The sequence below is a fragment of the Macaca nemestrina genome, chromosome 14, assembly GCF_043159975.1.
Source record: "Macaca nemestrina isolate mMacNem1 chromosome 14, mMacNem.hap1, whole genome shotgun sequence".
Classification (NCBI taxonomy): domain Eukaryota; kingdom Metazoa; phylum Chordata; class Mammalia; order Primates; family Cercopithecidae; genus Macaca; species Macaca nemestrina.
In genome coordinates this window covers 57240125-57384303 of record NC_092138.1, presented here as the reverse complement: position 1 = coordinate 57384303, position 144179 = coordinate 57240125, and the positions used below count along the sequence as shown (strand labels likewise).

At 38.4% G+C, this 144179-nt stretch overlaps 1 protein-coding gene, 1 long non-coding RNA gene and 1 pseudogene across 5 annotated transcripts; 2 read left to right on the top strand and 1 right to left on the bottom strand.

Annotated features, from left to right (window-relative positions):
- Positions 1-71952: 71952 nt before the first annotated feature.
- Positions 71953-74761, top strand: LOC105493871 (melanoma inhibitory activity protein 2-like; annotated as a pseudogene).
- A 10444-nt stretch (positions 74762-85205) lies between these two features.
- LOC105493869 (uncharacterized) lies at positions 85206-103593 on the bottom strand. The gene is made up of 4 exons (XR_011613069.1): positions 103501-103593; positions 102515-102620; positions 93827-94071; positions 85206-87637 (listed from the first exon to the last, which is right to left on the bottom strand). It is a non-coding gene; the product is annotated as an uncharacterized lncRNA (long non-coding RNA).
- A 5965-nt stretch (positions 103594-109558) lies between these two features.
- Positions 109559-138906, top strand: C9orf72 (C9orf72-SMCR8 complex subunit). 4 transcript variants are annotated; one of them, XM_071077887.1, is made up of 11 exons: positions 109559-109657; positions 118269-118756; positions 119842-119901; positions 122936-123031; positions 123770-123834; positions 125133-125205; positions 126848-126964; positions 128710-128945; positions 134755-134812; positions 136792-136901; positions 137029-138906. In XM_071077887.1, the coding sequence occupies exons 2-11, from the start codon at positions 118313-118315 to the stop codon at positions 137213-137215; spliced, it is 1446 nt and encodes a 481-aa protein (XP_070933988.1). In that variant the 5' UTR covers positions 109559-109657; positions 118269-118312; the 3' UTR covers positions 137216-138906. The 4 variants fall into 4 exon arrangements, with proteins under 4 accessions (XP_070933988.1, XP_011760124.1, XP_011760125.1 ...); XM_011761822.2 differs by lacking the exon at positions 109559-109657 and adding an exon at positions 111598-111755; XM_011761823.3 differs by lacking the exon at positions 109559-109657 and adding an exon at positions 111769-112034 and having other exon boundaries at positions 137033-137213.
- Positions 138907-144179: the final 5273 nt, after the last annotated feature.

The window sequence follows — 144179 nt, the reverse complement described above, 5'->3', positions numbered from 1 at the left end:
TATACTTGTGCCATGTTGCTGTGCTGCACCCATCAACTCGTCATTTACATCAGGTATAACTCCCAATGCAATCCCTCCCCCCTCCCCCCTCCCCATGATAGGCCCCGGTGTGTGATGTTCCCCTTCCTGAGTCCGAGTGATCTCATTGTTCGGAACTCTAACATGTTTAATAAAGAATGCCAAAACATAGCAAGATCTCATTTCTACAAAAAAAAAAATTTTTTTTACCACATCTAGGATGTGGTATGGTGGTACATGCCTGTAGTCCCAACTACTTGGGAGGCTGAGGTAGGAGGATTATTTAAGCCCAGGAGTTTGAAGCTGCTGTGAAATATGATTGCACAACTGCACTCTACCTGGATGATAGAGCAAGACCCTGTCCCAAAAAAAAAAAAAGAATGCTGAGATCAAATCCCATCCTGTGAGACAGAGCATCACATAAAGGGCACAAAGAGTAGACTCTCGGAAATCTGGACTCAGAGACTCAGAAAGACTGCCACTGGTTAAAAACAGCAGATTATTTAGTTGTCAATATGTGGAGGATTGCCTCTGTCTACTCCCAGAGAAACCCCAAGCGACCCGAGGCAAAAAACAGATGCAGAGGAGACACAGGCTCTGCAAACCATTTTCAATAGCCATTGCCCTCCCCTGGGTCAGCCCTCACATTCAGCAATGATTTAGATACAGATCAAGAGAGAATGCCGGCCAAATTATTTGAGGAAATAGCAAATATGTTAAATAACAGAGGTGTGATAAAAAGAAATAGCCTTGAAGGAGAAGAAACTGGTAAGATTAAGTTCAATAGAGCTAAGCGTATTACTATGCCAAATGTAGGTTCAGAAAACCAGTTATGCAACTTAAGGGAAGAAATTTAAGAGCAATGTATAGGAAAATGAACTCATTGTTTGAACTGGCTACAAGCTCAATGTCAGTCTACCTTTAATACAGTGATTCTTAACCTCTTTGGGCAAACATTCCTTTGGGAACATGATAAAAATTGAGTACATTTACCTTCGAAACACATATTTTTACATAGCATTTTGCACTTAGTTTCAGAAAGCTCGTGGAAGTCTCGTGGGCATCCATTTATAGTGTGATGGTTTAAAATATGGGACTTGTGCTAAACAAATCTACAGTCAATCAAGGACCCCATCATGTCTCTGCCACTCAGAATTTCTTACTATAGTTTTTAAAAAGTAAGATAACCTCTATCCACTGAGTTTCCTCATCTGTAAAGGGGAGATAATAAGCTATTAAGATAATAATACTTGCCCTCTGATGTTATTATAAAAGATTAATAAGAAAAAGCACCAAGAGCTTTTCATTATTTTTGTCATAATTATATTTTATATTTTAAAATATTAATATATTTTATTATATGTATATTTCATCATACATATTATATTACCAAAGTAAGTTGCTACCTTATGTTAACTTTTAAATAACTTTTAGGTTTGGCTTACAAGACAAAAGAAAGGATTGCTCCCCTGGGCTACTTGCCACTTAAAACAATATCTGGAGCTTTTAGTTCTGATGTTGGCATCTTGTTTTAAGAAACACAGGTGTCACCTAGAACACAAGTAAAGGAGGCCAGCCAAGATAGTAATGAGATACATAGGGTATTTACAAGAAGACAAGTGGAAGAATTGGGGATCTTTCACCTAGCAAAAGGAAGATTTAACAAAATTCAACTACTTCAAATGCTATTGTGCCAGAAGAAGAGAAATTATTCTGAATTATTTCAGTGGCCAGAATTTGGGCCAATAGGGAAGGAAATTTCAGCTACATGTAAGGAAGTTTGTCTTAGAAATTAGATGCCAACGTTTCTTCATCACTGAGGAATCAACATATTCATTCATTCAACAAACATTAATTAAGCATCCACTGTGCACCAGAGACCACGCAAGTTACTGGGGAGACAAAGATGAGTGAGACACAGATCTTGCTCCTTTAATAGACTCCAAGTTTGGTGGGAGACACAGGTAAAATAAGTAATGACAGCGTAAACAGAGGCAATGGTATTGCCTGGAAAACAAGGCAGATATCTACTAAGAGCAGAGTTGAGATATAATAGATTAAAAGAAACAAGCCAGTCACCAGGCTAGTCATGCTAGGCAGAAGACAAAAGGCACAAAGGCAAGAAACAGCATGATGTATTCAAGAAATTCTGGGCACAAAGGACAAGGCAGAAAACAAAAACAAAAACAAAAAACAAGGAGAGAGCTTAGATGTTATCCTATAAACTCAATGAAGCCATTACAGGATTTTAGGCAGGGGAATGACCTGGTCAACTCTGTGTTTAGTGGTTTAGATATGGATGCATCATTACTAAACGTTTGGACACAGATCTTATATTTGTGATATTTCTACGTGTTCCCATGAGAGGTCATTAAACTAGTTAAGTAAGGCACTTCATGAGAGTTCAACACTTTTTCAATGGGTTACTTAGACTTGTGTTATACAAGAATGTTTCAAATGTGCTGCTTGTTTTGGGTATTGAGTCAAGTGGACATCTAAAAGCAAAGTAAGAGACAGAGGTAAGAATCCAGGCAAGAGATACAAAGGCCTGGATTAGGTCTGCAAAGCTGTAGAAGGATTGGGAGATGGCACTGATACTTTCCAGGATCTTTCCAAAGCCTGGACTCTATGCAAATTCAGCCCTGACACAATCACAGAATTGTAGAATTGTAAGGGACATTGACACCATCTCATCCAAGTCTTCCATTAAAGAGACTAAACCCCTGGAAGAAAAACTAGCTTTCTCCCTTCTCCATATAGCAAGGTAATAAAGAAGTTAAAACTCTGAAAAGCACCACCCTTCAAACTTGATCCAGTAAGTGACCTCTTATTCTGCCACATCACGCAGATTTTCATTAAATCTTTTTGTAGCATATACACTTTGTTCATTAAGCCTACAAAAATAGGGTGCTAGGATATAAGCTGTTCTTCACATGGAAATAAGCACAGAATTTAAATGTTGCCATGAATTACAGGCATCTTATGAAGCAGGAAGGGTATCCTATTTAAACTGCTCAGGGTAACATACAAAGCAAAAGATGATTCAAAGCTGAGTCCTCCATTTGCCAACAAAGTGGCATTGAGAAAGTCACTTAACGTCTGAAGCTCATCTGTAAAATGAATAAATAATTATCACCCGCCGGGCGCGGTGGCTCAAGCCTGTAATCCCAGCACTTTGGGAGGCCGAGACGGGCGGATCACGAGGTCAGGGGATCGAGACCATTCTGGCTAACACGGTGAAACCCCGTCTCTACTAAAAAATACAAAAAACTAGGCGGGCGCGGTGGCGGGCGCCTGTAGTCCCAACTACTCGGGAGGCTGAGGCAGGAGAATGGCGTGAACCCGGGAGGCGGAGCTTGCAGTGAGCTGAGATCCGGCCACTGCACTCCAGCCTGGGCGGCAGAGCGAGACTCCGTCTCAAAAATAAATAAATAAATAAATAAATATAAAAAAACAATTATCACCTTAAAAGTTGTAGATATATATAATGCCTTCACAATGTATGGAGCCCAGTGCATGTTAGGTAGGTCATTTATTTCTCTGTTCCTTCCTCTCCTATTGCCTTCAAAATCTGTAAGGAGAAGTTATCTGCCATCTTCACCAGCCCACTAGAGACAGTAACAGCAAATGAGTTAGAATTTGGCCTCTTGTGTCAGAAAAACTAAATGGTGACTCTTGGCCCTGTGAGAACATAGACACATTCTTCAGTCCCTCATGATTGTTGATACATCTATGATCATCTGAAGACAAATAGTGCAACCTCATAGGGTTGTTGTGAGGAGTAAATGAGCTAAATATATGAAAGCTTCTTAGAGTAATGCCTGACATAGAGTAAACACTCAAGTTATGGCTTGATTATGTTGACTCTGCATGCAGAGAACCACGTTACATCGTAATTTCCCTTATCTTCTCATCCTCATAGCTAATGATCTTCTCTTTCATACACAACTTCATATTTTCAAGAAAATTACATTTTCTTCATGCATGTCTGCGGGGATGGAAGAAACTAAAAACCTCTTTTCTCAAAAGTAGTTAAGGTAAATGAGATCAATGGATCCAACTGACTGCCAGAAATGGAGTAGTGGAGCCCTTAATATCATCAATTCAAGATATTGGACACCCATCCATCGATTTTCTCCCTGTCTTTATTAGAAGTCAATAGCTCCTCATCACACATTCGACAGGTGAGTATTCCTAGAAGTATTGTATGTGGACTGAAGTAGTTTGGTGTGCCTGTGTCCAGAGCATTAGGTGGGAATTAGAATTGTCCTCTGTTTATACCATCCTCAATCCCACACACCATATAGAGACTCAAAAAACACCCACTGATCCATGAACCTTCCCTCACTGAGTGCCTTGGTAATTAGCACAGGATTAACTCTAGGGGCCACCTTGCATTGCATTTGAGCACAAACGACTAAAGTGGATGGCAAAAAAGTAATGAGTAGGAGATTGGGCTCCATGGTGAGACCATTTGAATCCTAACTTCATCATATTTGTAGCTTTAGGCATATCACTGAATTTCTCCAAATCTCATTTTCTCTTCTACAAAATTAGGAGCATAACAGTTATACTAAACTAGCAGAGTTCTTGTGAGATTAAGTGAAAGAATTTTTGTAAAGAGTTTAGCATCAAGCAAGTGTTCAATAAGTGTTCTTATTGTGATTAGTTCAATATAAAAATGACTAAGTGCTGTATCATGTTATATTGCTTCAAAATGCAAAAATAAGAATTCATAGAGTGGGAGATCATTGTGGCACTAAGGAGAGTATACATATTAACTAGGGAGATGTTTCTTAAACAAGATAGGTTCTGACCTAGATCTTAGAGACTAAATAGGTTTAGATCTGCAAAGGGGTCTTCCCATGGTCAAAAGAGCCAGGAGGATATAATCCCTGAGTATGCAGAAAAATAAGTTCTTATTCAGAATTTTGAATAAGTACCCAAGGGCTGGAAAAGGAACATTTCAAAATCTACTATGGAAGTGCCAGGCAATTTCAGAAAAGATGATCTATCTAGTGATAATAACTGGCTGATCAAAACCATAGTGTGGTAGGTAAGCGAAGGTTTTGCAGCAGACAGGCCTAAGTATAAATCACAAACTACCTGTTTCAATCCTCACTAGTCCCATCTTTGTTATGAAATTATTTTCACCTACCTTGCAAAATGTTGGGGAGAATTAAATGAGCTGTTGAAGGTAAAACAGTCCTCTCAGGGTCTGACTCACTGTCAGCTAGCGTGATTACCTAGTGTATTCTAAGAAAAACAAATACAAAAAAACGTTATTTCAATTCACCTGTACAAACACCAAAGTAGGGTTGCCTAACTGAGGCAGGAGAATAGATTCTGGAGGTAGGGCACTTAAGACCAATTCGTGCTGAATCCAGGAAAAACACCTTGATTTCCTAGGGCAGGGAATCTGAGGCCAATTTGTGCTGACTTCCTAAAATAGAAAACACCAAGTTCTGGGGTCAGGGAATCTGAGGCCAATTCCTGCTGACTTCCCAAAGCTGGATCAAAAGGAAAATACCTGGGTCTAGGGTTAGGTAACCTAAGGCCAATTAACGCAAACATCCTAAAGCTAAACCAAGAGGAAAAACCCCATCGCCAAACGATCAAAAGCTACTCTCCCTACAGCCCTCCCCATTCCACCACATCTCAGATGGAAAGCGAGAGTGCCTTGGATTGGCCGCAGGCCAAGCAAGGATCATCCCTTCATGTGCATAGAGCGCCAATTCACCGCAGCCTTTAATTAGCCAAAGACCAAATCCTTCATTCCAGATAAGGGGTAACCAATGGGGACCTCAAACAAAGTACTTAAAACCCAGAAAACTTTGTAACCGGGCCCTTTAGCCTCTTGCTTGGGCCCACTTCCACCCTGTGAAGTGCTTTCTTGCTTTAATAAATTCCTGCTTTTGCTGCTTCCTTACTGTGTTTTGTTCCTTTGTTACTTTCTTTGTGTATTTTGTCCAATTCTTTGTTCAAAATGCCAAGGACCTGTACAATTACATGCCAGGCCCTCCTTCCGGTAGTATAACTGTAGAAGAATCAGGGGAAGTTTTATCCTCATTCAGTGTAATAAATGTTCTTACTAGTTTCTGTAGGTGTCTTATACATAGTAAAAGTTTAGTGTTCAATAAATGCAAGGGATTGTCATCATGAATTAGACAGAGCTAATTGTTACTCTACTTAATCCTCACACAACCCTGGAATAAAGATAATTTTATTTGTCCTGTCTTACACATTTAGAGACCTTAGTAACTTATGCAAGCTCACACAGAAAATAGGGAATAGAACTAGAATTTGAGCCAAAGTAGCCTGGCTTCAAAGACTGCATGCTTTGTGTGCCTCTGTAGACTGCCAGGAGATAACTCTGAAACCTTCAGACATGTTCCTGCTGATCTGGACCTGCTATGACAGTGTGAGCCCACTACCTGAATTCAAGAAGGACAAAAAAAAAAAAAAAATAGCCCAGCAGGGAAAAGGGGAAATGATTAGGTAGCTGGCTGGATAGAAAGTAGGCTGACAGAATCACCTGCAATTTTCATTTCAATCTTTCTCTGTAGTTTAATTCTTATTTGAATTCATAGTGAACAGCCCTTACACTTAAGTGTGCTGCAGATCTGGCCTCTGCTTCAGGGCAAAGTGCTTGTTGGAGCTATTGCCCTGTAATGACGGAGAGACAGAATGCCTCCAAAAAACAAAATTCTTAAATAGGTCTGGTTGTGCCAAGTGACATTAATTATACAATCCAGACTAGCACTGTCAGCTGCATTCTTACCTGGAAGAAGGGCTTGCCCCCTTAGATACTACTTAGAAACTATTTGCTCCTCCTCTCAGTGCCAGAAGTAACTGAAAATCGAATTTGAGAACATTATGGAAAATCTAGAGAGGATTCAGTAAAGTGGCAGCGGGGTGGGGGCAGGGGGGAGTTAAAATATTAAACTATTGTTTCTCAATTTTGTTTTCTTTTCAACTTTCCCCAAACATTCTCCTCAGGTCTCCCATAACCAATCCAAACTTCTTGTCCCTAACTTCTCCAAAGGAGGGCAGGGAGACAGAGTGCATGAGAAAGAGATGAAAGAAGATGAGGTATAGAGCAGGAAGAATATAGAGGAATAAAGGAAAGAAAGAGAATCAGGGAGGTAGATGTCTACAGATTTGGGGTCTTTGTGTGGTAAAAAATAAAATAAAATAAATATGTAGCTAGAAAGAGGGACCAAGAGAGCAAGAGATAGACAAAGTTCTCAGAATTTCATCAGAGGAACATCCTTGTACTCAGGAGACTCAAGAGCATGAGTAGGTTTCAAGTGGGTTGAAATGGAACTGATTAGAAACAAAGAAGCTGGAATGTAGAGAGGAAATGGCTCAAGCTGTTAGTTGCTAAATATTCACCATGAAACTTTTCTGGACTTCCCCAGCAACAACTGGTCATTCCCTCCTCTGGGCTCCCATGCTGTTTGCGATGGTGTCGGTAAGGTGAAGATAGGCTTCTGGCATAGTTCACATCACAGTGAAGTGCGTATTTATTTAGATGCTGGACTGAGAACCTTTGAAGCAGACACTATATTCAATTCATGTGTGCCCATATTAGTGTTTAACAAATGTCTGCTGGAAGGGAGGAAAGAAAAGTAGGTGTAAAGGAGAGGAAGGAAGAAGGAATAATGGGCAGAGAGGCATCCAGGAAACAATTCCTCCTTATCTCAATCGGCGTGAGTCAAATAGTAATTTTGGTCTCATGTCAGCAATTTCGTTCTTTCAAATCTAGTGTATATTTGCCCTGACAATTAGGAGAGATTGGAAAAAAATAAGGCAAATTGATTCATATTCTATCTTTTCATTAGAAAGTTCAAAAATGAGCAGCAGCCAATATTATGAATAACTAGAACTCAAGGGCTGATATTATGAACTTAATAAGCCATTATCTCTAAAATAATTATTCTGAATGAGCTTTTTAAAATGGTTTTATGCCTTTTATGTCCCCATCTGTCCCATGCCAAATACCCTCCACTCTTAACATTTTGCCTTTCAAATATGAACTATAATGTTCAGAAAAATTACTAGTGATTTTTCAACCTCCTAAAAAATAGAAAATGCAGTATTAATCGTAGTGATATCTTCTATGTTAGGCATGTTCTTTCTTTTTCAAACTAGTTTTTAAATCTTTCCTCTCTTTTGGTGATCACAATAAGGATCTGAGGTTGTTAGAGCAAGTACTCTCATCTCCAGCCTATTGATGTGCAAAGTGAGGAAAAGGAAGTTAACAGCACACGGTAAGATAATGTCTGAGCAAAAGTGAAAACCTAGGGCTCTGACTCTGAGCTCAGCACTCACCCTGCAGCAATGCTTAGAGTAATTCTAGAATGTTCTTTGAGTATGTCTTTTGAATCAGAGAAAGGAGCAAAATATTTCCCAATTTTTTACGTATCAGTCATGTTCTTACATATGCTAATAGCCTTACTTTATAAGATAGGCTTTTTTATTATTATTATTCTCACACAGCTGTGATTTACAGATTTCTTTTAGCAGCAAAATTTTATTATCAAAATCTCATGCCAGGCCAGGTGCGGTGGTTCACACCTGTAATCCCAGCACTTTGGAAGGCTGAGGCAGGTGGATCCCTTGAGGCCAGGAGTTCAAGACCACCCTGGCCTACATGGTCAAACCCTGTCTCTACTAAAAATATAAAAATTATCCGGGCATGGTGGCACACCACTATAATCCCAATTACTCAAGAGGCTGAGGCAGGAGAATTGCTTGAACTCGGGAGGCAGTGGTTGCAGTGAGCTGAGATTGTACCACTGCACTCCAGCCTGGGCAACAGAGTGAGATGCTGTCTTAACACTATGCAGTATTATGCAGCCATAAAAAAGGCTATTCAGCCATAAAATACTATGCAGTCATAAAAAAGGATGAGTTCGTGTCCTTTGTAGGGACATGCATGCAGCTGGAAACCATCATTCTCAGCAAACTATCTCAAGAACAGAAAACCAAACACCGCATGTTCTCACTCATAGGTGGGAATTGAACAATGAGATCACTTGGACACAGGAAAGGGAACATCACACACCAGGGCCTGTTGTGGGGCGTTGTGGGGGAGGGATTGCATTGGGAGATATACCTAATGTAAATGATGAGTTAATGGGTGCAGCACACCAACATGGCACGTGTATACATATGTAACAAACCTGCACGTTGTGCACATGTACCCTGGAACTTAAAGTATAATAATAAAAATAAAATAAAAAATGAAAAAATCATGCCAAAGCTCTCTATATAAAACAGATAAAAGTGTATCTGTACTGATTGGAACAAAGCTGAGAGACCAGGAAAAGGTTTGGTGATAAGGGACTGTTGGCCTTGATCTCAATACCAAATACATGAGATCATCAGGACACCACTGAACATAAGAGACTGTTGGCCTCAATCTCAACACCAGATACACAGAGATCACCAGGACACCATTGAACATAGAATGAAGACCATGTCATAGAACATGTCTGACTTAGGGTGAAGTGAGAATACTAAAGACTTTACAATTCAGCTGATTCCCATTTGAAATCTACCAGTTGCTCACTGTGTGCATTGAGGAGGTTATCAACATTTCTGAGCCTCAGTTTCCTCATCTGTAGAAATCATAGTAACACCTGCCAGATGAGTTTGTTCTGAGGATCAACTCAGACGCCCCAAGTGAATCATGAATCACAGTGCTCAGCACACAGTAAGTACTCAGGCAATTTCCTTCTGGAAGACCCTTGCCAAACTTACATATGCCTTGTTGACAAGCCAGATATGTTCTTGTTGCCTCAGAGGGTATAAATTCCATTTGTTTTCTCAAGTCCAGCTCATGTCATTAGCATTTGAGAGCTTGCACTACTCCCTCAAACATTTAATGTTTTCTGTTCAGTTAGCACAGCATCGAGACTTTAAAAGCAGCTGGAAACTAAACTCGATTCCAAATATGAATTTATAACGTCCCAAGAAACGGCTCATTTACCCAAGAAGACTTCATCAATTATTGACAGATGTACCCTCTGAGGAGAAATAGCATTAATACTAGGAGACTGAGGGAAAAGCATGCCTCAACCCCGTAAGCCAATTATCCAAGGTGATTTTGAGCATTAAATCCTTCGATATGCTTAATTTACTGTCCCTTGCCTATAAGCACAGAAAGAAGTATGAGAAGGGGAAAATATGGTAACCAATTTAAGACTGCTTTTAAAAACAAAGAGAAGGCATAGCATCGAGGGGAAAATGTATAGGAGGGAATAAGTGGGTGTTGGACACATATGGGCTCACAGATTGAACATCCCTGGACCTCACGCATTTTGCCCCCTCACTGCAGAACCAGCTACTACCCACCTGTTTTTTTCAGTACAGAAATAATTGTGCTTACCTGCCTCTGACCTAATAATTACAGCAGAGCCTGATTTTATTCTCAGCATGTGTATTGTGGTCGAATTTCCTCAGTTTTCAGGGCAAAGGCCTTACTAAGGATGCTAGCGTTATTTGCTTTAACATCCAGCTAGTGACAAGGCTGTGTAACGTTCTGTAAAAAGCCAAGAGGCCAGTGTGAATCCAGCCCAGGGGGCTTGTAATCTGTGTTTGACATGCAAATATTAGAAAACGTTGGCAAGACTACAAGGTTTACATACAAGGGAAGAAAGAAAATACACGAGGCCAATACATTTGAGAATGCTAATATATTTCTCTATAATTTTCTCAAAAGGAGGAAAATAGGAGAGGGTTATTTTTCCTAAAATCCAAATTATAAGGCAAAAGATGACCAATTATGACTACTTAGCTTTAATTTTCCTGTACTGAGGTGTCTATGTGTGTGTGTGCGTGCGTGTGTGCATGTGTGCATGCATGCATGCATGCATATGTACATTGCATGCATGTTGTAAATGAGTGTGGGTAGATGGAAATAAAAGAAACTAGGATAGTGAAGAGGTCTAACTATATAAAAATTTTTGCATGATGAATTGAACATTTCTATATTCAGAAATAAACCCTGCCATATGAAACCTGAAAAATTACTACCCTGACTTAATCCAATCTGTAGTTTAACGTACAGTTATAGAACATTCTAAAATTACCTGCTTATGCCTCATGACCTGGCAGAATAATTATAGGCTAGATTCTTTCATCTTTTTTACACTCTTTTTATTGAGAATTAAGAGATTCACTGTATTGAGTTATTAAAAGCCTGACCTCTTAGAGCATGCATTTTTATCCCATTATTAAGCTGCATATATAAAATTCAGTAGGCCTTCACTTTTATAGCTTTAACTTCTAAATTTCAAATTCAAAATCAGCATTGAAGTGCCAGTCGGGTGCCAGGCACTGTGCAAGTGCTTTCAAAGGCACTGCCACATTTGATCAACACCCAGATTCCTGGCCAGGAATATTCTGATTCCTATCTAGCATGCATTCTATGACACCACAACTTTCTATCATTGCCTTGCTATGAAGTCTCTGAGGGATTTTAGACAGAGAATGGGAGTAGAGGAAATCAGCAAAGCCAGATCCAGGTCTGGTACACCACTGGCTTGTTACTACAAGTGTACATCTTTATTCTTTGGAGACTCCCATTTCTCTTAACATAAAACTGAAGCAAGAATACGGAATTCTTGATCAACTCACAAAAATATTATCAAGACTCTCAAGCACATTCACCACTCTAGTTATCCCTGATGTTCAAGGTTTGAATAAACCATGTAACCTAAATAAACCACCAAATGAATGGTGTATCCTTGAACAACGGATAAACTTTTTATTTTTACATGGGGTCCCTCTATGTTGCCTATGTCTCAAACTCCTGGCTTCAAGCAATCCCCCACTCTCTGCCTTGCTGGGATTAAGGGCATAAGCCATGGCACCCAGCTGAGATGAGTTTTAACAACTAGTTATTTTAACAATGTTACAATTGTTCAAAATCTTGTGTACGGGAAAGGAGCAGTCCAGGGCAAAGGGAGTCCTCTTTGGATTGCCATCATCCCAAGAATGCATTCTTAACACCTTCAAATTTTCATCCTTTAAGGGATGGAAAATTTTTACCCTTTAGAAGCACATTTGAAACACCCAGAAGTGATTCAGAGCCAAGGGTAATAAAGTGAGGGATCAAACGGAATATGATTTTCTATAAATATAACAGGCGACTATAAAGTAAAGTAACTCATTATTTTGGATAACTTGTAAGCTAGCATTGAAGACAAACGCAAAAGAAAATTCCAGAATATTTTGGGTATCTGTACTCAAGATATTTTAGGTAACTGCACACATCAATTCACAAAGTTCCTTCTTCACAATAGTTAGATGGCTAAAACAGAGAAGAAAATATAAGAATACATTTCTTTCGTTAAGTAGGTAAGAAAATTGATTGGAAAGGTAAGCCATTGGCCTGGGACATGTGTGTGTTTGCACATGTGTGTGCATGTGTGTGTGCATGCCACGCACAAATGGGAATTGTCCTCATTCAGGCATCATTTTGAAAACTCTGCTATTTACCTTTTCTAATTATTTGAGCGCCTGAATCTTGAGCATAGCTGTCATGCCTCCTTAGAACATGTTTATATCTTTGCATTCCAGGAGGGATATAATTTTCTTGACCTAAAAAAAAAAAAAAAAACTAAAGGAATGATGTCACAAGCTCTGTTTTTAATTACAATTGTATTATCTCCAAAATAGTAAAGCATAATTACATATACAAGGATACCTTCTTTTATTGTGCTTTATTTACTGTACTTTGCAAATATTGTATTTTTGATAAATTGAAGGTTTGTGGCAACCTTGCATCCAGAAAGTCTATTCAGGGACATTTTTTTGACACCATGTGCTCACTTCATGTCTCTGTGTCACATTTTGGTAGTTCTAGCAATATTTCAAACTATTTAATTATTATTAAACTTGTTGTGGTGATCTGTGATCAGTGATCTTTGATGTTATTATTGTAACTGTTTTGGGACACCACAAAACACACCCTTATTAAAGGACAAATTTAATCGATAAATATTGTGTGTGTTCTTGTGTCCAGAATGTATTCCTTCCAGTGGGTTCTTGGTCTCACTGACTTCAAGAATGAAGCCACGGACCTTTGCAGTGAGTGTTACAGCTCTTAAAGATGGTGTGTTTGGAGTTTGTTCCTTCAGATATTCAGATGTGTCCAGAGTTGCCTCCTTCCCGTGGGTTCGTGGTCTCGCTGACTTCAGGAGTGAAGCCGCAGACCTTTGCAGTGAGTGTTACAGCTCTTAAAGCGTGCTGATTGGTCTGTTTTACAGAGTGCTGATTGGTGTGTTTACAATCCTTTAGCTAGACTCAGAGTGCTGATTGGCACGTTTTTACAGAGTGCTGATTGGCACGTTTTTACAGAGTGCTGATTGGTGTGGTTACAATCCTTTAGCTACACACAGAGCACTGATTGGTGTGTTTTTACAGAGTGCTGATTGGCCCATTTACAATCCTTTAGCTAGACACAGAGCGCTGACTGGTGCATTTTTAGAGTGCTGATTGGCACATTTACAATCCTTCAGCTAGACACAGAGCACTGACTGGTGCATTTACAATCCTTTAGCTAGACAGAAAAGTTCTCCAAGTCCCCACTCGACCCAGGAAGTCCAGCTGGCTTCACATCTCATTCTGACTGTTCCACCAAACAAACTTTCCCTGACTCTCTCCCTCTCCTCAGGCCTTCTTATTCCCTGAGAAACAACAATATTGAAACTAGGTCAATTAATAACCCTACAATGACTTTGTCTTCAAGTGAAAGTAAGAGTTGCATGTCTCTCACTTTAAACCAAAGGCTAGAAATGAGTAAGCTTAGTAAGGAAGACATGTCAAAAGCCAAGATAGACTGAAAGCTAAGCCTCTTGTGCCAGTTTGCCAAGTTGTGAATACAAGGGAAAAGTTGTTGAAGGAAATTAAAAGTGCTACATCAGTGAACATACAAATAATTTGTAAAAAATGCAAAACAGCCTTATTTCTGATATGGAGAAAGTTTGAGTGGTCTGGATAGAAGATCAAACCAGCCACAACATTCTCTTAAGCCAAAGCTTAATCCAGAGCAACGCCCTAACTCTCTTCAATCCTGTGAAATCTGAAAGAGGTGAAGAAGCTGCAAAAGAAGAGTTTGAAGCTAGCAAAGATTGGCTCATACAATTTAGGAAAAGAAGACATCTCTATAACAAAAAAATGAAGGTGAAGGAGCAGGTGCTGATGTAGAAGCTGCAGGAAGTTATCTGGAAGATCTAGCTAAGATAGCTGATGAAGGATGCTGCACTAAACAACAGAATTTCAGGATAGATGAAATTTCAATATAGATGAAATAGCCTTACTTTGGAAGAAGATACCATCTAGGACTTTCATAGCTAAAGAGGAGAAGTCGATGGCTTCAAAGCTTTAAGGGACAGGTTGACTCTCTTGTTAGGGCCTAATGCAGTTGGTAACTTTAGGTTGAAGCCAATGTTCATTGATTATTCTGAAAATTCTAGGGCCCTTAAGAATTATGCTAAATCTTGAGCGAGGTGGTGTGGCACACCTATAGTTGGGAGTCTGAGGTGAGAGGATTGCTTGAGCCCAGGAGTTTGAGTCCAGCCTGGACATTATAGCAAGACCCCATCTCCAAAAACAAATAAACATATTATGCTAAACTACCCTGCCTATGTTCTATAAGTGGAAGAACAAAGCCTAGATGACAGCACATCTGTTTAGAGCACAGTTTACTATTTTAAGTCCATTGTTTAGATCTGTTGATTAAAGGAAAGATTCTTTTCAGAATATTACTGCTTGTTAACAATGCACCTGGTCACCCAAGAGCTTTGATGGAGATGTACAGGAACATTAATGTTTTCATGCCTAGTAACACAATAACCATACTGCAGCCCATGAGTTCAGGAATAATTTTTACTTTCAAGTCATATTATTTGAGAAGTACATTTTGTAAGAAGGCCATAGCTGCCATAGAGAGTGATTTCTGTGATGGATCTGGGCAAAGTAAATTGAAAACCTTCTGAAAAAGATTCACCATTCTAGATGCCATTAGGAACATTCATGATTTACTGGAGCCTGAAGATGTGACTGAATTGCTGCTGTAATTTCATGATAAAAACTTTAATTGATGAGGAGCTGCTTCTTATGAATGAGCAAAGAAAGTGGTTTCTTGAGACAGAATCTACTCCTTGTGAAGATACTATGAAATTGTTGAAATGACAGCAATGTATTTGGACTATTACACAAACTTAGTTGCTAAAGCAGTGGCAGGATTTGAAAGGATTCACTCCAACTTTGGAAGAAGGTCTACTGTGGATAAATTGCTATCAAATAGCATCACATGGTACAAAGAAATATTTTATGAAAGGAAGGGTCAATAGAACAGCAAATTTCATTATTTTAAGAAATTGTCACAGCCATCCCAATTTTCAGCAATCATCACCCTGATCAGTCAACGGTCATCAGCAGCAAGGCAAGACTCTCCACCAGCAAAAGGATTACAACTCATTGAAGGCTCAAATGATCGTTTGCATTTTTTAGCAATAAAGTATTTTTAATTAAGGGATGAACTTTTTTTTGACACAATGCTATTTCATACTTAATAAAGTATAGTACAGTATAAACATAACTTTCATATGTACTGGGAAATCAAAAAATGTGTGTGAGACTAACCTTATTGCAATATTCACTTTATTGCAGTGATCTGGAATATAACTTCAGTATCTCCAAACTATGCCTGTACAATAAACTATGCATTGAGTACAGTGTTTCTGATTCTGCCTTCCAAACATATGTAGTTCTTAGAAAATGGAATAAAGAAGATGAAGCACCTTCCAGTTTGTGTATGGGAATACCTTTTGCAAAGGTTTTCCTTGCCTCAAAAGCCAAAAATCATCACCATGATAATAACCATCCAGATAGTGTGATTTAATACAAAGGTATCATGAACTTAGAAAATACTACAGTTATAGTATTAGTTGCTTCTCATGAAGGTATGGGTTAGAAATTCTAAAACCAGTTTATGTTTATACTAAGGTTGAACAAAATAAGTAAACATATTGTAGACAATGAGGACGAAGTTTCTTTTGCTTGGGAAAGAAATTACAAGTAAGGAAACAGGAAAGAGAATTAGTACCCTAATAGCAACAAGCACACCTATTGCTCAAAACTTGGTGGTTGATTCCAAGGCTGGGGCAAGGAAAATACAAGATAAGTCTGGAATATCTTGCAATTCTGGAAAATAAAGAAGTGCTCAACAAAAGATGGGGACATGCAGAAAGGGCACAGGAGTCCACCTGAAAGAGCTCACAATGGCCAAAATGAAGCAATTTGAGCAACAAAATCAATAATGATAGCATTGTGTCATAACCCATAGAATAATGTAAATAAATATTCCTGAATCTATACTTTCATAAATAAATGATTGAGCAAATAAATAGAGGGGAGAAGAGATCTTCCTTTAGATAAATTCCAATTAAGAAACATAGGAAGATGTTAGGAATATGAAATCACCTCTTAAAACACCACAAATTGTTTCAGGCAAGATCTATGGCTGGCTCCTGTGTCCCAGAGCCCAAACTACCTGCATCCGTCAGTGAAATTGAAGCAGCGTTGCTTGTCTGGGGTAATACCTTAGGTTCATTGCCTCACACCAAGGACATCAAGGACGCAGACACACAAAACGAGGTTAAGCGTGGAGGTTTAAGAGGCAAAGAAAAGATAAATTCTCCTGTAGAGAGAGGGGCTTCTGGTTGGTGGTGAAGTGCAGGAGATTTTATAGATGAACTTGAGGAGAAGGTGTCTGATTTACATAGGGCACAAGAGATAGTTTGGATCAGGTATGCTGTCGGCACAGTGTGCAAAGAATCTGGCCGCCCCACCCTACTCTTTCATTATGTAGATGGCTTCTCTACCTGGCTAGCACCATGTTGCATGCTTTTTTATTGCACACGTGGCGCAAAGAAAAGGGAAAACGGAGCCTCCCTATTGAACATACCTGACTTCCAGGTGTCCCTTTTCTATTAACACATGCCCGCATATACCTATGCAAGCTTTTAGCTTGCATATCTATGTTTGCAGCTGGATTTTTCAGGCTGCTTTTTGTTAGAAAAGAAATGATTTAGGGGCTGCTTTTTATTAAAAGGAAATTCCACTGAGAACTCTCTTACCCTCACTATCTGCCTAAATAGCTTCTATATCAAAAGTACTAATGTTGCCATCTTTATCACAATTATTTTAGTCAGCCTTACTAGAAAACATGTTAAGAAATGACACCTCCCCTTGGCATGGAGGAGCCATTTCTTGCCGGACTGGTCACCCAGGCTGAGATTCTACAGTCAGAAAATAAATAACTTCTTATCAAGCTGCATATTCATTTTCCAGGAGAAAGAAAGTTGGCACCTATTTTTCCAGGTTCCATTATGCCTGTTCTGGTTATGATAATAATCATGCTTCACATTTCTATAGTGTCTTCGGTTTATAAGTTTCATTCACATACTGTACCTCCTGTACATTCACATACTGCACTCTAAGCCTGACACATGTCAGGACCTCAGAGTGAAACAGTGAACAAGACCAATGTAATCTTTGTCCTCCTGGAGTTGATATTATGGGGGAAAGATAACCAGAAAAAGTAAACACATAAATAAGTACACAATATGGAGTTATAAAGAAAAGGAAACAAGAATACTATGAAATTTTTAAAAATCAGGCATAATGTGAGGAGACCTACTTTAGAGAGGCGTGAATGGAAGCCTGTCTGAGGAGGTGGTGTTTGATGAGAAGCAGGCAGCCTTGCAAAGCTTGGGGTAGCACCTCCCATCAGAGCAATCATCAAGTGCGAGGGCTGTGTGTGCAGGAGTGGGTGGTGTCAGGGGAGAGTGAAAACAGCTTGATACATTCTGGAAACTATCAGAAGGCATGTTCTTCTGGAGAATTGAGGAGGAAGGGAATGGGGGCCTGAAACAAGGGCACAGAGGAAAGCAGAAGTTGCTAGCAGCCTATGGATGAGGGTTTTACTCTAGTGCAGTGGGAAGAGGTACTGTCGTCTTACAGGTGAGTAAACTTAAAATCAGAGAAGTTATATGATTTCTTAGAGTTCTTACACCTGGCAAGTTACATCTCTGTCCCAAGTCTTTCCATTCCCTCTTTCTTTCTACAAATATGTTTGAAATACAGGAGATCAAGACCAGCCTGGCCAACATGGTAAAACCCCGCCTCTACTAAAAAAACAAAAAAAAAATAGCTGGGCGTGGTGACGTGTGCCTGTAGTTCCAGCTACTCGGGAGGCTGAAGTAGGAGAATCGCTTGAACTTGGGATGTGGAGGTTGCAGCGAGCCGAGATTGCACCACTGTACTCCAGCCTGGCAACAGAGTGAGACGCCATCTCAAAAAAAAAAAAAAAGAAAAAAAAAAGCCAAACACATTACTACTTGCTAGATAAGATATGACTTTAATCTCAAGTAGATTAAGTCTAGAGGTGAAGAATGATTGTGTGAACAAATGCAACAAAAAATGATAAACATAGGGCTGGGCATGGTGTCTCACACCTATAATTCCAGTGCTTTTGGAGGCCTAGGCTGGAGGATCACTTGAGACTAGGAGCTCCATCAAGACCAGCCTGGGAAACATAGTGAGACCCCATCTCTACACAAAATTAAAAAATAAGTCGGGCATGGTGGCACATGCCTGTGGTCCCAGCTACTTAGAAGGTGGAGGCAAAAAGATTGCTTGACCCCAGGTGGCAGATAGAGGCTGCAGGGGACTATGATCACGCCACAGCATGCCAACCTGGACAACAGAGACCCTGTCTTTAAAAAAAAAATGACAAATGCTATATCCAAAAATTTCTACAGAATATAGAGGAGACCTGGAGAAGGCAGAAGTCAGTTCTGTGCGGATAAGACCAGTAGGGTCAAAGATTTAGCATTGAGCTCTATCTAGAAGATGAATGGCAAGGGAAAGGAGGATGGGGGAGGATAATCAAAGCAGATTGAGCAAAGATACAATAAAACAGCCCGGGTGGCTTCTGGGAATACTGAGCTGTTTCAAGCAGGGGTGAGGGTGCAGAAATGGAAAGTGAGGTTGAAAAAATAGAAATGACCAAAGGCCAGATCGTGAGCCCCTGATATGGCAAAGTGAGAAGCTTGGACTTCATTCTCCAAGCAGTGGAAGCCAGGAAGCAGGGAGCAACATAACTGGATTCGTTTCAGATAGGCCAATCAACAGAATTGTAGAGTTGAGTTGTGGTGGTGCCAAGCGATAGTGGTGGAAGCAGGGAGAGCGGTTAGATGGCTTCCAAGGTCCATGCAAGCAAGAGGAAATAGAAGCCTGAAGTAAGACTCTGGGTGTGACTTGGAGAGATAAGGGTAGATTGGAAAGAAGGTGCAGAACTTAGAACACTGGGTGTTTCGGGTAAGGGAGATAGGGAATTCAGGGTAATTTCTGGGTTTCTTTTGACTCTCAGTTCAATACTTCTAATATGAAAAGTTCTTCTACCTTATATAAAGGAGCATCTTTTGTTTGTTGCAAACAGTTTAACATTTCTTAATTGCCAGCTAAGAAAAACTCACCTAAGTTTATTCGCATTTTAAAGAGAGTATAATACATTTCCCTCTGACAAACTATTATTTAGAAGACAATAAAACATTTTTGTTTTTCCTAAAGTGATCAGCATAATGTCCTCTACTGAGACGAAGAACAAATTTCCACATTGCCGCTGGCAAGACTGATATCTAAACAGAAAAAGAAGGTAGGTTTTAACAAACTGAATTTTCCTACAATTTAAGTTTCTATCAAAGTAAAAATATTAGCACTCTATTTAAGAAAATAGTTCTGTCTCTGTGATCCTTGGAAAATGTGAAATAATAATTCCTTTTATGTTCAAACCTGTCTTGACATGCCCTTCTACCATCATAAACACAGCACACAGAAGTTCAATTTCTATTCTCAGTTGCTCAAGAAATAACGTCAGATACAAGTCTAAGAACTGACTTGAAAGATATGATATTAACATTTCATACATGCTGTCTAAAAAGCAAAACATTTTAAAATTATATTTAAAGATCTTTCAAAATAGCTTGGCTATAGAAGTCAAATTTCCATGACATCTGCACACTAACTATTCCAAGGACGTGTATAGGACAGCTTCCATATACATTCTACCATCTCCATGTCTCCCCTTTCTTGCCCATTTTATTTTATCATCTTATTCTTTTTGAGAGGTGGAGAAAACCCTTAACTATGCTTAGGGGGAGAAATGGTCTGAGATTTTGATTAGCTTAATGCTTTACATAGAATGTGCTACGTGCAGAAAACTATCAAAGAAAATGAATTAGGACTTCGAATTGTCTTGATGAAAGCATCCCCACTGATGGCCATCTGGGAGAACTGTGCCAGCTTCTTTAAAGATTCAAGATATATGTTATTATCACCATGGTAAAGATGAGAAAATGGAAAGTTAGAGAAGTTTAGTAACTCACTCGACATCACACAGGCCACTAAGTGATGGAATTGGGATTCAAGCCCGCATCTGTGACTCTAAAGCTGAGGAAATGTGTAGGTAGCAATTCCTAATTCTAGTGAACCTCCTAACACTAACCATTTTGGGGAAAACTTACAAATGTCCTCTAGATATTTTTTCTAATTCACATTTTCTTTTCATAAATGTGGAAAATAATTTTGATTTATATGCATGTGTCCTTAATTGGCTGTCTTGCTTATTTCAGAATGCAAAGTTACAATTATTAAATTTGGTGTTTTCACAAATTGGCAAAGGAAACAGAAATAATGGACATAACACACTCCTTGCAATAGCCTGCAATTAATGGAAAGGACTCTCATAGCCCTAGTTAACTCAGCTGCAAACTCATATTCTTCCCATCTAACTCCAGAAGCAAATTTCTGGGTAAAAAAATGAGTTAATTTGCTCTCTGTGCTAAAGTGGACTGAAGACAGGCAATTCTCTATTGAGTAAGCAGTGTTGGAGATTGTTAATGACAATCTTGAAGTAGCCTAACATTATGGTCTTACATGATAAATTTCAGTTTCCTAAATCTAAATTGCAGACTACTAAAAATCAATTGCTTAAGGAGAAAGAGGCTGTCAACAGAAAGAATGAAGATGAGACGGAGACGGTTGGCATATTTTAAAAATAGATTTTAATATAATCAGTTATTTTCCAGAGATATGGGTTACTTAGACCAGATGAGTAATTTCCCCAGCCAGGGAGGTAGATGTATTCTCACCAGTGGAAATAGCAGGACAACATCTGGGGATCTCTCAGAAATGGACATGGTATTAATTTCCTATTCTGCTGCAACAAATTTCCACAAGTTTAGTGCCTTAAAACAATGCAAATGTGCTATCTAACACAAGGGTGTCCAAACTTTCGGCTACGCTGGGCCACATGGGAAGAACTGTCTTGGGTCACACATAAAATACACTGACAGTAGTGAAAGCTGATGAGCAAAATAAATAAAATAAAATAAAATAAAATACAAAAAAGTCTCAGAATGCTTTAGCAAAGTTTACAAATTTGTGTTCAGCTGCATTCAAAGCCCTTCTGAGCCACATGCGGCCAACACTACAGATTGGACAAGCTTGATCTAACAGTTTCTAAAGGTCAAAAGTCTGGGTGGCTGGACTAGATACTCTGCTTAGGGTCGTCTCACAATGCCAAATTCAAGGTCTTGGTAGGGGTGTATTCCTTACTCCAGGTGCTGGGGAGAGTCTGCCTTCAAGCTCATTCAGGTTGTTGGGCAAATTCAGTTCCTTGCGGTTGTGGGACTAAAGTCCCTGTCCTTGCTACTGTAAGCCAGAAGGCAGTTCTGGCTCCTGCAGCTGCCCTCGTTCTTTTTTTTTTAAATAAATTTCAGGTGTCCAGTGCAGTTTTGATACATGGATATATTACACAGTGGGGAACTCCGGACCTGCATCCTTTCTTATGCTTTCCATGTGGCCCCCTTCAGCAATGGCAGTGGATTCCCTTTCCTGCTTTAAACGTTTCTGACTTTTCCCACATCTCTCTGACTCCAACAAGTTCTCCAGAAAGTTCTCCACTTTTCGGGGCTCATGTGATTTGACTGCCCCCCCCCAGATAATCCAGGATAACCTCCCTATCTTAAAGTCTTCACCTTAATAACATCTGCAAAGTCCCTTTTGTCAAATAACAGCAACGTGCCACCAGAGGGCAAAGTTCATGGGGCCCTAAATCCTGCCTCCCACCAGCACCATTGTTTCCCAGGGAACCTGGCCCACAAATACTTTATTGAAGAATGTGGCAGCTAAAACCACCAGGATACCTTCCAAACGTTGTGAGTGTGAGGATAACCCCCGCGGAAGTCCCTTTCTGTTTAGAAAGGAACAAAATCAACTGGGTTCATACAAAACTTTTTTGATCTCTGACAGACACAGAGTACTTTAAAATACTGTACAAGTCAACAGAAAACAGATCTGTCTTACGATTTTTTTTTTTACTGTCATCAGAAAATATTGGGGATAGGTTTAGTAATAATAATAGCTATCCTTTTTTTATTTATACCAGATATTACATAGTCTTGAATATAGGCTGTTGTGATTATGTGTCTATATATAAATATACATATATATATTTATACATATGTGTGTATATATATATTATATATATGTATATTTACATAAACTGAACTTACACATACATACAGCGTGGTGGAATAAGATTGTGCATGACACGGTTCATTGCTGCGACAGAATTGTTGAGTACGGCAATCACCAACCATTGTCACAAATCTCAAATCTGCTTTGACATCATGGTCTGCAAATTATAGTCTATCAGCAGACACAGCTCACTGGTCTCTGCTCATTCATTTTCTTATGCAATAAAATCATTTCCCAGCAAGTTTACAATTGCGTGAGAGTCAGTTCATAGTGAGAACCATCTAGCACAGTCGTTAAACTCCAGGGGCTTATACAAAAAAACCCAGAAGTTTTTTAATTCTGTGAGTTAAGATTTAAAGGACCAAGATGTTTAATATATTGATAAGTGTAGAAATTCTTTATTTCTAAGGGTATTTAACATTGATCTTAATGATAGTGATTTGTATTTTAATCAATCCTAATGACAATAATTCAAATAATTTAAAAATGTATTTATTTCCCTCTGGAAATAAATTCACAGTATACTGAGTTAAAGCCAGTTGTCTGGCTGGGCATGGTGACTCACACCTGTAATCCCAGCACTTTGGGAGGCCGAGACGGGTGGATCACCTGAGGTTGGGAGTTCAAGACCAGTCTGACCAACGTGGAGAAACTCTGTCTCTACTAAAAATACAAAATTAGCTGGGCGTGGTGGCGCATGACTGTAATCCCAGCTACTCAGGAGGCTGAGGCAGGAGAATTGCTTGAGCCTGGGAGGCAGAGGTTGCAGTGAGCCGAGATCGCACCATTGCTCTCCAGCCTGGGCAACAAGAACGAAACTCTGTCTCAAAAACAAAAACAAAAACAAAAACAAAAACAAAAAAACAGTTGTCACTAAAAGAGCTCAGGTAGTATCCCCTATGTTTTATTTAGAAGTTACCACTAAATTTTTGAATAGCCATCATTCCTAAATTAAGCTAAAGTATTAGCAAATGGAAAACAGTAGCAAAAATAACTCATTCTGTATCTTTCTATGCTTTCCATTTTCATTGTGATTGGCAACTGTTGTTGGAGACTAATACTCATTGAACTTTAGAATGATTCTGAATACCTATAATTTGTATTAATATCCTCTGGAATATTTCCCTGTGCTACCTTTTTCTTAAAAATAAAATAATTGATTAGAAGATTTAGATACTATATTAACATAGCTTTCATTCTGATTAAAATTAGGAAAAAATTGAGGTTTTATGATTTTTTTTAGCATGTCACACTCCAGTTATAAATATGACTGTGTATTTACTCATAAATCCAGATTTAAATATTAGATAAAGCATATTTTTATATCAAAAAATAAAAGTTTTAATCACTTTAAATTTAAGTAACTTCACTATCTAAGTAGAAAATGAATTCAGTAAAGATACTATCAGCTTTTATATAAGATCTGCGAAACGGAAGCTCTCTAATAGAAAACTGTGACCTTTAACATAGTTTAACATCTACAATGAAATCTCATTTTTATTCTCTGTTCTACATATTATTTCATGCATTGTCAGCCACAGAAAATTTTCAATGACAATAATTTCATTGAAAGCATCTTAATATAACATATATTCAAATTCATCGAAAGTCATGTATCACTCGTACAGCCTCTTTCTTGACATTATTTTCAAAATATTGCTTGCATCCGATCCTTTTCTGCACACACTCAAATTCATACTAGGGCTGTTATGGAAATAGCTAATTTACATTTAGATTAAAAATTACCTTGAAGCCCATTTATACCCTGATGAGTTAAAGACAAAGTAACTCAAAGCTGATAGCTGGCTTTCATTAAATCCAAGTATTATGACATACTCAACTAGTCAAAATACAGGCTTCAGGTTCATGGCTTAGATCCTAAAATGTCAAATAGGGTGATTGTAGCTCAGCAGACACAGCCAAATTCAGATATACTCAATGCTACTACAGATCTTGAGAGACTATCCTTTAGATTGACTCACTTGTTTGCTCGTTCTTTACGTTTCATCCAATACTCATTAGAAAGTAGTTGTTTAAAATCAAATCGGTTAGCAGGTCATTTGCAATCTAACCCATTTTAATTAGACTTGAGGAAAGAAGTTTCTTTCAAAACGACTGGGACGCTTCAAATTTAACTGGCTGCTTAGTTTGGTAGCTCCATTCTGTCTGCCTGTCTGCCTGTCCATCTACTAAACATCAGAGAAGCATTAGACAATTGGTACCTAGCAGGAAAGGTTTTTTAAACACTTCCAGTAAGTAGAAGTCCATTCATAGTGGACATGTCATTCAGTTTGTCTGCCATGCCCAACTTTTCCTTAAACTTTCCTACTCATGACCCCTACTCAAAGGTGAAGGGCTAAGAGACTGGATTAGAAGTATGTGACCCTGCCCCCATCCTGGCCACAGACATTAACAAAAGATGAACAACTCTTCATATGCCTGTCCATCTGTTCAACTATCTATTACCAATTGGATTCTCTGTCTTGAGAATTTGAACTTCTATCCACATGGATTGTGACAGGAAAAGCTGAAAGGCCTTGTAGAACTGAGGCAAACCACATTGATAAGAAGCAAGGTTATGGATCAGCAGATAAAACTGTCCAGCAAAGAAGATAAAGAATATGTCTGGCAGGAAATGACAGAGTTGAAAGAACATATTGGACAAAGGAAACACAGTGAAGGAGAAATAAAGACAGAAGGAGACAAAAAGACCCACAGAGAGATTCAGAGAATGATGACATCAGAGACAGAGAACTTGTGAGTTCCCAATGGCATTCCATCTCCTAAGCACTTCTCATAAAGCTTGGCCTTATTTCCTACCCTCATTTTGATGACATAACCTTACCTATTCTCCACGTACCTCTTTTTCACTTCAACTGATGTGAATAGCTATTCCTTTTAAGCAAACGGATTAAAACACCGTGTTCAAAGATGCCTTCATAATAAAGCAATAGATTAACTGCTTTGTATCCATATTTAAGAGAAGAAAAGAATAAAAACAATGTGTTTTGTAGAAGGGGAACAATTTCTGGACATCTTGAAATGGAAAGATTCTTTTTTTTTTTTTTTTTTTTTTTTTTCCTGAGACGGAGTCTTGCTCAGTCACCCAGGCTGCAGTGCAGTGGCGCGATCTCGGCTCACGGCAAGCTCTGCCTCCTGGGTTCACGCCATTCTCCTGCTTCAGCTTCCCGAGTAGCTGGGACTACAGGTGCCCGCCACCATGCACAGTTAATTTTTTGTATTTTTTTTAGTAGAGACGGGGTTTCACCATGTTAGCCAGGATGGTCTTGATCTCCTGACCTCGTGATCCACCCGCCTTGACCTCCCAGTGTGCTGGGATTACAGGTGTGAGCCACCGTGCCCGCCCGAAAAGATTCTTTAACCTAACACCCAATATAATGTGCTCTTAAAAAACAAAGAAAAACCCTATGTCTGCTTTCTTCCTGTGAAAAAGTACTACATCCCTAACAGTTTTCACCCTTTAGAGCTTCTAAAGAACCCAAGGAAAAGTGACATGTTCGTATTCTAAAAGATGAAAAGGACTTAAAGACAGATGGTTTTGAAATTGGTTCTGTTCTCAGCGTTTCACTTTGGTATTTATTTAAAAGACATTTCAGTCTACTTCTTCTGTATTCATCTTACTCCATATACCTAACCACGCCTTTCTAACCAATTCACAGGCTGATGATCCTGACACTTATGTCTGTCTCCAGCTCTGTTCTTTATGACCTTTACCACAGAGAATACTTCCCTTTTTCCTTATATAAACTAAGACAAGCTCCCTGTTTCCAGAACTATAGGCAACACTACAAAAGACATTGCAGCATATCTGGACTACTGAAACAGGAAAAGTTCCCTTGTCCCCTTCACAGGGTGTGTGATGGGGGTGTGGCTCGCTTCTTCAGTACCCCACTGCTCAAACTTTTAGGGGAGCACACAGGCAGGCAGGCTGTGGGGTTCCGACCCCACAACAGTGTCTAGGAGTGAATGTTTACAACTGAAGCTCCAGTGGGCATATGTTACAGGGTGCTCTTTCAGTTTAGCCGTCCCTAGGCGCTTGTGTTAGCTCAATTAGACCCACGCCTTATCGCAAGGACGGAGGGCTTTCTGTATCCTGGGGTTCTTGCCTTGGTGTACCGGAAGAATCGGGTCCCACGTAGGCTTTGAGAATAAGTGCAAGGTTTTATTGAATGCAAGTAGCACTCAGCAGATGACAGAGCCAGAAGGGAGATGGTTTTCCCCTGGAGTCAGGCTGCCCAGTGGCCTGGGCTCTCCTCCGACTGCCGCTGCCGAACTCTGCCTCATTCCGCTGGCCGATGGCCTGATGACCTGTTGGTGTGCCGGTGTCTGTCATGTGCTCTTCCACCAGCGTGCTCCCCTCGACATCCTCTCAACGTCCAGCCGTTTGTGTCTTCTTCCACCAAGGTGTTCCTCTCAACGTCCAGCTCCTTGTGTGTCTGCCTGCTAGGGTCTTGGGGTTTTTTGTGTCTGCCTGCTAGGGTCTCGGGGTTTTCATAGGCACAAGATCGGGGCGTGGCGGGCCAGGGTGATGTTGGAAAATGCAACATTTGGGCATAAAGGCAGGAGTGCCTGTCCTCACCTAGGTCCATGGGCACAGGCCGAGGGGTGCAGCCCTCACCGGGGCCCTGTCCTTCTCCTCCAAGCACTTCCTTGCTCCCCCTCCATATCACCACGGCCAGAGTGTAAGAAGTTAAACACCAATTAAGATAAAAAGAAAGACTATGGCTCCTTTCTGCAGAAGAAATTTGATCCAATGTTTGTATTACAAATAAGGAGGTATTTATTTGAGGCTAAAATAGACCTAATTCTAAAATAAATAAAATAAAGCAAACAAGAGAAATTTTAAATAAAAACCTTTACTCAGCAATTCTACTTTTATTTAGTCAAGAGAAGTTAAATGCATGTCCATACAACTACTTGTACAAGAACATTTATAAAAGCTTTATTCATAATAGCACCATACTGGAGACAATCTAAAAGTGCATTAGTAACAGAATACATAAACAAATTGCAGTATATTCACATAGTGAATACATTCAGCAATAAAAAGGAATGAAGTACTGATATATGCAGTAACATATATGAATATCCATAATGTTATGTTGAAATAAAGAAACCAAACACAAAAGAGTACATACTATATGATTCCATTTATATGAAATTCTAGAGAAAAGCAAAACTAATCTATAGTAACAGAAAGCAGAGCAGCAGTTGACCGAAGCCAGGGATGGGGGTAATGGGGGAGATGACTACAAAGAGGCATGAGGCAATTTCTTGGGGTCATGGAAAGGTCTTGACTGGGATAGTCATATAGTCACATAGTCATATACATTTGCAGAATGTCATCAAAATGAACCTTTTAAATAGATACATTTTACTGCATGTTAATTATACATTAAAGTCGACTTAAAAACCAAACTTATCATAAAGCTGAGCCTTTCCCAACTCTTATTACTATAAGGACATAATTGACTTTAAGTGACATCGTTATTTACATAAATGTTAAAAATATTTTCATGGAACATAGATTCTTCATGCAGATACATTAATTTTCTTAGTCATAATTTAATGGAATTTAATAATTCATGATATTCATATGTCAGAGTGGTACCGTCATGTGTTAATGATGGGGATACATTCTGAAAAATGCGTTATAGGTGATTTCGTCATTGTGCGAACATCATAGAGTGAACTTACATAAACCTAGAGGGTATAGCCTACTAATACCTAGGCTATAGCATAGTCTATTGCTCCTAGACTACAAACCTGTAAAGCATGTTACTGTACTGAATACTGTAGGCAATTAAAATGATGAAAAGTATTTGTGTATCTAAACTTATTTAACATAGAAAAGGTACAATAAAAGTACTGGTATAAAAGATTTAAAATGATACACCTATTCAGGGCACTTACCACAAATTAGGCTTGCAGGACGTAAGTTACTCTGGGTGAGTGAGTGAGTGAGTGGTGAGTGAATGTGAAGGCCTAGAACATTACTGCACTCTACTGTAGACTTTATAAACGCTCTACACTTAGGCTACATTAAATTTATAAAAAGCTATTTTCTTCCTTCAATAATTAATTAGTCTTAGCTTGCTGTAACTTTAATTTGTAAGCTTTTTAGTTTTTTTAACTTTTTGACTCATTTGTGATAACACTTAGCTTAAAACACAAACACATTGCACAGTTATACAAAAATATTTTATTTATAGCCTTATTCTATAAGCTTTCTTCTGTTTTTATTTTATTTTTTACTTGTTAGGCATTTTTGCTTAAAAAATAAGACACAAACACATTACCCTGGGCCTACATAGGTTCAAGATCATCAATATTGCTGTCTTCCACCTCCACATCTTGTCCCACTGGAAGGTCTTAAGTGCAATAACACACATGGAGCTGTCACCTCCTATTATAACAATGCCTTCTTCTGCAATACTTTTTGAAGGACCTGCCTGTGGCTGTTTTATTGTTAACTTTATTTTTATAAGTAGAATGAGTACACTCTAAGATGACAATAAAAAGTACAGTGTAGTAAATACATAAACCAGTAACATAGTCATTTATTATCATTATCAAGTATTATGTACTGTGCATAATTTTATGTACTATACTGTTATACGACTGACAGCACAATAGGCTTGTTTACATCAGCATCACCACAAACATTTGGGTAATGTATCGCACTATGAAGTTAAGACAGCTATGATGTCAGCAGGAATTTTTCAGCTCCATTATTATAATCTATGAGACCAACATCACATATGCAGTCTGTCATTGACCAAAACATTATTACGGAGCTCATGACTGTTTTAGGAAAACATGTACTAACTATCCTCATCTTTTTTTTAAGAGATGGGGGTCTCACTATGTTGCCCAGGCTGGTCTTGAACACCTGGCCTCAAACAATCCCCCTGTTTCAACCTCCCAAAGCATTGGGATTAAAGGCATGAGCCACTGCACCTGGCCATATCCTCATATTTATAAAACAAAAAGTCGATACTTCTTACATAGTACTCAGGCAAGAAGGATAAAAGTTTGGTTGACTTTAAAGAGAAAATAAGATATAACTCACTAGTCATTTTTCTTTAACATAAGCATTTTGCATGTGTACATGTAATTTAGAGTACATTTTGTTTATGATTAACTTCTCTAGGTGCTAAGTCCAGTTATCCCTATTTGAAAACACCAAGTCATTTTCAAAATGTAAAGAACGTCTATCCCTGTAAGCCATATCAGGCCATCCCCTCTACCTGACAAAATCACTGGTGTGCCTAATGGTGGAAGCAATTCCATGTTTCATCAGGAGACTATTGCCTGACTTCCAGGAAACCTCCATGAAACTGTAATTGCCCTGTGGTTATGATAAATTAGTCTGATTATCACATGAAGGAGACAGGTGTTAACTCTGGATTCCCAACCCCACCCACCCACTCATGCCACCTAGTACACTGATGAATCCACTAAGACAAGAATGCCCCAAAGTGGCTTCAGTGAAAGAAGCTCTAGGAAACAACAACAAAAAAAGATGTATAGCAAATAAGCTGCATTCTTCCAGGTCAAAAGCTTTGGGACTTGCTGTCTATTCTGATGGACATTTTCTACCCTTCTTATAATCTTTTTATAAATTTTACTTTAAGTTCCGGGACACATGTACAGAATATGCAGATTTGTTACACAGGTATACATGTCCCATGGTTGTTTGCTGCACCTATTGACCCATCCTCTATGTTCCTTCCCCTCACTCCACAACCCCCACTGGCCCTGGTGTGTGTTGTTCCCCTCCTTGTGTCCACATGTTCTGATTGTAAGACTCTCACTTATGAGTGAGAACATGTGGTGTTTGGTCTTCTGTTCCTGTGTTAGTTTGTTGAGGATGATGGCTTCCAGCTTCATGCATGTCACTGCAAAAGACATGATCTCATTCCTTTTTATGGCTGCATAGTAATCCATGGTGTATATGTACCACATTTTCTTTATCCAGTCTATCATTGATGGGCATTTGGGTTGGTTCCATGACTTTGCTATTGTAAATAGTGCTGCAATAAATATATGTGTGCGTGTGTCTTTATAGTCGAATGATTTATATTCCTTTGAGTATGCACTCGGTAATGGAATTGCTGGGTCAAATGGTATTTCCGGTTCTGGATCCTTGAGGAATCATTATACTGTCTTCCACAATGGTTGAACTAATTTACATTCCCACCAACAGTGTAAAAGCACTCCTATTTCTCCATAGCCTCACCAGTACCTGTTGTTTCTTGACTTGTTAATAATCACCATTCTGAGTGGCATGAGATGGCATCTCATTGTGGTTTTGATTTGCATTTCTCTAATGATCAGTGATGTTGAACTTTTTTTCACATGTTTGTTGACCCCATAAATGTCTTCTTTTGAGAATTGTCTGTCCATATCCTTTGCCCACTTTTTTATGGGGTTGTTTGTTTTTTTCTTATAAATTTGTTTAAGTTCCTTGCAAATTCTTGATATTAGACCTTTGTCAGATAGGTAAATTGCAAAAATGTTTTCGCATTTTGTGGGTTGCCTGTTCACTGTGATGCTAGTTTCTTTTGCTATGCAGAAGCTCTTTAGTTTAATATGATCCCATTTGTCAATTTTGGATTTTGTTGCAATTGCTTTTGGCATTTTTGTCATGAAGTCTTTGCCTATGCCTATGTCCTAAATGGTTTTCTTCGAGGGTGCTTATGGTTTTGGTTTTTACATTTAAGTCTTTAATCCTTCTTGAGTCAATTTTTGTATAAGGTGTAAAGAAGGGGTCCAGTTTCAGTTTTCTGCAGATGGCTAGTCAATTTTCCCAGCACCATTTATTAAATAGGAGATCCTTTCCCCATCTTGAGTCAATTTTTATATAAGATGTTTCAGTTTTCTGCATATGGCTAGTCGGTTTTCCCAGCACCATTTATTAAATTTTCCACATTCTTGTTTTTGTCAGGTTTGTTGAAAATCAGATGGTTTTAGATACGTGGTGTTATTTCTGAGGTCTCTGTTCTGCTCCATTGGTCTATATATCTGTTTTGGTACCAGTACCATTCTGTTTTGGTTACTGTAGCCTTGTAGCATACTCTGAAGTCAGTTAGCATGATGTCTCCAGCTTTGTTCTTTTTGCTTAGGATTGTCTTGGCTATACAGGGTCTTCTTTGATTCCACATGAAATTTAAAGTAGTTTTTTCTAATCTGTGAAGAATGTCAATGGTAGTTTGATGGGAATAGCATTGAACCTATAAAGTACTTTGAGCAGTATAGCCTTTTCATGATATTGATTCTTCCTATCCATGAGGATGGAATGTTTTTCCATTTCTTCGTGTCCTCTCTTATTTCCTTAAGCAGTGATTTGTAGTTCTACTTGAAGAGGTCCTTCAAATCCACTGTTAGCTGTCTTCCTAGGTATTTTATTCTCTTTGTAGCAATTGTGAATGGGAGTTCACTCATGATTTGACTCTGCTTGTTTATTGTTGGTGTAAAAGAATGCTTGTAATTTTTGCACATTGATTTTGTATCCTGAGGCTTTGCTGAAGTTGTTTATCAGCTTAAGGAGTTTTGGGGGTTTCCTAAATATAGAATCATGTCATCTGCAAACAGAGACAATTTGACATCCTCTCCTCCTATTTGAATACCCTTTATTTCTTTCTCTTGCCTGATTACTCTGGCCAGAATTTCCAATACTGTGTTGAACAGGAGTGGTGAGAGAGGGCATCCTGGTCTTGCACTGGTTTTCAAAGGGAATACTTCCAGCTCTTGCCCATTTAATATGATATTGGCTGTGGGTTTGCCATAAATAGCTCTTATCATTTTGAGGTATATTCCATCAATATCTAGTTTATTGAGAGTTTTTAGCATGAAGGGATGTTGAATTTTATCAAAGGGCTTTTCTGCATCTACTGAGAAAATCATGTGGGTTTTGTCTTTGGCTCTGTTCATGTGATGGATTATGTTTATTGATTTGCATATGTTGAACCAGCCTTGCATCCCAGAGATGAAGCCGACTTGATCATGGTGAATAAGTTTTTCGATGTGCTGCTGGATTTGTTTTGTCAGTGTTTTATTGAGGATTTTCACATCAATATTCATCAGGGATATTGGCCTGAAGTTTTCTTTTTCTGTTGTGTCTCTGCCAGGTTTTGTTATCAGGAAGATGCTGGTTTCATTAAATGAGTTAGGGAGGAGTCCTTCCTTTTCAATTGTTTGGAATAGTTTCAGAAAAAATGCTCCTCTTTGTACCTCTGGTAGAATCTGTGGTCCTGGGCTTTTTTTTGGTTTGTTTGTTTGTAGGCTATTAATTACAGCCTCAATTTCAGAACTTGTTATTGTTCTATTCAGGGATACAACTTCTTCCTGGTTTAGCATTTGGAGGGTGTATGTGTCCAGAAATTTATCCATTTCTTCTAGATTTTCTAGTTTATTTGCATAGAGGTATTTATAGTATTCTCTGATGGTAGTTTGTATTTCTGTGGAATCAGTGGTGATATTCCCTTTATCATTTTTTATTGTGTCTATTTGATTCTTTTCTCTTTTCTTCTTTATTGGTCTAGCTAGCGGTCTATCTATTTTGTTAATGTTTTCAAAAAACCAGCTCCTAGATTCATTGATTTTTTGGAGGGTTTTTCATGTCTCTATCTCCTTCAATTCTGCTCTGATCTTAGTTATTTCTTGTCTTCTGCTAGTTTTTGGATCAGTTTGCTCTTGCCTCTCTAGCTCTTTTAATTGTGATGTTAGGGTGCTGATTTGAGATCTTCATAGCTTTCTGATGTGGGCATCTAGTGCTATAAATTTCCCTCTTAACACGACTTTAGCTTATCCCAGAGATTCTGGTACATTGTCTCTTTGTTCTCATTGGTTTCAAAGGACTTCTTGATTTCTGCCTTAATTTTATTATTTACCCAGGAATCATTCAGGAGCAGGTTGTTCAATTTCCATGTAATTGTGCGGTTTTGAGTGAGTTTCTTAATCCTGAGTTCTAATTTGATTGCACTGTGGTTTGAGAGATTGTTCGTTATGATTTCAGTTATTTTACATTTGCTGAGGAGTGTTTTGCTTCCAATTATGTGGTCAATTTTAGAATAAGTGCCATGTGGTGCTGAAAAGAATGTATATTCTGTTGATTTGGGGTGGAGAGTTCTGCAGATGTCTATTAGGTCCACTTGATCCAGAACTGAGTTCAAGTCCTGAATATTTTTGTTAATTTTCTGTCTTGTTGATCTGTCTAATATTGACAGTGGGATGTTAAAGTCTCCCACTCTTATTGTGTGGGAGTCTAAGTCTCTTTGTAGATCTCTAAGAATTTGTTTTGTGAATCCAGGTGCTCCCGTATTGGGTGCATATATATACTTAGGATAGTTAGCTCTTCTTGCTGAATTGTTCCCTTTACCATTGTGTAATGCCCTTCTCTGTCTTTTTTGATCGTTGTTGGATTAAAGTGTGTTTTGTCAGAGGCTAGGATTGAAACCCCTACTTTTTTTTTTCTTTCCATTTGCTTGGTAAATATTCCTCCATTTCTTTATTTTGAGCCTATGTTTGTCTTTGCATGTGACATATATCACCTGAATACAGCACACTGATTGGTTTTGACTCTATCTAATTTGTCAATGTCTTTTAATTGGGGGCATTTAGCCCATTTAAATTTAAAGCTAGTATTGTTATGTGTGAATTTGATCCTGTCATCATGATGCTATCTGGTTATTTTGCACACTAGTTGATGCAGTGTCATTGGTCTTTATATTTAGGTGTGTTTTGCAGTGGCTGGTTTTTCCTTTCCATATTTAGGGCTTCCTTCAGGAGCTCTTGCAAGGCAGACCTGGTGGTGATGAAATCCCTCAGCATTTGCTTGTCTGGAAAGGATTTTATTTCTCCTTTGTTTATGAATCTGAGTTTGGCTGGATATGAAAATCTGGGTTGAAAATTCTTTTTTTTAAGCATGTCGAATATTGACCCCCAACCTCTTCTGGCTTGTATGGTTTCTGCTGACAGGTCTGCTGTTAGTCTGATGGGTTTACCTTTGTACATGACCTGGCCTTTCTCTCTGGCTGCCCTTAACATTTTTTTCTTGATTTTGACCTTGGAGAATCTGATGATTATGTGTCTTAGGGTTGATCTCCTTTTGGAGTATCTTAGTGGTATTCTCTGTATTTCCTGAATTTGCATGTTGGCCTGTCTTGCTAGGTTGAAGAAGTTCTCCTGGATAATAAAGATCCTGAAGTTTGTTTTCCACTTGTTTCCTTTCTCCTCGCCTCCTTCAGGTACTCCAATAATTCGTAGGTTCCATCTTTTTACATAGTCCCATGTTTCCTGGAGGTTGTGTTCATTCCTTTTCATTCTTTTTTCTCTAATCTTGTCTGCATGCCTTATTTCAGCAAGGTGGTCTTCAAACTCTGATATCCTTTCCTTTGCTTGTTCGATTCAGCTATTGATACTTGTATATGCTTCATGAAGTTCTTGTGCTGTGTTTTTCAGCTCCTTCAGGTCATTTATGTTCCTCTCTAAACTTTTTATTCAGGTTAGCATCTCTAACCTTTTATTAAGGTTCTTAGCTTCTTTGCATTCTGTTAGAACATGCTCCTTTAGCTCAACAGAGTTTTTTGTTACCCATTTTCTGAAGCCTACTTCTGTCAATTCGTCCATCTCATCCTCTGTCCAGTTCTGCACTCTTGTAGGAGAGGTGTTGCAATCATTTGGATAAAAAGAGGCACTCTGGCCTTTTGGGTTTTCAACATTTTTTTGTTGATTCTTTCCCATCTTCATGAGTTTATCTAGCTCCGATCTTTGAGGCTGCTGACCCTTGGATGGGGTTTTTCTGGAAACTATTTTTTGTTGTTGATGCTGTTGTTTTTGCTTTCTGTTTGTTTGTTTTTATTTCCAGTGGTAAAGTCTCTCTTCTGTAGGGCTGCTGCATTTTGCCAGGGTTCACTTCAGGCCCTATTCATCTGGTTCATGCCTGCACCTGGAGATGTCACTCAGGGAGGCTGGAGACCAGGAAAGATGGGTGCCTACTCCTTTTTCTGGGAATCTCTGACCTTGAGGGGCACCAACCTAATGCCAGTAGGATCACTTCTGTACAGGGTGTCTGACAACCTCTGTGTCTCACCCAGTTGGGTGGCATGGGGAACAGGACCCACTTAACAAAGCACTTCGACTGTCCCTTGGTAGAGGGAGTGTGCTTCGCTGAGGGGAAACACACTTGTCTGGGCTGCCCAGATTCCTCAGAACCACCAGGAGGAAAGGCTGTCTGCTGATCCACAGAGACTGCGGCCACCCCTCCCCCTAGGGAGTCAGAGCCAGGGAGATCAGTGCTCTGGCCCTGAGCCTCTGGCTGGAGTTGTTGGAGTTCCCACAGGGAGTCCCGCCCAGTGGGGAAGGATGGGTCAGAGTCAGGCCTGAAGAGGAGCTCTGGCCACAATCTGCCACAGCCAGTGTGTTGGGCTGTGGGGGTCACCTCTTGGGACTAAGCCATCCAGCCTCCTGGCTCCGGCAGGGGAAAAGCACAGGCTGGAGTTATAGAGATGGATGCCGCCCTTCTCCGGCCCAGGGAGCTTAGTGTGTTAGTCAGTTATGAGTCCCAGTGCTGGCTGCTACTCCTCCCTCAAGGAGCTCAAATGGCTTAGACAGCAGGAAGCTGAAGCTGTGGTGCTGGTCGCCCCTCCCCCACAGGATTACAGCAGATTTAAGCAGATTCTAGCTGAGAGGCTGTTGAGAATCTGTGCAGCTCCAGGATTTGGCCCCTAGGCCCGAGTGATTAGGGTTCACAAGTGGGATTTTTCGATCCATGAGTTGCACAGTTCTGTGGAAAAAGATGTGTTACCCAGGTGGGTAGCATGCTCACTCGCTGCCTCCCTTGGCTGGGGGCTGGGAACTCCATGTGCCTCTCAGGTGGGCTGCTGTACCCCATGGTTCTTTCTTCCTCACCATGTATCATGCCAGCTGCCTAGTCAGTTCTGATGAGAGAACCTGAATACCTTGGTTGCCGGTGCAGGATTCACATGCTTATTATGGTTCTTTTTGATGGGAGCCTCTGATTGTCACTGCTTCTAGTCTGCCATCTTGGCCCTGCCCCTTTTTTAGTGTTTTGAGTATATTATTAGTTGTTACCTCCAGGTAATCACTGTCTCACTTGATCTATGATCCTTATAAAATACTTCAAGAGCACAGCATAATAATTGAATTTCGACAGCTGATATAAAGAACACCCATGTGCCACCTGCAGCCAGGATATTGCTGGCTTCTGATAGGCTGGATTCACCTGTGAGACAGGGGGTTGGAATCTCGGTCATTGATACACATCCACAAGAGTTCAGGGTGGTAAAAGCTCTTGCAGTGAAATAATGTTGACCACATTCCTTACAGTCCCTCACAGTTTTTAACTGTCCTAAGTAAATGCCTAACACTGTCCAATTCTGTGAGCGATGCTTCTCCAGCACAATGACTTCTCCTAAAATAAATGAAAACACTCAATATTAACCATCACAAGTCCACCCCTTGTCAAGTTGAACCCATACACATCTCATGAGATCATAATCTTCAAATAAAGACAATAATAAGGTCATAATTATGGCTAACATAATACAACTATCCTTCCTTCATATAACCAGAAATGCACCAGTCTCCAACTCAAATACTATTACATAAAGTTAACAATACTTAAATGCTGATGTGAAGTCAATAAATCTTATGTCACATGATAAAGTAAAAAGGAAATAAAATGAAGATATTTTCTTAGTACAAACGTATACATGCACAAACATGTTTTTAACAGAAGGAGGAAATAATCATGACAATTACAGTCCTCATTTCTGTAGCTGGTCATGTGGTCATGGCTGATATTGATGACTACCTTCTTCTACTACCCATTCTGTATTCCCTTTGCCTTCAGCAAGCACCTTAGCAGGTTGTGGTTTTTTTTTCCTGGTGGAGTGGTCCAAACCTTCATTCCTAAAGGGTCTGAGCCATTTGTAGTCCTGGCGGGACTGAGCTGTTGTAGTTTCCCATTGACCTTAATCATAGGGCATGGTAATACTAAGAGACGCCCTAATTGATCTCCTGTATTCCATGCATACTCTTCCTTACCTCCATTGTGGAGTAGTAGACTAATTTTATCTTGATAGTCTGGGTCAGTCATCCCAGTCAACACTGTAACTCCCTTCTTAGCCTGTTGACTTATAGGTAGGAGGAGCCCAAAATGTCCAGGTGGCAATCTTAACTTCCAGCTTAATGGAATTGTTATTGTGTCTCCTGGTGGCAGCATTCCTCCCTCTGGAATCAAGACCTCTAGGCCGGCAGAACGTAATGTCATGAAAACCAGAAGCAAAAATTTTGCTCATGGGTCACTAGGGGTGATGGTGAGTGGTGTCACTTCCACTTCCACCCCTTGATTCCTGGACCTGTGAATCCTGGATATGGGAGAAACAGTACTATATATTGGACACTGATTTAGAGCATACATGGCCTTCTTAAGAACTTTGCCCCATCCGTGCATAGTGTTGTCACCCAGTTGGCATTGTAATTGTGACTTCAAAAGGCCATTCCACCATTCTATCCATCAGCTGCTTCAGGGTGATGGGGAACATGGTAAGACCAGTGAACTCCATGAGCATGAGCCCACTGCCACACTTGTTTAGCTGTTAAGTGAGTGGCTTAGTCAGAGGCAATACTGTGTGGAATACCATGCCAGTAGATAAGACTTTCCATGAGTCCACAGATGATAGTCTTGGCAGAAGCATTGCATGCAGAATAGGCAAACCCATATATGGAGTAACTGTCTATTCCAGTGAGGACAAACCTCTGCCCTTTCCATGATAGAAGAGGTCCAATATAATCAACCTGCCACCAGGTAGCTGGCTGATCACCCCAAGGAATGAGGGCTCAGTGTTGGCCTCAGCTGCTGGCAAATTGGGCACTCAGCAGTGGTCATAGCCAGCTCAGTCTTGGTGAATGGAAGTCCATGTTGCTGACCTCATGCATAACCTCCATCCCTGCCATGATGACCACTATGTTCATGGACTCATTGTGTGACGACGGGGTGGCTGGGGAAAGAGGCTGAGTGGTGTCCACAGAACAGGTCATCCTATCAATTTGATTATTAAAATCCTCCTCTGCGGAGGTCCGCATTTGTGAGCACTCACATGGGACACAAATATCTTCACAGTTTTTGACCACTCAGAGAGGTCCATCCACATACCTCTTCCTTAAATTTCCTTGTCACCAATTTTCCAATCATGCTTCTTCCAAGTCCCTGGCCATCCAGCCAAACCATTGGCTACAGCCCATGAATCAGTATATAATTGCACATCTGCAATTTCTCCTTCATGTATAGTGCACAACCAGGTGCACTGCTCAAAGTTCTGCCCACTGGGAAGATTTCTCTTCACCGCTGTCCTTCAGGGATGGCCTAGAAAGGGACTATGGTGCTGCAGCTGTCCACTTTCAGGTGATGCCTGCATATCATGCAGAACCATCTGTGAACCAGGCCCTAGTCTTCTCTTCCTCTGTCAACTGATCATAGGAAACTCCCCATGAGGCCATCAGTGCAGGCTGGGGAAGAGAAGGCAGGGTGGCAGAAGTGGAGACTATGGGCATTTGAGCCACTTCCTCATGTAACTTACTTGTGCTGTCAGGACCTGCTCAAGCCTGATCATGTATATACCACTTCCATTTGATGATGGAATGCTGCAGTGCATGATCCACTTTATGGCTAGATGGGTCAGAATGCACCCAGTTCATGATAGGCAGTTCAGATTGCATGGTGTCTTGATGGCCCATAGTCAATCATTCAGTTTCCACCAAAGTCTAGTAACAGGCCAAGGGCTGTCTCTCAAAAGGAGAGTAGTTATCTGCAGATGGCAGAATCTTGCTCCAAAGTCCTAGAGGCCCCCACTGTGATTCACCTATGGGTGCCTACCAAAGGCTCTAAACAGCATCCCTATCTGCCACTGACACCTGGAGCACCATTGGATCTGCTGGGTCATATGGTCCAAGCAGCAGAGCAGCCTGGACCTGTTGCAGACCCTTGCCCTGTTCTGGACCCCACTCAAAACTGGCAGCCTTTCGGGTCACTCGATAAATGGGCTGGAGTGACACACCCAAATGAGGAATGTTTTGCCTCCAAAATCCAAATAGGCCCACTAAGCATTGTGCCTCTTTCTTGGTTGTAGGAGTGCCCAAATGCAGCAACTTATCCTTCACCTTAGAAGAAATATCTCAAAAGGCCCCCACCACTGGACCCCTAGAAATTTTACTGAAGTAGAAGTTCCCTGAATTTTAGTCAGATTTATTTCTCATCCTCTGGCACCAAATGTTTCACCAATAAGTCCAGTGTGTTTCCTACTTCTTGCTCACTGGATCCAACCAGCATAATGTTATCAATGTAATGGACCAGTGTGATATCTTGCAGAAGCAAAAAGTGATCGAGGTCTCTCCAAATAAGATTATGACACAAAGCCAGAGGGTCAATATACCCCTGAGGTAGGACAGTAAAGGTATATTGCTGGCCTTGCCAGCTGAAGGCAAATTGCTTCTGGTGGGCCATATGGACAGGAATGGAGAAAAAGGCATTTTCCAAGTCAATGGCTCCATACCAGGTACCAGGAGATGTGTTAATTTGCTCAAGCAATGCAACCACATCTGGTACAGCAGCTGCAATTGGAGTCACCACTTGGTTAAGCTTATGATAATCCAGTGTCATTCTTCCAGATCCATCTGTCTTCTGCACAGGCCAAATGGGAGAGTTGAATGGGGATATGGTGGGAATCACCACACCTGAATCTTTCAAGTCTGTGAATGGTGGCACTAATCTCCACAATCCCTCCAGAGATGCGGCATTATTTTCTATTTACTGCGTACAGGCAGCTCTAATGACTTCCATCTGGCCTTTCCCACCATCATAGCCCTCACCCTACCAGTCAGGGAGCCAATGCGAGGGTTCTGCCAGCTGCTAAGTATGTCTATGCCAATTATGCATTCTGGCAGTGGAGAAATAATCACAAGATAAGTCCAGGGACCCACTGGACCCACTGTAAGTCAGACCTGAACTATAACTCCATTAATTACCCAACCTTCATAAGCCGCTACTTTAACTGGAGGACCACAGTGATGTTTTGGGTCCCCTGGAATCAACATCAGCTCAGAGCCTGTGTCCAGTAGTCCCCACAATTTCTGATCATTTCCCTTTCACAATGCATAGTTACCCTGGTAAAAGGCCGGAGGTCTCCTTGGAGAAGGATGGGAGAAAGATTCACTGCATAAATTATTGGTAATGTAGTGGGGTCCTTCCTCAAGGGGATCTGGCCTTGTCTTCATTCAAGGGGATCTGGGTCTGTAAGCTGGCTCAAGTCTGGAAATTGATTGAGGGGCTGGGATTCTCTGTTTTTATAATTCAAATTAATCTTTTGTCCATTTGACCTTTTCTGCTTGTATAAATTAAGTAGGAATACGGTAGGCTTCCTATCAATTTCACTGCTAGGAACACCATGATTAATTAGCCAGTACCCGAGCTCTACATGAGTCAGACTATTCTGATTGCCGCTTTACCTCTGCTGTCCATTACAGTAGCTATACCCACCTTACCTTTGACGGTTGAGTGACACCACTTGGCTCCTGCCACCTCGGGATCCAATGATTCCCATTGTATTTAATTTTTGTAGTTGAGTGACTGCAGTTCCCGCTATTAGATCTGACATACGGAGAAGAGCAATTACAGGGCTTTTCAAAGATGCAGGACCTGCCCTCACAATTCTATTTCACACGGCATTGGTCAAGGGCATATCTTCTGAACCCTCCCAACTGGGATGAGTAGGTCTAAAGTGACTAATCCACTTCATCATCCCAATCTCCCTAAGCCTTTGATCCCTTCCTCTACATTAAATCAAGGGAAATCAGGCATTTCCCGCTCACTGACAGTGGGCTATCTTTTAATCTATATTTCAGCTAACCAAGCAAATAAACTATTAGGACCTTTTATAACTCCCTGAGTGGCAACATTAAATGCAGAGTCCCTAATTCGTGGGCCCAAATCAATAAATTCTGCCTGATCCAACTCTATGTTCCTTCCACCATTATCCCACACCCTTAATATCCATTCCCATGCCTGTTCTCCAGATTTCTGTTCATATAAATTAGAAAATTCAAGCAATTCTTTTTGAGTGTAGTGCACCTACTCATGTGTCACACTCTGAACCTCACCTCCAGTGGCCTGCTGGGACTTTAGTCTAAATATAGGTATAGGAGCAAACAGGGGTGTTGGGGGTGGCTCCTGAGGAGAACCAACATTATCTTGCCTGGCAACTGCCTCAGGAAATGCCATCACTGTTGCCTCAGGCAGCATAGGGTTTATCTACTCAGACAAAGGTGGAAAGGCTGATGGCAGCATGGGTTGGTGAGGGGATGTTGCCTCTACTGGGGATGGGCAAGCTGTTTCCTCTGGCAAAAAAGGTTCAAATTCAGTGTCCCCAGCTTCATCAGAGTCCTCCCACACATCCCCAACCAAGTTTCAGGGCCCCATTTTCTTTCTAATCAATGCCCTCACTTTAACAGTAGACACCTGGTGAGCCTATGCATTCACATTTTGTTGCAGGTCAGCCACTGACATGATAAGAGCTTGTGTCTGCTTTTCCACAACTTCAGCTCTTTCTCTACAGGAGGGAAGGCTCTCACTCAGGACAGTCTTAGTAGATTTGAGGCTCAGTATCTGCTTCTGAAGCCAGGAGACAGAATCCCTGAGTTCATCATTTTCTTTCATCACTTTGTCCACTGAACTTAGGAGCAACCAACCAGCTTCATTATGTTCCTTGGTTCTCCAAATATAGTCAAAGGTATTATGTACAGAGTCACTAAACTCCTTGCCTCTCATGAATGGTGAATCAGGAGTGTCAAATGCATTTATTTTGCATAACTCTCTAAACGGTTCACACCAAGGACTATCAGTGTTCTCCATACTATTAGAAATAGTGTCTTCAGCATTTGGGGGTCAATCATATTAAGCAACTAACTCCAGAAACCCCAAAACCAACAAAAGAACTCCATCCTTAATATTCTGTTTCTCTAGAACCACTCCTGGTACCAATATCTGTATTAGATGTGGGGGAGAACCTTTATATATATATAAAGGGGAGTTTATTATTAGCTCACATGATCACAAGGTCCCACAATAGGTCATCTGCAGGCTAAGGAGCAAGGAGAGCCAGTCCAAGTTCCAAAACTGAAGAACTTGAAGTCCAATGTTTGAGGCCAGGAAGCATCCAACATGGGAGAAAGATGTAGGCTGAGAGGCTAGGCCAGTCTCTCTTTTCATATGTTTCTGCCTGCTGATATTCCAGCTATGCTGGAAGCTGATTAGATTGTGGCCATCCAAATTAAGGGTGGGTCTACATTTCCCAGCCCACTGACTCAAATATTAATCTCCTTTGGCAACACCCTCACAGACACACACAGGATCAATACTTTGTATCCTTCAATCTAATCATGTTGACACTCAGTATTAACCATCACAACTGGCAACATGCCCTATTATACCAACACTTATTTAAATGGGTACAGAATCAAGGGAGGGACCCAATCTATTTTTTCTCAGTGTGTGATCTCTGACAACCTGCACAGGATACTTGAGTGCTAGTTGAAAATGTGTATTTTTCCTCTGTTTCCACCCTAGACCACTATATCAATCATCTGGAGAGGCGAATTCTAAATCTTTAAACAAGATCATGAGATGATTTTTGCAGAGACCTAAGTCTGAAAATCATTGCTGGAAAGTCTGAGAAAAACACGGGTACAATTCAAATGTTTTGAGATAAGCAGAACATGGGTATCCTCATTCATCTCTGAGACCCTCTCAGCGAGTAGAATGCCACTGAATTGTATTATTGACATTTGACTTAAATGGGGGTCATTCAAAGGATGCAGGCCCTTAAAAAATGAAGCCCAGGAGGAATGCCTGTAGATATCCATAACTTTCATGTGGATATTTCCTAATGAAAAAATGGAAACTGCTGGAAATTTTTTTAAATGATAATGAGGTCACTGGATATTTAATTTTTGCTTTTAAGGAGAAAATATAGAAATGTCAGGAAAAAATAAGATTTATTTGTAATCCTAGTTTTTAATTCACTATTGATATAAAATAAAAGATAGGTTATTTGTTTAGAAAGATAAAGAATATGTTTAATTTGCTTTGCTCTGTCAACCTAAATGGCAAACAGTGAGGCTCTGTAGAAGGAAGTGATATTTTATGCATGCCACAGTAAACTATGTACATATTCAGGAAGGCAAAGGAAGACAAAGGTTTTTAAAGGAAAAATGAGGAGGTTTATATAATGTTTTCAGATAATTATCCTTGACTACCTGGATCAATAACAAGGGTGATGCTAGTCCAAGGTTGGATAGGCAGTTGCAGGGCAGACCCTGCAGAAGTACTTTTTGTGTAAGGTTGCGATGGCCTTTGTGCAAGGTTGTGGTTATTGCAGAGTCTTTTGTGATAGTTTTTGTTATGAGACATTTATGCATGAGAACCTTTCTCTTTGAGGCCTTCCCCAGCTCTATTTGTTAGGATTTTTTTTTTTTTTTAGCACAGTTGACTTCATTTTGATTATGCTAACTTCCACAGCTTTTAGAAAATATTGTCATGTTTGATGTGTTAAACCTAAGAGTATAGTTTGTGTCAAGAATAATTATCGGCCAGGCACGGTGGCTCACGCGTGTAATCTCAACACCTAGAGAGGCCGAGGCAGGTGGGTCATGAGGTCAGGAGATCAAAACCATCCTAGCTAACACGGTGAAACCCCATCTCTACTAAAAATACAAAAAATTAGCCGGGCATGGTGGCGGGCGCCTGTAGTCCCAGCTACTCGGGAGGCTGAAGCAGGAGAATGGCGTGAACCCAGGAGGCAGAGCTTGCAGTGAGCCAAGATGGTGCCACTTTACTCCAGTCTGGGTGACAGAGCGAGATTCCATCTCAAAAAAAAAAAAAAATAAATAAATAAATAAATAAATAAATAAATAAATAAATAAAGAATTAATGCACTTACTGAATTTACCTTTAGATGTTTTGGGGATACCAGTATTTTATCTCCGTCTCTTTCAGTTAATAAATAAAAAGCAAATATCTGAGGGACAAAAGAAGGGGAACTAGTATTTATTGAGTAGTTACTATATATCAGTTCTTGTATTAAGCAATATATAGGCTATGTCTGAGAAGAGAAGAAAATGTGAAAAAGTGTTTTTTAACACACTAGAAAAAGTTATGTTTTCAGAATTTAGTAGTTCTCATGGTGACAAGAAGCTACAGAAAGCACTAGTGTTCAGAAGAGCAAGTGAGGGTACAGGGCAATTTATTGAATCCAACATTTGCCAACAGTAGCTAGTAGCTTAGCCTAACTCAGTGGTTCTCAAACCCGAAGGTGCATCATCAGGATCATCAGAGGAACTTATTAAAACATAATTATGTCCCCCCTCCCCAACTTTTGGAGTTCCTGGTTCTGTAGCTCTGAAGTGGGGCTAGAGAATTGAGAATTTGCACTACTAAGTTCCTAGGTAAAGCTGATGTTACTGTCTGGGGACCACAATTTGGGAACCAGCAGTCTAACTAGTTTCATTTCCTCAGTTGTGGCTGATCCTGTAACCTTGTCTCCATGTTGCAAGAGGTATACATGCAGATAATACCAGATGCATCCTGGAACTAATAGCCTAAAGTATTTCTGGTTCTGCAATTGTTTTTGATAAGGAGAAAGAATTCATATTTAAAAGTATATTTTGGTCAAGTTAGAAAATTTGGAGAAGAAAAGAAAAGCGATCTTACAACAACTGAAAATACTTTTCCAACATGAAGTCTTAAATTTGCACCATGTTTTATAATCAAATCAAGTAAAGAGCTTGCTTTACTTATATTTCTCCTTTAGAAACTTGGCTACAGAAGATAAGCACAAGCATAAAATGACTAACAACAACATTTGCCTGTTTCTTAATTTTTTTACTTTTTTGTGCACTTTTCAACAAAAGATGCACCTTAAATCTCAAATATAATTTGCCCTTGGCAGCCTTCAGCTGCAGTACCTCTTAAAGAAATTGGCTTCATAACCCACAGAGAATTCTGCAGTATTCATCACCATCCAGCATCACAGTTCTCACACTTCCAAATACTTAAAGATCCCCAATTACTAATTTTCTTAAAGGGCTTTGTTGTTTTCTAGCAAAAAGCATATTATCATTTTACAAACATAGAATTCAATCCAAACTTCATCTCAGCGTATTCCTTGCATCTTTTCCTTCTTGGAGCCAAATACTATTAAGAAGACTGCTTATCATTTGCAACTTTTGTTCTCTTCTCCACATATTTTCAAGAACATTTCACATCATAATATCAATAAACAAATCTGAGCCACAGAATGCACATCTTGATGGTGTCATGGGATAGTTGCCTTTCATGCTTTTATTTACACCATTAATCAACAAATATAGCATATCTTAATATTCAGAGGATGTTATAATAAAATGGGCAGCTATTTACACAAAGAAAAAAAATACTGTGCCACTTTTTGAGAGTTGCAAACAGTAATAGAGAATAAAGGCTTGATTAAAAAGCAAACACACACCTGGTTTGAGGTGTCGTAACACAACTGTGGAAGGGCAGTGATATGGCTCGGATCGGATTGTTGAAGCATGGGGAAGTTGAAGAAGGAACTCATTGTTAGGAGAGAGGGTACTGTGGGGGAGGGGTAAAAGCAGCCCAACTAGGGATGTCTCAGCCAGCGTAGGGTAGGGAGGGTATTGCAGCGGCAAAGGGAGATTCATCACATCCAGGACTATTGATCAAGTGTTATATAAGGCTGACGGGAGTCAGGTTTCTCACTGTTCAAGAAGGCAGTTACAAACACGGAAAATAAAAAAACTAGAATAAACTTTGTGCTATTGGATTGAAATTTGATATATAGGTACAAACTCATTGTTTTCAATATAGATAGGTATGGAAATATATATATATGTGATGATAGATAGGCAGACAGACAGACAAATATTCCCTACTTCTGTCCACCAAAAGGGCTTCAGAAGAGTAAGACTGCAATGAGAACAACTGGTCTCCAAAACTTGGCTTCTAAATACGTTTCTCTGCTGGTCAGGACTCTCGGCATAATGAATGATTTCAGGATTGGGCAACGAGAAAGTACATGAGCCTGGTGTATCTTATCGCTCCAGGAAGTAAGGAAGTGCTCAAAGCATTATGGGGCTGTGTCAAAAGTATACAGAATCCATCCTAAAAAGACTTCCACTGGATAAATTAGGGATAATTGGAAAATTAAAATAATTATGGTAATAGATATAATCCTGAATTTAAAAAGAAACCATGAGTCCATGCTGAATAAATAAACAGATAAATAAAAAGTGTGATGAGGAATGGGAGATTTACATGGTTTTAAAGTATGTCTTCACAAAAACATTTATTAATTACAAAAAGGAAAATGATAACTTTATATTACAGAAGTCCTGGCAGAAACTTAATTCGAATGATCAAAATGAACACAACTAATCAGGCAAATTGAAATCAGGAGCCACTACATATGATGTGATGATAATAATACATTATTTCTGTGATACTATGGGAAAAGATTCTTGATTATAATCATGAGGAAACACCAGACAAACCCAAATTTTAAAACGTTCCACAAAAAACACAAATTGAGGAACATTCTACAAAGGAATAAACTTAAAAAGTGACAAATAGTGGAAGACAGACCACTAGGAACATCAATAATCCCTTCCCCTTGAGTTGGGCAGAACCTACCCACTTTTAACCAACTTTTAACTTACTTTTAACCAATAAGATATAGGAAAGTTGATGGGATATCAGTCCCATCATTACATTATGGCATATTTAAGATTCCCTCTTGCTAGCAGAGATGCTAGAAAGACCTCACCTCACTGTCCATGAAGATGTCAATTGCCATAAAGTTAAGTGGTCATGTTGGAGAGGTTCACATGACGATGAATTGCAGGCAGCTCCTAGTAGCTGATGGTGACCTCCAGCAAGAAACTGAAGCCTCAGTCTTACAGCATCAGAGAAATACATTTTGCCAACAACCTAAGAGAGCTTAGAAGCAGATCTTTCCCGTCAAGCCTCTGGTGGAACCGCAGCACTGGCTGACCTGTGGATTGCCTCCTGATGAAATTCTGAAGCAGAGAAGCAAGCTAAGACATGCCTGAACTCCTGATTCCTGGAAACAGATAATAAATGTGTGTGTGTGTGTACGTGTGTGTGTGTGTGTGTGTGTGATTTCAAGTTGGTAAGTTTGTGGTAATTTGTTATGCAGCATAGAAAGCTAACATAGTCATGAAAGTCCATGAAAGATTGAGAAATTACTCCACAGTAGAGGAGACTAAAGAAATGTTACAGGCCAGACAGGGTGACTCACACCTGTAATCCCAGCACTTTGGGAGGTCAAGGCGGGTGGATCACCTGAGGTCAGGAGTTCGAGACTAGCCTGGCCAACATGGTAAAACCCCATCTGTACTAAAAAAATACAAAAATTAGCCAGGCATGGTGGTGGGTGCCTATAATTCCAGCTACTCGGAAGGCTGAGGTAGGAGAATCACTTGAACCTGGGAGTTGCAGTGAGCTGAGATCACGCCACTGCACTCCAGCCTGGGTGACAGAGCAAGACTCCATCTCAAAAAAAAAAAAAAAAAAGAAAAGATAAAGAAATGTTACAAGCCAATGGAATGTGTGATTCTGAATGGGATCTTTTTGGATGTTACTGGGATAATTAGAAAAACTCGAACATGGTCTGAGAATTAGAAGGTAGAAATAAATTAGTGTTATTTTCCTGATTTTGATGGCTGCTTTGCAATTATGTGGGAGATTATCCTTGTTAATAGGAAATAAACACTAAAGCGTACAAAGGTGATGGGGCGTCAGGTTGGCAACTTTCAAATGGTTCTGAAAAAAGTTATTTGTATTAGACTCACAACTATTTTGTAAATTTGAGAGATTGCTTCAAAAAAATATTCAAAAAGCACATTCAAAAGCTATTCCCACCCTTGTCTTCTCCATCTCAATAAATGGCACCTTATTCATCCAGTTGCTCAGGTAAAAATCCTAGACCTCATCCTTGATTCTTCTATATCCTGATATTATTCACTCAATTGCAGAGTGATCCAAGTATCTCTCACCACCTCCAACCTTACCTCCTTTGTTCAAGCCAACATCTTCTTTGGCCCTCTTGTTTCAATAGATTCCTGGCTGCCCTCCCTGCTTCACTCTTGCCCTACAAGTGCCAATGCTCTACACAGTAGCCAGAGTGATGTTTGAAAATTTTAATTTGGAACCTGCCATTCTCCTGCTCAAAATCTCCAGCAGCCGCCACGACACCCCTGTCATGGACTACCAGCCCCTGTATCATCTAGCCCTGTTCTCTGACTCACCTACCACCCTCCTTCATCATCCCCTTCAGACTCTACAGCCTTCTTGCTGCTTCTTGAGCTCCAGCATTTGCAATTTTTGTTCCCCCAGAGAGCAATATGGCTTCCTCCTTCTCTTCAGTGTGCTCCCTGTCAACTGCTACCTCCTTAGAGAACTTTTCTTTAACCAATATGTTTAAATGTTTAAAATGCACCCTCCCTTCCATCATAATATACATGTATCCCTCACTCCACCTTATTTTTCCTCATGGTACTTATTACCAACTGAGAGTAAACATTTTCTGCTTATTTACTTATTTTATTATCTGCCTCCTCTATGAGGGCAAGGCACATTCACCTCTGAATCTCCAGGACTAGAATGCTGCATGTTGAATGAGTGAGCACAACAGTACTGACATTCAGTTTCTGAGTAGTCAACTTGGCTTACACACTAACTATATATCCTTGTCCACAAGCATGGCAGTACTCGTGACCAAAGTTCCTGCCTCAGAAAAATAAATTACTGCTGTGCAGAAATGGTAGGTCATATAAAATAGGTAAAACCATAACCTTCTAATTACAAGAGCCCATTAAAATTAACCTTTGTCTATCCTAGAGAATGTCTTCTGCATAACACTGATGATGGTGCTGTCTCATTGGCTTCGTGTGCCCATGAACTGTATTTGTTGAGTAGAGAGCCCTGAACAAAAAGAAAATCTCTGAAACGGGAAGACAAAAAGACATGAAATTAAGTCAATAAATTAAGGGGGACACAGAACTTGAGGAAAATTCATAGCTGATGGAGACAGAGAGAAAACAAACAAGGAAAGGAAATAAGACTAGAGAATGCTTTACATTCTTTTGACTACTAGAGTAAGAGGGGCCAAGGACACAAAAGGAATCTTAATAAGTAGAATTAAAAATCTTTGTCAAACCTTTTCTTTACATATCCATTCCTGGTTAACCTTGCAATGGTTCCCGCTTTATGGAAATGGCATTGTGATGAAGGAGAAAAAACTCATGCAGATAAAGTAAATAGAGGCAAGACCATTTTAGGTCTGGTTAGCTTTACATGGTCATGGGATGGGGCTAGCTGGATAGAAATTTTCAAGAGGTTTGGGCTGTGCAGAATTGTTTCATGAATAGAAAGGATATGAAGGTCATATAATGATCACCTTAAGCATGAGATTTGAAAGAGACTGTGGATGAGCATTTGAGAACCTCTGGGTACTGCTCACCTGTTACTTCTTCTATCAACTGTTAAGTCAGTAGTAGGTAATAAATAAGATAGTTGCACTTCCATGTTATCCTATTGTGTCTGTTCATCATTTCTGCCTGGAAGGAAATCCCAGATTAGGATTGCCAAATAAAAGATAAGATGCCCTATAAAATTTGAGTTTTCAGTAAACAATTTTTTTTGTTTTTTTAAAAATAAACAATTTTTTAAAATAAAAGTATGTCCTATGCAATATTTGGGATATACTTTTAAGGAAGTATTTATGGTTTATCTGAAATTTAAATATAACTAGGTGCCCTATATTTGTCTTTGCTAAATCTGGCAATGCTACTCCACATCAGGGACTAAAAACTAAGAAAGGATGGACTTTGGTCTTTCTAGTGCCCTTGGTAGGGATTCAGAGAGCTTGGATGGCTCTCTCTGCTGTATTCACCAGGCCCAATGGGCTGGATCCTTCCAGGAAATGATGCTACACTAAAGTTTATGTGTCTTCTTGTATTTGTGTTTGCCCATCTATCTCTAAGCCTGCAAGGAGCTGCTATTCATTCATTCTTCCCTTTCCCAAGTATTCTTTTATTCTGACTTATTCTGATTCTAATACAGTCTGCTCAAAGAAGGTCTCCTGGGGCAATGGCATGCTTGACTTACTCATTTGTAAATTTCCTGCTAGTGTGCATTTTCATTATTGACAGTTGTGTTGCAGAAGAATTTTTCTTGCAAATGCAGGCCAATTTTTCCATGAATTTTAGGTGACCTCCTATTTATAAATAAAGCCACTGAAAGGGTTTTTGTCATTAGTTAATAATGAAACCACAGAAAGAAAAACAAAACACCAGAATCAATATTTCAGGACTGACAATTCTGTGAGAAGAAAAACAGTTGGCAACAGCAAGTCTGAGGAGTGGTAACGTTTGCATCCCAACAGATAGACAGAGCTCAGTAATGGGCAACTTAGAGCAATAATTCTTCAGCTATCCACACAGCAAGAAGAAAGTCAGCGTTTTGGAGATATTTCATTCTTCTAATAAATGTTAAGGTTTTGGGATAAGTAGTGGTAGGAAAGAAGCTTATAAAGAATCCAGATATCACAGCTGGAATATGCTATTAGAATCTCAATAGCATTAGTTTAGAAGTAACTACATAAACAGAGTCTTTTAAAAATTATTTTATTTTTAACTTTTGTGGGTACATATGAGGTGTATATATTTATAAGGTACATGAGATATTTTGATACAGACATACAATGCATAATAATCATATCAGGGTTAAATGGGATATCCATCACCTCAAGCATTTATCCTTTCTTTGTGTTATAAACAATCCTACTATACTCTTCTAGTTACTTTAAAATCTATAAATAATGGTATTGTAGTCACTCTGTTGTGCTATCAAATACTAGATCTTATGAGTCACTCCATCTAACTATATTTTTATACTCATCAATCAACCCCACTTCCCACATCAACAAACCCCACTTCCCCCATCAACCAACCCCACTCCATCCCCTCCACCCACTAGGGGGTGGGAGTGGTGAAAGAGGGGAAGTGGGAATGGTTGAAGGGTACAAAAGTATAGTTAGATTGAGGGAATAATAGAAACCATCATTCTATTCTCTATCTCCATGAGTTCAAATATTTTAATTTTTAGCTCCCACAAATGACAAAAACATGCAAAGTCTATTTTTCTGACACAGATTCTTGATGTTAGGCTATATCAGAATTTTTAAACCTTGGCATTATTGACATTTTGGGCCAGACAATTCTGTTGTGGGCGACTGTCCTATGCATTGTGTGATGTTTAGCAACAGCCCTGGCCTCTATGTACTAAATGCCAGTAGCAACCTCCCAGTTGTCACAACCAAAATTGTCTCCAGACATTAACCAATGTCCTCTGGAGGACAAAAACTACCCCTAGTTAGGGGTAGCCACTGGTCTGGAATAGAAGAGTGATGTTTAATCCTGATGGAATGTTAGAAGAAACTGGGAGTCTTTTAAAAATAATGATTTTTCTGACACCACCCAAAGATTCTCACTTAATTGTTCTGGGAGAGAGCTCACTTTGTTGTTTTTCATATGCAAATAGAATTTAAAATTATTGAGCTAGATCTAAAAAAGAAAAAAAAAAATCCTGTTTGCAAAAGGATCATTTTCGGAAACTTAGACAGAGATGATTCCATAAGTGTGAATGAAATAGCCTCAGTATTGAAAAAGAGACAAAGAGACAAGGGGGCAAGGATTGGTAAAGCCTGGGCCTAGAAGATCACATTTACTTTCCCCAGTTTAACTTGTGTTTAATGGCATTTTTTCAAAAACAACATTCAAATTTTAGGCTGTAGTTGTATCAGTAAGGTTGCAAGACAGAAAAAGGAACAGTAAAAATAAAAAAGAAATAAGAAATTGCAAACTGGCTTTTCTTATTTTTTTTAAAGGAAGTTTTTACTTACTGGTTTCTTTTTCTATTTTTTAAAAACCTTCCACTAAGTTTATCTCATGGGACTGTCAATTTGGGAACTTCAGCAGTCATGGGCGCACCTTTGTGGTGATCAAATATTTGAAGGCACGTTATCTTTCATGCCTTTCCTAAATCTTACACAGAATGAGTAGTAAAGAGCTAAAGGACAGCCTGCTGCTTAGCTCTGGGATTCTAATGCAGGCAAGCTTTTACTTCTGTGGAACTCTTCTAAGAGAGACAGCCTAGAGGTCTTTTAGAGAACGGGTTTGTGTTGCTTACTGTTAACAGTCTTCCTAGGAACATTTGGCAAGGCATTAAAACGTTCCTCTCACAGTACAGAGGGGACTTGTGGCCAGAGTGGGCAGATTTAGTGCAGAGACAGGTGGTACCAAGAGGGTCTTTAAAATTAGTGATGCTTACTAATGGCTGAACTGCAGTCACAATCTATCCCTACCATATTTCAAAAGTCCTCATATTTTATATTTATAATGTCACTAAGCCTGGTTTAAATAAATGCTAGATGATAAAGTATGACTTTATCATGAGTAATTGTTAATGTGCTCGCTGTTCTTTGAGGACCAGGGCTAGTGATTACTCCTTGCTTGATCATTTACACTAAGACTCTCAGATGGACTCGATGCTTCTTGCATATGGACAATGCTTTGCTTTCGCTTCTGCTGTAGAAACCTTGAACACCCACTTTAGTTCTACCACTGGGAAAGAACTTTACAATGAAAACTTAGATCTCGAGGATCTTCTTGAGACTCTCCTGCTTCTCAACTCAATGAAAACCAGTGCAACACAAAAAGTAAGTAAATCCAGTGAGGTGTGAGCCAACGACAAGGAGTGAGGTCAGTCTAGAGCACAGAGAGAAGTGTTGGGGACAGCTTGGGCAACAGAGATGCAACTGCAGCAGTAGCAGAACAGTAGCAATTGTCCAATGTGCAACTGCAGGAGAGAGAATGGAGGCATGACAGAGAAGTCAGAGAAAGAATGAGTGAATTATGAAAGGCCGGGGTGGGGGCGGGGAGAAGAAAGTTTAATCATAAGAGTTTAGAGCCAACAGGGCAAGTAATAATGTGTAATAAGTCCAGGTAATACACTACCCAAGGAACACAGTAAAAACAAATATATCAGTAAAATGAGTCATACTTACTGATAGGAGGAAATGGGTTCTCTTAAATGCTTCCTTGCACCCTTTTTGGAGCTGGCACTTCTAGTACTAAGGTAATTCAGTGGACCCTTTGTAATATAACTCAACTCTGAAGAAAACAAACATTCTTTCAGCAGCATAAGCTAGCGATTGATCTTCACAACTTGGAAGATCTGATGGTGTGTTACACGGTTCAGTACTGCCCTGAAACTCAGGCAAGAGGTGCCATTTACCTGTTTCCTGTTCTTTAGAGTGTCTGGAATATAAGAGACTCACCCAAATAAATGTATTAAGGACACACAGTTGTCTCTGTTATTTGGGATGCAGTACTCAGCACTGGCACCACTCGACCCACAGTCACGAACATCTGCTTCCATAACTCACACCAGTCAGGCCCCGGAGGAATGCTCCCCACGCCTCCTGCCCTATGATTCTAAAACAAAAGGCAAGTGCATCTGAATTCTGTGAGGGTTTGTGTGTTGCACCACCACTGAAATCAGAGACAGGCACTGCCTTAGATGGGGGGGAGGGTTTGAGTGACAGAAGCACTTAGGTAAGAGAAAAGACAAATTAATTAACTTGTCAGATCCTTCCTCTCAGATAACATGAATGCAATAGATTCTTGCATAATAAGTATAGTTTCCCAGGAGTACCATGCATCTATTTTTTTGCTTCTCTTCATGTTCCAATTCATAGTTCCAGAGGTACTTCTGAATTAAACCAGTTTTGTAAAATTAAACATGGTTGTTTAAGGACATTTTACAATATCAAGCATTTCATATTAGTCTTAAATTTGTATGTGTATATATATACATATAGGTTTAGTTGTAATGATTTATGTATTGGCAATCAGATGAACACAAAAGACAGGAATTGCTAAAACTTCTATTATCGTGAAAATATATACTAAGATTTAATTACATTTCCAAAAAATTAAAAGTTTAGCTTTAATTAAATAACTTTATTTTAAATGTTCATATTTATATGTTGTAATTTATAAATTTGCTTTTAATGTTGAATAAACTGATAATATTATCAAATACTAGATAAATATAATATTAGAAGAAAATTTTTTTGAAAAGATATAAAAATAATTTCATTTAAAATTTTTATATTTATTTTAATTTAAAACTTTAATGAAAATATATCTAAGTTTTGCACGCTTTAAATGTAACTGTTTGATAATTTAATACTTTAGTATTAGTTTTCTATTGCTGCCCTAACAAATTACCGTAGTTCAGTGGCCTACAAAACACAAATTTATTATCTTGGTCAAAATTCCAAAATAGGTGTCACTAGGCTGAAATGAAGGACTGCATTTCTTCCTGCAGGCTCCAGGAGAGCTCTATGTCTTACTCTTTTCAGCTTCTAAAGGCTGCCCACATCCCTCGACTAGTGGTGTCCTTCCTTCATCTCTAAACCCAGCAACAACAGGTTGAGCCCTCATGTCACATCTTTCTTACCTTTCTGTCATCTCATCAGCTGACTGCTGCTGGGAAAAATTCTCCACTTTTAAAGACTCTCATGATTAGACTATGCCCACTAGAAAATACAAGATCTCAGATCTTTAACCTCAATCACATCTGCAAAGTCACTTTTGCCTCATAAAAGAGTCTGAGGTTTAGACAGAGAGATCTTAAGGGGGCTATTAATCTGCCTATCATAATCATTGAGAATAAGTACAAGTTAAGATTATAATAACCATTAAATATACAAATGTGACACTCCAAAAGAACAACAAAAAAAAAGTGAACAGGAAAAAGAAATAGAAAATCTTTAAAAAGGCAGTCTGTTTAAATCTATTAAAACTGGAAAAAATGAGAGCAGACAAATACCTGGTAAGCATGACAGACTTAAAATTTGTGACTAGAGCATTACATTTTTTATATTAATATAATGAAGATTGAATTACTGACCAAAACAATTAAAAAGCAAGAGAATTATTCTCATCAAATCTGCAACATGAAAAGGTCAGACAAAATTCCAACAACTTCACATTCTGAACTAAATGAGAACTAATTACCAATTCGAGCAATGAGAATATATGAGGTCCTCCATTTGCACTTTTGCCAGGGATCTGAAAATGTTAAGAGTAAGTCAGCTTTACCCTGAAGCCAGACCATAGACAGCCACTTTTCCCTCCCTTCTCTACCCACAGGTCTTAGGCCCTCATCCTCCCCAGCCTCAGAACTAGAGTCCAAAGAAGAAGAAAGTTAGAGGAGGGAGTAAATAGTTCAATAGGATGAAGGACATGTTGGGAAAAGAAAAAGAGGGGCTGCAAAAAAGAGGGTCCCAGGGATAACTCTGCTCTTGGAAGGGTGGCCACAGGCATGTGGCCCCAAGAGGCAATGACAAGCTAAGGAAGCCAGAGAAACCAGTTACAATCACTGCTACTCTTGTCAATTCTGTGTTTTTTAAGAAATATCACCCACCAGGAGTTCTCCAGAAACATTCTCCCTGATTCCATGTAAGTGCTCTACCAGTGAATGGTAATCCCATTTTGGTTTACTCTACACCATCCCCTATTCCAAAATAAAGGGAAAAATAGTGGGTTTATATCTTAAATTTTCTACTTTACTAAACTCAGGGGAAATAGCCAAGCAAAGAGAAAAGCTGAGACTCTTGCTAATCATCCTTTCCATAGAATGTTTGCTAAAATTCCTTGTCAAGGAAGGAATGACAAAGCTAGTTCACACTCTGTATAGGGTGTTTCCAATTAGTTATACTTTAAAGTATAAGCATTTAACAACATTTATACATTTTGTTAATTATTTACTTCTAGTGAAAAATGAGCCATTCTCAAGCAAATCACTTTTTATTACACATTCCAGAGAATAACCATAAAAGGGCATTTATTATAACAAAAGTAACCACATCTGGATGGAACTTCAATCACCAGCTATTTACTAAATAAATGCCCAGAAAAAAAATAGTTCATCTTTAATTTCAGTCATCATTAAGAAAAGCTGAAGTGCCTCTTCAGATCTTTTGATCATTTTCTGTTGGTTTTCTATTTACTGAGTTGCAAATGCTCTTTATATATTTTGGATACAAAGCTTTATCACAGCATTTTGCAAGTGTTTTTTCCAAGTTTGTGTTTTATCTTTTCATTTTCTTGATAATATCTTTCAAAGAATAGGAATTTTATAATTTTTATGAAGTCCATTTATAATTTTTTCTTTTATGGGTTGGTGGGGATTGGGAGGTTATAGTGTCCTAAGAAATCTTGGCCTAGCTCAACACAAAAAGATTAGTTTCTATATTTTCTTCTGGAAATTTTATAGTACAATCTCAGATCCATTTCAGATGACGAATAAGCACATAAAAAAAGATATTCATCGTTAGTCATTAGAGAAATGCATATTAAAACCATAAGGAAATACTACTATATACATATATTAGATAGGATGAAAAGCAACTGGAATCTCATACAGTGCTGATTGAAATGCAAAATGGCAACTTTAGAAACCACTTTGGAAGCAGCTGTACCGACATGGAATTTTGAGCTGGAAGAATCCTAGAAAAATAATACTTTACTCCCTCCCCCATTCTCTCCACCCTGGGGAACTGTTAAATGAGGAAATTGTGGTTCAAGGAGGAACTTGTCTATATCCTTTCTCAGCTTTCCCGTGGTAATTACCGTCTTGATAATATAACGTAATGTATGTATATGTTATCAAAATAATATAATATCTTCATATATTTATCATCTTCATAATATTAACTGTCTAGTGGTAACTTTTTTTTGCTCTTTATTGCTTCCCTCTTTTTCCCTTTTTGTTGTTTTTGTCATACAATTATTATATATGTGTATATATTCTCACTGTAAAGATGTAAACAACACAAAGATTATTGAACAAATCATGAAAGTAACCCTTCCTTCATTCTTACCCTATCCAACCCTCATCTCCTCCGAAGAATACACCATTTTAGTTGATAAATGTTTTTCTGGCTCTTTTTCAATGTTTCTACCTATATGCATGTAGGTATAATGTATATACATACATATATACATACATCTTGATATATACATATATAGAGGTATGGTTTTTTAACTTAAATGGAATTGCATTGTGGATATTGTCCTGTGACTTGCTTTCAACTAAATTATATGTCTTGGAAATACACATATATATTTTAAAAATATGTTATGTATATGTAACATATATGTAATATATATTATATAGATATAATAAGGCCTAGGGATGAAATTGTCTGCAACCTCTAGTACATCTTTCTCTATATACACTGTACATACATACAACTCATTTTTTTTTTTTTTTTTTTTGAGACGAAATCTCACTCTGTCACCCAGGCTGGAGTGCAGTGGCACGATCTCGGCTCACTGCAAGCTCCGCCTCTCGGGTTCACGCCATTCTCCTGCCTCTGCCTCCTGAGTAGCTGGGACTACAGGCACCCGCCACCACGCCTGGCTAATTTTTTTGTAATTTTAATAGAGACGGGGTTTCACCTTGTTAGCCAGGATGGTCTCCGTCTCCTGACCTCGTGATCCACCCGTTTCATCTTCCCAAAGTGCTGGGATTACAGGCATGAGCCACCGCGCCCAGTCACAACTCATTCTTCATAAAAGTTGCAGAGTAGTCCAAAATATGGATGGACTACAGCTTTATTACTTATTCTCCTATTGATAGGCACTTTCTAATTTTTATAATTTAAAAATATGCTGCAATTAACAAACATTCTTGTGTATCTTTTTGCAATATGTACGCATATTTCTTCAGTATGGGTTTTGGAAGATAAATTACAAAGGAGTCATAGAATATAAATATTTTTTATTTTGAAAAATACAGTTGTAATTTAATAACCCACTAAAAGACTCTAACAGTTTAGATTCACATCAACAGTGTAAGAGCATGTCTGTTTTCCTACACCCTTACCCTCACTGGTTATAATAAATACTTTTAATTAACAATCTTATGGATGAAGAATACTATCACAATGGTGTTTTAATGTGCATTTTTCCAATTACTAGTGAGATTGACCATTAAATCTTTTATTTTATGGATCACTGGCTTTTCTTCTTCTGTGAACTACCTGTTCACATCCTCTGGTTTTCAGTTCTTGAGCTGTTGTCTTTTTCTTATTGATTTATATAAGCTCTTTATATATTCAAGATGGTAATCATTTGTATTTTATGTATATGGCAATTATTTTCTTCCAAACTAATGCTTGTCTTTTTATCTCTGTTTATGGTATCTTTCATACTATGGACATTTTTATTTTTTATTTTTATGTTTATTTATTTTTCAATTGTATACATGTTAATTATACCTAAGTTATTGTAATACCCTTAAAGCCAAGTTCTACACATATATTTCACTTGCTTTCCGAATAGGTCTCTGAGGAACACATTTTTTTTTTAAATCACTTTGTTTCATCTTTTTTAGGTGATGATCAATTATTAAGGAGTTTGAAATAATCAGTTAAAAGGAATTCTTCAGATGAATAACGTAAAGACATTTCTCAGGTCAGAGCATTGGTTGGTTCACATATTCAGGATCAGTGGCCTGGATGGGCAGGCACTGGGTGAATGGACAGCTGCAGGTGTTGGAAGAGAGCCCAAGTGGATATGCAGTTTCCAAAGATCTTCAAGTCAGACAGCTGAAGGGAAACCATGGGAAACACTTGCTTTGGGCCATCTAACATGAGATGATAAAGTAAGGAAAGAGTTGAGCCCAACACAGTGATAGCCAATCTGAAAGCAGGCAGAACTGACAAGACCAAACAAGGAGGTGGACCGGCAGCAGGCAGCCAGCCACCACAGGGACAGCGTGTACACCAGGGACAAGCTCAAGACTACAGGTAGTTCAAGGCTACTAGGGTGAGAAGAGCAGGAAGTGAGTTCTATACCAGTGCTTCTCAAAAGCTTATCCTAATCACCTGGAATTCTTGTAAAAATGCAGATTCTGATTCAGCGAGTCTGAAGCAGGGCTTAAGATTCTAACTGCCTAACAAGATCCTAGTTGATGCTGACACTGCTGGTCCCTGGAGCTCTCTTTGAGTAGCAGGCTTCTGGAAGCCTTGTGTAACTAGGCACAGAGAAGTCTCACTTATCAAATCTGTACCAAAACAGGAAAAATAATGTGAAGAATAATGTGATGCACACGTCAGAGCATGAGGCAGTTACTTTGTCCCTGAGGTTGTGCTCTGGATGGCTTCCTAAGATGGGATAGGCTGATTTTGTGCAATGGGGTCCCGGAGGCTTAGGACATGGGAGAGACAGGACTGCAGAGGCTGGGACACAGGCAGAGACAGAACAGTGACATCCTGCTGCTTTTGAATTTGCACATTCTGTAGAATAATAACAGCAGTAAATTGCTACACAATATCTATTCTCAGCATCTTGAAGCCCTTTCACATATTGTTACTTCCATTAATGGGGCCCTTTGCTGCTATTTGTACTTTTCTCTTCAGCTATCCACAATATGGCTTTCCACACCTCCATCAGACAGTGGCCAGATGAAATAAAATGTGCCAGAATGAACACTTGTTCATTTGTCTACTTTTTGCCAAGACTAGACAGGCAGGAAAGTGAATGTATTTTTACAGAAAAGTTTTTCAAACCTTTCCCCCCCATGTGGCTCATTTAGGTAAACTAAAAGGCATAAGACCCATCTAAAACATGGGTTCCCACTTTTTATTAGAGAAGGAACATAGTACTTTAAAAATAAATACATGAAATAATAAAAAGGAAAGACAAAGATAATGAAGGCGGTACATGGTACCAAATTTTTGTATCCCGTAATAACACACGAGTAGATCACTATTAAGTAGCTTTTAGTGATATATAGGAAATATTAAAATCTACAGATATTTGCATTATTTCCTTTTGAAAAGCACCATTTCACAGCCTTTCAGGAGGAAATCCATTGCCCACAGGAACTCACGCATTCCATGCTTTGAGGATCACTAGGTCTAAGAAGCCTTCCTTGGAGGTTCTAGCCTCCAACCCTTATTTTAATAAAAGAAGCTCCACTTTTATCTGTTTCTATGTCAGACTACCACACAACACTGGGCTTAAAGAAAGGTTTCCAGGGCTAAAGCAGACTCTGAGGATCGCTAATTCAGAGTTAAATTTCTGTGTATTATCTCTGAATTTGACTTATTCACAATGGACTATCACTCATAAATATAGATAATACAGAGTTAACTATTTAAATTTATAAAGAGAGTATTTTCCCTTTTTATGAGTAAAACATGCTGCCAATTACTTGGACCACATACTGATTCATAAATACTAAGAGCTTTGTAATTGGGAATAATAAATACACACTAATGAAGCATCTCAAAAGGGAAAAGACACAGGTAATCTGAGAGATTAGGCATTCATGTTAGGTTAGGTTTTGATCATTGTTTGTAATCACAGTTTCATTGCAGTGCATCTACAAATCCATGTCCAGAAGTATGAAGTGGTTCTATAGTAAGAATAAGATGCTATAGATACTGGGACTAAATAAGACATTGTAGGTAATGACATAGACTTCAAGTCTTATTGTTAATGGGAAGAGGTCAATAATGGATGACATAATATACTAGAGCAATGAGAATTATTGAATGTTTTCCAGAGTTACTTGTATAATTGGCCATAACAGCAAACAAAAACAGTTTCTGATAGCAAAATGATATACAGTACTAACAAAGGTGAATCTTGAGGTGAACCTTCTTTAAGTTTAAATAGTTTACGCCCGACCTTTTCCATAGCAGAACAGCCTGAAAAGTATCTTTCGGTAGAATGCTAGTGCTTATGAGGTTTTTCTTAAGATACCATTTTTCAATTAAAATTTATTTCACAAAAGACTCACATCCTTGCCAGCCTTCAGGGCGGGAGTTGATTCAGGCTGTGTCCAAGGGCAACGATGAGTGAACTCACCCTCAGAATCATGTGAGCATTCCTGAGATGTTTTATGAAAGTGATACCAACTTCATTATTAGGATACTGAGTCCCTATTTCCTATATTCAATGTCCTTTCAAGCCCTAACTTTGTCTGGGTTGAAGGCAAAGATTCAAATAATCACATTTGTCTTTGATAACTGAAACTGAGAGAACTGGGACTGTCTCAAGAGTTCTACATGACTGTAGGTTGCAAGTACTGTGGTTGCATCTCCAAATATTAACCAATCCCAGGTGACAATTCAGTGGAGTCTCCTGAACTGTGATCCTCATGTCTCCAGTAAAGGAAATGTGTAAAGGGGATTCAAAAACCCCTTTTGGAGGAATAGGAAACTTCTGCTTTCCTTCCTTTGGTAACATTTGCAATAGAACAAAAGCTCTTTTAGAATGGAGCAACCAGATCCTTTTTTGGGGGAATCAGCTTAAATGTCCATTCTTCTCATACTACTTTTACCTATGTGATCCTATTCTTTTCTGCTGTGGATTAAATCATGTCCCTCAAAAAGATAATAAATTCAAGTTCTAATCTGAGGTCCTGTGGACATGACCTTATTCAGTATTAGAATTTTTGCAGATACAATTAAGTTACAACGAGGTCATACTGAGTTAGGGTGGGCTCTAAATTCAATGTGACTGATGCCCTTAAAAGAGGAGAAAAAATTGAACACAGAGGCAGACACACAGGGAGAACACCACGTGACAATGGAGGAAAAGGATGTATTTATGCTGCCACAAGCCAAGGAACACCAAGGATTGTCAGCAGCCACCAGAAGCTAGGAGAAAGGCATGGCACTTCACTCCCTCTGAGCCCCCAAAAGGAGCCGAGACTGCCAATACTCTGATCTCAGACTTCTGGCCTGAACAGTGAGAGAATAAGGTTCTGTTGTTTCAAGCTACCCAGCTTCTGGTATTTTGTTACAGAAGCACAAAGAATCAAGTACATTTTCTTTCTCAGCACTTGTGATAATTTGATTTTCTCTTTGCTTAGTGGTTGTTTCACCCCTATTTCCCCATCGGACTGTAAGCTTAAAGAGACCTGGATCTGGCCTGTCTTCACCACTGTTGATTCACTACGAGCACAGTGCCTGGCCCATGGTCACTGAATAAACGTTTGTTGAGAGAATGAATGTGCTTAACGAGAAGTACAATTTATCTATTAGGCCAAGTTCAAGGTTCCTAACAGCTCAGCTGTGAAAGATACCTCTCCTTTCAGTCATCTTTCACATATGTCCCTGATAAATGTGTTATTTGTGTCTCCTCCTGACCCCCAAGTTTGTTTGAGGGCAGGACCCTTTTTTGTGCATCTGTAGAGCTTCATAGTACCTAACATACTACTTTGCATATATAATAAAGGTTCAATAAATATTCATTAAATAAAGAAATAAATGAAATGACTAAGTTTTCTAAGATGTTACAACTAGATTGAAGATATTTAGCTCATTGTTTAATAATAAAACTATGGTTAATTATGGTGTCCTGCATAAATATGGCTATAGTTTGTTTTTTAATTAATATAAGCATGTATGTGCATTATCAGTATGCACAATTTGTGGTGTGAGTGTTTTGCTTCCCTGCACATAGACCATGGAAATCCTGAGAAACAAACTGCCACCCCAGAGCAAGTATCTAACACAGAGACTTTTAATCCTTAAAGCTTTTCTATAACCAAGCAATGATTTTTCAAATGCAATACCACTGATATGCAGACATATTTATTGTCTACTCACAAAGCCATTCCTCAATATCATTACAACATGCCTCTTTGAATGTCATTAAAAACCGATGTCTCAATTTTCTAGGACAAGTTGCCTGAAGTTCTGCTTGAAAACTGGTAATAGAAAATACAATTTCTCAACCCCCTTTGGCCTTTTAATTCTGTTCTACAACCTTGCCAGTTCACTTTCAAAGTCAAGGGATGCATCTTGCAAAACCATGACATCTTTTGAGTAACTCCTTTTGTTCTTAACACATATTCCCAGGGGCTTAATAAATATTGTTTTTGCAGCTTGTTTAGTGGCAAAATAATGAGTCCTTGGTGTATGCTTATCCTCTGCTTTGCTATTAGAGAAGATATATTCAGACTGCTTTAAACAAAACTCAATTCAAGGGCAGGGAGCAGTCCTAAAACCTGTTAAAATTCAAATATTTGGTCACTGTATGTGCAGCATGTGTGTTCTAGAAAGCCCTATTATTTTAAAAGATAAATTGAATCTAGTTGAGAAATTAATGTCATCTGTATATATTAATAACTGAAATGCTCCCAAGTTTACAAAAAGCCCTCAACGAAACTGTGACCTTGTATAGACAAGGGCCTATGGAGGGACAATTTTAAACCATCTCTTTTTTTATTTCCTCATGAGACATACAATGTAAGTGCATTAAAGCTGATGAATGAATTGCAGTGCAACTTTTCCTGCCTCTTTTGCCTTTCATTTTTCTATATTTCAAGCTTCAGTGAAGTGATAGATTTTGTGCTTTACCACATTGTCCTCTGATTGCTTCCCTTGGTTCCTCCTTTTCCTAGTGAATCTTTGTTTTACTGGTAGAAAAATCTACATATTTGTATCTTGGCATTTTACTTTCACATTATCTCATAGATTTTATTTCAAGTTGCTATAAAGTTATCAACTTTTATTTTTAACTAATATTATTTTTAATAATTAGAAAATTGTTGAACAGGCACAGTAGCTCATGTCTGTAATTCCAGCACTTTGGGAAGCTGAAGCAGGAGGATCATGTGAGCCCAGGAGCTCAAGACCAGCCTGGGCAATGCAGGGAGACTCTGTCTCTACAAAATATAAAAATGCATTAGCCAGGTGTGGCGGTGCATGCCTGGGGCCCAGCTACTCAGGAAGCTGAGGTGGGTATTGGGGGAAACCCCACCCCCGATATTTAACATGGGTTCTTTTCTATTTCCCTAAGCATCTCAGCTGGTCTGAGAAATAAAGGGAAAGAGTACAAGAGAGAGAAATTTAAAGCTGGGTGTCCGGGGGAGACATCACATGTCAGCAGGTTCCATGATGCTCCCGAGTCATAAAATCAGCAAGTTTTATTAGTGATTTTCAAAAGGGGAGGGAGTGTACAAATAGGTTGTGGGTCACAGAGATCATATGCTTCACAAGGTAATAAAATACCATAAAGCAAGTGGAGGCAGGGCGAGATCACAGGACCACAGGATAGGGCGAAATTAAAATTGCTCATGAAGTTTCGGGGATGCATTGTCATTGATAACATCTTATCAGGAGACAGAGTTTGAGAGCAGACAACCTGTCTGACCAAAATTTATTAGGCGGGAATTTCCTCATCCTAATAAGCCTCGGAGTGCTACAGGAGACCGGGGCTTATTTCATCCCTTTGGCTTCAACCATAAAAGACGGATGCCTCTCACGCTACCTGACTTCAAACTCTACTACAAGGCTACAGTAACCAAAACAGCATGGTACTGGTACCAAAACAGAGATATAGACCAATGGAACAGAACAGAGTCCTCAGAAATAATACCACACATCTACAGCCATTTGATCTTTGACAAACCTGAGAGAAACAAGAAATGGGGAAAGGATTCCCTATTTAATAAATGGTGCTGGGAAAATTGGCTAGCCATAAGTAGAAAGCTGAAACTGGATCCTTTCCTTACTCCTTATACGAAAATTAATTCAAGATGGATTAGAGACTTAAATGTTAGACCTAATACCATAAAAATCCTAGAGGAAAACCTAGGTAGTACCATTCAGGACATAGGCATGGGCAAAGACTTCATGTCTAAAACACCAAAAGCAACGGCAGCAAAAGCCAAAATTGACAAATGGGATCTCATTAAACTAAAGAGCTTCTGCACAGCAAAAGAAACTACCATCAGAGTAAACAGGCAACCTACAGAATGGGAGAAAATTTTTGCAATCTACTCATCTGACAAAGGGCTAATATCCAGAACCTACAAAGAACTCAAACAAATTTACAAGAAAAAAACAAACAACCCCATCAAAAAGTGGGCAAAGGATATGAACAGACATTTCTCAAAAGAAGACATTCATACAGCCAACAGACACATGAAAAAATGCTCATCATCACTGGCCATCAGAGAAATGCAAATCAAAACCACAATGAGATACCATCTCACACCAGTTAGAATGGCAATCATTCAAAAGTCAGGAAACAACAGGTGCTGGAGAGGATGTGGAGAAATAGGAACACTTTTACACTGTTGGTGGGATTGTAAACTAGTTCAACCATTATGGAAAACAGTATGGCGATTCCTCAAGGATCTAGAACTAGATGTACCATATGACCCAGCCATCCCATTACTGGGTATATACCCAAAGGATTATAAATTATGCTGCTATAAAGACACATGCACACGTATGTTTATTGCGGCACTATTCACAATAGCAAAGACTTGGAATCAACCCAAATGTCCATCAGTGACAGATTGGATTAAGAAAATGTGGCACATATACACCATGGAATACTATGCAGCCATAAAAAAGGATGAGTTTGAGTCCTTTGTAGGGACTTGGATGCAGCTGGAATCCATCATTCTTAGCAAACTATCACAAGAACAGAAAACCAAACACCGCATGTTCTCACTCATAGGTGGGAACTGAACAATGAGATCACTCGGACTCAGGAAGGGGAACATCACACACCGGGGCCTATCATGGGGAGGGGGGAGGGGGGAGGGATTGCACTGGGAGTTATAACTGATGTAAATGACGAGTTGATGGGTGCAGCACAGCAACATGGCACAAGTATACATATGTAACAAACCTGCACGTTATGCACATGTACCCTCCAACTTAAAGTATAATAATAATAAATAAATTTAAAAAAAAAAAAAAAAAAAAAAAAAAAGACGGATGCCTCCAAGGGGGTCATTCATAGACCTACCCTCAGGGCGCATTCTCTTTCTCAGGGATGTTCCTTGCTGAGAAAAATAATTCAACGATATTTCTCCTATTTGCTTTTGAAAGAAGAGAAATATGGCTCTGTTCCATCTGCCTCACCGGCAGTCAGAGTCCAAGGCCATCTCCCTTGTTCCCTGAACATTGCTGTTATCCTGTTCCTTTTTTCAAGGTGCCCAGATTTCATATTGTTCAAGCACACATGCTCTACAAACAATTTGTGCAGTTAACGCAATTATCATAGGGTTCTGAGGTGACATACATCCTCTTCAGCTTATGAAGGTGATGAGATTAAGAGATTAAAGACAGGCATAGGAAATCACAAGGGTATTGATTGGGGAAGTAATAAATGTCCATGAAATCTTCACAACTTATGTTCAGAGATTGCAGTAAAGACAGGCGTAAGAAATTATAAAAGTATTAATTTGGGGAACTAAAAAATGTTCATTAAATCTTCACGATTTATGTTCTTCTGTCATGGCTTCAGCCGGTCCCTCCGTTCAGGGTCTCTAATTTCCCGCAACAGGTGGGAGGATCACTTGAGCTGGAGAGGTTGAGGCTGCAGTGAGCAGTGATTGCACCACTGCACTCCAGACTGGATGACAGAGTGAGACCCTATCTTAAAAAAAAGGAAAAAAAAAAAGATTTTGCTGGCAAGATGGCTGAATAGGAAGAGCTCCAGTCTGCAGCTCCCAGAGAGATCGATACAGAAGGCAGATGATTTCTGCATTTCCAACAGAGGTACCTGGTTCATCTCATTAGGACTGGTTGGACAGGGGTTGCAGCCCTGGAGGGTGAGCAGAAGCTGGGTGAGGCATTGCCTCACTCAGGAAGTGCAAGGGGTCTCTCTCCTAGCCAAGTGAAGCCATGAGGGACTGTGCCATGAGAAACAGTACACTCTGGCCCAGATACTGTGCTTTTCCCATGGTCTTTGCAACCCACAGACCAGGAGATTCCATGTGGTGCCTATGCCACCAGCGCCCGGGGTTTCAAGCACAAAACTGGGTGGTCATTTGGGCAGACACCGAACTAGCTGTAGGCGTTTTTATTTTCATACACCAGTGGTGCCTGGAATGCCAGTGAGACAGAACCATTCACTCCCCTGGAAAGGGGGCTGAATCCAAGGAGCCAGGTGGTCTGGCTCAGCAGGTTCCACACCCACAGAGCCCAGCAAGCTAAGATCCACTGGCTTGAAACTCTCACTGCCAGCACAGCAGTCTGAGGTCAACCTGAGATGCCCAAGCTTGGTGTGGGAAGGGGCGTCCACCATTGCTGAGGCTTGAGTAGGCAGTTTTACCCTCACGTGGTAAACAAAGCTGCCTGGAAGATTGAACTGGGCAGAGCCCACCACAGCTCACCAAGGCCACTGTGGCCAGACTGCCCCTCTAGATTCCTCCTCTCTGGGCACGGCATCTCTGAAAAAAAGGCAGCAGCCTCAGTCAGGGGCTTATAGATAAAACCCCCATTACCCTGGGACAGAGCACCTCAGGGAAGGAGTGGCTGCGGGCACAGCTTCAGCAGATTTAAACGTTCCTGCCTGATAGCTCTGAAGAGAGCAACAGATCTCCCAGCACAGCGTTCAAGCTCTGCTAAAGATCAGACTGCCCTCTCAAGTGGGTCCCTGACTCCCGTGTCTCCTGATTAAGAGACACCTCATAAAGGAGAGCTCCAGCTGGCATCTGGCAGGTGCCCCTCTGGGACGAAGCTTCCAGAGGAAGGAACAGGAAGCAATTTTTGCTGTTCTGCCGCCTCTGCTGATGATACCCAGTCAAACAGGGTCTAGAGTGGACCTCCAGCAAACTCTAGCAGACCTGCAGTAGAGGAGGCTGGCTGATAGAAGGAAAATTAACAAATAGAAAGGAATAGCATCAACATCAACAAAAAGGACATCTACTCAGAGACCCCATCCAAAGGCCACCAACATTAAAGAGCAAAGGTAGATAAATCCATGAAGATGGGGAGAAACCAGCGCAAAAAGGCTTAAAAATCCAAAAACCAGAACGCCTCTTCTTCTCCAAAGAATCACAACTCCTCGCTAGCAAGGGAACAAAACTGGACAGAGAATGAGTTTGATGAATTGACAGAAGTAGGGTTCAGAAGGTGGGTGGTAATAAACTCCTCCAAGCTAACAGAGCATGTTCTAACCCATGCAAGGAAGCTAAGAACCTTGACAAAAGTTAGAGCAATTGCTAACTAGAATAACCAGTTTAGAGAAGAACATAAATGACCTGACAGAGCTGAAAAACACAGCATGAGAACTTCGTGAAGCATACACAAGTATCAATAGCCAAATCGATCACATGGAAGAAAGGATATCAGAGATTGAAGATCAACTTAATGAAATAAATTGAGAAGATAAGATTAGAGAAAAAAGAATGAAAAGAAATGAACAAAGCCTCCAAGAAATATGGGACTATGTGAAAAGACCAGATCTATGTTTGACTGGTGTACCAGAAAGTGACGGGGAGAATGGAACCAAGTTGGAAAACAATCTTCAGGATATTATCCAGGAGAACTTCCCCAACCTAGCAAAACAGGCCAACATTTAAATTCAGGAAATATAGAGAACACCACAAAGATCCTCCTTGAGAAGACCAACCCCAAGACACATAATCATCAGATTCACCAAGGTTGAAATGAAGGAAAAAATGTTAAGGGCAGCCAGATAGAAAGGTCGGGTTATCCACAAAGGGAAGCCCATCAGACTAACAGTGGATCTCTCTGCAGAAACCCTACAAGCCAGAAGAGAGTGAGGGCCAATATTCAACAGTCTTAAAGAAAAGAGTTTTCAAGAATTCAAAAACAGAATTTCATGTTCAGCCAAACTAAGCTTCATAAGTGAAGGAGAAATAAAATCCTTTACAGAAAAGCAAATGCTGAGAGATTTTGTCACCACTAGGCCTGCCTTACAAGAGCTCCTGAAGGAAGCACTAAACATGGAAAGGAACAACCAGTACTAGCCACTGCAAAAACATACCAAATTTTAAAGTCCATTGACACTTTGAAAAAACTGTATCAACTAACAGGGAAAATAACCAGCTAGCATCATAATGACAGGATGAAATTAACACATAACAATACTAACCTTTAATGTAAATGGGCTAAATACCCCAATTAAAAGACACAGACTGGCCAATTGTGTAAAGAGTAAAGACCCATCAGTGTACTATATTCAGGAGACCCATCTCACATGCAAAGACACACATAGGCTCAAAATAAAGGGATAGAGGAATATTTACCAAGGAAATGGAAAGAAAAAAAAAAAGCAGGTGTTGCAATTCTAGTCTCTGATTAAACAGACTTTAAACCAACAAAGATCAAAAGAGACAAGGGCATTACATAATGGTAAAGGGATCAATGCAAAAAGAAGAGCTAACTATCCTAAATATATATGCACCCAATACATGAGCACCCAGATTCATAAAGCAAGTTCTTTGAGACCTACAGAGACTTAGACTGCCACACAATAATAGTGGGAGACTTTAACACTCCACTGTCAACATTAGACAGATCAACATGACAGAAAATTAACAAGGATATTCAGGACTTGAACTCAGCTCTGGATCAAGTGGTCCTAATAGACCCCAAATCAATAGAATATACGTTCTTCTCAGCACCACATTGCACTTATTCTAAAACTGACCACATAATTGGAAGTAAAATACTCCTCAGCAAATGCAAAAGAACGAAAATCATAACAAACAGTCTCTTAGATCACAGTGCAATCAAATTAGAACTCAGGATTAAGAAACTCACTCAAAACCACACAACTACATGGAAACTGAACCTGCTCCTCAATGACTACTGGGTAAATAACGAAATGAAGACAGAAATAAAGAAGTTCTTTCAAACCAATGACAACAAACACACAATGTACCAGAATCTCTGGGACACATTTAAAGCAGTGTTAAGAGGGAAATTTATAGCACTAGATGCCCAAAAGAGAAAGCAGGAAAGATCTAAAACTGACACTCTAACATCACAATTAAAAGAACTAGAGAAGCAAGAGCAAACAAATTCAAAAGCTAGCAGAAGACAATAAATAACTAAGATCAGAGCAGAACTTAAGAGGAGAGAGACGTGAAAAACCCTTCAAAAAAATTGACGAATCCAGGAGCTTGTTTTTTGAAAATATTAACAAAATAGATAGACCACTAGCCAGACTAATAAAGAAGAAAAGAGAGAAGAATCAAATAGATGCAATAAAAAATGATAAAGGGGGTATCACCACTGATCCCACAGAAATACAAACTACCATCAGAGCATACTATAAACAACTCTACACAAATAAACTAGAAAATCTAGAAGAAATGGATAAATTCCTGGACACATACACCCTCCCAAGTCTAAACCAGGAAGGAGTCGAATCCCTGAAGAGACCAATAACAAGTTCTGAAATTGAGGCAATAATTAATAGCCTACCAAAAAAAAAAAAAAGGTCCAGAACCAGACGGATTCACAGCCAAATTCTATCAGAGGTACAAAGAGGAGCTGGTACCATTCCTTCTGAAACTATTTCAGTAGAAAAAGAGGGAATCCTCCCTAACTCATTGTATGAGGCCAGCATCATCCTGATACCAAAACCTGGCAGACACACAACAAAAACAAGAAAATTTCAGGCCAATATCCCTGATGAACATCGATGCAAAAATGAATCCAGCAGCACATCAAAAAGCTTATCCACCAGGATCAAGTCCGCTTCATCACTGGGATGCAAGGCTGGTTCAACATACACAAATCAATAAACCATCATTCTCAGCAAAATATCACAAGAACAGAAAACCACACACCACATGTTCTCATCCATAAGTGGGAGTTGAACAATGAGAACACTTGGACACAAGGAGGGGAACATCACACTCCAGGGCCTGTGGGGGGGTTGGGGGGATAGGAGAGGGATAGCATTAGAAGAAATACCTCATGTAGGTGATGGGTTGATGGATGCAGCAAATCACAATGCAATGTGTATACCTAGGTAACAAACCTGCACATTCTGCACATGTACCCCAGAACTTAAAGTATAATAATAAAAGGCGCTGCCTCAGGATGTAAAGTGTAACAGAGGGGCCAGGGTGGGCAACGTGGGCCTGTGAGACCTTTGGTTGCCAGTGTCCCAGCTCCCCCCGCAGGGGGCTTGGCAATGGTCCGCTCTGTTTGCTGCCTGCGGATTCGGGTTCCAGACTGAAGGCTGCGTGTTCTCTGCGGCTTATTGTGGCCCCTGACAGGCCAAGTTTACTTTGGCAACTGCCAGAGAAGCCTTTGTGCTATGGAGGAGCCTGGGGCTACCCCTCAGTCGTATTTGGGGCTGGTCCTGGAGGAGCTAGGCAGGGTTGTGACAGCACTGCCCGAAAGTGTGGGACCAGACTGTAATCCTTATGGTTTTCCATGGGAGTTGTTGATATGTGCAGCTGTTGTTGGATTTTTTGCTGTTCTCTTTTTTTTTTTTTTTTTTTTTTTTTTTTTTTTTTTTTTTGGTGGAGAAGTTTTAGATCGGTTAGGAGTTGGCTTTATGTGGGAAGAGAGAAAAAGCTTGCTGTAATGCTTTCTGGACTAATTGAAGAAAAATGTAAACTACTTGAAAAATGTAGCCTTGTTCGAAAAGAGTATGAAGGCTATGAAGTAGAGTCATCTTTAAAGGATGCCAGTTTTGAGAAGGAGGCAGCAGAAGCACAAAGTTTGGAGGCAACCTGTGAAAAGCTAAACAGGTCCAATTCCGAACTTGAGGGTGAAATACTCCATCTAGAAAGAGGTAAGAGAAATCTAAACATTCTGAACAAGGTGAATTGATGGTGGATATTTCCAAAAGGATACAGTCTCTAAAAGATGAGTCAAAATCCCTCAAATCACAAGTAGCTGAAGCCAAAATGAACTTCACCATATTTCAAATGAATGAAGAATGACTGAAGATAGCAGTAAAAGATGCTTTGAATGAAAATTCTCAACTTTAGGAAAACCAGAAACAGCTTTTGCAAGAAGCTGAGGCATGGAAAGAGCAAGCGAGTGAACTTAATAAACAGAAAATAACATTTGAAGACTCCAAAGTACACACAGAACAAGTTCTAAATGATAAAGAAAATCACATCAAGACTCTGAACGCTTGCTAAAGATGAAAGATCAGGCTGCTATGCTTGGAGAAGACATAGCAGAAGATGATAACTTGGAATTAGAAATGAGCAGTGAATCGGAAAATGGTGCTTACTTAGTTAATCCTCCAAAAGGAGCTTTGAAGAAACTGATTCATGCTGCTAAGTTAAATGCTTCTTTAAAAACCTTAGAAGGAGAAAGAAACCAAATTTATAGTCAGTTATCTGAAGTTGATAAAACAAAGGAAGAGCTTACAGAGCATATTAAAAATCTTCAGACTGAACAAGCATCTTTGCAGTCAGAAAACACACATTTTGAAAGTGAGAATCAGAAGCTTCAACAAAAACCTAAAGTAATGATTGAATTATATCAAGAAAATGAAATGAAACTCCACAGGAAATTAGCAGTAGAGGAAAATTACCGGTTAGAGAAGGAAGAGAAACTTTCTAAAGTGCACGAAAAGATCAGCCATGCCACTGAAGAGCTGGATCTATGTAAGCCAAGAGCTGTTCTGAAAAGCTGGATCTATAGAAAGCAAGCCAAAGATCTTGAAGAAGAATTGGAGAGAACTATTCATTCTTATCAAGGATGGATTATTTCCCACAATCAAAAAAGCACATAAGGCCGGGCGCGGTGGCTCACGCCTGTAATCCCAGCACTTTGGGAGGCAGAGGCGGGCGGATCACGAGGTCAGGAGATCGAGACCATCCTAGCTAACATGGTGAAACCCCGTCTCTACTAAAAATACAAAAAATTAGCCAGGCGTGGTGGCGGGCGCCTGTAGTCCCAGCTACTCAGGAGGCTGAGGCAGGAGAATGGTGTGACCCTGGGAGGCGGAGCTTGCAGTGAGCCGAGATCGCACCACTGCACTCTAGCCTGGGCGATAGAGCAAGACTCGGTCTCAAAAAAAAAAAAAGCACATAATAATTGGTTGGCAGCTTGGACTGCTGAAAGAAACCTCAATGATTTAAGGAAAGAAAATGCTCACAACAGACAAAAATTAACTGAAACAGAGTTTAAATTTGAACTTTTAGAAAAAGATTCTTATGCCCTTGATGTTCCAATTACAGCATTTGGCAGAGAGCATTCCCCATATGGTCCCTCAACATTGGGTCGGCCTTCATTCAAAACAAGAGTTTTTCTCTATTCTCCAACCTTGTTGGAGGGTCCACTCAGACTCTCATCTTTGCTTCCAGGGGGAGGAGGAAGAGGCTCAAGAGGTCCAGGGAATCCTCCGGACCATCAGATTATCAATGAAAGAAGAGAATCAAGATGTGATAGGTTAACCAATCGTCATAGGGCTTCTTTTTACACTGGGTCCCTGTCACCTCCATGGGAACAGGACCATGGGATTATGTCTCCTCCACCAGGACAATCATATCCTGATTCAGCTATTCCTCCTCAAAGGCAAGACAGATTTTATTCTAATTCTGGCACACTGTCTGGACCAGCGGAACTCAGAAGTTTTAATATGACTTCTTTGGATGAAATGAATGGGTCAATGCTTTCAGAAATGGAATCCAGTAGAAATTATACAAAAGATGACCTTGGTAATTTAAATGTGTCTGATTCATCTCTCCCTGCTGAAAACGAAGCAACTGGCCCTTGCTTTTTTCCTCCACCTCTTGCTCCAATCAGAGGTCCATTGTTTCCAGGGAATACAAGGGGCCCATTCATGAGAAGAGGACCTCGTCTCCCCCCACCTCCTCCAGGAATCATGTTTGGAGCTTCTCGAGATTATTTTCCACCAAGGGATTTCCCAGGTCCACCACATGCTCCATTTGCAATGAGAAATATCTACACCGAGGGGTTTTCCTCCTTACCTCCCCCCAAGACCTGGATTTTCCCCCTAACCCCCACATTCTGAAGGTAGAACTGAGTTCCCTTCAGGGTTGATTCTGCCTTCAAATGAGCCTGCTACGGAACATCCAGAACCACAGCAAGAAACCTGCCAATATTTTTGCTCTCTTCAAAAGTAATTTTGACTGATCTCTTTTTCAGTTTAAGTAACTGCTGTTACTTAAATGATAACACTTTTGCTCACATTGAAGCTTAATGGAATTATAATTCTCAGGATAGTGTTTTCTAAATAAAGATTATTTAAATATGCATCTTATGAATAAATTATTTCCATTTTATTTTATTCTAGATAGTATAGCTACTTTAATTTTATTAACTAATCCACTATTATAGAACAACAATGGGAGTTTTATATATGTAATCTTGCAGGTAAAGAGGCTTTAAATTATAAAGACTGTGTCTTTATGCCAAGAACTGTATTTACTGTGGTTGTAGACAAATGCAAAAGTAATTTTATCCTTAATTAAATAAATTTTGGTTGATTTTTTTAAAAAAAGGAAAAAAAAGAAAATGATTAATCTGTCATTGAGGTGCATTATCAATTGTTTAACCATTCCTCTCTTATTGAACATTGGGTTGTTTAAAAAGTGTTGCTATTTTTGAATCATGGTTCAGTGAACAATTTTGGACATACAACTTTTTTTCTGATGAGTTATTTCCTAAGGATCCAGCCCAGAAACTCAGAACATAAACCTAATAAGAAAAAAATAATTTGAAGTGGCAAATCTCTTACACCAATAAAATTGTTGTATTTACGTTTGGATTTAGATGCCTTTCAATGGTCATACCTTTGCCTAGCTTTTATGGATTCTACTTTTAACATGTAGAGTGACTGTTTAAATCACCTAACCCTACTGAGTTTTAAGTTCCCTTTTATTCGACAAGACTGGATTGTGTGTTCCAGCTCCTCAAACTTAGTTATCAACCACCATCCTAGAGAACTGAATTCACATGAGGCCTATCCAGAAGAACAATCTCCCTTTCAGTGTCCTCACACATGCAGTGACCAGAGACCAACCTTGATAAATTATGGAAAAAGTACAGCACATTCTGGAAGAGCCATGGAAGATCCAGATCATCTGGTGCTGGATAAGAATATTAATGGACAGGCCCGGCGTGGTGGCTCACGCCTGTAATCCCAGCACTTTGGGAGGCCGAGGTAAGTGGATCACGATGTCAGGAGATTGAGACCATCCTGGCTAATATGGTGAAACCCCGTCTCTACTAAAAATACAAAAAATTAGCCAGGTGTCGTGGCAGGCTCCTGTAGTCCCAGCTACTCGGGAGGTTGAGGCAGGAGAATGGCGTGAACCCAGGAGGTGGAGCTTGTAGTGAGCCGAGATTGCACCACTGCACTCCAGCCTGGGCGACAGAGCGAGACTCCATCTCAAAAAAAAAAAAAAAAAAAAAAAAAATTAACGGACAAAAGGGTTAATGAAAGAACATATTGAAGCATCCAATTATGTGGTATCTGCTCAAATGAGGAATCAATGAGATCAGTCAGTTAGCAGTCAAGATTTATAAAAGAGATGATGGCCTTGGGAGGGGCTGCCCTACTCAACTTTTTAATGACTAGAAGCTATTAAGGGCTCCGGCCAGAACCCTTCAGTAGGATTCAGTGAGGATCCCAATTTGGGGTCCAGAAGTAAATGACAACTCCCAGGAACCATTCAGAATAAAAATGGAGTTGCATTACTGTGAATTTATATTATCCAAGTCTGAGGAAAATTAATGTTAAGGAAGCTTTGCAAAAGTCTAATATTTACACCGAATTCCAGGGCACCATGCTGTAAGACAAAGCACTCTTGTCCTGCCCCTCTCCCTTCCTCATGTTTTTTGGTTCTTGGGATCCTTAAGTTTCAATGTTATTCTTAAAATATAGAGCATCTGGGAAACTAAAAAAGTGGAAGATATTCAAATTCTAATGAATGTACTGGCAGTATTGTAGATCATGAAGTATAACATAAAGACAAGAATCCCTAGCCTCTTCCAGCCATACTTCACTGAAGACCTTATTACAGGACATGGGAGGTAATGGTAAGGAGAAAGGATAGAATTTTGAGAAGTCTGGGAAGACAATGTATGATAACATCTGGAGAAGCTTCGCATAGGTTACTTTTGTTCAAGCTTAAGAAAAAGCTAGCTTGCCCCTGCACTGTCATCAGGTATCACAAAAGTAAATAAAACCTTTAAAGGTTATTCAAGCCAGACAGACTTCTGTCTTCTCTATACTATCCTGTGATCCTAATGTCTTAACAGTTACTACATATAATTTCCCTATATTTGCTACTAGTATTTTATCATATGTAACATTACACTCTTGATATTTCAAAAGTGGATGATTCATCTCCCAAAGAGACTGCAAAATTCATGAGTTAAGATTTGAGAATTTTATTTTAGACAAGATTTAGTCAGATTTTAGCGAGTTGGAATCTCTGTTTTCTCTAACAATACTGCTTGTCCTTTTGTGTATTAAGGAATTTTTGTCTATCAAAGATTGTATGAGGTAGACCAGAAGATAACTTGCCTTGAAAATCTCTGGAATGCAAAATGGCAACAGTAGTATTTGGGGACTTCATAGGGGATGGCCAATATACACCCATTCTTAGAGGTACTGATGATATAATGTATAAGACAAAATCAAGTGGTCTCCATCACCATATAATGTTTAGAATGGCAAAGAGGGAGCAGAGCAAACACCCTTTCAAATATCTTCATAGAATCTACTGTAATAAACTTATACTTGCTTAAAGTGTGTCTCTTCAGTGGTCTTATTCACCACTACTTTGAAAATGAGGCTGCTTAAAAGATTAACAGAAATTACATTTTACATATCTGTGGCAGAGAAAACACTATGTATTCACCAAACCACTTCTTTTCCTTCCCAGACACTCGGGAAGAGGTCATTTCTTTGTCCCCTTTCATCTAATTGAGGTGCTGTGACTACTTTTAGACAGACAATGTGAGCAGAAGGTATACACACCACATATAGGCCTGGTATTTAAAAATCCCTCGATATGATCCTCTTTTCTCTTTCATGGACAAACTGGAGGCCATGTAATAAGGATGGTGGGGTTCCAAACTGAAAGAACCTGGATTTCTGATTGACTGTTTTGAGAAGAGTTCACCAGGGAAACAGCTTGAACAGGAAAATATGCACAGGACCCTGTGTGAACAAGATACAAAGATCTATTACACGGGGCCATTAAGGTGAGAGTATTATGCTTATCGTATCCAGCATTAATTACCCTCACTACTACAACTTCTTTGTATCCATCATGTGGAAAAGTGGAGTGTTTAATAAATGATTATTGAGTTTATTACATTTTTATATTCCAATCATTGCTAATTCTGCATTACCTCATTTCAAGACAAAGGTGACCAAGGGCTAAAGCAGTGCTACCCAAACCAAGCCAGACATCAAAATCACGCAAAACCTTTATAAAATACAACTTTAAAGACGCCATTCACATAGATATTTATTCAGTGGGTTTTCAGATGGAACTCTGGAATCTATAGTCTTTAACAAGGCTTCCCAAGTTATTCTGATATACAGTAGGCAAATCTGAGAACCACCGGACTAAAGCTTTAACAAGAAGAAAATAAAGGCTATACCTTTCGGCACCAAGAACAATGCCTTAAACATAAAATGTGTTCAATAAAAGTTTGTAGAAAGGTAGGTTTGTGAACAGGTGCAGGGACTAGCCTCGAGCAAATTAACAAGGGCAGCAATGTTTTTCCCTGAAACCACTGTTTCCCCTATTTTATTTCCTCTGGGGCTCTGTGTTTCCTTTCTCCTATCAAAATCTATTCTAAGGTTGAAGGTTGGGGGTATCCCTTGCCAACTCCACACAGCAAGGAATAAAATTAGTGTTTCTCAAACTATCTGTGACAACAGACCCATTGAAGGCCAGTACTTTTGTAAAATGCAATAAAAATTAATTTCTAGAAAATGAAATTTTAAAATCACAGACATTCAAAATACAAATTCCAATTTTTTATTATTAACTGTAAGAAATTTAAAATTAAATCTCAATAAATAAAATTAAAGCAAACATAAGATAGAAAAAAGTAAGCATTATGGATTGGCTCAGTCTGCAAACTATATACACTTTACCAAACACAGCCATAAATTACTAAGAAGCAAAATCTTCCATCTGTAAACATCTCCATTTCCATTGACAATGTATGTGAGGGAAAGGAGGGATGCTTTTGTTTTAGAGTGCCAGGCATCAGCTAACAAGTGACAAATATGTATTGAGACTGAGATCTCCCAAGCCCCTCAGTATTCAGCATGAACATGTTGAGGCCTGTGTTTTTGACTAAAAAATTGGCCAGAGCATGGGCAACATGTGTAGGTCCTGAATGAAAAAAATATTAGCAGCAGAAATTTAAGAGAATGTTCACAGCTAAGCCACAGTAAATTCTCAAGCCCTTCATCAGAAGCCACTGTGGGTCCTCATTTATGCCTTTGTTTTTATTAAATTGGATGTGATCATAAGATTTTTCTGTCAAAATTCCTCTAGCATGTGAAGGCAACAAAAGTTTAAAATGTGGAGAATGTTAAAATGTAAAATTAAGCCAAGTTAAGCAATTCCATTCAGTGGCAGATATATTTGTTATTACATGACAAGAAAGTAAATGGGGAGCTAAGATTGATGTTACTGATAAGAAACAGAAACAAGACTTTAAAATTAAATAAATGAGTTATTTGTTTAATAAGAACCAATTGACAGATTCTCAATAAAGACAGTGAGATGTCTTAAAACATTAGGCTGTATGGAGATAACATTTGTAACTTTGACAATTTATATGATGAGAAAAATCAAGGAATTTTATTGTTTATTGGCAGAGTTCTAGAATTATAACTCCATCATTCTGTTCTGGGGACCTTTCCCTTAAAGTAAATTGATAATAGGGCTTGAAATGGTACACCTCAGCATTTTGTTTATAAAATTGTGGATTGGTAAGGTCTGTATTGTAACTGAACCCAGGTTCAGCTGCTTGCTGCTCTAAAGCTAGACATAAGGGAGGAAGGTTGGTGGGAGGAAAAGCAAATTTAATCGGAGAAGCAGCAAACCAAGAAGACTGTGAACTGTAGTCACAAGGACCATCTTAAATTTTAAAATTTACCATAGAGTTTTTAAAGGAAAACTTGGTATGGGAGGCATGCAGGAGGGGTGCAGGGGGCGGGGTCTGTGTGTCTTGTTCCAATGGCTATCTCAGATAGTCACCCATCTGGAGGTCTAGTTGGTATTATTCTGATTTCAGCCCAATGGTGGTGGACTAATTGTTAGTGACACCTCACTAAGCAGGAGGATTCTGCACTCAGGGTTCTATGCATGGTTTGTTTCAACATTGCCCTCTGGAATTTCTCAAGCAAGAACATAATTAAATAAGCAGGCATTGCCAGAAGGGAATGTCTGGAGAGGAAAGGAATGAAGAGATGAAAGGAAAGTGGGTGGTTAAACTATATTTTTAAAACTGAGGTTCCCAGTTATAGTATGTTTCTCATGCTCCCCCAATTTTAGCACCCCCGACAGAATTTAGTAATCTCCTCATCTTGTCCTCTACTTCAGGTCCCCTATCTGTCCTTGTACTCTCTAAGGTTTCCTTTTCTTCCTCACGACCTTCCCTCCCTGCAATTTTATAAGCTATTCCTATCCCAGTGATTTAGTTTCAGCTTATAAAACTGTGTCTTTGCCATTGTAATCAAATTGAAGGGCCTCTGCTTCATGGTTGGATTCTGTGACCAGGAGACTCTTATAAGTAGTTGGCCAGGTCTCTGTTAGGAAAGTAAAAAAGAACAATGGAGGCAATTATCCCATTGATTTCAGCTATAAATCCTATTTTGCCTGAATTGTCTGAATGATGAGTATTCTGTGAAAATGCTGCTCTCTAGTGCAATAGAACTGCAAATAATGCACATCTATTTCTTATAATGTCATCCAACATACCCACAGAGATTCAGATCTAACAAAACAGAGGTGATTTGGTTATTGAATCATAATATAAATATGGGGAAGAGGAGGGAAATTTCAAGCCTGAGGACACTGTAGTAGGAATAAGTATGCTGTGTTTAAGAGGTCACAGATAAAATTAATATTACCAATTCATCAATAGGCAATTACTAATAGCTTACTACACACACAGGAATAAAATGTGAAGACAGAGGAAATGTAAAATGGGGCCGCCAACTCTACGGAGTTGCTTGCAATTTGGTCTGATAGAAGGCTATGAAATAAGGAAGTACACGTTGAGAGCTAGAGAATGTGGCACAGGCTCTGGACACACACTGTTCAATGTAGTAAGCTCTGGCCATACTGGGCACTTGCTATGTGGCTTGTCCAAACTGAGATGTGCTTTAAGTCTAAAATATAAACCAGATTTCTAGGACTTAGAAAAAAGTGGAAATATCTCATTAATAATTTTAAGTTTATTACAGGTGGAAATGATAGATTAGATTAAATAAACTATATTGTCAAAATTCATTTGACCTGTTTCTACAGTACAACATAAACTTACTTATGTGGTTTGCATTTTATTTCTACTGGATAACATGGCTTTAAAAATGGTATTTTAGAGGAAGGACAGCTTGGTAGAGAATGGACTAATCCAGGTCCCTGGAAGAAATGGAACTTGACTGGGTTTTGCTGACTTGGAGAGGCAGAGAGAAAAAAAGAAAAGTCAAATATAGGGAATTGGTTGATAAAACGAAGGTGAGGGGAGAAGGAACGGAGGGAGGAAAAGATCCAGTTTGAGGGATATTACAGAGAGCAGCCTGAGAAACAAGGGTAAGAAAGGAGAGAAGGAATGCAAGGAAAGTAAACCTTTAAAGCCAGGCAGAAGTTTTTGGGTTCCTCAGCAGCCAGAAAAGAAGCCATTGAAAAGATCTGAATAATGGAGATTCTGGATGAAAACTGAAGTTATGGAAGGGAAGTTTAGACATGGGTTATTAAACTCTTTAGCGTATTAGAAGTTTCTTATACAATCACTAAATTCAGATCCTGAAATAATGCCACAAGAACCATGCAGCTCAGCCACCCAATTCGATAAGAAGTTACAGCACCGTCTCACGCACATCCAATTAACCTTGGCCTTTAGGTCAACGTCTGGGTTCTTTTTGTCATTTTCAAATGCTATCACCCAGAGGTGCTATGATTTATATTGGGGAGGGGAGTAAAAGAAAATAAAGTAAGTAGGCGATATGGAAAAGCTTTCAGATGATTCCATCTGAATTAACAGCCCTCTTTAGTTGCCTAGGAAAGAAAATGCTTTTTCTTGAAAGTGCTTTGAAATGATGATGTGCTTGTTAATCAACATCAATTATTTTCAAATCGTAATGTTTGCAAGTTTGTCTTCCTCTAGCTCACCCTTTATGTTGGTCCAGAATATGATTGTCACAAATATGTGGGTGAGCAAGACCATGAAATGTGGTCATAAAGTAAGTGATTATTTCTAAACTCATCTTCGTCACATTGTAATGCTTCACAAAGCACCTTTCCCTGGGCTACAATTCGTTTTAATTGATCCCATCAGCACTATATCTGTATCCTGAGTGACTTCACAATACCCTCTATTTCAAGAGAAACCAATCGGGTTGTGGGTTTGTTAGTAATAAAAATTACCAAGGAGCAGTTTGTGGATGGTAAAAGCAATGCAAATTCTAAAGAGAAGTAATAAGAGAAATAATGAGCATCCTCCTCACTTTTCGGAAGTGAATAATTCCAAGCTCCCTGAAGCAACACTTAACCTATCATATTAAACAGTAATGGACAAATATTAGAAATGCTGATGTCAGCTTTCAGAATCTGTTGGCATCAAAACATCACTTAAGTTCTCCAAAGTATTCTCTGTCAAGTTTCCTTCCACAGTATTCTTCTCCTACTAAGACAGAGCCTTAAACCCCAGAAGGATATTTTTGTGTGTGTGTGTTAATTACTTGTTTACTGGTTCATTCCAGAGTGTGAGCTGGAAAAATGGGGAAGTGTCATAAATAGTTTTTTATGGCCCATGGCTTTTCTACTATGTCACTATTGGTAGCACTTTCCACTGCAGGATCTATTTGCAAAGACTAGGAAATTAGCATTAAGCAAGCTGCTATGAAGACTTCAACACTAACTAGACCACAGGCCTCACACATTTTTCCTCCACCCCAGCCTCCTCTGGAGGGTACCTGCTAAGCCTTTGTGACACATAACAAAGCAAAGAAAGTGATAGAACAACAGCCCCAATTACACAGGCAGATCCTTGTTTCTTCTTCTCTCTCTAAAGAATTCCTTGGACTGAAAAGCAGTTTATTTTGGAGGAGTGAGAAAGTGGTGATAGAATTAGAAGGGCCTGGGAAGGTTTCATTTTAGGAGACAGTTTTAGGCTGAAAAGAGATTTCATGAGTGTAATTTACTCGAGGTGACTTTTGGGGGCTCTTATAAAAAGGAAGTTCATGCTGAATAGGAGGTGGCTTCTAAGATGCAGATGCTAGTGAGCTAAGAGGGCTTGGTAAAGAGGAGGCAGGAGTTAAGTAGTGTCAAATATGTAGTAGCAGCCTTCTTCCTCCCTTGTTTGGGGCAGTTCATCGCAACCCTTCGCAATAAAGGGGTCCAGGAACCACTAGGAATGAATGGGCATTTGCATTCGAGGTGAAATCCATCTGTCATAACTGCTTGGACTTTAAGCTTAAAAATAAAAAGAACCACATATTTCCCTTTGCAGCTTGATTTATCTAATGTAATTTGAGAAAGAAAGAAGACATTGTTGTTATCCCGTCACCTTTTTTTTTTTTTTTTTTTTTTTTTTTTGGATGAAGAGACTGGGACTCAGAGAAGTCAACTGATTTTCCCAAAATCAGAAAACACAGAAGTTGCAGAGCTGAGATGACTACTCTGGTCTTCTGATTCCAAATTCCAAATTCATTCTTCTGAGCAATTTCCCAAAGTGGGAAATGGGTTTATCTTCTATTTTTGGGAACTGATAGTGCTATTCTATTTAGAGAACTTATATAAAAATCTTACTTTATAATAAATAACATTTCCAAAAGTAAGCTTAATTTAAAGAAAATAAGAAAGTTTGGTATAATTGTATAAATATACCAAATTTAAACAAATGTACCAAATGACTTTGCTCTAAATACATCTATTTTCCAGCAAGCCAAAGTGAAACAATTTGAAATAAGTGGCATTTACTGACCACTCCTTAAAGTTCACACAAAAGAGGTAGTACTCTAACTTAAACATACAAGGTGAAGAAATAGCTTACTCAGCCTGTTGGGCTTCCTCTTCTACACTCTTGGGAAACTCCCTCTGTGTTAATCAAGCATTCTCAGGCCTTGGAGGGAGTTTTCTATTCTCAGTAAACTGAGATTGCATTTGGGAAATTAAGAGGTATCTGTCCTCACTTCATTCCCTTAAGATCAGGATCTGTGCTTTTAATAGTGACAATTAGCTAACATATACAATTAAGCCATGCAAATGAAGTAAGAGAAAGCTAGAGGAGAAATTCAGGAACCAGTTTCCTTTTCCAGACATCTTGTACAAATAGTGTTCAAAAGACTGATTCAAAAGATGGTCCTTTGCTTGAACCCAGGAGGCAGAGTTTGCAGTGAGCAGAGATTGCTGCACTGCACTCCAGCCTGGGTGACAGAGTGAGACTCCATCAAAAAAAAAAAAAAAGATGGGATTATTTTTTAAAAAATAAATTTCACTGTGTATTTTTAAGGTATACAGCAACATGATGTTATAAGATGGATATAGATAGTAAAAAGGTAACTGTAGTGAAGCAAATTAACATATTCATCATCTCACATAGTTACCTTTTATTTCTTTTGTTTTGATGGGATTTTTAAGACAGTAGAAAGGAATGGTAGACAATAGGGTAAACATTTGAGGGAAAGTGGGGCTGTGTAGAACTCCTGAAATGACATGACGCATAAATGTCCCCATTACCTCTAAAGGGTAACTTGTTCCTACTTCCAGGGACAGCTGATGGACATCAATGTAAATTTCTAAATGACTTCCTGAATATTTTTATTTTTATTTTTTGTATTTTTAGAGGAAATTATAATAACATCAAGCCATCTCTGGACCATATTGCTGCTGATATCATCAGCAAATGGCACTATTCCTAAATCCTAAGATGCACTTTTCCCTTCACATTTCAACATTTGTGAAACTGGATTGTACCTTACACCTGATTGCATATACAATGTAGTCTTTCCTTTTCCTTTGTCATTGCATCTTATGCCTGATTTCTCCTTGGAATTGAGTAAATACAATGCTTACATGTGTTAATAAGAATTGAGGTCAGTCATAATTTTTGAAATATGCTACCAAATATAAGCCTTTCTACATATTGTTGACTTTGAAGTCATTTCTTTTTTTAACTACTAAACAATAACACTTTTTGTTGAGAAAAATTGCATGTGAACAAGAGACCAAGCAGGTAGAGAGAAAAATACTCAAGAGAATGTTACTGTGTCCCAAAGGCTAAAGTCACCTTACTATCAAGAGAGAAGGACAAGAGCAGAAAGAACCAGGTAAATTACAAATAGAAAATTCCACTGTTCATTTATCTTTATTTTTAATAATTCCATTTGTGTGAGTATGTTAGATCACGAGGTCATAATGTTACTCTTCATACTGACTTCTCATGTAAATTATAAATAAGTTTTTATGCTAATGATTTATGGGGTAAGCTATTCATCTTTCCAACAGAGAGTCACCTACAAAGAAATAATTATTCTACCTCTGAGATGAAATATCATGAAAGGAGTGGTTTCCAGATATTTTGATTTTTAAAAGCTTAAAGAATATATGTAATATAAAATTCTAAAGCAGACAAAATTAATCCTTTTAGCAATCAAGATAGTGGCTACTTTTGGTGAGAAGGACAAGGCAGTGATAGAGAACTGGCTTAAGGGTCTTTCCTGAAGACAGTGAGGTGGGCAATGGTATTTTTCTTGACCTGGATGGTGATTAAACAGATGTGTTTACTTTGTGATAATTGACTAGGCTGTGCACCTATGAATTGCATACTTTTCCATATATATACTGTATTCTTATATTTTAAAAGAAGTTTAAAAAATAAATGCAACAGATATAGGACTTCCTATATCACTTGTTGACCAAAAAAATGGCTTCTTTTTTCTTTCAGGTAAAATGTACTAGTGGCTTTAATATTATATTGACTAAGGGATAAATGTTTACCCTAGGAACCTTAATCTTGATGTTCTCCAAAGTCATTATCTGTTCTTTCTGATTATCAGAATAGAACATATCTCTATATAAATGACAATTTCTGGTCTTTCTCAAAAAATAACACTAAGCATGAAAATCAGAAATATTGATCTTGTGTTGTAATGATGTTTCTATTGGTGTGAAATAGTTTCTAGTAGAGTTGCTGTCCTAACACACAAATGAAATTGCGCTATTTGGAAGACACAACTGGGAATGACTTTCTTCAGTAAGGAGTTTGCAACATGATGGTTTAGGGATGGAGGTGCTGGATTCCTCTGTCTCCGGTTACCCAGGTTATTGAGGACAGGGAGGTCAACAAGTAACGCCCTCCTCCCACCCACAGCACAAAACAGAGGGGGGTTCAGTGAATAGGTAGGGCTTTGGCCAGGGTGGTGAGGAGACTTACATCCCAGTTACATACGTTTCAGAATGGGGGCACTGAAAACAATGTTTTAAATTCTAGCACCCAGCAACATATATGTGAAGATTAAATTTACTCATGTGCTAAATTCACTTGCTCCATCACTGAATTTGGGTGGTGTCTGTTAAAGATGGGAACAAAGGCATTCAGGTCCTGGTATCTTTTACCACTCCCAGCATGAATAGACTCATGTCAGTGGGTAAGGGCTGGTATTTCTCAAGAAAGCTCTGAACTCGCGTAGTGGGTCAAATAATGGCTCCCCCACTTAAAAATGTCCATGTCCAAATGCGTGGAAGCTGTGAAAAAGGGTTTTTGCACATGTAATTAAGTCAAAGATCTTGAAATTAGGTCACCCCGGATTACTTAGGTGGGCCCTAAATTTAATGACAAGTATCCTCATAACAGACAGAAGAGAAGGTGATGTGAGATTTGGAGCAGCAGAGATTGGAGTGATGTGGCCACCCATCAAGGAAGCCAAGGACTTCCAGCAGCCACCAGAAGTTGGAAGAGGCAAGGAAGGACTCTTCCCTAAAGCCTTTAAAGGAGCACAGCCCTACTAACACCTCGCTTTTGGACTCTGGCCGGCAAAACTGTGAAAGGATACATTGCTGTTATTTGAAGCCACCGTTTTGTAGTAATGTATTACAGCAGCCCTAGAAACTAATACAACTCCTAAATACACCCTTAGCAACACTATTCAACAACAAGTAGGCAATTTCCTCCTGACTGAAAAATATTGATATGTTATGGGATCCTTAGGGGTGTTGCTTTTCTGTCCAGAAACCTCTGTGGCCGTGGCACCTTTGCCTGAGTTTTGCTCAGGTCCACTGGGCCCACTCCTCCTGGCAGGCTGCGCTCAGTTCACACTGCTGGCCTGGATCCCATGCTTCCAAAGAGGCTAGAGTGAAGCGGTGAGAGATGTGTGAAGGAGTGAGCATGGGGTCTGCCCACTGCACACAGTCAGGCTCGCTGGCTGCTACAGCGGGGTGGGCGGCTTCAGGTGCTGGCACAGGTGCTGGCTCACTGCAAGGCTGCAGCTGCACCAAGCCGCAGCTTGGTGCAGCAACGCAACCACGGAATGCGTTGGTGCCCGGAAACTTGGAGACTCCAGGAACCGCAGGGCTGCAAAGGGCAAATCACAGCCCTAGCTCCAGGAGCTCCCAAGTCTGGGCTGCCCAAAGGGCTGCAGCTCTTCTCTCCTCTCTCTCTCTCTCTTCGCTCCTCCTTGTTGCCTATAAACAGCAAATTCAACCTCCCAGTTTTCAGACTAGGAATGCTGGAGTTGTCCTTCATTACTCTAAATTGTTCACTCCGCATGTAGGCACTGAGGATACATTGATGAACTAAACAGACAAAAGGATAGAAATTCCTGTCAAGATTACATTCAATAGGGATGAAGCAGGCAATAATGAATAAGCACACTAAGTTGAATATGACTATTTAAGTATATATAACACATATTACTTGTATTATATTAAATATTTTAAGTTTTTAAAATTCTTCGCTTCATAGATTTTACATTAGAGTAGAAGAGGCATTTTGTTGTTCTTTTTGTTTTGGACTCAGGAGGTACACGTGCAGGGTTGTTACACGGGTATATTGCATAATGCTGATGTTTGGGACACAGATGGTCCCATCACCCAGGTGGTAAATATAGCACGTAATAGGTGAATTTTTAGCCCATGCTTCCCTCTCCCATCTGGTTGTCCCAAGTGTTTATTGTTGCTATCTTTATGTCTATGTATATTCAATGTTTAGCCTCCACTTAAAATCAGAATATGCAGTATTTAGTTTTTTGTTCTTGTGTTAATTTATTTAGGATAATGGCCTCCAACTGCATCCATGTTGCTACAAAGAACATGATTTCATTCTTTTTATGGACATGTAGTATTTCATGGTGTATATGTACCATGTTTTCTTTATACAATCCCACTGTTGATGGGCACCTAGGTTGATTCCATTGCTGTTGTCAATAGGGCTGCAAGGAACATACAAGTGCATGTAATCTTTTTGATAAAAGAAATTTTATGTTTGGATTACCCAGTAGGATTGCTGGGTTGAATAATAGTTTTGTTTTAAGTTCTCTGAGAAATCTCCAAACTGCTTTCCACAGTAGCTGAACTAATTTACATTCCCACTAGCAGCGTATAAGCGTTCTCTTTTCTCCACAACCTCACCAGCATCTGTTATGTTTTGGCTTTTTAATAGCCTTCTGATGACTGTGAAATGGTATGTCACTGTGGTTTGGATTTCCACTTCTCTAATGATTAGTGAACGTTGAGCATTTTTTTCATATGTTTATTGGCCGTTTGTATGTCTTCTTTTGATAAGCGTCTGTTCATGTCCTTAGCCCATTTTCAATTAAAATATTTGTTTTTTGCTGGCTGATTTAAGTTATTTGTAGATTCTGGAAATTAGATCTTTGTCAGATGCATAGTTTGCAAATATTTTCTCACATTCTGTAGTGTGTTTACTCTGTTGGTAATTTCTTTTGCTGTACAGAAACTCTTTAATTAGGTCCCGCTTGCGTATTTTTAGTTTTGTTGCAATTGCTCTCTGGAACTTAGCCATAAATTATTTGCCAAAGCCAATGTGGAGAAGCGTATTTCCTAGGTTTTCTTCTAGGATTTTATAGTTTGAAGTTTTACATTTAAATATTTAATCCATCTTGAGTTAACTTTTGCAAAAGGTGAGAAGTAGGAGTCTAATTTCATTCTTCTGCATAGGGCTAGCTGTTATCTTGGCACCATTTATTGGATAGAGAGTCCTTTCCTTATTGCTTATTTTTGTCAATTTTGTTGAAGATCAGATCGTTGTAGGTGTATGGGTCCATTTCTGGGTTTTCTATTCTGTTCTATTTGTCTTTGTGTCTGTTTTTGTACCAGTACCATGCTGCTTGGTTACTGTAGCCTTTTAGTATAGTTTGAAGTTGGGTAATGTGATGTCTCTGGCTTCGTTCTTTTTGCTTAGGATTGCTTTGGGTATTCAGGCTCCTTTTTGGTTCCATATGAATTTTAGAATATTTTTCTGATTCTGTGAAAAATGACTTGATATTTTGCTAGGGATAGCACTGGAGTTGTAACTTGCTTTGGACAGTATGGTCATTTTAATGATATTGATTATTCCAATCCATGAGCATGGAGTATTTTTATATTTATTCAGTCATCTTGATACCTTTCAGCAGTGTTTTGTAGTTTGCCTTGTAGAATATTTCACTTCCATGGTTAGATATATTCCTATTTTGTGGCTATTGTAAATGGCATTTTTTTTTATTTGGCCCTAAACTAGAATGTTATTGGTATATAGAATTGCTACTGATTTTTGTACATTGATTTTGTATCCTGAAACTTTACTAAAGTTATTTATCAGTTCTAGGAGCCTTTTGGAGAAGTCTTTAGGGTTTTCTATGTATGAAATCAAATCATCAGCAAAGAGAGACAGTTTGACTTCTTCTTCTTCTTGGATGCCATTTATTTCTTTCTCTTGCCTAATTGCTCTGACTAGGACTTCCAGTGCAATGTTGAATAGGAGTGGTGAGAGTGGGCATCCTTCTCTTGTTCCAGTACTCAAGAGAAATGCTTCCAGCATTTATCTGTTTAGTATGATGTTGGCTGTGGTTTGTCATAGGTGGATCTTATTATTCTAAGGTATATTCCTTTGATGCCTAGCCTGTTGAAGGTTTTTAGTCATGAATAGATATTGAATTTTATTGAAGGTTTTTTCTGCAGCTATTGAGATGATCATACGGTTTTTGTTTTTTCATTCTGTTTATGTGGTGAATCACACTTATTGATTTGTTATGTTGAACCAGCCTTGCATCCTGGGAATAAAGCCTACTTGATTGTGGTGAATTAACTTTTTTATGTGCTTCTTGATTTAGGTTGCTAGTAGACTGTTGAGGATTTTCATGTCTATGTTCATCAGAGATATTGTTCTGAAGTTTTCTTTTTTCATTGTATCTCTGCCAGATTTTGGTATCAGGATGAGGCTGGCATTGTAGAATGAGTTAGGGAGGAGCCCCTCTCCTCGATATTATGGAATGGTTTCAGTAGGATTACTATTAGTTCTTCTTTGTATGCCTGGTAGAATTCAGTTGTGAATCCATCTGGTCCAGGGCTGTGTTTGGTTGGTAGGTTTTTTATTACTGATTCAATTTTGGAACTTGTTATAGGTCTGTTCAAGTTTTCACTCCCTTACTGGTTCAATCCTGGGAGGTTGTATGTTTCCAGGAATTTATCCATTTCCTCTAGATTTCCTACTTTGTGTGCATAGAGGTGTTCATAACAATCTCTGAAAATCTTTAGTATTTCTGTGGGATTGATTTTAATGTCATTTTTGTCATTTCTTGTGCTTCTTTGGAACTTCTGTCTGTTTTTCCTTGTTTTTCTAGCTTGCAGTCTATCAGTCTTGTTTATTCTTATAAAAAACCAACTCTTGGTTTCACTAACCTTTTATGGACTTTTGCATCTCAATTTCATCAGTCATTCTCTGATTTTAGTTATGTCTTCTCCTCTGCTAGCTGTGAGATTGAACTGTGCTCTTTTTTTCTAGTTCTTCTAGTGTTATGTTAGATTGTTTAGTTGAGATCTTTCTAACCTCTTTATAAAGGCATTTTAGCACTATAAACTTTCCTCTTAACACTGTTTTGCTACATTCCAAAAATTCTGGAAAGTCGTGTCTCTATTTTCATTAATTTCAAATAATTTTTTGATTTCTGCCTCAATTTCATTGTTCGCCCAACAGTTATTCAGGAGCATGTGGCTTAATTTCCATATTTTTGTGTAGTTTTGAGAGATCTTCTTGTTATTGATTTCTATTATTATTTCACTATGATTTGAGAGTGGCCTTTGTGTGATTTTAAAGTTTTTTAATTTATTGAGACTTGCTTTATGACTGAGCATGTCGTCAATCTTAGAATATGTTCCATGTGCATATGAGAAGAATGTATATTCTTTCATTGTTGGCTTGAGCATTCTAGACATGTTCATTAGGTCCAACTGGTCAAATGTCAAGTTTAATTCCAGAATTCCTTTGTCAGTTTTCTGCCTCAGTGATCTGTCTAATGCTGTCAGTGGAGTGATAAAGCCCCCACTAATATTGTGTTGCCATCTATGTTTTATTGTAGGCCAATAATTTGTTTTATGAATCTGGGTGCTCCAGTGTTGGGTACATATATATTTAGAATAGTTAAGTCTTTTTGTTCAATTGAACCTTTTATCATTATATAATGCCCTTCTTTGTCCTTCCTGATTGTTGCTGGTTTAAAGTATGTTTTAATCTGATTTAAGAGTAGCAACTCCTGCTCTTTTTTGTTTTTCATTTGTGTGGTACATCTTTCTTCATTCTTTCACTTTGAGCCTGTGTGTGTCATTCATGTAGGATGCATCTCTTGAAAACAGCAGACAGTTGTGTCTTCTCTTTTTATCCAACTTACTACTCTATGCATTTTAAAGGGAGAATGTAAACTGTTTACATTTAGTGTTAGTATTGACATGTGAGATTTTGCTCTCGTCGTTGTGTTGTTAGCTGGTTGTTTTGTAGACTTCATTGTGTAATAAGTGTATTTTTATTGGTAGCAGGTTTCATCTTTCATTTCTATGTTTAGCAATCACTTATGGATTTCCTGTAAGGATCATCTGGTGGTAATGAATTTCCTTAGTGCTTGCTTGTCTGAGAAGGATTGTATTTCTCCTTCACTTACGAAGTTCAGTTTGGTGGGATATGAATTCTTGGTTTGAAATTTATTTTCTTTAATAATGCTGAAAATAAAGCCCCCCTCCCCACTGCAATCTCTTCTGGCTTCTAAGGTTTCTGCTGACAGAACTGCTGCTGGCCTGATGGGGTTCTTTTTGTAGGTGACCTGACCTTTCTCTCTAGCTGCCTTAACAATTTTTTTTCTTTTGCATAGACCTTGGTGAATCTGATGACTATGTGACTTGGCAATGGTTGTCTTGTATAGTGTCTCACAGGAGTTCTCTGTATTTCTTGAATTTGCATGCCCACCTCTCTGGTGAGATAGGGGAAATTTTCATGGACTCTATCCTCAGAGATATGTTCCAAGTTGCTTACTCTCTTTCTCAGGAATGGCAATGAGTCATAGATTTGGTCTCTTTACATAACCTCATAAATCATGAAGATTTTTCTCATGTTTTAAATTCTTTTTTCTTTTCTGTTGCCCAACCAAGTTGATTCAAAGAACTGGTCTTCAAACTCTGAGATTCTTTCGTTAGCTTCATCTGTTCTGCTGTTAATGCCTCTGACTATATTATGAAATTTTTGAAGTTAATTCCTGAATTTCTGAAGTTCAGTTTCGTTCTTTCTTAAAATAGCTACTTCATCTTTAAGCTCTTTGATCATTTTCCTGGATTCCTTGAGTTCCTTGTATTGGGTTTCAATGCTCTCCTGGATCTTGATGTGCTCCCTTGCCACCCAGATTCTGAATTCTATGTATGTCATTTGAGTCATTTCAATCTGGTTAAAATCCTTTGCTGGAGGACTTGTGTGTTTGTCTGGAGGTAAGGGGACACCAGCTTTTTTGAATTGCTAGAGTTCTTGAGCTGACTCTTTACCATATGAGGTCCGGTGTTCCATTAACAGTAGTGTACATTGAGTACAGTCAGTTGGCTTCATTCTGAGTGCTTTCAAAGGGCCAAAGCTCTGTACAGCATCTTTATTTGTGACTAGATTTTTGCTTTAGGTATCACATGTGCTGTATATTGGAAAAATGTTTTTGGTGGTGTAATTTGGGGTGCAATCCAGTAGGTGGTGCTTAAGAGTGGTGGCTAGCAGATAGGCTTTTACTCAGCGCACAGCTCCTTTGTATTTTGGTGGAGTCCTCTGTAGTGCTCTGTGGTGGTAGGGAGAGATGACCAAAGATGGGCCTTGGAGGAGCCCTCCTTATTACTGGCATTGCACCTGCATTTCATTTATTAGGTGTCCTGGGCTGCAGGGTGCCCTCAGGCAGAGGCTATGGCTGGAAAACAGTCCATACCCTTCCCTGGCTGGCCCTGAACAAGGAGGCACACCCTGTTCCTGAGCCAGTGTTCTGAGAGTAGGGTCTCCCCAACTGCTTGAGTACCATGAGTCCCTCCTGGCTAGAGGCAGTGGAGGTAGGTATAGTCTCTCAACCCACTGTCCAACTGCTTCCCAGGGTAACAGAGAGCTGTATCTAACCACAGAGCTCAGGCAGAGGCCAGGCCATTGTTCTGGAAGCTGACGCTGAGCCTTGTCTGATGATAGGGAGTGAAGCAATGTAACAGCTTGCTAGTACTGTAATTGTACTAGCCTCTATGTAATTGCCATAGCCTCTATCAGGGCTATGGCAGCTGCCATGAGACTGCTCCATGGTCCAAGGCCTGTGGGAGTTCCTGGGGACTTGAGTTTTGCTCTGCAAGCACTCCAGCAACTCTCTATATCAGTCTAGAGGCCCAGGGACAGGAATCAGGAATTGGGATGAGGGGGTCCTCCAGTTCTTAGGATTTCAAAGGTCCCTGTGGAAAGTGAGGATCCCCCAGGCGCTCTCACTCACTCACCCTTTCTCTATGCTGGGGAGCTTCTCCTGGCTCCATGCTCATCTTGGGTGACCAGCTGCCCAGCTTCACTCTTCCCTGTTCTCTGTGTCCCCTCACTCCCTTAATCAATCCTGATACGGTTTCTTAGGTGATCTACTTGCAGAGTCAATGTTTACTTGACACTTTGTTTTTTCTCTGTGAGAGTAGCACACACTAGCTGCTTCTCATCTACCATCTTGAATTCTTCCCATCTGAAAATATTTCAACTGCAATTACAATTAAAGAAATGCAAAAACAATAGCACTCTAAGTTATAATTTCTCACCTATAGAATTCAAAAACATCCAAATGATTAACTAAATATTTGTTTGGCAGATCTGTAGGAAAACGTGAATTCCTTGTGAATTACTGGAGAAAATGAAAATGATGCAACCCTTATGGAAGAAAATTTGGGGATTTTTGGGGGGGAGGGGAACAATATATTTAAAACTATAAATGCATTTATCCTAGCAATTCTGTGAATGGGGATTTATCTTAGGGTACACCTGCACACTTACAAAATAATGTATGAAGTCATTCATTACAGAATTGTTTGTAATAGCAACAACCTGAAAAGCAACTCATATATCCATCCCATAGGGACTGGTTTCATGACTATGGTTCATGAATACTCTGCAGCCCTTAAAAAGAATGAGGAAGTGGGCAGGCACGGTGGCTCACACCTGTAATCCCAGCACTTTGGGAAGCCAAGAAGGGCGGATCATGAGGTCAAGAGATCGAGACCATCCTGGCTAACACAGTGAAACCCCATTTCTACTAAAAAAAATACAAAACAATTAGCTGGGCATGATGGCAGGCGCCTATAGTCCCAGCTACTAGGGAGGCTGAGGCAGGAGAATGGCATGAACCCGGGAGGCAGAGCTTGCAGTGAGTCGAGATCGCGCCACTGCACCCCATCCAGCCTGGGCAACAGAGCAAGACTCCACCTCAAAAAAAAAAAAAAAAAAAGAATGAGGAAGTTCTCTATGCACTGACATGGAAGGAAGACAGATGGTTGAATGAAAAAAGTACAGAATTAGCCATAAAGTATAAGACTTTTTGTCTAAAAAAGAAGGGTGATATAATTGCATATTTATATTTTCTTCCACTTATATCAGGAGATAATAAAGATACACAAATTGGCTAGAATAAAGTGGTTTCCTATAAAGGGTAAGAGTAATTGAGTGGATGAAGACTAGGGTTGGGGATAGATTTCTCAGTGTATTCATTTTAATATATGCATTTATTTTATATATATAATTTTTATATATGTATTTTATATTTTGATTTTGTTAACATATAAATATATTATTCCTTTATAAAATTAAACTTGATACGTTTGATTACTAGATATGTAGAAAGCATTATGTTCAGTACCATAGTAATACTTTCAAATCAGCTACAATTAGTATTTATGAGCATCTATGTGCCAGGCATTGTTCTGCATTGGTTGGTGGGGGTGTAAGATGAAAGGAATTCATGGCTTACATTGGAGTGGAAGTCCTATCTTTCACTTTGCACCTCTCTCCTTCAGGCCTAGCATAAACATGATCTTAGGGGAGGCAGAATACATATGATAAAGAGATAACTATCAAGAGACAGAATAGTGGCTAAAGAAATACTGAAGGAAAAATTCAGGAAGAGGTCGGAAGGCTATGCCTCATCGTTTCCACCTGGTAAGAAAAACTTTAGGCAGTGTTGCCAGCATTCCTTATTGCCTATCTTTTGAACACATGCCATTATCCCTAGAGTGAAATGACATCTCATTGTAGTTTTGATTTGCATTTCTCTCATAATCAGCGATATTGAGCACCTTTTCATATACCTGTTTGCCATTTGTATGTCTTCTCTTGAAAAATGTCTATTCAGATCTTTTGCCCATTTTTAAGTAGATTAACACATTTTTTTTCTATTGAGTTGTTTGAGTTCTTTATATGCTCTGGTTATTAATCCCTTGTCAGATGAATAATTTGCAAATATTTTCTCCCATTCTCTGGATTACCAGAGACTGAGAGGGGTAATGGTGGTGGGAGAGAATAAAAATGATTAATGAGCATAAAATATAGATAGGAGTAATAAGATCTAGTATCTGATAGCACAACAGGGTAATTACAGCCAACAAAAACTTATTATGCATTTCAAAATAACTAGAAGAGTATAACTGGAATGTCTGTAACACAAAGAAGAAATAAATGCTTGAGGTGATGTGAGGTGATGGATATCTAATTTATCCTGATGTGATTATTACATATTGTATGCCTGCATCAAAATAGCTCATGTATCTTATAAGTAGATAGGCCTATTATGTACCCATAAAAATTTTTTAAAAGAACTTTAAACAAATTATATTTAACAGAGTTTAATTGGGCAAAGAATGATTTGAGGATCAGGCAACCCCCAGAAACGGAAGAGGTTCAAAGCAACTCAGTGCTGTCACATGGTTGGAGAGGATTTATGGGCAGAAAAGGGAAAGAGAGATATAGAAAATGCAAGTGAGGTACAAAAACAGCTGGATTGGTTACAGCTTGCCATTTGCCTTATTTGAACAAAATCTGAACAGTTGGCTGCCTTTGCTTGACCAAAACTTGATGATTGGTACAAGAGTAGATTACAGTCTATTTACACATCCAGTTAGGTTACAGTTCACTATATATGAAGAAGAAACCTTTAAGCAGAACTTAAAATACATAAAGAGGAAGGTTTAGGCTAAACTTAACACACCCAATTATCAAAAAATGAGTAGCTTTGTAAAAGTGGATTTGACTGCTTTCACAGACATTTCTTCTGCATGGGTTGGCCAGAATCAGAAGAGTAATTGTAAGTTTCAGTTCCTGTCCTACAGTTACAAACGGGTTTCACTTTGTAAATGCTCTTTGGATGGCAGGAACCAAGCAGCCATGAAAAGAGGAAACACACCTTTAAAGGAGTCATTACATTATGACTCTCAGGATTGGAACATGGAATACCGAATGGCCTCCTTGGCACAGATAGGCCACGCTTGAAAGGTGTTCCAAGATAGGAACTCACTACCACGGTTACGTTGATGCAACTCTGTGAGAAGTTCTTATCTGGTGATGGAAAATCTCATCTCTTCAACACACTGACTTCTACCAAGCCTCAGAACCCTGTAAACAAGATTCGTTCATCTCAAATTGGGTTAAAGCAGTCACTCCAGAAGACTCACCCTGCCTTACGTTAGTTTGGAATAAAGCTGTGGGGATGGTGGTAGAGGAGGGGAGTGAATGAGGATTTTTTATTGTTATTTGGTTCTAAAGAAACTTTTATAAATTTTGCATTTAAAATAATTATGTTTATAACAATGTTCAGATTAATTCAAAATAGGATATTATATCCTATTATATTAAATATACTATTTAATCATCTTGTTGACCAAATGCAACTTAAACATGTAAAATGGTAAATAGTATAATAATTGTCTTCTAAGCCTGCACTATAAAGTATTTTGGTGGCCTCATTATTAAAGGACCAAGGTGCCCAAAGAAACAAAATTTTGTAATGATAAACAAGAGACAAACCTACTTCTTTTCCACCAGAGTTCTGGCCACATTGAAATAAGGTGTTTGAATGCTTAATAAGAATTATTTTGGTCCACACGGTGGCTCATGCCTGTAATCTCAGCACTTTGGGAGGCCAATGTGAGCAGACCACTTGAGGTCAGGAGTTCAAGACCAACCTGGCCAACATGGCGAAACCCCATTTCTACTAAAAATACAAAAATTAGCCGGGTGTGGTGGTACACGCCTGTAGTCCCAGTTACTCAGGAGACTGAGGTAGGGGAATCACTTCAACCCAGGAGGCCAAGGCTGCAGTATTGAGATCACACCACTACACTCCCACCTGGGCAACAGAGTGAGATTGAGACTCTTTCTCAAAAAAAAAAAAAAAAGAATTATTTTGAACAAAGTGCTGTCACCTAAGTTAGCAAAACCCCAAGCAAGGTTTTTGGCTCTGTAAGGAAAGAATTAGCCTACCATTTGGAAATTTAGTGGTGTTAATAATGCAGAAAATGACAGTGAGACTGGAAAGGGATTGGCTTTGGGGCTCATTCTGCTTTATAAATAATAATGAATCTTCTCCAACATGAAGTAATGTGAACTAAAAAAAAAAAATCTCTCCTTAGAGTACAAAATTACCTCATACCCCAACCTGTATTTCTCCACTCCAAGCATATTTTCTGGGAGTTCTACTTAGAGAGTGAAAGCTGCTGTGTGTGTGATAATTAATTTTAACAAGCACTTGGCAAACTGAGCTGGACTCAGTATAAGCTGCCCTAGACCAAGTATGAATTTGAACTGCATTTTTTGTGGTGTTTTTTCCACAATGACATTATTTAGGCATTTAAAGTTATCTGAACTGCAATTTTTTGTTCTTTTTTTTTTTTTTAATTTGACTTTAAAAAAAAAATTACTCCTGAATAAACAGGCAGTTTGTAAAAACTCAAGAACTATGGTAGATATTGGATCTTTGTGTAGCAAAACTGGAAGGGTGTTAGGTATCTGCTATTTATCAAATGGCCACTTACTTTTCTTTTTTGCCCTATGTTCAGAAAACAAACGTGCATGTCTCCTGATTTATAATGTATTGTTCATTAATGGAAAAAGTGTTTGAGAATTAGATCCTAATGTCATTTCCCATGCAGCATCTTCATTCTTTTCTAAAGCACTATTTGGTGAAAACAAGTGATAGTCCTCAGATGTCATCAGCAATGTTTGAGCACCATTCCCCTTTTATATCCTGCACATGGAGTATGGACAGGCAAACAACAAGTCGTTTCCAAGTAAGAAAATAAATTTTGAGAGAGTTAATACTATAATTTGAAAGTAATAACCTCCTATTTATCCATCTAGTTTATTGTTCTATACTAAATTATTTATGCATGTCTCTGTGTCTATAATTTATGTGAAACTTTGCACAATCTTAAATAGGACAAAATAGACATTCTGTAATTTCCCAGGCAAGCTATTTAAGGTGACTATCTCTCTACATATTTGAGATGAAAAACAATAACATGAAAATCCATCCCTTATGTTTTTGTAAACAGACTTACTATCTGTGACTCAGTTTCCTTCTCACAGGGTACTAATTAATCTTTTACGATAATAACTTGTCAAATTCCATTACTTCTGTAAAGGCAATACTTTATATTCTTTTGTATTCCAAGTTTAAACTGATGTTAAATGCCATGGTTGCAACTGCAGGTTAGAAATATGTGTTTGACTACCGTCAGAGAATACTATAAACACCTCTATGCAAATAAACTAGAAAACCTAGAAGAAATGGATAATTTCCTGGACACTTACACTCTCCCAAGACTAAGCCAGGAAGAAGTTGAATCCCTGAATAGATCAATAACAGGCTCTGAAATTGAAGCAATAATTAATAGCCTACCAACCAAAAAAAGTCCAGGACCAGACGGATTCACAGCTGAATTCTACCAGAGGTATAAGGAGGAGCTGATACCATTCCTTCTGAAACTATTCCAATCAATAGAAAAAAAGCAAATCCTCCCTAACTCATTTTATGAGGCCAATATCATCCTGATACCAAAGCCTGGCATAGACACAACAAAAAAAGAGAATTTTAGACCAATATCCCTGATGAACATCGATGCAAAAATCCTCAATAAAATACTAGCAAACCGAATCCAACAGCACATCAAAAACCTTATCCACCATGATCAAGTGGGCTTCATCCCTGGGATGCAAGGCTGGATCAACATACGCAAATCAATAAACGTAATCCAGCATATAAACAGAACCAAAGACAAAAACCACATGATTATCTCAACAGATGCAGAAAAGGCCTTTGACAAAATTCAACAGCCCTTCATGCTAAAAACTCTCAATAAATTTGGTATTGATGGAACGTATCTCAAAATCATAAGAGCTATTTATGACAAACCCACAGCCTGAATGGGCAGAAACTGGAAGCATTCCCTTTGAAAACTGGCACAAGACAGGGATGCCCTCTCTCACCACTCCTATTCAACATAGTGTTGGAAGTTCTGGCTAGGGCAATCAGGCAAGAGAAAGAAATCAAGGGTATTCAAGTTAGGAAAAGAAGAAGTCAAATTGTCCCTGTTTGCAGATGACATGATTGTATATTTAGAAAACCCCATTGTCTCAGCCCAAAATCTCCTTAAGCTGATAAGCAACTTCAGCAAAGTCTCAGGATACAAAATCAATGTGCAAAAATCACAAGCATTCTTATACACCAGTAACAGACAAACAGAGAGCCAAATCATGAATGAACTCCCATTCACAATAGCTTCAAAGAAATAAAATACCTAGGAATCCAACTTACAAGGGAAGTAAAGGACCTCTTCAAGGAGAACTACAAACCACTGCTCCGTGAAATAAAAGAGGACATAAAAAAATGGAAGAACATACCATGTTCACAGATAGGAAGAATCAATATCGTGAAAATGGCCATACTGCCCAAGGTAATTTATAGATTCAATGCCATCCCCATTAAACTACCAATGACTTTCTTCACAGAATTGGAAAAAACTGCTTTAAAGTTCACATGGAACCAAAAAAGGCCCCACATTGCCAAGACAATCCTAAGCCAAAATAACAAAGCTGGAGGCATCACGCTACCTGACTTTAAACTATACTACAAGGCTACAGTAACCAAAACAGCATGGTACTGGCACGAAAACAGAGATGTAGACCAATGGAACAGAACAGAGCCCTCAGAAATAATACCACACATCTACAGCCATCGGATCTTTGACAAACCTGACAAAAACAAGAAATGGGGAAAGGATTCCCTATTTAATAAATGGTACTGGGAAAATTGGCTAGCCATAAGTAGAAAGCTAAAACTGGATCCTTTCCTTACTCTTTATACGAAAATTAATTCAAGATGGATTAGAGACTTAAATGTTAGACCGAAAACCATAAAAACCCTAGAAGAAAACCTAGGTAATACCATTCACACATAGGCATGGGCAAGGACTTCATGTCTAAAACACCAAAAGCAATGGCAACAAAAGCCAAAATTGATGAATGGGATCTAATTAAACTAAAGAGCTTCTGCACAGCAAAAGAAACTACCATCAGAGTGAACAGGCAACCTACAGAATGGGAGAAAATTTTTGCAATCTACTCATCTGACAAAGGGCTAATATCCAGAACCTACAAAGAACTCTAACAAATTTACAAGAAAAAAACAACCCCATCAAAAAGTGGGCAAAGGATATGAACAGACGCTTCTCAAAAGAAGACATTCATACAACCAACAGACACGTGAAAAAATGCTCATCATCACTCGCCATCAGAAAAATGCAAATCAAAACCACAATGAGATACTATCTCACACCAGTTAGAATGGCAATCATTAAAAAGTCAGGAAACAACAGGTGCTGGAGAGGATGTGGAGAAATAGGAACACTTTTACACTGTTGGTGGGACTGTAAACTAGTTCAACCATTGTGGAAAACAGTGTGGTGATTTCTCAAGGATCTAGAACTAGAAATACCATTTGACCCAGCCATCTCATCACTGGGTATATACCCAAAGGATTATAAGTCATGCTGCTATCAAGACACATGCACATGTATGTTTATTGCAGCACTATTCACAATAGCAAAGACTTGGAATCAACCCAAATGTCCATCAGTGACAGATTGGATTAAAAAAATGTGGCACATATATACCATGGAATACTATGCAGCCATAAAAAGAGGATGAGTTCGTGTCCTTTGTAGGGACATGGATGCAGCTGGAAACCTTCATTCTCGGCAAACTATTGCAAGAACAGAAAACCAAACACCACATGTTCTCACTTATAGGTGGGAACTGAACAATGAGATCACTTGGACACAGGAAAGGGAACATCACACACCGGTGCCTATTGTGGGAAGGGAAATGGGGGAGGGATATCATTAGGAGATATACCTAATGTAAATGATGAGTTAATGGGTGCAGTACACCAACATGGCACATGTATACATATGTAACAAACCTGCACGTTGTGCACATGTACCCTAGAACTTAAAGTATTAAAAAAAAAAAAAAACCATCCACTCTTTCTTAATTCAACTGCAAATTCAGTATTGTATTACAAACAAGACCACTGAATAAACAACACTGCAAGAACACAAAGGTTATAAAAAAAAAAAAAGAAAGAAAGAAAGAAAGAAAGAAAGAAAGAAAGAAAGAAAGAAAGAAAGAAAGAAAGAAAGAAAGAAAGAAAGAAAGAAAAGAGAAAAGAAATATGTGTTTGAATCTCTTATCCTTTTTGCTTGGCAGTGTATGAAATATCTGCTCTTTCTAGAAATCTTGATGATGAAGTGGCCTGTTGTTTTGTCACCTAAAAATGCAGTAATGTTTAAATTAAGCTTTTCTTTATTAACATCACTTGATTGTATGCTGTATTTAGAGCTTAGTGAAATTTTGCAACATTAAGTCTACAACTGATTAAAGACATTTTATTAATTTATTCTTGTTTCTAATGGGAACTTTCTTAAATTAAATTACATCTAACATTTATTAAGGAGCTAAAACATAGGCAATTACTGTGCTTAGAGGCAAAGGGCAGACAAAAGTGAATCAGACAAGTTCCCTGCCCTCAGGAAGCTTTCAGTCTAGTGATGAGAAAGACTTATATACACCTTATGTTGAAAGAGAAAAAAAAAAGCTCTTACCTGGTTACTGGCATATGAAGTTGTTAGTTACAGATATGCCCCAAACTAAAGGTGTCACCTTGAGCAATTCTCTTTCTCTTTCTCTTTCAATCTCTTCATCTATAAACTAGGGGTTGGGAATAGATTTATTAACAAACACAAATTGAGCGTCTACTATGTGATAATAGTAGCTAAACTTACTGAGTAATTACCATGAGGCAGGTATCAAGACAAACCCTTTATGATGGTAACCTCATTTAATCCTCAAAGCAATTCTGTTTTCAAGAGGGGGAAATTGAGGCTCAAAGATGTTAAGTAACTCCCCCAAGGATGCAAAGTGATTGAGCCAGAATTCAAGACTAGGTTGGTTTGACTCCAAAACTCACGACATTAAACTCTAATGTGTCACTGCAACCAACTCTAATAGCTTCTAATTATTAGTTCTATTAATATTGCATGACCACTATTTGCCCCCAGAATGTAAAATGTAATATGAATAGTTTGGTTTTTGTATTACTAGTGGAGATTAAAGGTGCACAATGGAATTATTCCAACTGGGAAAATACAGGAAAATTTCATGGAGGTGGCAGCATATGGCTGCAGTTAATAAGGTTTGCTCTCACAAAATGGAGAGGTAAGGCCATTTCAGGCAGAGAGAATTATATGAGAGGTTACAGAGCAGTAAACAGTCATGCATCTGTAAGATCAAAGGGAAAGGGTGGTAAGAGAGAAGCTGGAAAGTCAAGTGGAGCCAGATTGTGGAAAAACTACAGAGTCATGCTAAGGACCTTGACATATAGAAAATGGGAAGTCCCTGAAAGTTGAAGAACATGAGAGTGAAATGATTAGTAACTTTTTGGTTTAGGGCTTGTTTCTTTTGTGTTTGGTTTCTTGTTTTGTTTTGTTTGTGGTTTTTTTAAATTTACAACCAATAAGAATATTTAGCAAGATTTTCAAATACATGATGAACATATAAAACTGGCCTGGCTCAAGAAATAAAAAATTACCTGGCTAATTCTGGGTAGTTGGAGTGAAGTTTCAATCAGCTACATGGCATTTGCTAATCATCTGATATGAGCTAAAAATAAAGTAGTTAACAAATAAACTGTCAGCCTACAGTCGGGGTCTCAAATAGCATGTGACATAATTGAGAAGCAGTTTTCCATATCATACATGAAATAATTGAAGAAACTACTTACAAAGCACTCTACCAGTAGGTACAATAAAATACAACTATACATACAAAATAATGCTGAAAGCTGCAAGTAGAGGGGTAAAGCTAGGCCAAACTGCTCAGGGAGTCATTCTGAAGTGGATCTGGGAAGTATGTCTAGAAGGGGAGCCATTGCTGTGAGAGTGCTGAGGCTCATCTGCTACTAGTACCCCATCACTCAGATATGTGGCAGGTCAGCACCAAAACCATCACTGTGCACTCCTTTCCATCTAAATTCCATCAAATTATGACCAACCTACCAAGGTACTACTTCAAATTCTCTCTTCCTCTATAAGCTAGTGGTCTTGTCTAAAATTTAAGAAGATCATACTCATTTTCCTACTTCTTGTTCTCTTTCTTCTGTGTTTTATGAGGCTGTAATGAACTAGCAACTTCCTCTCCCCCAGAACTCTGTATTCCAGGCCTTAGATCACTCAAAACTGTTGCTTATAAGTGCAGAGAATCAACAAAGAAGGAACAGAGGTTAATGTCTGGTCAAAGATGTGATTCCTCTTGTTGAAAAGTTTATTAGCTTATTTATAGAATCGTTAAGTCCCAGGAAAAACCAAAAAAATATATATATTGGATCCTAATGATATTCTCTTTTCTTCTTTTTTCTTTCTCCCTACTCTGTTGCCCAGGCTGGAGTATAATGGCACAGTCTCGGCTCATTGCAACCTCCACTTTCCAGGTTCAAGGGATTCTCCTGCTTCAGCCTTCCAAGTAGATGGGATTACAGGCATGCGCCACCACACCTGGCTAATTTTTTTTTTTTTTATTTTTAGTAGAGATGGGGTTTCACCATGTTGGTCAGGCTGGTGTTGAACTCCTGACCTCAAATGATCCACCAGCCTCAGCCTCCCAATGTGCTGGGATTACAGGTGTGAGCCACCGCACCCAGCCTGATACTCTCTTGCAAGGGCATTGCTTACATTGTGTGTCATTAGAACTATAGAGTGTTGGCTCCAGACACAGAACCCCTAGAGTTTTCTAAACCATTTATATCACACTGGCAACCAGGAGTAACTTTATATATTCAAGAATCAAGATTTCACCTGGAAGTACCTCAGGTAGGTGTTGGTTCATTCACATTCCAACCAAACGATAATGTACCATGAAGTGCATACGGCTAAGTCCGCAATGATTAAGGCAACCACATAAAATCTCATTATTTAAAAGAAATTAAGGTCAGGTGTGGTGGCTCACGCCTGTAATCCCAGCACTTTGGGAGGCCGAGGTGGGCAGATCACCTGAGGTTGGGAGTTCGAGACCAGCCTGACCAACATGGAGAAATCTCATCTCTACTAAAAATACAAAATTAGCCGGTCGTGGTGGTGCATGCCTGTAGTCCCAGCTACTCAGGAGACTAAGGCAGGAGAATTGCTTGAACCTAGGAGGAGGAGGGTGCGGTGAGCCGAGATCGTGCCATTGCACTCTAGTCTGGGCAACAACAGAGAAACTCCATCTCAAAAAAAAAAGAAAAGAAAAAGAAATTAAATGCACTGTGGTTTATGGAGCAGCATTCCTCTCCCATGTCCTACATCAGATCTTTCACATGCCAGTCACAGTTAAATCTAATTTGCTGTAATCTGGATAAATGGGAGCTAGTCAACAAGCTCTCAGCTCCAGTTCTGAATCAGCAGCACATATCGCATTTTTGAAATACACTAATAGCGAGAATGGAGAAAAGGCTTCCTGACAACAACTGGCATTTGTGACACAGCAGGAAGGTTATCTGGATTCTGATATAACAGTTATTGGAATCATACATAGGCACATAGTTTAAAAGGCTAATAAGTCACTTGTCATTGCTTTTATTATCCCTGCATAGTTACTAAAATTGAGATTGGAACCACTTCTTGAATGTACTGTTCTAAATCCTTAGCTTACTTGATGACACATGACCCTCACAATGATCCTAAGAGATTATTCATTTGCATGTCATTTTGTAGCTGAGGAAATTGAGGCACAGAGAAATATAGTACTGTCCAAAATGTCATAACTAATGAAGGCAGAGAGAATACTCACACCAGCTCTGATTCCAGAGCCCACTCTCTTCACTGTATGCTTTTCTGCTTCCCTAGTTGTAGAGTCTTTTTTGTATGACTGCATTAATTATATGTGAATAGTTTAAAATTTTCTATATAAGGTCTTTAAGGGTGTCATTCTGGTTGAAAATGGAGGACTAGGGTTCTCACTTGAACATATATTTCTGTAGTAAAACCTATTTTCACTTAGATGCTACAGTTACTTGAGGTGGTTAATAAACCAGTTAACAGAGTTTGAAAAGGATTAGGGTTAAAGCCCTCCCAAGCCATCTTTCATGCTGCTAATATGAATCACTTTACTAGATACTTAATATCATTTTCTCTTTGGTCCCCAGAAGACTAGATATATGCTAGAATATTTGTCCTCCTCTTTTACCCTATCAGGCAATGAAGTATTTTGGACCACTGTACTATGCTATAATTATTGTTTCCCTCCTGATTTTTTTGCTCCAATCTAATGAAAGACATACAAGCTACTGTACTGCTACACAATGACTAAATACCTGTTGGATTAGATGGGAGGAGGACACACATTCACTGGCTAGAAAGCATCATGCACACAGAGCCACTTTCACCATATATTTTATTTCTCATGATCATGTAGAATTTAGGCTTTGGTGTTGATCACTTCTCTCTTAGGAAACATAGTTGTTTTAGGGTTGATATCACCAAAAAAAAAAAAAAAAAACAGAAAAACCTATTAGAGAAAAGGAAAATTATTTGTCTGTTGGCCAAATTTTGAAGTAGGAAAACCTGCTTTTGAAGTTGTATTCCCCTCCCAGGCACTTAATCCAAGTCCCAGTCATACTCTAAACTGGCGATACTAGTATTAACCACCATAGGAGTTATCTGAGATGAGTCGTCATCAACTTGGTATCAGGTTGTTGTCCTCAGGACTCAGTGAGCTCTAGAATTGCATGAAACTGGCCTAATTTATCAAAGTATGTAGACTTGGGTAAATAATTCAATCTCTCAGAAGTCCAGTTATCTCCTCTGTAAAACACATCTACATCCTAGGGATGACAATATCTACATCCTAGAGATGTTAGGAGGATTAAGTGTAATTTTTTTAATTGTATGTATTTAAAATGAGCAACATAATATTTTGATATACACATGTGTAGTGATTACTACAGTCAAACAAATTAACATATCCATCATTTTATAGCTACCTTTTATGCACATGATAAGATTATCTAAAATCTATTCTCTTACCAAATTTCCAGTATAAAATATTGATATGGTTTGATCCATGTCCCCACCCAAATCTCATGTTCAATTGCAATCCTCAGCATTGGAGTTGGAGCTTGGTTGGAGGATCATAAGGGTGGCTTCTAATGGTTCAGTAACATCCCCTCTCGGTACTGTATAATGAGTAAGTTCTCATGAGATCTGGTTGTTTAAAAGGGTGTAACACCTCCCCGCTTTCCCTCTCTGTCTTCCTCCTGCTCCTGCTATGTGAAGTGCCAGCTCCCTCTTTGCCTTCTGCCATGATTGTAAGTTCTCTGAGGCATCCCCAGAAGATGATCCTGCCATGCTTCCTATACAGCCTGCAGATCCATGAGTCAATTAAGCCTCTTTTCTTTATAAATTACCCAGTCTCAAGTATTTCTTTATAACAATGCAAGAATGGACTAATACAGAAAATTGTTACTGAGAAGAAGGGCATTGCTATAAAGACACCTAAAAACGTAGAAGTGACTTTGGAACTGGCCAACACGCAGAAGTTGAAACATTTCGGAGGGCTCAGAAGAAGACAGAAAGATGAGAGAAAGTTTGGAACTCGCTAGGGACTTGTTGAGTGGTTGTGACCAAAATGCTGATAGTAATATAGACAGTGAAGTTCAGGTTGAGGAGGTCTCCGATGGAAATGAGAAATTTATTGGGACTGAGTAAAGGTCAGGTTGGCTATGCTTTAGCAAAGAGTTTAGCTGCATTGTTCCTCTGTTCTAGGGATCTGCAAAATCTTAAACTTAAGAATGATGATTTAGGGTATCTGGCAGAAGAAATTTCTAAGCAGCAAAGTGTTCAAGAAGTAACCTGGCTGCTTCTAATAGCCTATCTTATATGCATGAGGACAGAAATGATCTGAAATTGGAAATGACATTTAAAAGGGAAGCAGAGCATAAAAGTTTGGAAAATTTGCAGCCTGGCCATGTGGTAGTAGAGAAAAGCTCATTCTCAGGAGAGGAAGTCAAGCAGGCTGCATAAATTTGCATAACTAAAAGGAAGGCAAGGGCCTATAATCAAAACAATGGGGAGAAAGACTCATAGGACTAATAGGCATTTTAGACTTTCATGGTAGTACCTCTCTTTACAGGCCCAGAAGCCTAGGAGGACTGAATCATTTCCTGGGTCAGGCCTAGGGCCCCTGCTCCCTCTTACAGCCTTGAGACACTTCTCCCTGAATCCCAGCTGCTCAAAGGGGCCCACGTACTGTTAGAGTAGGTAGCTAATCAGGCATGAGTGGGGTAAGAGAGGGGTCCCCACCACCCACCAGGAATATCAGGCAACCATCAGGTGATGGTCAGGCAGTTGTCATACCGCCTCTCTAAAATATTAACAGGTTGCAGCCAGCACCAGGGAGAGGCAACTTCTCAATAGATGGAAACACCTGAAATTGGTAACTGGCAGCTTCCAATAAGATCTCAGGAACGGGAAGAGTGGGCTTAACTTGCACATTAAGAGGTAAAATGGTGAAGTATGACCTTTGGGGACACTCCACTGGAAAAGGGAAGAAAGCCTCAGGTAAGCATGTACACAACTACAGTAAACACACTGCACATGCTCACCTTCCAAGTGCAAGCAGGGCACAATGCATGCAGGAAGCTCATCCTTAGGGAAGGACCAAGGGAAAGGGGTACAAGATGTCAGAAGTACGCCAGCATATAAAATCCTAGGTTTAAGGTCAAACAGGGCACTTGACCTCCAAGGTGCCCACCTGGGCCTCTTGCAAATGTACGTTCCTTTCATTCCTGTTCTAAAGCTTTTTAATAAACATTTACTCCTGCTTTGGAACTTGTCGCAGTCTCTTTTTCTGCCTTATGCCTCTTAGTCAAATCCTTTCTTCTGAGGAGGCAAAATTGAGGTTGCTGCAGACCCACATGGATTTGCAGCTGGTAACTCAGATAACTTCCACCAGTAAGAATATAGTTCAGGCTGCTGCTTCACAGGGTACCAGGCATAAGCCTTGGTGGCTTCCATAAGCTGTGAAGCCGGCGGGTGCACATAATACAAGAGTTGAGGCTTGAGAACCTCTACCTAGATTTTAGAGGATGTATGACAAAGTCTAGATGTCCAGACAGAATCCAGTCACAGGGGTGGAACCCTCATGCAGAACATCTACTAGGGAAGCGAGGAGAAGAAATGTGGGGTTGCAGCACCCACAGAACGTCCCCTGGGGCACTGCCTAGCACAGCTATGAGAAGAGAGCCACCGTCCTCCAGACCCCAGAAAGGTAGATTCACCAATAACTTGCACCCTGCAGCCTGGAAAAGCTGCAAGCACTCAATGCTAACCCATGAGAGCAGCTGTGGGAGCTGAACCATGGAAAGTCATATGGGTGGTTCTGCCCGAGGTTTTGGGAGCCCACTCCTTGCACCAGTGTTCCCTGGGTGTGAGTCAAAGGAGATTATTTCAGAAATTTAAGATTTAATGACTGCCCAGCTGGCTTTCAGACTTGCAATGGGGCCCTATAGCCTCTTTCATTTGACTGATTTCTCCCTTTCAGAATGGCAGTATCTGCCCAATGCCTATACCCCCCATCGTATCTTGGAAGCAATTAACTTGTTTTTGATTTTACAGGTTCATAGGCAGAAGGGACTAGCTTCCTCTCAGGCGAGACTTGGAACTTTGGACTTTTGAATAAATGCTGGATCGAGTTAAGACTTTGGGGAACTGTTGGTAAGGCATGACAGTATTTTGCAATACGAGAAGGACATTAGATTTGGGAGGGGCCAGAGGTAGAATGACACAGTTTGGATCTGTGTCCCCACCAAATCTCATATTCAACTGTAATCCCCAATGCTGGACGTTGGGCCTGGTGGGAGGTAATTGGATTATGGGGTGGCTTCTAATGATTTAGCAACATCCCCTCTTGGTACTATATAGTGAGTGAGTTCTGACAAGATCTGGTTGTTTAAAAGTACGTAGCACCTCCCCCACTTCTCTCTTCCACCAGCTCTTGCCATATGAAGTCTGGGGTCCCCCTATGCCTTCCATCATGATTGTAAGTTCCCTGCGGCCTGCCCAGGGGCTGATCCAGCCATGTTTCTTGTACAGCCTGCAGAACCACGAGCCGTAAAACTTTTCTTCATAAATTACCCAGTTTCAGGTTATTTCTTCATAGCAGTGTAAGAATGGACTAATACAATTATTAACGTTAGTCCTCATGTTGTACATTCAATCTCTAGATGTATTAGACATAACTGTAATTTTGTACCCTACCCTACAACTTTCTTTCCCCCAAACCCCCCAACCAAGGGTCTACTCTGTTTCTATAAATTCAATTTTTTTAAAATTCCACTTATAAGTACAACTCAGTACAGAAACTTGGTAAATGCTAACTACTTGTTATAAGCTGCCTGTAAAAATAAAAATACAGAGATGAATCTCTAAGCAATTTTTTGGGGAAGAAAGAATTGCAATTAGGGCATACGTGTAGATCAGATGGTCTTCGGTATATCCAACGACAAAGAAAAGGTGGGAGGTTTCGTTAAAAAAGAGAAATGTTACATAGTACTTTTAGAGAAAATTTATTGGCACTATTAAGGGCCTGAGGAGCTGGTAAGTTTCAATTGGTGAGTGATGGTGGTAGATAAAATTAGAGCTGCAGCAGGTCATTTCAGCAACTATCAGATAAAACTGGTCTCAGGTCACAACGGGCAGTTTCAGCAGCTAGACTTGAAAGAATTACACTGCGGGAGCAATGTCATTTGTCCTGCATGCTTTTCTACCCCCTACCCCCACTTTTTTAGTTGGGTATAACAAGAACGACCCAAATTGTATGATCAACTTTCACAAAGCATAGAACAGTAGGAAAAGGGTCTGTTTCTGCAGAAGATGTAGACGTTGAGAGCCATTTTATGTATTTATTCCTCCCTTTCTTCATCGGTGAATGATTAAAATGTTCTGTATGATTTTTAGTGATGAGAAAGGTTAAACGCTACTCATCTGTAGTAAGTGTAATCTACACACTTGCAGACCAAAAGGCATAAGGTTTAAAAAACCTTTGTTTTTTTACACATCAGAGTGGTATAAATGCTACTCATCTGTAGTAAGTGAAATCTATACACCTGCAGACCAACGACACAAGGTTTCAAAAATCTTTGTGTTTTTTACACATCAAACAGAATGGTACATTTTTCAAAAGTTAAAAAAAAAAAAAAAAAAAAAAAAAAAAACTCATCCACATATCACAACTAGCAAAAATGACATTCCCCAGTGTGAAAATCATGCTTGAGAGAATTCTTACATGTAAAGGCAAAATTGCAGTGACTTTACAAGGGACCTGGGGATTCCCGCCCACAGTGTGGAGCTGTCCCCTACCAGGGTTTGCGGCGGAGTTTTGAATGTACTTAACAGTGTCTCACGGTAAAAACAAAACTTCATCCACCAAATATTTGTTGAGCGCCCACTGCCTGCCAAGCACAAACAAAACCATTCAAAACCACGAAATCGTCTGCACTTTCTCCGGATCCAGCAGCCTCTGCGATTAAGGTTTGCACACGCTATTGCGCCAACGCTCCTCCAGAGCGCGTCTTAAGATAAAAGAATGGGACAAGTTGCCCCTCCCCCTTTCACGGGCCTCGTGCGTCAACGTCATCGCATATAGAAAACAGACAGACGTAACCTACGGTGTCCCGCTAGGAAAGAGAGGCGCGTCAAACAGCTACAAGTTCCGCCCACGTAAAAGATGACGCTTGGTGCGTCAGCCGTCCCTGCTGCCCGGTTCCTTCTCTCTGGGGGCGGGGCCTGGCTAGAGCAGGTGTGGGTTTAGGAGGTGTGTGTTTTTGTTTTTCCTACCCTCTCCCCTCTACTTGCTCTCACAGTACTCGCTGAGGGTGAACAAGAAAAGACCTGATAAAGATTAACCAGAAGAAAACAAAGAGGGAAACAACTGCAGCCTGTAGCGGGGTCTGGAGCTTAAGAGACGCGCGCTAGGCGCCGGGCCCTGGGCGTGGTCGGGGCGGGGTCGGGCCGGGGGCGGGGCTGCGGTTGCGGTCCCTGCGCCCGCGGCGGCGGCGGCGGCGGCAGCGGAGGTGCAGGTGGTGGCGAGTGGGTGAGTGAAGAGGCGGCGTCCTGGCGGGTGTCTGTTTGGCGTCCGGTTGCCGGGAAGAGACGCGGGTAGCAGCCGGGGCTCTCCTCAGAGCTCGACACATTTTTACTTTCCCTCTCGTTTCTCTGACCGAAGTCGGGTGTCCGGCTTTCGCCTCTAGCGACTGGTGGAATTGCCTGCATTGGGCCCCGGGCTTCGCGGCGGCGCAGGGACGAGGGATGGGAATCTGGCCTCTTCCTCGCTTTCCCGCCCGCAGTGCGCTGCCCCAGCTGTCTCCTTCCCGGGGACCTGCTGGGAGCGCTGCCGCTGCAGACTCGAGAGAAAGGAGCCTCGGGCACTGAGAGGCCTCGCCCGGGGGAAGGCCGGAGGGCGGGCCGCGAGCGGCTCCTGCGGACCAAGTCTGGGTTCTCTGGGAACCCGAGACGGTCCCTGATGGCGAGGAGATCATGCGGGGTGCTATTGGGGTGTGGAGACGTCTGCAGAATTTTAGCCCAAGCTTCTAAGGAGTGCTGATGACTTGCATATGAGGGCAGCAATGCCAGTCGGTGTACTCCCTATTCTGTGGGACATGATGTGGTTGCTTCACAGCTCCGAGATGACACAGACTTGCTTAAAGGAAGTGACCATTGTGACTTGGGCATCACTTGACTGATGGTAATCAGTTGCAGACAGAAGTGCACAGATTACATGTCTGTGTCCACACTGGATCAGTCTGGCCACGAGGAACACCACAGGCTTTGTATTGAGAAACAGGAGGGAGGTCCTGCACTTTCCCAGGAGGGGTGGCCCTTTCAGATGCAATCGAGATTGTTAGGCTCTGGTAGAGTGGTTGCCTGGTTGTGGCAGTTGGCAAATTCCTATTCAAACTGTTGCCGTGCGTCACCAGTTAACAACAAGGGTACACAATCTGTCTGGCATTACTTCTACTTTGTACAAAGGATCAAAAATACTGTTAGATATGATTTTTCTCAGACTTTGGGAAACTTTTAACATAATCTGTGAATATCACAGAAGCAGGACTGTCATATAGAGGATATTAATAACCTGGAGTCAGAATACTTGAAATATGGTGTCATTTGACACGGGCTCTGTTATCACCACCTTTGCCAAGCCCTTTCACTTGAGGAAAACCCTCAATCAGTTGGAAACTGCCTCATGCTGACAGTACATCTGAAACAAAAACGAGAGTAGTTACCACATTCCAGATTGTTCACTAAGGCAGCATTTATCTGCTCCAGGAAAACATTACAAGCAACTTATGAAGTTGATAAGATATTTTGTTTGGCTATGTTGGTACTCCAAAAGTTGCTTTCAGAAAAACAAAGTAAACCAAGGAGGACTTCTGTTGTTCACGTCTGCCCTTGGGCTCTATTCTACGTTAATTAGGTAGTTCCCAGGAGGACTAGATTAGCCTACCTATTGTCTGAGAAACTTGGATCTGTGAGAAATGGCCAGATAGTGATATGAACTTCACCTCCCAGTCTTTCCTGATGTTTAAGATTGAGAAAGTGTTGTGAACTTTCTGGTGCTGTAAGCAGTTCACTGTCCTTAAAGTGGTCCTGGGCAGCTCCTGTTGTGGAAAGTGGACCGATTTAGGATTCTGCTTGGCTTTGGACTGGGAGAAAATAAACTGCATGGTTACAAGTATTGAGAGCCAAGTTGGAGAAGGTGGCTTACACCTATAATGCCAGAGCCTTAGGAGGCAGGGGCAAGAGGATCACTGGAAGTCAGGAGTTCAAGCCCAACCTGGGCAGCCTAGACCCTGTCTCTACAAAAAATTAAAAACTTAGCCGGGCGCGGTGGTGTGCACCTGTAGTCCTAGCTACTTGGGAGGCTCAGGCAGGAGGGTCTTTTGAGCCCAGGAGTTTGAAGTTACAGGGAGCTATGATCCTGCCAGTGCACTCCAGCCTGGATGGCAAAACGAGACCCTGTCTCTAAAAAACAAGAAGTGAGGGCTTTATGATCGTAGAAATTTTGCTTACAATAGCAGTGGACCAACCACCTTTCTAAATACCAATCAGGGAAGACATAGTTGATTTTTAACAAACATTTAAAGAAAAAGCAAAACCTCAAACTTAGCACTCTACTAACAGTTTTAGCCGATGCTAATTAAGGTAATCATGTCTGCATATATGGGATTACTTTCAGAAAGTGTATTGGGAAACCTCTCATGAACCCGGTGCAACCCTGAGCAAGCCACCGTCTCACTCAGTTTGAATCTTGGCTTCCCTCAAAAGACTCTGTGGCTAATGTTTGGTAACTCTCTGGAGTAGCCAGCACTGCATGTACATAGGATAGGTACATAAAACAATTATTGGTTTTGAGCTGATTTTTTTCAGCTGCATTTGCGTGTATGGATTTTTCTCACCAAAGACAATGACTTCAAGTGTTAATAAAATAATTGTACAGCTCTCCTAATTATACTTCTCTGTAACATTTCATTTCTCAGACTATTTCTTTTGGTAGGATTTAAAACTAAGCAATTCAGTATGATCTTTGTTCTTCGTTTTCTTTCTTATTCTTTTTTTTTTCGAGACAGAGTCTCCCTCTGTTGTGCCATCTCAGCCCATTGCAACCTCCGCCACCTGGGTTCAAGTGATTCTCCTGCCTCAGCCTCCTGAGTAGCTGGGATTACAGGTGCCCGCCACCACACCTAGCTAATTTTTTGTATTTTTAGTAGAGGCGGGGTTTCACCATGTTGGCTAGGCTGGTCTTAAACTCCTGACCTCAGATGATCCACCTGCCTCGGCCTCCCAAAGAGCTGGGATGATAGGCGTGACCCACCATGCCCACCCCATTTTTTTTCTTATTCTGTTAGGAGTGAGAGTGTAACTAGCAGTCTATAATAGTTCAATTTTCACAACGTGGTAAAAATTTTCCCTGTAATTCAACGAGATTTTGCTTCAGGGCTCAGTTCTGTTTTAGGAAATACTTTTATTTTCAGTTTGATGATGAAATATTAGAGTTGTGATATTGCCTTTATGATTACCTACCTTTTTAACCTAAAAGAATGAAAGAAAAATATGTTTACAGTATAATTGTATGGTTGCGTGTTAACTTAATTCATTATGTTGGCCTCCAGTTTGCTGTTGTTCGTTATGACAGCAGTAGTGTCATTACCATTTCAATTCAGATTACATTCCTGTATTTGATCATTGTAAACTGATTGCTTAAATTGTATTAAAAACAGTGGATATTTTAAACAAGCTGTACTGCTTATATCCAGTGCTGTCTCCTAAGACTATTAAATTGATATAACATATTTAAAAGTAAATATTTCCTAAATGAATTTTTGAAATTAAAAATACACGTGTTAAAACTGTCTTTGTGTTCAACCATTTCTGTACGTACTTAGAGTTAACTGTTTTGCCAGGCTCTGTATGCCTACTCATAATGTGATAAAAGCACTCATCTAATGCTCTATAAATAGAAGTCAGTGCTTTCCATCAGACTGAACACTCTTGGCAAGATGTGGATAAAATTATTTAAGTAAAATTGTTTACTTTGTCATACATTTACAGATCAAATGTTAGCTCCCAAAGCAATCATATGGCAAAGATAGGCATATCATAATTTGCCTATTAGCTGCTTTGTATTGCTATTATGATAGATTTCACAGTTTTAGATCTGCTTAGATGAAAATGTAATTCTTTTTACTGTCAGTCTTAGATATAAGTCTTCAATTATAGTACAGTCACACATTGCTTAGGAATGCATCATTAGGCGATTTTGTCATTATGCAAACATCATAGAGTATACTTACATAAACCTATATAGTACAGCCTTTACGTACGTAGGCCATATGGTGTAGTCTATTGCTCCTAGGCTACAAATCTGTATAGCTGTTACTGTACTGAATACTATAGACAGTTGTAACACAGTGGTATTTATTTATCTAAATATATCTAAACATAGAAAAGGTACAGTTAAAGTATGGTATAAAAAATAATGATATACCTGTATAGGCCACTTACCGTGAATGGAGCTTGCAGGACTAGAAGTTGCTCTGGGTGAGTCAGTAAGTAAGTGGTGAATGAATGTGAAGGCCTAGAACATTACTGTACACACTGTAGACTTTATAAACACAGTATGTTTAAGCTACACCAAATTTATCTTTACAGTTTTTCTTCAATAAAAAATTAATGTGAACCTACTATAACTTTTTAACTTTGTAAACTTTTTAATTTTTTAACTTTTAAAATACTTAGCTTGAAACACAAACACGCATAGCTATACAAAAACATTTTTTCTTTATATCCTTATTCTAGAAGCTTTTTCCTATTTTTAACTTTTTTTTTTTTACTTGTTAGTCGTTTTTGTTAAAAACTAAAACACACACACTTTCACCTAGGCATAGACAGGATTAGGATCATCAGTTTCACTCCCTTCCACCTCACTGCCTTCCACCTCCACATCTTGTCCCACTGGAACGTTTTTAGGGGGAATAACACACATGTAGCTGTCACCTGCTATGATAACAGTGCTTTCTGTTGAATACCTCCTGAAGGACCTGCCTGAGGCTGTTTTACATTTAACTTAAAAAAAAAAATAAGTAGAAGGAGTACACTCTAAAATAACAATAAAAGGTATAGTCTAGTGAATACATAAACCAGCAACATAGTAGTTTATTATCAAGTGTTGTATACTGTAATAATTGTATGTGCTATACTTTAAATGACTTGAAAAATTGTACTAAGACCTTATGATGGTTACAGTGTCACTAAGGCGATAGCATATTTTCAGGTCCATTGTAATCTAATGGGACCACCATCATATATGCAGTCCACCATTGACTGAAATGTTACATGGTACGTAACTGTATTTGCAAGAATGATTTGTTTTACATTAATATCACATAGGATGTACCTTTTTAGAGTGATATGTTTATGTGGATTAAGATGTACAAGTGGAGCAAGGGGACAAGAGCCCTTGGTTCTGTCTTGGATGTGAGCTTTTATGCTCTTCTCATCATGTCTGTTTTCTTATTAAATTCAAAGGCTTGAACAGGCCCTATTTAGCCCTTCTGTTTTCTATGTGTTCTAAATAACTAAAGCTTTTAAATTCTAGCCATTTAGTGTAGAACTCTCTTTGCAATGGTAAAATGCTGTATTGGTTTCTTGACTAGCATATTAAATATATTTATCTTTGTCTTGATATTTCAATGTCATTTTAAACATCAGGATTGGGCTTTAGTATTCTCATACCCAGAGAGTTCACTGAGGATACAGGACTGTTTGCCCATTTTTTGTTATGGCTCCAGACTTGTGGTATTTCGATGTCTTTTTTTTTTTTTTTTTTTTTTTTTTTTAAACCTTTTAGCAGCTTTAAAGTATTTCTGTTGTTAGGTGTTGTATTACTTTTCTAAGATTACTGTAACAAAGCACCACAAACTGAGTGGCTTTAAACAACAGCAATTTATTCTCTCACAATTCTAGAAGCTAGAAGTCCGAAATGGAAGTGTTGATGGGGCATGATCCTCAAAAGAGAGAAGACTCTTTCCTTGCCTCTTCCTGGCTTCTGGTGGTTACCAGCAATCCTGAGCGTTCCTTTCTTGCTTCGTAGTTTCAGCAGTCCAGTATCTGCCTTTTGTCTTCACATGGATGTCTACCCCTTGTCTCTGTGTCTCCAAATCTCTCTCCTTATAAACACAGAAGTTATTGGATTAGGCCCCACTCTAATCCAGTATGACCCCATTTTAACACGATTACACCTATTTCTAAATAAGGTCACATTCACATATACCAAGGGTTAGGAATTGAGCATATCTTTTGCAGGGACACAATTCAACCCACAAGTGTCAGTCTCTAGCTGAGCCTTTACCTTCCTGGTTTTCTCCTTTTTAGTTGCTGTGGGTTAGGGGCCAAATCTCCAGTCATACTAGACTTGCACATGGACTGGAGATTTGGGAATACTGCGGGTCTATTCTATGAGCTTTAGTATGTAACATTTAATATCAGTGTAAAGAAGCCATTTTTTCAGTTCACTATTTCTTTGAATTTCTTAATGTATGCCCTGAATATAAGTAACAAGTTACTATGTCTCATAAAATGATCATATCAACAAACATTTAATGTGCACCTACTGTGCTAGTTGAATGTCTTTATCCTGATAGGAGATAACAGGCTTCCGCATCTTTGACTTAAGAGGACAAACCAAGTATGTCTGAATCATTTGGGGTTTTGATGGATATCTTTAAATTGCTGAACCTAATCATTGGTTTTATATGTCATTGTTTAGATATCTCAGGAGCATTTGGATAATGTGACAGTTGGAATGCAGTGATGTCGACTCTTTGCCCACCGCCATCTCCAGCTGTTGCCAAGACAGAGATTGCTTTAAGTGGTGAATCACCTTTATTAGCAGCTACTTTTGCTTACTGGGACAATATTCTTGGTCCTAGAGTAAGGCACATTTGGGCTCCAAAGACAGAACAGGTACTTCTCAGTGATGGAGAAATAACTTTTCTTGCCAACCACACTCTAAATGGAGAAATCCTTCGAAATGCAGAGAGTGGTGCTATAGATGTAAAGTTTTTTGTCTTGTCTGAAAAGGGAGTGATTATTGTTTCATTAATCTTTGATGGAAACTGGAATGGGGATCGCAGCACATATGGACTATCAATTATACTTCCACAGACAGAACTTAGTTTCTACCTCCCACTTCATAGAGTATGTGTTGATAGATTAACACATATAATCCGGAAAGGAAGAATATGGATGCATAAGGTAAGTGATTTTTCAGCTTATTAATCATGTTAACCTATCTTTTGAAAGCTTATTTTCTGATACATATAAATCTTATTTTTAAATTATATGCAGTGAACATCAAACAATAGATACTATTTATTTTGCATTTATCCTGTTAGATACAAATACATCTGGTCTGATGCCTGTCATCTTCATATTAACTGTGGAAGGTAGGAAATGGTAGCTCCACATTACAGATGAAAAGCTAAAGCTTAAACAAATGCAGAAACTTTTAGATCCTGGATTCTTCTTGGGAGCCTTTGACTCTAATACCTTTTGTTTCCCTTTCATTGCACAATCCTGTCTTTCGCTTACTACTATGTGTAAGTATAACAGTTCAAAAAAATAGTTTCATAAGCTGTTGGTTATGTAGCCTTTGGTCTCTTTAACCTCTTTGCCAAGTTCCCAGGTTCATAAAATGAGGAGGTTGAACCGCATGGTTCCCAAGAGAATTCCTTTTAATTTTACAGAAATTATTGTTTTCCCCGAAGTCCTATAGTTCAATATATAATGATATTTACATTTCAGTATAGTTTTGGTATATCTAAAGAACACATTAAGTTCTCCTTCCTGTGTTCCAGTTTGATACTAACCTGGAAGTCCATTAAGCATTACCAATTTTAAAAGGCTTTTGCCCAATAGTAAGGAAAAATAATATCTTTTAAAAGAATAATTTTTTACTATGTTTGCAGGCTTACTTCCTTTTTTCTCACATTATGAAACTCTTAAAATCAGGAGAATCTTTTAAACATCATAATGTTTAATTTGAAAAGTGCAAGTCATTCTTTTCCTTTTTGAAACTATGCAGATGTTACATTGACTATTTTCTGTGAAGTTATCTTTTTTTTCCCTGCAGAATAAAGGGTGTTTTGATTTTATTTTGTGTTGTTTATAAGAACATGCATTCGTTGGGTTAATTTCCTGCCCCTGCCCCCATTTTTTCCCTAAAGTAGAAAGTATTTTTCTTGTGAACTAAATTACTACACAAGAACATGTCTATTGAAAAATAAGTAAGTATCAAAATGTTGTGGGTTGTTTTTTTAAATAAATTCTTTCTTGCTCAGGAAAGACAAGAAAATGTCCAGAAGATTATCTTAGAAGGCACAGAGAGAATGGAAGATCAGGTATATGCAGATTGCATACTGTCAAATATTATTCTCACGGCATGTATCTGTGTAAAGTTGATGGCTACATTTGTGAAGGCCTTGGGGACGTACAGAGTAAGCCTTAATGGAGCTTTTATGGAGGTGTACAGAATAAACTAGAGGAAGATTTCCATATCTTAGACCTGAAGAGTTAAATCAGTAAACAAAGGAAAATAGTAATTGCATCTACAAATTAATATTTGCTCCCCTTTTTTTTCTGTTTGAACAGAATAAATTTTGGATAACTTGTTCATAGTAAAAAATTTAAAAATTGTCTGTGATATGTTCTTTAAGGTACTACTTCTCGAACTTTTTCCTAGAAGTAGCTGTAACAGAAGGAGAGCATATGTACCCCTAAGGTATCTGGGGTATAGGCCCATGTCCAAACAATATTTCTTTTAAGTCTTGTGTTGTATCTTTAAGACTCATGCAATTTACATTTTATTCCATGATATAACTATTTTAATATTAAAATTTGTCAGTGATATTTCTTACCCTCTCCTCTAGGAAAATGTGCCATGTTTATACTTTGGCTTTGAGTGCCCCTGAGGAACAGACACTAGAGTTTGAGAAGCATGGTTACACAGGCGTGGCTTCCCCTGCAGAAATTAAGTACAGACTATTTCAGTGTAAAGCAGAGAAGTTCTTTTGAAGGGGAATCTCCAGTGAAGAAAGGGTTCTTCACTTTTACTTCCATTTCCTCTTGAGGGTGACCCTCATTGCTCCTTGTAAAACTCCGATATTTTAAACATGGCTGTTTTGCTTTCCTCTGGTTCTTTTTAACATGAGTGAGACAGATGATACTTTAAAAAGTAATTAAAAAAAGAAAAAGTGTGAAAATATATGGCCATAATGCAGAACCCTATGCCGTGATCTCCTTTACCAAATTGTTGTGTTTGTACTTTTGTAGATAGCTTTCCAGTCCAGAGACAGTTATTCTGTGTAAAGGTCTGACTCAACAAGAAAAGATTTCCCTTTACCCAAAGAATGCCAGTCTTTATTTGCTGGTCAATAAGCAGGGTCCCCAGGAAAGGGGTAACTTTCACCACCCTCTAACCCACTGGTTATTAGTAAACTAATTAAGTAGACTTATCTCAAGATGAGGAAACTTAAAACCAAGTAAAATTCTGCTTTTACTGGGATTTTATTTTTTGAAACCAGAAACGTTTACTTAAGTTGACTATTATTAATGAATTTTGGTCTCTCTTTTAAGTAATCTTCTTAAAAATGTTATCCTACTGCTGAGAAGTTCAAGTTTGAGAAGTACAAGGAGGAATAGAAACTTGAGAGATTTTCTTTTTCTTTTAGAGCCTCTTCTGTATTTAGCCCTGTAGGAATTTTTTTTTTCCCCCAAGATTCTTCTTCGTGAAAAGGAGGAGTTGCCTTTTGATTGAGTTCTTGCAAATCTCACAACGACTTTATTTTGAACAGTACTGTTTGGGGATGATGCATGAGTCTGAAACAACTTCAGTTGTAGCTGTCATCTGATAAAATTGCTTCACAGGGAAGGAAATTTAGCACGGATCTAGTCATTATTCTTGTTAGATTGAATGTGTTAATCATAATTGTAAACAGGCATGATAATTATTACTTTAAAAACTGAAAACAGTGAATAGTTGTGGAGGTTACTAAAGCATGATTTTTTTAAAATAAAACTTTCAGCATTTTGCAAATATGCATATGGTTTAGGATAGAACTTCCAGAGGTAGCATCACATTTAAATTCTCAAGCAACTTAGTAATACGAGGCTCTGAAAAACTGGTTAAAGTTACTCCAGAAATGGCCCTGGGTCTGACAGACATTCTAACTTAAAGATGCATATGAAGACTTTGAATAAAATCATTTCATATGAAGATATTGAATAAAATCATTTCATAAAATAAGTGAGGAAAAACAACTACTATTGAATTCATCTTAATGTATGATTTTAAAAATATGTTTAGCTAAAAATTCATAGACATTTGACAATTTCGTTTATATCTCAAAAAGTTGACTTACTCAAGTTGATCACAAAACTGATGAGACTGGTGGTGGTAGTGAATAAATGAGGGACCACCCATATTTGAGACACTTTACATTTGTGATGTGTTATACTGAATTTTCAGTTTGATTCTATAAACTACCAATTTCAAAATTACAATTTCAAGGTGTAATAAGTAGTAGTATTATCTTGAAATAGGTCTAAAGGGAACTTTTCTGTTTTAAAAGATTCTTAAACTATATGTGCTGATTTTGATTTGCATTTGGGTAGATTATACTCTTATGAATCGGGGGGCTGGGTATTGATTCAGGTTTTCCTTACCTATTTGGTAAGGATTTCAAAGTCTTTTTGTGCTTGATTTTCCTCGTTTTTAAATATGAAACATATTGATGACTTTTAATTAACAAATGTTTTTATCTCGAATAAATTTTAAAGGAGATCTTTTCTAAAAGAGGTATGATGACTTAATTATTGCATATAACAATAAATGAGAAACCAGTGATTCCATACTCTCTAAAGAATAAAAGTGAGCTTTAGGCCCAGGCATGGTGGCTCATGCCTGTAATCCCAGCACTTTGGAAGGCCGAGGCAGGCGGATCACCTGAGGTCAGGAATTCGACACCAGCCTGGCCAACATGGCAAAACCCTGTCTCTACTACAAATACAAAAATTAGCTGGGCATGGTGGCAGCCCCTATAGTCCCAGCTACTTGGAAGACTGAGACAGGAGAGTCACTCGAACCCGAGAGGCAGAGGTTGCAGTAAGCTGAAATCACACCATTGCACTCCAGCCTGGGCAACAAGAGCAAAACTCCGTCTCAAAAAAAAAAAAAAAAAAGAATAAAAGTGAGCTTTGGAATGCGTATAAATCCTTTAGACAAGTAGTAGACTTGTTTGCTACTGTGTTTGAACAAATTACAAAGTATTTTCATCAAAGAATGTTATTGTTTGCTGTTATTTTTATTTTTTATTGCCCAGCTTCTCTCATATTCATTATGTGATTTTCTTCACTTCATGTTACTTTATTGTGCAGGGTCAGAGTATTATTCCAATGCTTACTGGAGAAGTGATTCCTGTAATGGAACTGCTTTCATCTATGAAATCACACAGTGTTCCTGAAGAAATAGATGTAAGTTTTTATATTTTTAAATGAGAGCAATTATACCCTTTATCAGTTTTTTGGGGTTATATTATTATTATGTATATTATTAATATTCTAATTTTAATACTAAGCACTTCGTCGTACGTACTATCCACATGCAGTATTAGCCACTTGAACAGATAAGCACACACAAAATCCTGGATTTTATGGCATAACAGAGGCATTTTTGATCAGTGATGACAAAACTAAATTTATTTTGTTTATTTCACTACTTTTATAATTCCTAAAAGTGGGAGGATCCCAGCTCTTATAGGAGCAATTAATATTTAATGCAGTACCTTTTGAAACAAAACTGTGTGCCAAAGCAGTAACCATTAATGGAAGTTGACTTATAGTCACAAATTTAGTTTCCTTAATCATTTGTTGAGGATGTTTTGAATCACACACTATGAGTGTTAAGAGATATCTTTAGGACACTATTCTTGTTGTTTTATTGTCATTTAGGTTAGTCTCCTGTCTGACAGCTCAGAAGAGGAAGTTGTTCTTGTAAAAATTGTTTACACAACCTGATTGACCAGCTTTCACATTTGTTCTTCTGAAAGCTGATGGTAGTGCACAGATTGTTTTATGGGGAGTGTTGATTCTCAGAAATGAAGGCAGTGTGTTATATTGAATCCAGACTTCAGAAAACTTGTATATTAAAAGTGTTTTTTCAACACTATGTTATAGCCAGACTAATTTTTTTATTTTTTTGATGCATTTTAGATAGCTGATACAGTACTCAATGATGATGATATTGGTGACAGTTGTCATGAAGGCTTTCTTCTCAAGTAAGAATTTTTCTTTTCATAAAACCTGGATGAAGCATATGTTCACCTATGACAAGATTTGGAAGGAAGAAAATAACAGACTGTCTACTTAGATTGTTCTAGGGACAACATTGCATATTTGAATTGTTGTTTAAATTTGTGTTATTTTTCATTCGTTATATTTCTATAATATATTTGATGTTATTCCATTTGCTATTTAAAGAAACTGAGTTTCCATAGTTCCCAGACAAGAAATCATGGCCCCTTGCTTGATTCTGGTTTCTTGTTTTACTTCTCATTAAAGCTAAAAGAACCCTTTCAAATTAAGTTGTACTGTAGATGAACTTAAGTTATTTAGGCCTAGAAAAAAAATATTCATATTTATACTGATCTTTTTCCATCCAGCAGTGGAGTTTAGTACTTAAGAGTTTGTGCCCTTAAACCAGACTCCCTGGGTTAATGCTGTGTACCTGTGGGCAAGGTCCCTGAATTCTCTATACACCTATTTCCTCATCTGTAAAATGGCAATAATAATAATAGTACCTAATGTATAGGGTTGTTATAAGCATTGAGTAAGATAAATAATATAAAGCACTTAGAACAGTGCCTGGAACATAAGAACACTTAATAATAGCTAATAGCTAACATTTTCTATTTACATTTCTTCTAAGGAAAAGGTTAACAGAAATAGCCAATATTTGTTCAGTGCCTACATGTTAGTTCCTATACTAAGTGCTTTACATGTATTATCTTATATTCTATTTTAATGTTTCTTCACAGTTGCAGATTATCATGAAATTTTATTTTTTAAAAAAGAGAAGTAAAAGGATAAAGTATTCACTTTTATGTCCACAGTCTTTTCCTTTAGGCTCATGATGGAGTATCGGAGGCATGAATGTGTTTAACCTAAGAGCCTTAATGGCTTGAATCAGAAGCACTTTAGTCCTGTATCTGTTCAGTGTCAGCCTTTCAAACATCATTTTAAATCCCATTTGACTTTAAGTAAATCACTTAATCTCTCTACATGTCAATTTCTTCAGCTATAAAATGATGGTATTTCAATAAATAAATACATTAATTAAATGATATTTTACAAACTAATTGGGCTGTTTTAAGGCTCAATAAGAAAATTTCTGTGAAAGGTCTCTAGCAAATGTAGGGTTCTATACAAATAAAAGATAACATTATGCTTATATCTTCGGTGTTTATCATGCAAAGCTCTTCTGAATTTTTTGAAGAGCTCACCTACTTTTTTTTGTTTTTAGTTTGTTAAATTGTTTTATAGGCAATGTTTTTAATCTGTTTTCTTTAACTTACAGTGCCATCAGCTCACACTTGCAAACCTGTGGCTGTTCCGTTGTAGTAGGTAGCAGTGCAGAGAAAGTAAATAAGGTAGTTTATTTTATAATCTAGCAAATGATTTGACTCTTTAAGACTGATGATATATCATGGATTGTCATTTAAATGGTAGGTTGCAATTAAAATGATCTAATAGTATAAGGAGGCAATGTAATCTCATCGAATTGCTGAGACAACTTGTGGCAACAGTGAGTTTGAAATAAAGTGAATAGGAGTCATTTATCAGTTTATTTTGATAACTTGTAAATACCAGTGTCAGATGTGTGTAAATGGTTTTGAGAATATATTAAAATCAGGTATTTAAAAAAATACTATTCTTCTATTTCCCAATGTAATCTTTAACAAATCTGAAGGTAGTCATGTACTTTCGGTACTAGTTCTGAAGAAATGTTATTTGTTTATTCATCTTGATTTCATTGTCTTGGCTTTCCTTCTAAATCTATCCCTTCTTGGGAGCTATTGGGATTAAGTGGTCATTGATGATTATACTTTATTCAGTAATGTTTCTGACCCTTTCCTTCAGTGCTACTTGAGTTAATAAAGGATTAGTGAACAGTTACATTTCCAAGCATTAGCTAATAAACTAAAGGATTTTGCACTTTTCTTCACTGACCATTAGTTAAAAACAGTTCAGAGATAAGTACATGTATCTTTCAATTCTAGCAAACCTAATTTTTTAAAAGAAGTTTTACATGGGAAATATGTTGGAAATGATTATTTACTTTACAAAGATATTCATAATTTATTTTTTCTGTAACTAGCTACTTTGTATATTTACATGAGCCTTAATTTATCAAAATTATATTTCTCATATAACCATTTATGAGAGCTTAGTATTCCTCTGTCATTATATTGCATCTACGGACTAGTGATCTTACTACTTCTGTTACCTCGAACAAGTGGCTTCCCGTCTGTGACCTCCAAAGCCGTAGGTTCCACAGAGTGACTGCTGAGCTGCTTTATGAAGGGAGAAAGGCTCCATAGTTGGGTTTTTGGTTTTGCTTTTGTTTTTGTTTTTAACATTTTTCCTATCCTCCATCCTCTTGAGGCAGAGTAGCTTACCTTTTATCTTGTTTTAATTTGAGAAAGAAGTTGCCACTGCTCTAGATTGAAAACCACTGCTTTAACATAATAACTCTGAATATGGTTTGAATTTCAAGATAGTGACATGCCTTTTTATTTTTACTAATAGAGCTGTAGGTCGAATATTATTAGATTTCTAAACCCCACCCAATGACCTCCTTATTTTAAATCAAATTTAATAATTAATTATCTTCTTATTGGAGGATCTGGACATTCTTTGATGTTTCTTACAATGAATTTCACATGTAGACCCACTAAACAGAAGTTATAAAGGTTCCATGGTCAAATAAGTCTGAGAAAGTCTGCATATTATATAATTCACCTAAAGAGTCACAGTATGTACCCAAATGTTAAAGGTTTTGAGATGCCATACAGTAAATTTACCAAGCATTTTCTAAATTTATTTGACCACAGAATCCCTATTTTAAGCAACAACTGTTATATCCCATAGGTTCCAGGTGACTAAAGAATACTTATTGCTTAGGATATGTTTTATTGATAATAACAATTAAAATGTCAGATATCTTTCATAAGCAGATCAGTGGTCTTTTTAAAACTTTGTATTTTAATGCTAAAATCTTTTCTTTTGTAGATAGTCAGAACATTATGCCTTTTTCTGACTGCAGCAGAGAGAAAATGCTCCAGGTTATGTGAAGCAGAATCATCATTTAAATATGAGTCAGGGCTCTTTGTACAGGGCCTGCTAAAGGTATAGTTTCTACTTATCACAAGTGAAACCAATTTTCTAAAATCATTTTTGAGACTCTTTGTAGACAAATATTAAATATTAGCATTTAATGTATCTCATATTGACATGCCCAGTGACTGACTTCCTTTGCACAGTTCTGCGCATAGACTATATGTCTTATGGATTTATAGTTAGTATCATCAGTGTAACACCATAGAATACCCTTTGTTTTCCAGGTGGGTCCCTGTACCTACATGTCTAGCATCAGGTGTTGTTGTTTTTTTTTTTTTAAACATATGCTTAAATCAGGTTGCACATCTAAAATAAGATCATTTCTTTTTAACTAAATAGATTTGAATTTTATTGAAAAAAATTTTAAAACATCTTTAAGAAGCATATAGGATTTAAGCAGTTCCTATGTATGTGTACTAAAATATATATATATTCCTAAATATATATTCCTATATATAATATATGTATTTCTATATATAATATATATTAGAAAAAACTTAGAGTTTTCTTTCATTTGAGTCTACTGTTCAAGGAGCAAAACAGAGAAATGTAAATTAGCAATTATTTACAATAATTAAAGGGAAGAAAGTTGTTCACCTTGTTGGATCTATTATTGTTGTTTTAATTATAGTCCCAAGACGTGAAGAAATAGCTTTCCTAATGGTTATGTGATTGTCTCATAGTGACTACTTTCTTGAGGATGTAGCCACAGCAAAATGAAATTTAAAAAATTTAAAAATTGTTGCAAATAAAAGTTATATTAGGCTTTTGTGCAATTTCAATAATGTGCTGCTATGAACTCAGAATGATAGTATTTAAATATAGAAACTAGTTAAAGGAAACACAGTTTCTATTTGAATTATACAAATCTGTAAATTAGAACTTCTCCTGTTAAGGCATTATAAAGTGCTTAATACTTTTGTTTCCTCAGCACCCTCTCATTTAATTATATAATTTTAGCTCTGAAAGGGACCTATACCAGATGTGTAGAGGAAATTTCAAAACTATGATCTAATGAAAAAATATTTAATAGTTCTCCATGCAAATACAAATTATATAGTTTTCTGGAAAATACCTTTGACATTATACAAAGATGATTATCACAGCATTATAATAGTGAAAAAATGGAAATAGCCTCTTTCTTCTGTTCTGTTCACAGCATATGGCACAGTACCTCATATGCAGTAGGTTATTATGACCTGGTAACTGGCTCCCCCAACTGATTAGGAAAGAAGTAAATTTGTTATTTATAAAAATACGTGTTCATTGAGATGCATAGAATAATTAAGAAATTAAAAGACACCTGTAATTTCAAATCCAGTGAATACCCACTGTTAATATTTGGCATATCTCTTTCTAGTCTTTTTTTCCCTTTTGCATGTATTTTCTTTAAGACTCCCACCCCCACTGGATAATCTCTGCATATTCTAATCTGCTTTTTTCACAGCAGATTCTAAACCTTTTTGAATATCAACACAAACTTCAACAACTTCATCTTTAGATGCTAAATAATGAATTCATTTTTATTTACTTAACCACTTTCTTTGGATGCTCAGGTTATTCTGATGTTTTGCTATTAAAACCAATGCTATACTGAACACTTCTGTCACTAAAACTTGAACACACTCATGAATAATTTCTTAGGATAAATTTTTAGAGATGGATTTGCTAAATCAAAGACCATTTTTTAAAAATTGAAAAACAATTATATCGTTTGGCATGTAAGACAGTACATTTTCCTTTTATTTTGACAGGATTCAACTGGAAGCTTTGTGCTGCCTTTCCGGCAAGTCATGTATGCTCCATATCCCACCACACACATAGATGTGGATGTCAATACTGTGAAGCAGATGCCACCCTGTCATGAACATATTTATAATCAGCGTAGATACATGAGATCCGAGCTGACAGCCTTCTGGAGAGCCACTTCAGAAGAAGACATGGCTCAGGATACGATCATCTACACTGACGAAAGCTTTACTCCTGATTTGTACGTAATGCTCTGCCTGCTGGTACTGTAGTCAAGCAATATGAAACTGTGTCTTTTATGAATAAAAACAAAACAGAAGTTGCATTCAAAAAGAAAGAAATATTACTAGCAGAATTATGCTTGAAGAAACATTTAATCAAGCATTTTTTCCTTAAATGTTCTTCTTTTTCCATACGATTGTGTTTACCCTAAAATAGGTAAGATTAACCCTTAAAGTGAATATTTAACTATTTGTTTAATAAATATATATTGAGCTCCTAAGCACTGTTCTAGGTACTGGGCTTAATAGTGGCTAACCACACAGCTCCAGCCCCTACATTGCATATAGTCTATTGTATAAGTTACTGAATGGACTTACTAACAAAACCAGAGAAGTAATTCTAAGTCTTTTTTTCTTGACATATGAATATAAAATACAACAAAACTGGTAAAATATATTAATAGAGCATTCTTTTACTTTGCATTTTATATTGTTACTCACTTCGTATTTAAGAAAAACAGTCTGATCAGGAAATTCAAAAGGAAAAGTAATGATAATTAATTGAGCATGGACCCAACTTGAAAAGAAAAAAAAGGATGATGATAAATCTATAATCCTAAAACCCTAAGTAAACACTTAAATGATGTTCTGAAATCAGGAAAAGAATTATAGTATACTTTTGTGGTTCTCTTTTATTAGTTGAAAAAAGGCACAGTAGCTCATGCCTATAAGAACAGAGCTTTGGGATTCCAAGGCAGGCAGATCACTTGAGGCCAGGAGTTCCAGACCAGCCTGGGCAACATAGTGAAACCCTATCTCTACAAAAAATAAAAAAGAATTAGTTGAATGTGTTTCTGTGTGCCTATAATCCTAGCTATTCAGAAAGCTGAGGCAGGAGGATCTCTTGAGCCCAGGAGTTTGAGGTTACATGGAGTTATGATGTGCCAGTGTACTCCAGCCTGCGGGACAATGAGATTCTGTCTTGTTAAAAAAAAAAAGTGCTTGGAATAATGTTTGGCATATAGAAGGTAACAACAGTAAGTGTTAACTGTAATAACCCAGGTATAAGTGTGTAAGGTGATAGAAAAATTGGGGCAAACAACCCTGACCTGTGTCTCTACAGAATAAGTTTGAGTTTAGGCAACAGACATGTGGAGCACCAGTAATTACACACTAAATGTTAACCAAAAGCATTGAATAGTAACATCTTGTTCAAGGGACCCCCAGCCTTATATATCTCAAGGTGCAGAAAGATGACTTAATATAGGACCCATTTTTTCCGAGTTCTCCAGAGTTTTTATTGGTTCTTGAGAAAGTAGTGGGGGAATTGTTTTAGAAAATGAATTGGTCAAACTGAAATTCCATGTCAGTAAGTTTTTACATATTGGTAAATTTTGATAGACATGTAGAAGTTTTCTAATTAATCTGTGCCTTGAAACATTTTCCTTTTTCCTAAAGTGCTTAGTATTTTTTCCCTTTTTTGATTGGTTGCTTGGGAGCTTTTTTGAGGAAATTTAGTGAACTGCAGAATGAGTTTGCAACCATTTAGTATTTTTGTTTTGTGTTTTAGAGGAGGTATGTGTATTTTAACATTTCTTAATCATTTTTAGCCAGCTATGTTTGTTTTGCTGATTGACAAACTATAATTAAACAGCTATTCTCATTTTGCTGATCATGACAAAGTAATATCCTGAATTTTTAAATTTTGCATCCAGCTCTAAATTTTCTAAATTTTCTAAACATAAAATTGTTCAAAAAATAGTATTTTTAGCCACTAGATTGTGTGTTGTTAAGTCTGTTGTCACAGACTCATTTTACTTTTCAGTGTGTGTTTTTACATGTTAATTATGTTTGTCATTTTTAATTTTAACTTTTTAAAATAATTCCAGTCACTGCCAAAACATGAAAAATTGGTCACTGGAAATTTTTTTTTTAACTTTTATTTTAGGTTCATGTGTACATGTGCAGGTTTGTTATACAGGTAAATTGCGTGTCGTGAGGGTTTGGTGTACCCAGGTAATAAGGGTAGTACCCAATAGGTAGTTTTTTGATCCTTACCCTTCTCCCACCCTTCTTTCACCCTCGAGTAGGCCTTGGTGTTGCTGTTTCCTTCTTTGTGTCCATGTGTACTCAATGTTTAGCTCCTACTTAGAAGTGAGAACATGCGGTATTTGGTTTTCTGTTCCTGGATTAGTTCACTCAGGATAATAGCCTCTAGCTCCATCTGTTTTTTATGGCTGCATGGTATTCCATGGTGTATATGTATCATGTTTTCTTTATCCAGTCTACCATTGATAGACATTTAGGTTGATTCTCTGTCTTTGCTATCATGAATAGCGCTGTGATGAACATATACACATGCATGTGTCTTTATGGTGGAACAATTTGTATTCCTTTAAGTATATACAGAATAATGGGGTTGCTAGGGTGAATGGTAGTTCTATTGTAAGTTATTTGTGAAATCTTCAAACTGCTTTTCACAATAGCTAAACTAATTTACAGTCCCACCAGCAGTGTATAAGTGTTCCCTTTTCTCCACAACCTTGCCAACATGTTATTTTTTTACTTTTCAATAATAGGCATTCCTAGAGAATTGATTTGCAATTCTCTAATGATTAGTGATATTGAGCATTTTTTCGTATGCTTTTTAGCTGTGTGTATATATTCTTTTGAAAAATGTTAATGTCCTTTGCCCAGTTTGTAATGGGGTTGTTTGTTTTTGCTTGTTAATTAAAGTTCCTTCCAGATTCTGGATATCCCTTTGTCAGATGCGTGGTTTGCAGATATTTTTCTCCCCTTGTGTAGGTTGTCTTTTTACTCTGTTGATAGTTTCTTTTGCCGGGCAGGAGCTCATTAGGTCTCATTTGTGTTTGTTTTTGTTGCAGTTGCTTTTGGCGTCTTCATCATAAAATCTGTGCCAGGGCCTATGTCCAGAATGGTATTTCCTAGTTTGTCTTCCAGGGTTTTCACAATTTTAGATTTTACGTTTATGTCTTTAATCCGTCTTGAGTTGATTAAGGAAGGGGTCCAGTTTCACTCTAATTCCTATGGCTAACAATTATCCCAGCACCATTTATTGAATACGGAGTCCTTTCCCCATTGCTTGTTTTTGTCAATTTTGTTGAAGATCTGATGGTTGTAGGTGCTATGTGGCTTTATTTCTTGGCTGTCTATTCTCCACTGGTCTGTCTGTTTTTATACCAGTACCCTGCTGTTAAGGTTCCTATAGCCTTTTAGTATAAGGTCGGCTAATGTGATGCCTCCAGCTTTGTTCTTTTTGCTTAGGATTGCTTTGGCTATTTGGGCTCCTTTTTGGTTCCATATTAATTTTAAAATAGTTTTTTCTAGTTTTGTGAAGAATGTCATTGATAGTTTAGAGGAATAGCGTTGAATCTGTAGATTGCTTTGGGCAAATGGCCATTTTAACAATATTGATTCTTCCTATCTATGAACATGGAATGTTTTTCCATGTGTTTGTGTCATCTCTTTATACCTGATGTATAAAGAAAAACCAGTATTATTCCTACTCAATCTGTTCCAAAAAATTGAGGAGGAGGAACTCTTCCCTAATGAGACCGGCTTCCTTCTGATACCAAAACCTGGCAGAGATACAACAGAAAAAAGAAAACTTCAGGCCAATATCCTTGATGAATATAGATGCAAAAATCCTCAACAAAATACTAGCAACCAAATCCAGCAGTACATCAAAAAGCTAATCTACTTTAAGTAGGCTTTATCCCTGGGATGCAAGGTTGGTTCAACATACACAAATCAATAAGTGTGATTCATCACATAAACAGAGCTAAAAACAAAAACCACAAGATTATCTCAATAGGTGCAGAAAAGGCTTTCAATACAATTTAACATCCTTCATGTTAAAAACCTTCAGTAGGTCAGGTGCAGTGACTCACACCTGTAATCCCAGCACTTTGGGAGGCCAAGGCGGACGTATATCTTAAGCCCAGGAGTTCAAGACCAGCCTAGGCAGCATGGTGAAACCCCATCTCTACAGGAAAAAAAAAAAAAAAAAAAAGCTTAGTATGGCGGCATGCACCTATAGTCCCAGCTACTCAGGAGGTTGAGGTGGGAGGATTGCTTGAGCCCAGGAGGCAGAGGTTGCAGCGAGCTGAGATCGTGCCACTGCACTCCAACCTGGGCAATAAAGTGAGACCCTGTCTCAAAAAGAAAAACAAAAATAATCCTAAACCAACTAGGCATTGAAGGAATATGCCTCAAAAAAATAAGAACCATCTATGACAGACCCACAGCCAATATCTTACCAAATGGGCAAAAGCTGGAAGTATTCTCCTTGAGAACCGTAACAAGACAAGGATACACACTCTCATCCCTCCTTTTCAGCATAGTTCTGGAAGTCCTCGCCAGAGCAGTCAGGAAAGAGAAAGAAAGAAAAGGCATTCAGATAGGAAGAGAAGAAGTCAAACTATTTCTGTTTGCAGGCAGTATAATTCTATACCTAGAAAATCCCATAGTTTCTGCCCAGAAGCTCCTACATCTGTTAAAAATTTCAGCAAAGTTTTAGCATTGTCTGTACTCCAACAGCTTCCAGGGTGAGAGTGAAATCAGGAACACAGTCCCGTTCACAATAGCCGCAAAAAGAATAAAATACCTTGGAATCCAGCTAACCAGGGAGGTGAAACATCTTTACGAGAATTACAAAACGCTGCTGAAAGAAATCAGAGATGACACAAACAAATGGAAATGTTGTTTTTAACACCTTGCTTTATCTAATTCACTTATAACTAAGATATTCATTCAGTGGAACAGGTATAATAAGACCACTCGACTTAAATATAAGCCTTATTCTCTTTCCAGAGCCCAAGAAGGGGCACTATCAGTGCCCAGTCAATAATGATAAAATGCTGATATGTTTCCCCTTTACTGTTTCTTTCTTCTGTAGTGTGGTACACTCATTTCTTAAGATTAGAAAACTTGACCTACCTTCCTGTTTGCTTCTACACACCCCCATTCTCTTTTTTTGCCACTCCGGTCAGGTATAGGATGATCCCTACCACTTTCAGTTAAAACCTCCTTCCCTTATTAAATGTTCTCTTACCACTCTGGCCTGAGTAGAACCTAGGGAAAATGGAAGGGAAAAGATGAAAGGGAGGTGGGGGCTGGGAAGGGAATAGTCTTGTTTGTGTGTTTGCTTTGGCACCTACTATATCCTAGGTGCTGTGTTAGGCACACATTATTTTAAGTGGCCATTATATTGCTACATCTCACTCTGGTCATTGCCAAGGTAGGTAGTACTTTCTTGGATAGTTGGTTCATGTTACTTATAGGTGGTGGACTTGTTGAGGCAAACCCAATGGATAATCATCTGAGTGTGTTCTCTAATCTCAGATTTTTCTTCATATTTTTTGGTTTGTTTTGGTTTTTGATGGTGGTGGTTGTTTGCTTATTTTTGTTGCTGGCTTGTTTTTTTGTTTTGTTTTTGATATGGCAAGAATTGGTAGTTTTATTTATTAATTGCCTAAGGGTCTCTACTTTTTTTAAAAGATGAGAGTACTAAAATAGATTGATAGGTACATACATACCTTTATTGGGGACTGCTTATATTCCTTAGAGAAAAAAATTACTTATTAGCCTGACAAACACCAGTAAAATGTAAATATATCCTTGAGTAAATAAATGAATGTATGCTTTGTATCTCCAAATATATACATCTATATTCTTACAAATATGTTTTTATGTAATACCAATTTATAAGAACTTAAAATGTTGGCTCAAGTGAGGGATGGTGGGAAGTAGCATTATATAGCCATTTCAACATTTGAACTTTTTTCTTCATTTTCTTCTTTTCTTCAGGAATATTTTCCAAGATGTCTTACACAGAGACACTCTAGTGAAAGCCTTCCTGGATCAGGTAAATGTTGAACTTGAGATTGTCAGAGTGAATGATATGACGTGTTTTCTTTTTTAATATATCTTACAATGCCTGTTCTCTCTCTCTATATATATATATTTATATATTTCCCTGGATCATGCCCCAGAGTTCTGCTGAGCAATTGCAGTTAAGTTAGTTACACTACAGTTCTCAGAAGAGTCTGTGAGGGGATGTCAGGTGCATCATTACATTGGATGCCTCTTGTCCTAGATTTATGTTTCGGGAATTCAGACCTATGTTTACAATATAATAAATATTGTTGCTGCCTTTTACAGATAAAATAATAAGATATAAACTTGACCACAACTACTGTTTTTTGAAACATAGAGTTCATGGTTTACATGTATCAAAGTGAAATCTGAGTTAGCTTTTACAGATATAATATATACATATATATATCCTACAATGCTTGTACTATATATGTAGTACAAGTATATATGTGTGTGTGTGTGTGTGTGTATATATTATGGCACTGTAGTATATATATGTTTATATGTTAAAAAATATATAAATATATGTTACATATTTAACATATAAACATATATACATATATGTTAAATATATAACATATACTCTATATATGACAAATAGAGTATAATATATATTTTTATTTTTTTATATATATAAAACATGATAGAATTAAGAATTAAGTCCTACTCTGTTTTATTAGGTGCTTTTTGTAGTGTTCAGTCTTTCTAAAGTGTCTAAATGATTTTTCCTTTTGACTTATTAATGGGGAAGAGCCTCTATATTAACAATTAAGGCTGCAGCATTGATTACTTCAAACAACAAACATTTTAATTCAAGCATTAACCTATAACTCAAGTAAGTTTTTTTTTTTTTTTTTTGAGAAAGGGAGGTTGTTTATTTGCCTGAATTGAGTCAAAAATATTTTTGAAACATCATGTACTTATTTAAATGATAACATCTTTATTGTTTCATTCTTTTAAAAAATATCTACTTAATTACACAGTTGAAGGAAATTGTAGATTATATGGAACTTATTTCTTAATATATTACAGTTTTGTTATAATAACATTCTGGGGATCAGGCCAGGAAACTGTGTCATAGATAAAGCTTTGAAATAATGAGATCCTTATGTTTACTAGAAATTTTGGATTGAGATCTATGTGGTCTGTGACATATTGCAAAGTTCAAGGAAAATTCGTAGGCATGGAATTTCTCAAACTGAAAATCCCTCCCACTGTCCACGTCATCACATGCACACATTCTACTCTTACCCACCCACTCCACCCCTTGCAAAAGTACAGATATATGAATGTCTCAAAACCATGGGCTCATCTTCTGGAAGCTTCAATGTTATTTGAAGAATTGGGCAGAAGAAGTTAAGAAATATGAAATAGCTTACATATGAGTTTTAATAGTGAAACAAACATGGATGTATTCTGAAGTAGAATGCAAAATTTGAGTGCATTTTTAAAGATAAATCAGAAAACTTCAAAAAACTATCAGATTGGCCGGACATGGTGGCTTATGCCTGTAATCCTAGCACTTTGGGAGGCTGTGGTGGGTGGATCACGAGGTCAGGAGATCGAGACCATCCTGCCAACATGGTGAAACCCCATCTCTACTAAGTATACAAAAATTAGCTGGGCGTGACAGCACGTGCCTGTAATCCCAGCTACTTGGGAGGCTGAGGCAGGAGAATCGCTTGAACCCGGGAGGTGGAGGTTGCAGTGAGTCAAGATCACACCACTGCACTTCAGCTTGGTGACAGAGCTAGACTCCATATCAAAAAGAAAAAAAAAAAAGAAGTCAGATTGTTCCTACACCCAGTGCTTCTATACCACACTCCTACTAGGGGGCATCAGTGGAAATGGTTAAGGAGATGTTTAGTGTGTATTGTCTGCCAAGCACTGTTAACACTGTCCTAGAAACATTGCTGTACAAGTAGAATGTGAGCAAATTATGTATTGAAATGGTTCCTCTCCCTGCAGGTCTTTCAGCTGAAACCTGGCTTATCTCTCAGGAGTACTTTCCTTGCACAGTTTCTACTTGTCCTTCACAGAAAAGCCTTGACACTAATAAAATATATAGAAGATGATACGTGAGTACAACTCCTACATGGAGGAAAAACCTTTGTACGTTGTTTTTTGTTTTATTTCCTTTGTACATTTTCTGTATCATAATTTTTGCTTTTTTTTTTTTTTTTTTTTTTTTCCCATTACTTTCAGGCAGAAGGGAAAAAAGCCCTTTAAATCTCTTCGGAACCTGAAGATAGACCTTGATTTAACAGCAGAGGGCGATCTTAACATAATAATGGCTCTGGCTGAGAAAATTAAACCAGGCCTACACTCTTTTATCTTTGGAAGACCTTTCTACACTAGTGTACAAGAACGAGATGTTCTAATGACTTTTTAAATGTGTAACTTAATAAGCCTATTCCATCACAATCGTGATCGCTGCTAAAGTAGCTCGGTGGTGTGGGGAAACATTCCCCTGGATCATACTCCAGAGCTCTGCTCGGCAATTGCAGTTAAGTAAGTTACACTACAGTTCTCACAAGAGTCTGTGAGGGGATGTCAGGTGCATCATTACATTGGATGTCTCTTTTCCTAGATTTATGCTTTTGGGATACAGACCTATGTTTACAATATAATAGGTATTATTGCTGTCTTTTAAATATATAATAATAGGATATAAACTTGACCACAACTGCTGTTTTTTTGAAATATATGATTCATGGTTTACATGTATTAAGGTGAAATCCGAGTTCGCTTTTACAGATATTAGTTGACTTTCTATCTTTTGGCATTCTTTGGTTTGTGGAATTACTGTAATACTTCTGCAATCAACTGAAAATTAGAGCCTTTAAATGATTTCAGTTCCACAGAAAGAAAGTGAGCTTCAACATAGGATAAGCTTTAGAAAGAGAATTGATCAAGCAGATGTTTAATTGGAATTGATTATTAGATCCTGCTTTGTGGATTTAGCCCTCGGGATTCAGTCTGTAGAAATGTCTGATAGTTCTCTATAGTCCCTGCTCATGGTGAACCACAGTTAGGATGTTTTGTTTGTTTTATTGTTGTTGCTATTGTTGATGTTCTATATAGTTGAGCTCTGTAAAAGGAAATTGTATTTTATGTTTTAGTAGTTGTTGCCAACTTTTTAAATTAATTTTCATTACTTTTGAGCCAAATTGAAATGTGCACCTCCTGTGCCTTTTTTTTCCTTGGAAAATCGAATTACTTGGAAGAAGTTCAGATTTCACTGGTCAGTCGTTTTCATCTTGTTTTCTTCTTGCAGAGTCTTACCATGTACCTGCTTTGGCAATCATTGTAACTCTGAGATTATAAAATGCATTAGATAATATATTAACTAATAAGATCTTTTTTTTCAGAAACAGAAAATAGTTCCTTGAGTACTTCCTTCTTACATTTCTGCCCATGTTTTTGAAGTTGTTGCCATTTGCCTGCAATAGGCTATAAGGAATAGCAGGAGAAATTTTACTGAAGTGCTATTTTTCTAGGTGCTACTTTGGCAGAGCTAAGTGGTCTGTTTCTTTTGTTTCCTTAATGCGTTTGGACCATTTTGCTGGCTGTAAAATAACTGATTAATATAATTCTAACACAATATTGACATTGTAGTGTACACAAACACAAATATTTTATTTAAAACTGGAAGTAACATAAAAGGGAAAATATATTTATAAGAAAGGAATAAAGGTAATAGAGCCCTTCTGTCCCCCAGCTACCAAATTTACACAACAAAATGATATGTTCTAATGTGAAAGGTCATAATAGCTTTCCCATCATTAATCAGAAAGATGTGGCAGCTTGATTTTTTACACAACCCCTGAACTAGATGACTGTTGTACTGTAGCTCAGTCATTTAAAAAATATATAAATACTATCTCGTAGTGTCCCATACTATGTTTTTTACATGATAGATTCTTATTTAAGTGCTAACTGGTTATTTTCTTTGGCTGGTTTATTGTACTGTTATATAGAATGTAAGTTGTACAGTGAAATAAGTTATTAAAGCATGTGTAAACATTGTTATATATCTTTTCTCCTAGATGGAGAATTTTGAATAAAATATATTTGAAATTTTGCCTCTTTCAGTTGTTTGTTCAGAAGAAAATACTATGATATTTGAAGACCGATCAGCTTCTGTTCAGCTGACAGTCATGCTGGATATAAACTTTTTTAAAAATTAATTTTGTCTTTTCAAAGAAAAAATATTTAAAGATCCTTTATGATGTAATCTATGTTAAAAAAAGCTTTCTGCTTAACTCTCTGGATTTCATTTTGATTTTTCAAATTATATATTAATATTTCAAATGTAAAATACTATTTAGATAAATTGTTTTCAAAATTCCTATTATTATAATATTAATATAACCTAAACTGAAGTTATTCATCCCAGGTATCTAATACATGTATCCAAAGTAAGAGTCCAAGGAGTCTAAACACTTTCATCTGCAAAGCTAGGAATAGGTTTGACATTTTCACTCCAAGAAAAATACTTTTTTTGAAAATAGAACAGTTGAGATGAGAGGTTTCTTTAAAAGAAGACTAATTGATCATATCACTATGATTCTCAAAGAAGAAACCAAAACTTCATATAATACTACAAATATGAGATAGTTACTTCTGTGGTATATTTCTGTAATGCTACAGGTTAAACAGGTCACTCTTATATAACACTATTTTGATTTTGATGTAGAATTGCACAAATTGATATTTCTTCTATGATCTGTAGGGTATTGCTTAAAGTAGCAAAAACAGTCCACCACCTCCAGTTAACACACAGTAACACTATGGGACTAGTATTATTATTTCCATTTTACAAAGGAGGAAACTAAAGCTTAAAGATGTGTAATATACAGCCCAAGGTCACACAGCTGGTAAAGGTAGATTTCATCCCAGACAGTTACAGTCATTGCCATGGGCACAGCTCCTAACTTATTAACTCCATGTAACTGGTACTCAGTTTAGTTGAATTGAAAGGAGAGTAGGGAAGCAGGTTTTACAGGTCTGTTTGCACTATTCAGAGCCCAAGTGTGAATCCCTGCTGTGCTGCTTGGAGAAGTTACTTAACCTATGCAAGGTTCATTTTTTAAATATTTGAAACGGAATGATAATACATACTTCACCAGTGGGTTTAATGAGACCTTATAAGATCATTAGTTCAGTACCTGACCAGTGCTTCATAAATGCTTTTTCATCCAATCTGACAATCTCTAGCTTGTAATTGGGGCATTTAGAACATTTAATATGATTATTGGCATGGTAGGTTAAAGTTGTCATCTTGCTGTTTTCTCTTTGTTCTTTTTTCTCCTTCCTTTTGGATTTTTTTTAAATTTTACTGTGTCTTCTCTGTTGTCTTATTAACTAGAACTCTGATTTATTTTAGTGGTTGTTTTAGGGTTATACCTCTTTGTAATTTACCAGTTTATATATTACTTGACATACAGCTTAAGAAACTTACTGTTGTTGCCTTTTTGCTGTTATGGTCTTACATTTTTACTTCTACATACATTATAAACTCCACACTTTATTGTCATTTTTTTACTTAGTCAATTATCTTTTAAAGATATTTAAATATAAATGTTCAAAACACCCCAATTAAAAGTTAGAGTTTTTTTTTTTTTTTTTTTTTTTGAGACGGAGTCTCGCTCTGTCGCCCAGGCTGGAGTGCAGTGGCCGGATCTCAGCTCACTGCAAGCTCCGCCTCCCGGGTTCACACCATTCTCCTGCCCCAGCCCCCGAGTAGCTGGGACTACGGGCGCCCGCCACCTCGCCCGGCTAGTTTTTTTTTTTGTATTTTTTAGTAGATACGGGGTTTCACCATGTTAGCCAGGATGGTCTCCATCTCCTGATCTCATGATCCACCTGTCTCAGCCTCCCAAAGTGCTGGGATTACAGGCTTGAGCCACCGCGCCCGGCCAAAAGTTAGAGCTTGTTAATGCCACATGATCTCACTTACATGCAGAATCGAAAAACTTGGAACTCATAGAAGCGGAGAGTAAAAACATGGTTACCAGGTGCTGGGGAGAGGCAGTGGGCTGGGAAGATGTTGGTCAAAGTTAGATAGGAGGAATAAGTTCAAGAGATCTGTTGTACAACTTACTCAGATAGGAGGAATAAGCTCAAGAGATCTATTGTGCAATGTGACTATAACCAACAACATGTATTGTACACTTGAAAATTGCTAACAGCATCTTTTAAGTGTTCTCACTACAAATACATATGTGAAGTAATGTGTATGTTAATTAACTTCAGTCATTTCACAATGCATACTTACTTCAGAACATCATGTTGTATGCTATAAATATATACAACTTTTATTTTTTGATTTTAGAAATGTCCTTAAAAAGTCAGAATTTCGGATCAGATAAAAAAGCAAGACCCAACCAAATACTGCCAACAGGAAACACACCTTAAAAATAAAGGACAAACAGATTAAGAGTAAAAGGATGGAGAAAAGATACATCATATTGAAAATCAGAAGAAGGCTGGAGTGACAATATGAAACAAAATAGATTTCAGAGCAAAGAATATTACCAGGGGTAAAAATGATCATTTCATAATGATAAAAGAGTCAGTTCAACAAAAGGATATAACAATCCTAAATGTTTTTTCACCTCATAACTGCATCAAAATACATGAAGCAAAAACTGATAGAACTATAAGAAGTAGACAAATCCACAATTATGTTTAGAGATTTTAATATCCTCTCAATGTTTAGTAGAACAAGAATACACAAAATCAGTAAGGATATAGATGATTAGAACAAAACTATCAACCAACTTGACCTAAATGACATTTGTAGAGCACAGCAGTCCCCAACAATAAATGACACATTCTTTCTAAGAGTACATGAAACATGTACCAAGATAGACTGTATTTTGAGCCGTAAAACAAATCTTGATAAATTTAAAAGGATTCAAGTCGTAGAAAATATGTTCTCTGACCACAATGGAATTAAATTATTAACCAATAACAAATATCTGGGAAAACCTCAAAAACTTGGAAAACAGTGCTTTTAAAAGATTAAATAATTTCTAAATTATCTGTATTTGGGGGAAAGGAGAAATGGATTAGAGAGCAAAAAGGGTATCAGAGTGCTGTGGGACGATTTTTATGAAGAGTGGAACAGAATCTGCCTTTGATGTTTCCCTACTACAGCCCATTCTTCACGTTGATAACAGCGTGATCCTTCTAAAATTCAATCTAGCAATCACTTCTGTTTAATGACTCTCCAACTCTTACAGAATTAGGTCCAAAATTCTAGCACACAGTTTCTGTTGATCTTTGTAACCTTTCTTCCCACAGGTCTAGCTAGTACATATTTCTTTTGTTGTATTTATTACACTATTCCTTTGCTTATCTGTCTCCCCACCTAGGCTAAAGAACAAGATTCTTGTCTTTTTCATTTTTGTATCTCAGTGCCTAGCATGGTGCTGGGCACACGGCATGATTCCAGTAAATGTTAGCTGGATGGATGTAATGAGTACATTAATTTATTTGTTTTACCCCAAAAGAATTATTTCCTGCAAATCAAAGAAATTGCTTTCTTTATATAATCAAAAACTATTTTTCCAGATTATTCGTTAAAAATTAATGAATTAAAAATTAATTCATTAAAAATTAAGCCTATGCACAACCTAGCTCTAAAGTTAAAAGATTTTAGGCAGCAATTTTTTAGTCTTTTTGAAGTAATAAATTTCAATCTTTTGAAATTTCTGTTTCTGCATTTGTGCCACACCATCTCATTTCTTGCTGAAATGTTTTTGTTAAATTAATTGCTTGATAAATTGCTAAGTACTTTTCATGAGACCAATTAGGACAATAGTAAGTATCCATCTGTGGAGTACGGACATTCAAGAAATCTGATCCAGTATTTAGAAAGTCATTCCTGAGCTGAGTTGGCTCAAACTGGCACCTTCTGGCATTTGCTTGTGGGTGGGGAATGTGGAATGCTTTGAAAGCTGAATGGGTTTGTCAAGTTTTAAAATTCCCTTATGGCTAAAGGAAAACAACATTCATTGTTTGAAAACACCATTGTTTGTTTTTTCTGCTTTTTTGTTCTTTGGAGCCTGAATCTGCAAAAACACTCACACCCAGCGTTTTGCTTCATGTATCCCTCCTAAGATGTTTTTAGAGATGTGAATAGTGTCTCCACACTACTTTTTATTGTGATTGTTCAGAGTGTTCATAACAAATGGTAAAAAGTCGATTTTAATGCTCATATCGAGTTTTATGGAGAAGGACCATCATTTATGTTTGTCATTGTAAGTTGATAGTAGAATTTTTGGAAGTTTGGGTCCTAGAACCAGATTTCCAAGGCTCAAATCCTTATTTTCTCACTTCCTAGCTGTATTTAACCTCTCTGTGCTGCCTCAGTGTCCTCATCTATTCTTTAAGAGTAAGAATAGAACCTACCCGATAGAATCATTTGACGATTAAGTGAGTTAATAAATTCAGAATGCTTGGAACAGTAACTGGCACAGAGTAAGTGCACAATAAAATTGGGTTACAGCTATTATCAGGATTATTGCTGTCATAATCCTCACCATTAAGCAATTAAATGTAGAGTACCAAAATTTGATTATTAAACTACAATTTTACAGCCATGATTCCCAGTGATACCATGTCAGTAACAAGATTATTTTTTTAGCTTGAGCCTGTCACTACCTCATTGCAAGTAGCAGAGTGTGTTGCCTTAGGCAAATGTCATTGTAGGAAATGAAAAAAATTGCCTGTGAGCTACTCTCCAGAGGCCTCATCCCATTTTTCCCATCATCCACTTTACTCCATCTCCACTGCCACTATTAGGACCTTATCATTTCTTATCCAGATTAATTCAACAGCTTCCTTCGTTCTAGTCTCCATGATTTCACCCACTGGCCATCCCCTCCCCTTTGCCCAATTTTCTCCATTTATGGTAGAGTGATCTTTTTAATATGAAACTCCTGACTTGCCTTAAAAAGCCCTCATTGACAACCTTCAACCCACAATCCATGGTGAAGCACAGGAGCCTTGGGGATCTGCCCCCAGCACACCTCTCCACCTTTGTGTCTCACTGCTCCTGCCTTCAAAGAGCCCTGATGAAGTATTTGTAGTTCCCCCTGACTCACCTTGCTCTTACTGGGCCTGTGTGCGTGCTGCTCCCACTACCTGCAGTACGCTTACCCACTTCACCTGGATGAACTTTGTCAGTCAGGATTCACCTTAGGTGGGCATCATGTTCTTCCAGGTCTCTCCTCCAACTTTGAGTTGAGAGTATTCCAGACTTTAAGCTCCATGGGATAGGGATCTTGTCTGTGCACCAGCTTATTCCCAACTGCCTGGCACATAATGCATTTATTAAATATATA

Excerpts from the sequence above, each read along its gene's own strand:
- C9orf72 (XM_071077887.1), top strand. The coding sequence starts at position 118,313 with ATGTCGACTCTTTGCCCACCGCCATCTCCAGCTGTTGCCAAGACAGAG. Across the intron at positions 118,757-119,841 it reads GAAGAATATGGATGCATAAG|GAAAGACAAGAAAATGTCCA; the intron begins GTAAGTGATTTT and ends TTTCTTGCTCAG. Across the intron at positions 128,946-134,754 it reads GAAAGCTTTACTCCTGATTT|GAATATTTTCCAAGATGTCT; the intron begins GTACGTAATGCT and ends TCTTTTCTTCAG.